Source organism: Adiantum capillus-veneris, chromosome 15, assembly GCF_014529385.1.
Source record: "Adiantum capillus-veneris isolate H3 chromosome 15, ASM1452938v2, whole genome shotgun sequence".
Lineage (NCBI taxonomy): Eukaryota > Viridiplantae > Streptophyta > Polypodiopsida > Polypodiales > Pteridaceae > Adiantum > Adiantum capillus-veneris.
The window spans coordinates 4277527-4421705 of NC_140945.1; the positions used below are offsets into that span (position 1 = coordinate 4277527).

Below are 144179 nucleotides of genomic sequence, written 5' to 3' on the forward strand. Positions count from 1 at the left end.
TGTAAACCTCTCTCAACCTCTCCATCTTTTCCCACTCTTTTTTTAAAACCTGTGGCCTTATTACAATATACCCTCCTCCAGGATCATAGGCAAAACAGAAGAATTTTTTATGAGTAGAGCATAAGCATGAGTTCACCATAAACCATCATGAAAACCGCTTGGATCATATCGCATATAAGTCAATCACCCTAAATCACGAACATATACAGCTCCGCTCAGATCAAATGGCATATCACTCAATTGCCCCGGATTCTTGGATCAAAAGTTTGCTCCTCCAACGTTGTTCAAACGAGACGGCGGCAAACCTGAAGCTGGCTTGAGTTCCACCACACTGGTCTGAACCAAATTGGCATAGCTGCGCCTCGTTAAACCACTCAAGCTGGCCTCGTTCGCTACCCACAAAGCTAGTGTTGCTATTTATTAAAAAAAAGTCGCAACCCTCATCTACTACCAGTCTTGCTGCTCAGTCTACCTGTCCGTCCTCATCTCCTGCTTCTGCTCCTGCTTTCGCTACGCGTCACCGTCACAGTCTTCCTGCCATAGCTTAGCTTGATGTTCGCCACTTAATAAGAACTTTCCAAAAATTGTAAGGACATACTACCAGCCTGCCCTCCTCAGTCATCACCATCGTTTCTCTGCTTGCAATTCCTAATGTATCCCATCGTTGCCCTGTCTCCCTTCCATTGGCCGACCAAGACACCCTCAACCTACTCGTCCTCCAATAGAGGAAAAGGAAGGAGAGAGAGAGAGAGAGAGAGAGAGAGAGAGAGAGAGAGAGAGAGAGAGAGAGAGAGAGAGAGAGAGAGAGAGAGAGAGAGAGAGAGAGAGAACAGCGTCTTGTTGCTGCTTGGTGCTCCTGCTCAGTGAGAGAAAGTCCGCTTCTCGCTTCTAAGCCCAAAGCCGTCGCCCACCAACTCTAAATCAGCCTTCAAGAGACGAATACAGGTGCCCGTAGGTGGTTTGTGGAAGTGAGAGAGAGAGAGAGAGAGAGAGAGAAAGACTTTTCTCGAAGAACATCAGAAGAGATCCCAAAAAAAAAATGCCAACCAAAAAGGAATCTCCTTTGGATTCTTTCCTTTTCGAGTTTTCCTAAATTGACCACACATATGGGTCTTCTTTATATAAAAATCATTCATTTATGTCGGAGATTCTAATTCCACGCAACACCCCCCTTTCCCTCCCCTTTGATGCTGCTTGCACCATGCATCCTTTTTGCTACGACCACATTTTGCATGGCATACCCTCCTCATGCAAGAGTCCACTTCAATGTTGGCCTTAAAATTCATTTTAGATGATTTTATTATTTACGAGGATCTCCCAAGATTGCCCAATCCCTAAATCTTTTTTTTTTTCCGTCTCACTTGCGCGAGCTAGTTTTTACGGTATTGCACCCACTCACCCACACCTCATGTCCGCAAGGGTTGAACCATAGTGGGTGTGCCTAAAGGTCCTCGCCTTAACCACTAGCACAATGCCCTTTGGACTCGAAACTATACAAATCTTCATACATAGCTACTAGCTCTTAGTGGCTCTATGTTTTTTTTAAAAACTGGAATCTTTGCATGCCAATCAAAATATCCCAAGAAGATTTCTAAATCAAGTATTGAATTCACAAAAATGTGGCTTTGATTTTACTCTCCTGAAGCTAACCAACTCGCCTAATGTATTTCATCACCCCCTTTGTAAAGTTTGTACAAGCATGCTTTATTTACATCCACTAAGTACCTCCACGCACTAGCCCCTCCCCATGTGCTCACATCCTGCCACTTAGGTTGTAGACATACCATCTATTTCCCTTCATTTTCCCATCCCCTACGTGGCTTGCACGCAACCTAACGTCGACATGTGCCCTCGTCTCCATGGCCGCCACCTCCCCTACAGATTTCCTTTCCTCCACATTTTTCGTGGCTACATACTAGTGAGTAGCAATTATGGCTTCTTCATTGTTAAAGCATGATTTTACCCATAAACCATCATGAAAACCGCTTGGATCATATGGCATATAAGTCAACCACCCTAAATCACGAACATATACAGCTCCACCCGAATCAAATGGCATATCAATCAATTGCCCCAGATTCTTGGATCAAAAGCTTGCTCCTCCAATGTTGTTCAAACAACATGGCGGGAAACCTGAAGCTGGCTTGAGTTCCACCGCACTGGTCTGAACCAAGCCTAAGAGATTTTGTTATATTACAAGATTGTATTCACCAAAAAAATTTATTTTTACGTAAAAGACTCAACAAAATATCAAATTTTTTGTCGATGTCAATATAACATAGCTAATTATTTAGCAAGAACACAATTAGAGTATCAATAATCTCATTTACATGCTTGTTTGGTGACAAGTGATTTTTGACAATTTATTAAACAAATTGTTACCGCACGGGCATGGGTGGGTGTCTGTAATCGTTGGTCTCCTATAGTCGATATTGAGTAATTGAATACCAATGCTCAAACCATGCCAATAATCATAGATAGAATGATATAAAACGTGCTTGTTTATCAATAGAGACAAATTATAAGATCGATCAATAGTGTATAGTCCACAAAATCTATGGCATTTCGTAAATAGAGGCTCTGATTAGTAATCAAAACACCACGGTTTAAACTAAACCCATGTCCAGAACAAAAGATATGAATTAAGACAAAGAATATTAAGTACATTGAGACCTTCATCTTGTCATGGTAGTGCATCCCAATTTACAGTTTATACTTTTGCAAAGCTCCAAAAGATCAATTATGCCAAGCTTGATGTTGTATTTCTACTCCTTCCATGACGGCGGATGCCCCACAGCACACTACTACAAGTTATGCTCAAATTAGACCATACTTAATGTAATATGTGCCTTCATTGAATTCAGACGAGATTGAACACTTACAAACTTGTAGCATAGAGTCTTGTAACCTTTCCTACAAGGATGTGAAGAAGTCAAGTTCGTACTCATGGCACTATTGAGCTATTGAAACCTATTAGAAGTGTCATGCATATGACTCAATATCTCCCACCACTCATCTTGGTCAAGCCATCTGCATGTTGATCGATAGTTTTTGTGTGTTGATCGATAATTTCTATAAGCATCTGAATTTTGATGTGCCTTCAATGCATATGCCATCTACATTATCTGATCATTTGGCATTGGATCATATCTATATATTGGTTGGAAATCTGATTTAATACACCATATGATGTTGTTCTTCCGCTTGGTATCTTGAGCATCTTAATGCTCCATGATTGAGTGATGAACTGTATGCTGCATAGTAAGAAAATCCTAACCCACATGGATTTCTCAACCACATCCATGGTAGGGGCCCTGGTCTCATACAAAGAAAGAGGAGAACTTAACAAACACCCAAATGGATGTTGGTTAATCAAATACTCTACGGAGTAGGAGAGTATATGCGGAGCAAGCCGATGTGAAAATCGGATGTAGCAGAGGAGCCGATTGCATAGGAGAAAGTTAGATGACAAAGGGATGATAGATGAAGATATTGAGGTTGACAGAACTATACTTCATAAGGTCGAAGGTATAGAGTAGGCACAACTTTGCCTTGAAAATGGACACGTAGAGTAGAACGATGCAAAAACAGAAGCACAAATAGAGTTCAATGATGATGATGGGGAGGTCCATATGAAGATAAATGTTTTAATGAGTCTCTTGTATTCTAACTTAAACATCAATGAAATTCATTTGTAGCCCAATTTGTTCCAATTTTCCTTAGTTTAATATATTTCTTGTTTGATGGCTAATGACAACAACTATTCTTCTCCTTTTGTCACCCCGCTAACTATGAGTCATGACTAGTTCACAAAGTTTCTTGTTGGTTTCACCCTTGAGTAGTGTACCATTGCAAAGACATACTAGATATTTGCTCACCCTGCTCAAGTGGAGATGGATACTCTACTAGCGATCTAATCACTCATATAGACGATGTGCTTTTTCCCTAGTTCGTTCTCCATTTGGTCCATCTCCTTCTCAATCGTTCATGAGATGCTACATCCGTCATCACTCACAAGGCTATTCATCACTCACGACGTGGTCATTGTTGTAGCAGTGCTACAGATGTGGAGGTGCTTACATTCTAGTCACAACACTTGGATAGATCTTCCTCTTTTTCAATAATCACTACTCCATGCTATTTTTCCTTTGAAATGGTTGCATCTAGCCACTGTCCAATCAAGAAGTCTAGAAGTTTTTGAAGGCAATTTGGATACAACAAGTTTCTCTGATATTAGTATCGGAGCAATTTGAGGTTATTCCTTCCTTTTTAAAGAAAGGACAGTTCTTGGATTGAGCATGAAAGGTTGCGCTTATGCATGATCTAGGACGATAAGAGAGACAAGGATCTATTAACCTGTAGATTGTAGATGCTTAAACATCACGGGAGCTATAGTCTTATTGGTGGACCTTACGGGGGTACCTAAGGTTTTATAACTATTAAGCTATCACGAAGCCTGGAGTATTTTGCTTACTTAAAATGAGCAATGTCATGACCTTCCATTCCAAAATAATTTTCTAAGTGGAGGTGCTTCCATTCCAGATAGTAGCTATTCCAAAACGTCCAAGCACAAAGATCATTGATGTTCTCATGTAGCCTGGAAGAGAGCTAGCCACTTGTGAAAGTGGCTAGCTATTCCAAAAAGTCCAAGCGAAGAGGTCATCGACGTTCTCATGCAGCCTAAAAGAGAGCTAGCCATTTGCAAAAGTTCAAGGAGGAAAAAGTGCTACCTTCCTTTCTTTTGATAAAACTTTTATTGACAAATTGTTGAGCTTCATCCAACAATTTGACGTGGCTTTTGGAGACGAGAATTTCTCGGAGTCTCCCAAACTTCGACATGTTGCTATGTACTTTTAGACATATCTAAGCTCCAAAGGAGAAGCTCCCAAAACTTGGAATACATGTCGAGTTTCTATCATGAAGCAATTCTTATCAAGTGGAGCTCATGATCAAGTTTCACCTTGAAGTCCTCTATACTATGCATTGGGCAAAGTGCATGAGCATGAGCATGATGCCCTAATTCTATTTCATTGTGGTTCCACACACAACTATAAAATGCGGGATTAGCATCAAAATTTGTAATAATCATGGCTTGGAGTACCATGGTTTGATCATATGGCTACTTTCATTAAATTTCCTAAAAGATTTGTTAAGTTTCAGCATAAGAATAGAGATATGACTCTTCAAGTCGACGAGAAAGGGTGTACTATATCCTTTCTATCTCATGACTCCTTTGATAAATCAATAAAGAATTGCATTTCTAACATGATATTTGTCAAAGATGCTCCAATGAATAATTCGATCTCTTCTCATGGTTCATTATATGTAAAAGATCTAACTTCGTTTCTAAATGAGTATGTTGATTTTTTCATAGGTGGCATGCCTGAGAGTTACCTCCTCAAAGGGGTGATGATGATCATAAGATTGATCTAATTCCAGGGACCTTGCCTCCTAATAAGCTTCCTTATTGAGTCTCACAGGCTAAACAAGAGGAAATTATGATGCAAGTTAACGAGCTTGTACAAAAAAGAATGGTAAGACTTAGCTTTTCACTATTTTGTTCTCCTATTTTATTAGTGCACAAAAAGGATGATATGTACATGATGTGTGTAACTATCATGCATTAAATAATTTAAAAGTAAAGAAAATATTTTTTGCCCTATGAATTGAGGATTTGCTTGATAAGCTGCAAGATTCTACCTACTTTAGTAGAATAGACCTCAAAAGTGACTATCATTAAATACGATTCCTATCAAAAGTATTCACAACAGTCTTTAGGACAATTTTTGGGCTAGATGAATATCTTTTCATGCTTTTTGGACTAATAAATGCTCCAACCACATTCGATTGAATGATGGAACGTGTCTTTCGTGTACATAGAGCTTATGTTGGAGTATTCTTTGATGATATCATAGTCTACTCTAAATACTTGTTGAGAGAACACAAAAAGCATTTCAAGATAATTTTTCAAGCACTGTGAGATAAAAAGCTTTACATTAATTGCAAAAAGAGTGAATTCATTTTACAAGAGATTCAATATCTATGTCATAAAATATCTCCAAGTATGGAATCTGAATGAATCCACAAAAGATTGAGGTAATAAATGCATGCTTGATCCAAGAAATCTACATGAGCTACAAAGTTTCATTGAATGCTCATAATATAGAAGATTCATAGCAAAGATCGTTGCTATAGCAGTACCATTACATGATTTGACCAAGAAGCACGTCAAATATGTATGGATTGATAAAGAGCGAGAAACATTCACTTAACTTGAAAGGAAACCCATGTATTAACCTATTTTAGTATTACCTGACCCCTCTAAACCATTTAAGGTTCACTGTGTTACTTGTGGTATTTGCCTTGGAGAAATTCTTCTCCAAGTAGGGCATGTAATAGCATATGGGAGTTACCAATTGCACTCTAATGAGACAAGCCTTAGCATTTATTCAAAAGAGTTTTTAGTTGTCTTACATGCCTTGGATTCATGGAGGAAATATTTTCTTGGGAAACCCTTCATCATACGCCGATTTTACTCTGATGAGATGAGCCTTGACATCTATGCAAACGAGCTTTTAGTTGTTTTACATGCCTTGGATGCATGAAGGCATTATTTTCTTGGGATGGCCTTCATCATACGAATGAATAATCAAAGTCTCAAGTACTTCATGATGCAAACCAAGCTATTTGACAAACACATGAAGATGGAAAATTTCTTTCACAATTTCATTTTCATATTGCTCAAATTCCTTGCAAGCACAATCAAGTAGCTGATGCACTATCACAAAGATCTAGTTGCAATGTTGTGTTTTCTCCCTCTCACAATGATCTTACCTCTATTGGTAGATGATTATGCTATTGAACCAGATTTGCGACATGTTCTGTTAGCCCTAGCTCTAGGGAGAACACAAGAACCATGTAAGATTCAAGATGGTTACCTTCTCTAAGGATCCCGGCTACGTGTTACCAAATCTTTGAAAGATAACGTCATGTATGAATAGCATGCTCCACCTTATGTTGGGCATAGACGGAGTTGGGCTATAATGAGTGCCATTGAAACACATTTCTCTTGGCCTACTATACATAAGGACATCCAAGAATATGTTTTCAATGCATTACATGTCAAAGGATCAAATATGATCATGGAAAGCAACCTAGTGTTCTACAACCACTTCCAATTCCTGATTCTCCATAAAGGAATATAGATTATGGATTTTTTCTTTGGCTTACCAAACACACGAGTATGGAAAATTGTTGACAAGGTTAACAAAAAATTTCATTTTATAATTGTCACTTATACCTGTCAAAATAATTATAAAAGCTTCACATATGGCACAATTTTTCATTTCTTAAATATTTAAGTATCATGGCTTGCCAAGAAATATTTTTTATGATAGGGATCCCATAATGACCAATAATTTTTGGAAGGGAATCTTTGAAAATCTTGGAACAAGACCTAAATTTTTTCCGGCCTATCACCCTCAAACGGGTGGCCAAATTGAAATTGTTAACCCCATTGTGCTTGATCTACTAAAAGCCTATGTCACAGAAGAAGAACAATGCAAATGGGAGAAATATTTACCTTAATAGAATATGCATATAACATTAGTAAAGCACCTTTGAGGTAATTGAAGGCAGAACAAAAGTTCCTCCAATATTAAAAATGGAGGGGAAAGTTTTTGTTGCTGACGAATATAGTCATGACTTATGTGATGCTTTCACTAAGATCAAAGAAGCTACTAACAAGAATAAATAATTGGGTTCTCCTAAAATTCCTCAAAGCTTGTTTAAGACACACTACAAGAAAAAGTTGGCAGGGTGAGCTCACAGGTCATTAAAAGTACTATGCTAAACTGACGTGCAGGTATTATGGACCTTTCAAATTCAAAGACCAATCAATGAAATGGATTAGCAACTGAAGATTCCCTCTCATTGGTTGATCCATAACACGTTCCATGTAAGTCTACTCAAAAGTTATAAGGGTGATTCACCACAAGAGCAAGTAGTAGAAGATCCTTAGATGTCCGGCTCCGAGGCAAGAGTATTGGCATGAATGATACCTCCATCTCTCACAAGTCATCTTTGCAGATTATGAAATGTCACATATATCTACTAAATGGATGTCAAAAAACCAAAATCCGCATATGCATCAAAAGGTGTATGGCAAGAAATTCTGGGAGAAATATGGCATAGTCTCCTTTGTAAACTGAGCAAAATCTCAAGAAAAATCTCCATCATAAACCACATCAAAGATGCCAAAGTGAGAGATCACCTCGACTACTACACAATCATAACTATGATCAATGCATATGCAACTTGTAGCTCAATGTAGCTTTACCAAAGAAACTTGTAGAGCTTATAACTTGTGACCACTTGTAACTTGTAAGTAGTAGACTCATGATTGAAATATCCATCAACAAAAAATAGTGCATAATATGTAACTTGTAGCCATTATGATCATACAATGTTAGCAGTAAGCTAACCCATGTAACATTTTTTGGGAGCTTCATTGTAAAAACACTTAATTTTTTTGATAAATCGAGAATATTGTAACTCCTATTTGACGAGTGGATATTGTAATCTATGAGTCGGAGCTATAAGCTTCCAGATTGTTGTTAGGAAATATGACGTAGCTAAGTACATAATTGAGTAGATTACTTAATGGAGAGAGATAATTTACACACACAAGAGATTATAGAGTAGAGAGAGAGAGAGAGAGAGAGAGAGTACACACGATATACGTGGTTCACCCAATGTGGGCTACGTCCACGGAAAAGCAGCCACTCAATGGATTTAGTACTTCAAAACAAGAAGTAGGTTACAAAGGGATTATACCATTTTGGAGCTCCCACCTTGCTTCACTCTCACCACCTCACACCCACCTTGTTGCATCAACTTCCCACTATAAAATGTGTGTAGAAATGGCCTCCTTCTATAGGCCAAAAGGGCTGTCCTCTCTCATGAGAGGCAGCCATGTGTAGCTGCCCTTATGTAGATAAGTCCAAATCGGACCCTCCAATCCGCCCATGTGTGGCCGCCCTTGAGAAGACAAGTCCGCTTTTGAATTCGGCCACCGCCCACCGACCATTGACTACCGGCCACCGGCCAACCCACCGGTCGTTTTTCGACCACTTTTCGGCCGCCGTTCAGCCATAATATTCCGACAAAAAGGAATATTTCGGATTTTGGTTTCCGGCGAGTTATTTTTCTTCACGTACAATGGCTTCTCCGCATAATGGGGGCCTTACAAATGTGTGTTTTAAACAAAAAAAAATTACACGGGGTAAATCAAGCTCCATACTTAACATCTCCCACTTGGAGACTGACCTTACTTAACATCTCCCACTTGGAGACTGACCTTACTTAACATCTCTCACTTGGAGACTGACCTCCAAACCAAACCTGTGACTACTTTCCATCCTGGCTTCTTATCCTTGAATGCCGATTGAAGATGAGCAAAAGCTCAACTTCTCCTTGTTGACCACCTTTGTAAACATGTCTGCATGATTTTCACTTGTATGCACCTTTCCTAGCTTTAGTTGTCCCTCTTCCAAAAGACTGCGTATGAAGTGATATCTCACCTCAATCTGCTTTGTCCTTGAATGAAAGGTTGAGTTCTTCGCAAGATGGATAGCACTTTGGCTATCACTGTACAAGACACAATTGTCTTGTTTGAATCCAAGCTCTTCTAAGAATCTGTGAAGCCACTGAATTTCTTTGCTTGCCTCCATCATTGCTACATACTCTGCTTTCGTGGTAGAAAGTGAGACCACTTTCTGCAGTTTGAAGCCCAACTTACTGCTGTGCCTCCAACCGTGAAGACATAGCCAGTAGTGCTCCTTCGAGTATCTTTGTCACCTGCCATATCTGCATCAGCATACCCTTCGAGAAAAATATCAGTTCCTCCAAAATACAAAGCATTTGTTGTTGTCTCTTTTAGATACCTATGTATCCACTTCACAGCTTGCCAGTGCTCTTTACCTGGGTTGTCCATGAACCTACTTACAACTCCCACTGCATGTGCAATGTCTGGCCTTGTCCAGACCATAGCATACATAAGAGAACCTACCGCTGCAGCATATGGAACTTTAGACATATAGGCCATCTCCTCTTGTGTCTTTGGAAGCATATCCTTGGTTAGTTTAAAGTGACTAGCCAAAGATGTAGAAACCATTTTTGCATTTTGCATTGCAAACCTTTCTAGTACCTTCTTGATGTAATCCTCTTGAGATAGCTTTATTATCTTCTTTGTCCTTTCCCTTGATATCTTTCATACCAAGTATCCTCTTTGCAGCACCTAAATATTTCATTGGAAAAGATTTAGACAGCTCCTCTTTTACGTCTTTGATGTCCTGCATGTTAGCACTTGCAATCAACATGTCATCAACATACGACATTAGGATGATGAACTTCCCACCTCCCAAATTCTTCGTGTAGACGCAATGATCTGAGTTGCATCTTCTGAATCCATGATCTAACATTCATTGATTGAACTTCAAGTACCATTGTCTTGATGCTTGCTTTAAACCATACAAGCTTTTTTTTAACTGCAAACGATTTTCTCCTTACCTTTTACTTCATACCCCTTTGGTTGAAGCATGTAAATTTCCTCCTCTAAGTCACCATGAGGGAATGCCGTATTTACATCCATTTGCTCAAGATTTAGAGCATGAGCAGCCACAAGGCTTAAGACAAGCCTAATTGAGTTCAGTTTTTCAACATGAGAAAATATTTCGTTGAAGTCAATACCTTTCTTTTGAGAAAACCCTTTTACCACAAGCCTAGAATTGTACCTTTTCTTCCCACTTTCTTCTTCCTTCAGCTTGTACACCCATTTGTTTTGAAGTGCCCGCTTACCTTTAGGCAACTCAACCAACTCCCATGTTTGGTTGCGATGTAGTGAGTCCATCTCCACTTGCATGCTCTTCCTACATTCTTCTTTGGATTCGTGTTGCATAGCTTCTTTGTATGATTCCGGCTCTCCAAAATCTGAGATCAAGACATGGTTGAAGGAAGGAACAAACCTTTCTAGAGGTCTACTTGCTCTTGTAGATCTTCCGGGAATAGGTTGAGGCTCCTCATTTGGTTGACGTTGTTGCACATTGTCACCTGATTCTTTTGTTTGTTTTCTTTCCAAGTAATCTTTGTACATATTTTGTTCGTTAAAAATTACATCCCTACTCCTTAAGATTTTACTATCTTCAGGATTCCATAGGCGATACCCAAAGTCACCTTCTCCATAGCCAATGAAGAAACACTTTTTGGACTTTGCATCTAGATTTGATCTTAGGCTTCTATCTATGTGCATGAAAGCTTCACACCCAAACACTTTGAGAAATGGATAATTCACCGGTTTACCTGTCCATGCCTCTTCTGGAACTCACCCATCCAATGCCGTTGAGGGTGACCGGTTGATTAAGTACACAGACGTACTTACAGCTTCCTCCCAAAGCTCAAGCGGTAGGCCTGCATGTAGCCGCATGCTTCATGCTCACTCCATGATTGTCCTGTTCATTTTTTTCAAAATCCCATTTTGTTGAGGTGTCCTTGGGGTTGTCCTTTGCCTCCGAATGCCATTGCTAGCACAAAAGCTTTCAAAAGCTTGGTTGCAATATTCGCCTCCATTGTCGGATTTGAGGCATTTAACCTTGGTATCTGTTTCATTCTCCACAAAGGCTTTTCACCTTTGAAATATGGAAAATGCATCGGACTTATTCTTCATGACATAAACCCATGTTTTTCTGGTCGCATCGTCTATGAATTTACATAATACAATAAGCCACCAAGTGATGGTGTACTTGCAGGACCACAAACATCAGAATGAACCAACTCAAGTTTTTTTTTTCATTTCCTGATTTTTGAAATTTTATACTCTTTTGTTTACCATAAACACAATCTTCACAGAACTCTAAGTCCACTTCCTTCATACCTGGCAGAAGCTTCTTTGTTTGAAGGATTTGCGTTCCTTTGGCACTCATATGCCCAAGCCGGTAGTGCCACACCGCACTGTCAACTTCTATAGTTGTTGCACAAGCTGAAGGTTGCGTGTTGGTAGTACACAAGTAAAGCGTACCGACCTTTTCTCCCTTGGCAACCACCAAAGATCCCTTTGAGATCTTCCACCGTTTGTTTCCGAATGCAATATTGTGACCTTCATCGTCCAATTGTCCTGTAGAGATCAAATTTTTTCGAAGAGAAAGAATATGCCTAACATCTTTAAGCTTCCATTCATTTCCGTTAGCAGTTTTAACAGAAACTGTACCTTTGTCGACAATCTCACAAGCTTTATCATCTCCCAAGTATAGATACCCAAAATTACCTTTAGTGTAATCTTGGAAATGTTGCTTGTGTGGTGTCGCATGGAATGAAGCCCCGGAATCTACTATCCAGGAATTAGACACATTGTCTAATGAGAGAATTAGATCATCTTGCTCTACTTTACTTGCCACATTGGCCTCCGATTTTGGCTTGTTGTCTTGAGACTCAGTCTCCTTCTTCTTTTTAGACCAGCAATCCTTCTTGACGTGGCCCTTCTTGCCGCAGTTCCAACATTCAAGAACTAACTTTGTGCGTGACTTGCTCCTTCTTGAGCGATCACGAACCTTTTAGTTTTTGAACCTCTCCTTAGGCCTTCCTCTTGTTTCCACTGACAGTGCAACACTTGATGATTCTCCTGTGCTTCTCCTTCGTATTTCCTCACTTAGGAGAACACCCACAACATCATCAAACTTAAGAGTATTTGTACTATCCGGTAGAGGTGATAGTATAAGGAGAGCTCGCACTTCGTCATCGAAATTGATTTTCACTGATCAAAGTTGACTTATGTTTGTGTTAAAGTCATTTAGGTGTTTTGCAACTGAACCATTCTCTACCATATTTAGATTGAACAAGCGCTTCATAAGAAATACCTTATTGGATGCCGATGGTTTCTCGTAGAAGTCGTCAAGTGCCTTCATCAAGTTCTCCGTGGTCTTCATCTCCGAAACATTGAAGGCCACCGTTGAAGCCAAGCTTAACCGGATTGTTCCCAGTGCCTTTTGATCAAGGACAATCCATGCTTCATCTGCCATTGTTGCGGGCTTCTTCGCAAGACCGCCTAGTGGCAAATAGAGGTCCTTCTGGTAGAGATAGTCTTCAATCTGCATCTTCCAATGTTGGTAGTTTTTGCCGTTGAACTTCTCAATCTTGAGCTTCCCTTCCTCCGCCATAACTCCTACTCAATTTAAGGAATACTTTCCTTGAGATACTTTAGCTACGAGCAAACCTTGCCCTAATACCAATTGTTAGGGAATATGACGTAGCTAAGTAGATAATTGAGTAGATTACTTAATGGAGAGAGATAATTTATACACACAAGAGATTATAGAGTAGAGAGAGAGAGTACACACAATATACGTGGTTCACCCAATGTGGGCTACGTCCACGGGAAAGCAGCCACTCAATGGCTTTAGTACTTCAAAACAAGAAGTAGGTTACAAAGGGATTATACCCTTTTGGAGCTCCGGCTTTGCTTCACTCTCACCACCCCGGACCCACCTTGTTGAATCAACTTCACACTATAAAATGTGTGTAGAAATTGCCTCCTGTTATATAGGCCAAAAGGGTTGTCCTCTCTCATGAGAGGTAGCCATGTGTAGCCGCCCATATGTAGATAAGTCCAAATCGGACCCTCCAATCCTCCCATGTGTGGCCGCCCTTGAGAAGACAAGTCCGCTTTTTGAATTCGGCCATCGGTCAATTGGCCAACCGACCAAATGCTGCAACATATTCAGCCTCTGTAGTAGACTGAGTAACACAATCTTGTAATCTAGAACGCCATGATACTGCTCCACCAGCCAATGTAAAGACATACCCTGACGTAGACCTTCGGTTGTCTAAGTCACCTGCATAATCTGAGTCTGTAAAACCCTTTACACTTAGCTCATGACTCCCATAGCATATACGCATACTCTTTGTAGCTTTCAGGTATCTCAATATTCCTTTCACTGCCTCCCAATGTTTCTTGCCTGGGTTTGACATGTATCGACTTACTACTCCCACTGCAAATGCAATGTCTGGGCGAGTAGCAATCATTGCATACATCAAACTACCCACTGCATACGCATATGGAATCTTATCCATTTCAGCCTGTTCTTCCTCAGACACAGGACAATCTTGTTTGCTAAGTTTCACATATGGTTGCAATGGAACACTCAATGCCTTTCCCTTCTCCATATTGAAACGTTGCAAAACCTTGTCAATATACTCTGTTTGAGATAACCAAATCAACTTCTTTGATCTGTCTCTCTCAATGCGCATACCAAGTATATGAATTGCCTCACCCATGTCTTTCATGTCAAACGATTTTGCCATCTTTGACTTCAAAGCTGAAATTTCTTCCAAGTGCTTGCCAGCAATCAACATGTCATCCACATACAAAATAAGGATCAGCCAATTGCCATCCTTAGCCTTCTTTGTATATAGACAGTGATCGAACTCACTACGTTTGTAGCCTTGAGAAAGCATAAACTTGTGGAATTTATGGTACCATGCCCTCGGTGATTGTTTTAAGCCATAAAGACTCTTTAACAACTGGCATACCCAATCTTCCTTGCCTTTCTCAACAAACCCTTCTGGCTGCTGCATGTAAATTTCCACATCTAAATCACCATGCAAGAACGCTGTCTTGACATCCATTTGGTGCAACACCAAATCTAATATGGCAACCAATGCAAGAAAGCATCTCAATGTAGTCATCTTGACCACCGGAGAGAAGACTTCATCAAAGTCAATGCCTTGTTCTTGCTTAAAGCCCTTGGCAACAAGCCTTGCTTTGTACTTTGGCTGACTATCATGAGCGGTGATCTTATACCTGTAAACCCATTTACAAGGTAGAGCCTTTTTGCCCCGTGGTAATTTAACTAGCTTCCATGTCTGGTTTTTATGCAGAGCTGTCATCTCTGACTGCATGGCCAATTGCCAATTCCCGGAGTCCTTCATTTGCATTGCTTCCTTGTAACATGAAGGCTCATTGCAATCAGTCAACATGACATAGTTCATAGATGGAACAAACCTATCAGGAGGTCGCGTGACACGTCCAGATCTACGCACAATAGGTGGCTCAGGCTCAGCCACAACCTGTGGTTCCAATCTATCCTGTCCTTGCTCCTCTTGAGCCCTGACATTTTGTCTTGCACGTGCAGGTCCATCTTCTTGGAAGACAACTCTTCTAATCTCCTCAACCCTCTCTGATTTAGAATGATATTTGGATTCATTAAAGTGAACATCATTGCTGCGGACAACCTTTCTGGATTCGGGATCCCAAAGTCTATACCCCATCTCACCAGAATTACCATAGCCTAGAAAGATGCACTTTCTACTCTTTGGCTCAAGTTTGTTCCTAAATTCCTTTGGAACGTGAGTATATGCCTCACAGCCAAAGACTCTGAGATGCTTGTATGAGGGCATTTTGCCTGACCATACCATCTCTGGCACTAAATCCTTCTGCAAAACCTTGCTAGGAGATCTATTTACAAGATGAACAGCTGTTGATACAGCTTCAGCCCAAAACCCATTTGGCAGATGTGCATTAGACAACATACTTCTGACCTTCTCTTGTATGGTCCTATTCATCCTCTCAGCAACACCATTTTGAGGAGGATTGTAAGGAGCAGTAAGTTCACGTTTTATACCTTTTGACTCACAAAAGTCCTGAAAGGCCTTTGAAACATACTCTCCACCATTGTCAGTGCGTAATCATTTAAGCTTCTTGCCACTCTGATTCTCCACAAGTGTCACAAACGTTTTGAAAACACTAAACGCTTCATCCTTGTGCTTGAGAAAGTAAACCCATACTTTCCTCGAGTAATCATCTATAAATGTCATAAAGTAAGAAGCTCCCCCTAGAGATAGGTTAGGCATAGGTCCACACAAATCACTATGAACAAGTGCCAACTGTGTATCTCTTCTACTGCTTCTATTCTTATGTGGCTGCTGTGTTTGCTTACCATACAGACAATGTTCACAGAATTCAAAATCATTAAATGAAAAGCCAGGCAAATAACCAGAATGAGACAAGATTTCCATTCCCTTCTTGGACATATGTCCTAACCGGCTATGCCACAAAGAAACGTTCGGCTGCTCGGTTACATTGATTACATTTTTAGAGACATTTGATACATAAATCATGTAGAGTCCTCCAGACTTTACTTCATGTGCTACTGTCATAGAACCCTTGGATATCTTCCACATGTTCTGTCCAAAAGTGGTGACGTAGCCAGCATCATCAAGTAAACCTGTGCTGATCAAGCTCTTTGTAATTGCGGGAACATGTCTCACATTCTTCAGTGTGAAAGAAGAGCCATTCTGAAACTTCAATTGTACATCTCCAACACCTAAGATCTCACATGTCTGCCCATTGCCTATCCGAACATGATCTTTAGTGATCACATAAGAGGTAAACCACTCCTTGTTTGAAGACACATGAAGTGATGCTCCTGAGTCTATAATCCAGTCACTCAGTGCATTTCCATCAGATGCTGTAAGAAGAGCTGAGTCCATTGTATTCTTCAAGAAGTAGATGTCTCCTGACACTAGACTGTCATCCTCTGCAACAGTGTTTGTCACATTTATTTCTTGAATCTTCACTGAGGACTTTTTCTTCTCACCATGGTCTTCAGCTTTCTCTTTGGCTTTTTCTGCTTTCCATTCTCTGCAGTCTCTTTTCATGTGACCCTTCTTGCCACAATGGTAGCATTCTATGTCACTCTTGCCTTTAGCACTGCGGGACTTGCTACGAGACTGATTCCTCTTTCCACCTTTGTACTTTTCTTTGGTCCTTCCCCTGACAACTAAGGCTGTTCCTTTGCCTTTGTCCATTGTCTTTCTATTGGTTTCTTCAGTAAGCACACTTCCTTCTACACCTGCTATGTTCAAACCATCTGGAGGTGCAGAATTACTCAAAGCTGTGCGAAAAGTGTCCCAACTTTTCGGCAATGTGATCAACAGGAACATAGCTCTAACAGGTTCATCAAACTTGACACCTTGAGCTGACAACTGACTATAGATTGTGTTGAATTCATTCAGATGATTGGACATAGGTGTCCCTTCTTTCATCTTCAAGTCAACAAGCTTCTTAAGCCAGTATACCTGTGAAGCTGCACTCTGCTTCTCATAAAGATCACTCAGCTTTAACCATGCTTGATAAGCCGACATCTCGTCTGCTACATTGAAGTAAACGCTTTCTGCCAAAGTCAGCATAATGGTAGAAAGTGCCAATTCATCCATTTCGCTCCATTCATCTTCGTCCATATCTTCTGGTTTTATCCCCTTGAGCTTTATAGGTTTTATCTGCTTCTTTTGTACCAACACGTGCCAAATCTACTTCTTCCACAATGGGAAATTGGTTCCATCCAGCTTCTTGATATTGTAAAGAGCAGTGTCCTGTGATCCAGCCATAACTACGCTTCACAGTAGTTTACTTTCCTGGGAAAAATTCGGCAGAGTTTCCCCTGTAAACTGACCTCTGAACCAATATCAACCTGTCAAATGAACTAAGAAAGCTTCAGATTCTGCATAAATTTCGGCAGAGTCTCCTTTGTAAAATGGCTCTGGTGTACTAAAAAACAGACCAAAAAACAGCTCAAAAAACACTGTCTCTCTGACACTGTAAGCTGCGGGTAAACCTGTCTTGCACCTGTACTGTCTCTCACTGTCATGTCACTGTCCTGTAAGCATAGACTGCGACAATGCCTCAACGGCAGTAAAGCAAAGATGCAATCCCAACTGTCTAACTCACAGTCAATACATCCTAGCTGCCTATCTAAGGGTGCTCGAGGGATCGCTCCAAGACCTGTATCACCGAAAGGATCTCAACATTCAAGAATCCCCCAGCTCAATAAAACCTCACTCGACCCTCAACAAAGGCTGCAGTAGATCTGACAGTACATAGACTTCCCACAAAGTCATACATCCACAAATTTCCCACTGTATGTTGTAACCGCTGCGGCGGTTGTTTGCTGCGTGACTCACAGCCAGCAAACCCTCAACAGACATACATCATCTCTGACAATACATCCTATGTGGAAGTACCTGCAATGTCAGGATGAAATCTGGAATATCAAGCAGCAAACACAAGCTACCTGATGAACTAGTGGATGTCGCCTACAGACTGTGTGTAGATGCGCCCGTGTCATATGTGACACACCTCCAAGAACTGTGAGCCGTCCTTCGATGTGTAGACAGCCACAAATCAACACTCTGGGAGTGTCGATATCCTCAGCACCTGCAGTCGTAGGCCGAAAACCCCAAATTTGCAGAGTCGGATCTGCACCCGCCGAGACCACCTGGTCGAAAATGGCCTGCACAGACCTTTGTCGAAGCCAAACGGTGGCTGAGATGACCTCAGAATGAAATTCTGAGAACATCGAGCCCTTCGAGCTCGCCCATAGGATTTGGGGCCGTGTCTTCGCCTGTCGAATTTCACTTCAATCTGAGCTGGTGACTCTAGCCTCCTGCAGTGCTGCCCCGAGCCTCGATCTGAGCTTTGATACCAGTTGAAGGAGTACGAGCAGAAGTGCGACGCGAGAGAGAGTGCGAGAAGAAGAGCACAACGATATGGTGAACTCGCTCTACTGTAATGTGTAGAGCATAGTGAATTCTTATTAGGTTTTTACAAAAGAATATGTGTACATACCTGGCGGCCGCCCACTTACCTGGGCGACCACATTGGGCTTTATACCCCAACACTTGCCATGGTTGAGGATTAAGGTTCTTGAGGTGCTTGTCATGCTTGAAGGCTAAGGAGGTTGAGATGCTAAAGTCAAAGGGGATCCCTACACAAGAGGGTCCGAGCCATGAAGCTAGGGGATGAGAGAGAACATTCACACACACTCTCAAGGAAAGCCAAGACCTAGGAGGCAACAAGGACACATATCAAACCCCTACCCATGCTGCCCTCATGGTGTTCCTGGATCCTATTGGATGCCCTTAAAGAGGTCCGATGAGAATTTAGTTCAATAAAATAAATATACAAGCAATATTCAAGCCCTCTCTCCTAAAGGGGTAAGGAGGACACTTGTCCAAATTCTACCCTTGTTGCTTGATATGAATAGATCATGTGATTGGCTAGACTTGTGGAGGTCCAATCAAGTCCAAGCTTGAGCTATAGGGGGGGTTGACCCAAACAAGAATGGGTTCTTCTTGTTGATACTCTCTCTCTCTCTCTCTCTCTCTCTCTCTCTCTCTCTCTCACTCACAACACACACACACACACACACATTCTCTCCTTGTATGAAGAGCAAGAGCTTCATCTCCTTCTCCAAGCTTGAGAAGTTGAGAGCCTACACCAAAAACTCTTGGCTATGGAATGCAATTCCAACCAAGAGCCATGCTTCAAAGAAAAATCATGTCATCTTCTTCATCTCCACTACTATGCTACTATGCTATGCTAAGCTACAAGAGTAATGACAAGTGAGGAAACTATTTCTTTCTTGTATACTACTTCTTCTTCCTCTTCCCTACCCTCACTCCCTGCTAGCTCTCTCCACCTTTGAAGGTGTTTGAGGTCTTGGAATTGAGGCCGGGGACAAGTTAATGCTTTGGTAAGATAGTTAAGGGCATAATCTTGGTGCATGAAGCTTACCATCTTCATTGCACCAACAAGCTATGAAGGAACACAAATCTTGTATTGTACCAAGTCTCTCTTCATGAGAGAATCTATAATACAAAAGCCTTTTGGAGGGCGGACTGCCGGCTCCAAGTAAATCTGGTCCTCTATTGTTGTCAATTTCTCTAATTCTCTCTCTCTCTCTCTCTCTCTCTCTCTCTCTCTCTCTCTACAAGTATTGTTCATGCCAAGCTAATTAGATGTTATGTTCATTTGCTACCTTTAATCAAGTACTCTTCTTATGCTCTTTAAGAATTCTCTTAAAGGAAATGCTCACTATTGTTATTTCAATTTCGCTACAATTAATTTCATAGCCATATTTCATTACACTTTTGTCTATATCTACACTTGCAAGACTTGGTCTTGCTATCAAATTTATGGATGACAAATGTTCAGTTCATGATCTCAGTTTTGGTGATGAAATAGTTGCATCTAGCATTTAGTGTCGTGGGTTGTATAAGCTCACTTTGTATGACAAGTGTGGGAAAATTTTTGCAAATGTCAGTTTTGGTGATGAAATAGTTGCATCTAGCATTAGTGTCGTGGGTTGTATAAGCTCACTTTGTATGACAAGTGTGGGAAAAATTTTTGCAAATGCAGTTATGGATTCAAAGGCTATTCATATGCAAAACTTTGGCATGCACATTTTGGGCATCTGAATTTTGCCAGTTTGCTACATTTACAAAAATCTGATATGGTTGCTTCTTTGTCGCCTCTTGAAGCACCTTCAAAGCATGTTTGTGAAGAGTGTATTTTGGATAAGATTCAGAGTTCAAAGTTTTCAAAGGATGGTTCAGTTTGGGCTACATGTAGGTTGCAACTTGTGCATAATGATGTTTGTGGGCCTATGCAAACTCCATCCCGAGGAAATTAACTATACTTTGTGACTTTCATTGATGTGATTACTCCAAGTGTGCATGGAATGTTATGCTCATGATGCATGAAGCTTTCCATCTTCATTGCATCACCTAGGTCACAAGGAACACAAAGATTGTATTGAACCAAGTCTCTCTTGATGGGAGAATCTATAATACAAACGGCTTTTGGAGGGGGGACAGACTCCAAGTAAATCCGGTCCTCAACTATTGTCATGTTCTCTCATACTCTGTCTTGCAAAAGTATTGTTCATGCCAAGTTAATTAAGTACTATGTTTAATGTTGCTACCATCAATTAAGTTCATCCTCTATGTTTTCAAAGTGATCTCACAAAAATGCTCACTCTAATTCTCTTAATTGCGTTGTTCTCAAAGTTTATAGGCCATTTCCATTACATTGGTATCAAAGCTATTGGTTTCTTTTTTCTTGCTTAAGAAGAGAGGTCCTTAAGTAGCCTATTAATGGTTGATTTTGTTAACTATATTAGGGTAAGTGGGACTGGGATCTATTATCGATTTTGTTGAGTACACTATCTAGGATATGGTGCACACCTAGGGAGCTTTGGTCTTAATAATGGGGTCTTTTTAGACTTGCCTACGGCTTTACCAATATTGAGCCATAAGAAGTCCAAAAGGAGCTAGCACTCGGCAATTCTGCAATATTAGACCCACTCCACTACTCTCTATAATTAACCAATTCAAGCCGTGGGTGCAGATACTTAAGTGCTTATTTTCAAAGGCTAAGAGGAGTAGCAACTAAGCTTTTGAATTGCCAAAGAATACACTAAGTAAACACATAAGTATAATTAGCATGGATGACAATAACCAAGAGAGTAGAATGAACATTGATAACTTTTATTTTGCACATGAAGGTGCTAATGATGATGCCCCCATGTTTGTCAATTATCTTGTTACTAGGTTGCAGCAAGCTATGGGAAACCCTCCTTTGCAAGTCGTAGTTATTCAACAACTTCATTCTTATGGGATTCCCCTTCCTCTCCAAGAGGAGAGAGAGATTAGGAGACCTCTTGATGAGACCCCCAAAAGAAGACTCTCTCCCATACAAGAGGAGGAATCCAAAGAACAAGAAAGTAATGAATCCCTAAGTTCCTCTGAAGATGTGGCTCCACAAAGACGGCGGTCTAAACGATTGCCAACTCCTCTCAAGAGAAAACAGTCAACCCATAGTCCTTCTCCTCGTCACTCCAAAACAGAAGAGAGGAAACAAAGGAAGAAAAAGGAAAGAAAGAGGTCGCCCTATTCTCCTTCTTCTTCACCTTCCTCCTCTTCCGACAAAAGCAATAATTATTCTCCTAGAGAATACAAGAGGAGAGGACATCACAAAACTTACCTTGCATGGTGAAGGTCCCAAAAGCTTAAGAAATTCAAAGAGGGAGGAAAGAGTATCTCTTTTCTTACCTATGATGGCACCTTTGTTACCACCGACAAAGTATTGGCCTTTATCCAAAAATTTGATGTGGCCTTTGGAGAGAAGGGCTTTACGGAGTCCTCCAAGCTACGCCATGTAGCTATGCACTTTCAAAAATTGGCTAGTCAATGGTGGGCTAAACTTCGTGGCAACGGCAAAGCCCCAAAGACATGGAAAACTCTATGAGTTTCCATCATGAAGTAATTCCTTGCAAGAGATGCAAAGGACAAAGTACTTACAGAATGGCGCAGTTTGAAGCCTCTCTCCCATGAGTCTATTCACAAATATATGGACAAGTTTTGGGATTTACATCTCAAGGCTACTGTCTTTCAAAAGATAAACTTCGTCAAGAAAAAGCAATAATTTTGTGCGAGATTACCTGAAAAAATGGCCGAGTATGTCAACTCCCAAGCACCACACCATGGTTGCTTCCCGCATCAATTTTCAAGAAGGGGCTAGACGGAATGTCAAGCCCGTGGAAAACAAAGACAAAAGTGATGCAGAGGGAAAAACCAATGCCCAAAATTCTTCCAATGGCAATTCCAATAACAACAACAATAACAATTGGTCCAAGGAGAAGGGAGTTTACAAATGCAAAAACAAACTCTCTCCTGAAGAGCTTGAAGTTTTTCCCAAGGACTATAAGTGTTTTAAGTGAGGGGAGCAAGGACATGGCTATCGTTCTTGCCCCAAGATAAATGCCCGCAGTGAGACTCCTATAGCTTCCACCATCGAAGCTCCAAAAGAGGATGCTCATTGCAAAGGATCACCTCTCTTCCGTGCTTGGGGAAAGGTAAGGGAACATGATGCCTTCATCTTGTTTGACCCTGGCTCTACTCACAACTTCATATCAACAGAGTTGGCCACCAAGTTGGGCATTCAAGCTTTTGAGATGGGAGATACTATAATTGCTGACACGGCTTTTAAGGGACCGCAAGCCCCTATTACTCCCTTGATTGGTAAGTTGAGGCTTCATGTCCAAAGCTATGTCTACAAAGAAGAGTTTTTCATCTCTCTTCTCCAACATGAGGATGCTATCCTAGGGGCACCGTGGTTCAACCGCATGGCTGCCAACACGAAGTTCCTTGAAAGGAGAATATACTTCACCTGCAGGGGAAAGAGCATGTATATAGATGCTAATGATTCTCGTCGCACTATACCACTTGTAAACTCACCGGCTTTTGATAAGTCAATGAAAAGCTCGGTTTCTACGTACATGATTTTTGTCAAAGAATCCACTAATGATGCTAATGATTTATCAAATGAAAATGGTAGGAATCAAGAAGAGTTACACTTGTCTACTTTTCTAAATGGATTCCAAGATGTTTTTATCGATGATATCCCTATGGACTTACCTCCAAAATGAGGGGATGATGACCATCGAATTTAGCTCCTACTAGGAAGCTCACCGCCTAACAAGCCTCCTTATCGAGTTTCCTAAGCTCAACAAGAGGAGATCATGAGGCAAGTACAAGAATTGGTAAACAAAGGGATGGTGAGGCCTAGCTCCTCTCCCTTTTGTTGTCCAGTCCTTTTAGTGCAAAAGAAAGATGGTACATACTGTATGTGTGTGGACTATCGAGCACTAAACCATATCACTATGAAAAACAGATTTCCCGTACCTCGGGTAGAAGATATGTTTGATAAGCTACAAGGCTCTACCTACTTCACTAGGATTGACCTCAAAAGTGGCTATCATCAATAAGATAGTGGATGAAGATATATGAAAGACCGCATTTCGTACCATGTTTGGTCTTTATGAATATCTAGTCATGCCTTTTGGCTTGACCAATGCACCATTCACATTCAATCGTTTGATGGAGAAAATTCTTAGACCCTACCGTAAGCTCACTGGAGTGTTCTTTGATGGTATCATCATCTACTCCAAGTCCTTGGAGGAACACAAGCAACATCTCTAAGTGATTTTTCAAGCATTAAAGGGGAACAAGCTTTTTCTCAACCAAAAGAAAAGCGAACTTTTCCTTCAAGATATTCAATACTTAGGTCATATTATCTCTCAAGATGGTATCCTTATGGATCCATCAAAGTTAGAGGTAAGAAAAGCATGACATAATCCAAGGAATCTACATGAGCTAAGAAGCTTTATTGGTATGTGTGCATACTATAGACACTTCATAGCAAAATTTTCTTGAATAGCAGGACCATTACATGACTTAACAAAGAAGAACGTTAAGTATTCATGGACTGCTAAGGAGAAAAATGCTATTGACAAGCTCAAAGAGAAGATTACCTCCCAACCAGTCCCCATGCTTCTGGATCTCTCAAAGCCATTTGAGGTCCAATGTGATGCTTGTGGTGATTGCCTTGGAGCAATCTTTCTTCAAGAAGGGCATGCCATAGCATATGAGAGCCGAAGGCTCAATACGGATGAACGGGTCTTGGGCATTTATGAGAAAGATCTTTTAGCTGTTCTACATGTTCTAGACACATGGAAGCACTGTTTATTGAGGACTCCATTCATTTTACGAACAGACCACAAAAGTACTTCATGATGCAAACCAAGCTTTTCAACAAACAAATGAGGTGGGCAAATTTTCTTTTGCAATTTTATTTTCATATTGCTCACATTGTTGGTAAGCACAATCAAGTGGCCGATGCACTTTCATGACAATCAAAAGTTAATGCGGTGTCTATAGCAACTCACAATGATCTATCTTCTATGATAGATGATTCTTGGTCATTTATGAGAAAGAGCTTTTAGTTGTTCTACATGCCCTAGACACATGAAAGCATTGTTTATTGGGGACTCCATTCATTTTACGAACCAACCACCAAAGTCTCAAGTACTTCATGACGCAAACCAAGATTTTCAACAAACAAATGAGGTGGGAAAATCTTCTTTGGCAATTTTATTTTCATATTGCTCACATTGCGGGTAAGCACAATCAAGTGGCCAATGCACTTTCACGACAACCAAAAGTTAATGCGGTGTCTATAGCAACTCACAATGATCTATCTTCTATGATAGATGAGTCTTGGCATTTATGAGAAAGAGCTTTTAGTTGTTCTACATGCCCTAGACACATGGAAGCACTATTTTTGGGGACTCCATTCATTTTACAAACAGACCACCAAAGTCTCAAGTACTTCATGACACAAAGCAAGCTTTTCGACAAACAAATGAGGTGGAAAATTTTCTTTCGCAATTTTATTTTCATATTGCTCACATTGCTAGTAAGCACAATCAAGTGGCCGATGCACTTTCACGACAACCAAAAGTTAATGCGGTGTCTATAGCAACTCACAATGATCTATCTTCTATGATACATGAGTATGCTTCTGACCCTGACTTTAAAGATGTAATTTCAGCCCTTGCTCTGGGAAAGAAAGAGGAGCCATTCACCTTGCAAGATGGTTATCTTCTCCACGGCAATAGGCTATGTGTTACCCACTCCCTTCGTGAGAAAGTCATGTATGAATCCTATGCTCCTCCCTATGTGGGGCATAGAGGCATTCAAACTTCTCTTGAAGGAGTAGAGACGTACTTCTATTGTCCTACCATGAAAGTGGACATACAAAAGTATGTTTCAAGATGTGTGGTATGCCAAAAGACTAAGTATGATAGAGGGAAGAAACCTGGATTACTCTAGCCATCACCAATCCCTAATTCACCATGGGTGAGTATATCCATGGATTTTATCTTTGGATTACCCAAGTCTATCCATGGGAATACGGGAATATGGACAATAGTCGACAGGTTTAGCAAGCAAGCACACTTTATTCCTGTCAAAAAGACTATTAAGGCACACTAAATGGCAACCCTCTTCATATCTCAGATTTTCAAACACCATGGATTACCAACATGCATCGTGTCAGATAAAGATCCTAGAATGACCAGTAATTTTTGAAAAGGACTCTTCGAAAATCTAGGTACAAGATTGAATTTCTCTTCGGCCTATCACCCACAAACGGATGGCCAAAGTGAGATAGCCAATCTTATGATACTCGATCTACTAGAGACTTATGTTACAAAAGTAGATCAACGCTCACTCTTGTAGAGTATGCATACAATAATATTGTCCATACTACTACGGAAAAAACACCTTTTGAGATCATAGAGGGGAGACCTAAAAGTCCCTTGCTACTTAAAGTACATGGGAAGATCTTCGTTGCTGATGAGTATAGCCGTGACCTACAAGACTCTTTTCAAAAGGTTAAGGAGGCTATATCCATCTCTCAACAAAGGCAAAAAGTTGTTGCTGACAAGCACAGAAGGGCCTTAACGTTCAAAGAAAATGATTGGGTCTTACTTAAGTTTCCCAAGGCTCGATTAAGGCAAACGACGGACAAAAATCTTACGGACCATCAAAAGTATTATACTAAACTAACAAAATGATACTATGGTCCTTTTCAAATCTTGAAGCCAATCAATGACATGGCTTATCAACTCAAGTTGCCCAACCATTTGCTCATAAACAATGCTTTTCATGTGAGCCTACTTAAGCCCTACAAAGGAGAGCCACCAAAAGAACCAATTATTGAAGACCCTCCAAAAATCAAAGACCAAGAAGAGGTGCTACAACCCAAAGCTATCCTTCGGTATGAAGACAAGGTACTACGACATGGTAAGATTTTCGACGGTATCTAATTAAGTTCAAAAATTATCCTTATAAGGATGCTAGATGGATGGAAGGAATACAGGTTAAGGATAGTATGAACCTTGTCAATGCTTACAATGCTACACTAGAGTAAGCAAGTGTAAATGCTTAATGAACAATGTTTTTGTCTTATAAGACTAATCCTCTTTTGTTCACAAATTTAAATAGTATGCATGCTTAGAATCATGTTTGTGATGACGACGTCACTCAAATACCAAGTAGAATTTGTCGCTCTACTTTGGGAGTATAATATGGACTAAAGAGCAGACATGCTTGCGGCAGCTAAGTCTCCCAAGCACCAAATGGACTAGTCATCCATTCTAGAATGATGTCCTAGGGTACAAAGCGATCCTCTACCCGCTAAGAAACGTAGACAAATGACTAAGACCTTATCTCTTCTATCTCATAGGAGGACGACTATGGTTTCAAGAGAGAGGTAATGTTATAAAATCTAATATCTAACCAACCCAAATGATTTTCTCATATTAAACTAATCATTCAATGTGGGAGAATAAACGGGAACAAGGGTTAGAATATAGACACGTGCTTCATTAAAGACCTCCAAAAGTAAATGTTAAAAAGTCCTTTGACCTTAGGCAAGCTAGGGCTGACCTTAAGGTGGGAATCCTACCCAAGCATGAGGTGCTTGTCGTGCTTGCTAACTAAAGTGTTTGTGGGAACCTTGACCAAGCTTGAGGTGCTTCTCATGCTTAAATGACTAAGGTTCTTCAAGTGTTCAATTCAAATATAATCTCTCAAGAGGCATAAATGATTTTCATGCTTAAATGACTAAGGTTCTTCAAGTGTTCAATTCAAATATGATCTCTCAAGAGGCATAAACGATTTTCATGTTTAAATGACTAAGGTGCTTGAAGTGTTCAATTCAAACATGATATCTTAGGAAGCATAAAAGACACATGTCAAATTCCTCCCCATGTGGCCCTCATGATGTGCTTAAATCCTATTGGATAGGCTTTAAAGGTGTCAATTGAGAATTTAGATGCATAAAAATAAATAATTAAGTTCTTTCTCTCAAAGAGGAAAAAGAGGACACATGTCCAAATGATATAATTAAATAATACGAGAGAGAGAGAGAGAGGGGTGGGGGGGGGGGGGGGGGGGGGACCAAACATGAGAGGGAGTATACTCTCCCACACACACACTCACACTCTTGCTCTCTCATTGTGTGAAGTACAAGGTGCAAGAGCTCCATCTCCTTCTCTAAGCTTGATGAGAAGTTGAGAGTTTACACCAACACTCTTGGCTATGGAATGCAAATCTAACCAAGAGCCATGCTTCAATGCTTAAGCTTCCATCTTCTTCATCTTCATTACTATGTTATTATGCTATGCTAAGCAAGAAGAGTGTTGATAAGTGAGGAACTATTTCTTTCTCCTGTTCCTCAACTATTGTCATGTTCTCTAATACTCTCTCTTGAAAAAGTATTGTTCATGCCAAGTTAATTAAGTACTATGTTTATGTTGCTACCGTCAATTAAGTTCACCCTCGATGTTCTCAAAGTAATCTGCTCACTCTAATTCTCTTAACTTCGCTATTCTCAAATTTAATAGGCCATTTCCATTACACACGATCCCTCTGCTTTTGCCATTCATCCACTATATTTTCTTTACCCTTATCGTTCCACACCACTCTCTGTTGTTCCCACTTTTTGGCCTCAACAGTTTGCTTGTCCTCTTCATCTGAAATTTCTTCACCCTTGCTTCTGGTAACCATCATGACTGGTACTCATTCTGGTGGCTTTTGGTCCAATGAACCCTCTAGGCACTGGGAAGCAAAGTGGCCATACTTGCCACAACCATAGCAGTTTTTCGTCTTTTTGTAATTTTCCCGTCCTCTGTCCCTTCTAGTGCCACCCTGATATCTCCCTCTGCCAGCACCAGTGCTTGTACTAGCCTCATTCTCCTTATAGCCAGTAGTCCCCTTTTGCTTGGGTGCCTCGGGGTTGGTGAGTGCGATCATCGATAAGTCCTTACCCTTATCATCTGACTCACTTTCAAATGAATTGGAACTAGAAATTTCTTTAATGGAGGACTCACTCTCACTGGACTATTTCTTCTTGTGCCCCTTCTCCTTCTTTGCTAGGTTCTCCAGTTTAAATGCTCTTTGTACCAAACCATTGAACTTCTTGGTTGGTGTTGGTACCCTATTGGAAGAGCTTCACCCTAAATGATATTACAAAGTACACCAACCAAGATACAATTACAAGGCTTGGGCTTACACGAGATATAGAGATCTAGGGATTAAAGTAGCGGAAGAGCAAGAGATATTGAGAGACATCGAGAGAGCTCAAAATGAAATAGTGGGTTCTATTTATAGCCCCTCGGATTGGTGTCTGACTGACTGTGTACTATCCCTTACCATGGTAACTCTTTGTTACTGCTTCTAGAAGCCTCTGGTACCCGTCGGCTGTCTACTAAGGGGTGTTCCCGCCTTCTATAGAGATCCTATTTCTCTCACCACTCTTCCCAAAACGGTATGGAGAGCATGAGAAATGACGAAGTGATTTATGCAATACTTACATGTGTTGTTCGAGTTGTATAAGGAAAATATAGGAGAGAATGTAGCATTATTCAATTCCCCATTATTTTTCCTTTGTTTTGTAGGATTAAACAAAAAATCAAAACCTCCCATGATAACTTCTTTTCAATTTGAATGAGAAACTTCAAAAGAATGTGGACCATCCCCTTCTCTAGCAAAGCCACCGCACACCCCCCCCCCCCCCCCCCCCCCCCCCCCCCCCCCCCAATTTACTCTTGCTACACATGATTAGCCAATCATTGAGCATCAATCATATTTTACAAGGAGGTTGAACCATGTTGAGGTTTCTACTGAAGAGGTACTCCTTCTCCACCAATTAGCCACAACCCAACAATTTGAAAACAGAGTTCACTTCAGGGTTTCAAAGGAATTTATGGGCATCTCTCCTAGTTTGGGTTGTAAAATTGCCATCATGTTTGATAAATTGTAACTTCCCACAAACCAATACAATCGCGGCCGTGGTATAGCAACTTTGAGCACTTATGTGGTAGCATAACTCGCAGCCTATATGGTCTTGCCTCCAATTGTATCACTCTTTTCAACAGAATGACAATAAGTTGAGCAAGATCTTTTGTACGTTGGGTTTGTTCATTACCAATATAAAGACTTGCATTGGTATCCATGGTGGAAAGATATATATCATATGATTTTCAAACTACATTTGCACATTTATTTGCCTATAATATTTCACTTGATTTTCCATGGATGAATAGACACTTCGCCACGTGAGGGGTTATGCTTCATGATTATGTTTTACTTGAAAGAATCATGGAATCTTAAAGTTAATTTATGTAGTCTTCCGTGCACAACTAGCATAGCATGTCTACAACATTGGTTCTCCCTTTTGTAATATTCCACCACTTTAGGAAAGACTTAGTTAGTGTCCATGTGCAATCTCTTCTCAATCTTTTTGTCATTTCTTCACTAAAAACTTTCTATGATACACCTATCTAGAGCAAGATATATATCTTTTTTTATTGGAAATATGCATTAATTGTATTCATTACAAGTATATTTGCGCCTACCATGGTGTGTTATATGCTCTTAGAGACAAGCTTAATAAGTACAGTATTTCTTTTCTTACTCAAAGAAAGCTACACTAGGATTCCATGCTTTGCAATAAATGAAACCCAATTTGATTCAAAATAAATAACCAATTACAATTATAATCTACTAACTGCACAAATCAAGCGCCTTTGGCACGAAGAATTCTAGCATAGATAAGAAACACAACATAGAGAGCTAGAGTTTTTGAAGCTACCCCCCTGCCCCCAAAAAAAAAAAAAGGATTCATTGCTAATGAATATACTTACATGCATGATTAAACCATAAAAGTAGACCTTCATTGATCACACATGGACAATGAAAGCTTTAAGTACTTCACAATTTGGGTGATTAGAAGCTCAACTTTGCCACAAGTTTTTGTAATCCTAGCCACACTCTTAAACGCATCCAACTATGTGATCCGGGTAGCCTACAAAGAGTGAGAGAGGGCAAGTGTGAAATATAAGTACATAATTGAGATCCTTTATAAATGCCATGCTGCTATAGAGTTGTTGATAAGCAATTTTAAGGACATATCATAGATATGCATAGAGCTTGGCAATAGTTGTAGGAGCATTGTAAGTACTCTGACGTCCCCTTGCTCGTGCTTTTCACACATAGACTTGGTTGATTTATGTGTCCCCCTTCCCTACATGATAGAGAAGAAATCTGCTAAATTTGTCTTGTGGCCAAAATCACTCCTTTTGCTAGCTTCCTTGGTCAAACCCTCATTTTTTGGAGACTTGGTGAATGGTTTGGAATCTGTTAGGTTCAATTAACCTTATCTTTAGCCTTACGTTTATACTAGCACACAATTTTGTCCATTCCATACTATTTTTTATACACCATGACTATGATTTTGAGGTCGTTTCAAAACCATTTTGATGCCAATACATTACATCAATTTACTTAAAAGTTTCCCTAACATAAAATGTATAGCCTTCTTACTTTTGGTCGCCCATACTTCCTTGTTACAACAAGGGCTACTTCTCAAAGTAAAAATGACGTTGAGTCTCGACTTTAGTTTGAATCCTTCATAACCTTTTCCTTCACCAACTAATTTAAGCATTATAAAAAATAACTTTGGTGTCATTACCATGTCCTTATGAGCTTATCAATAAGAGAGTGTACATATCGCATTGGATCCACATATTGCATTAAACCCCCTTCTGTGAATGTTGGTTGAACTGGTGCTTGAGAGAATATTTAAACCAAAAGTGTGTCATAAAATCTCAATTAATAGAATGATAATCTACTCGATGCTTGAGAAGTTTTGAGTTGCCACAAGCTTGTAAACATTGTACCATACAGCAATACATTTGGAAGACATGAAGACACTAGTTCCTGCCCATTGTATGATGCAAGTGGACCTTTGGGAACTTAATCACAAAGCCTACAATTGGTTGTTTGTAGCTAGCATCCGCTTATACTGAGAGTAGCTTATGCTATTTAAAATCTTTTGAAAGGCCGTGTGTAAATCATGTACAACCTTATCAATAACAAAGATGTTTTCATGGGGTTTCATCACGGAAGTAGCAAGCAGTGACTGATTATTTTTCATTGTGGTAGTTTTGAAGAAAATGGCGTTTGTAATAGGGAAGGAACTTTCCTTGAAAATCTCAAATGGAGGCTTTCCTATAGAGGTATGCGTCAAGTTTTTGTATGCATATTCATCCAATTGAGATACTCAAATGGAGGCCTTCCTATAGAGGTAAGCATCGACTTTTTCTATGCATATTCAAATAACTTTCCCATTGATTTTTTTGATCGACTTCATTGGTATAATCCTTGAGAAGATAAAAAACAATGGAGTTGACAATATCATCCCTCTTTTTTGTTTGTGAATGATAGGCAGAAGACAAATTCAGCTTAGTAGTCATACAAGGATCTCTATTAAAGACAATTGAATTGGGCAAGCCATGATATTTAAACATATGGAAGACAAAAGGTTTGCCATATCATGAGATTCAATGGTCTTTTTTATTAGTCTAAAATGTGCTTAATTACTAAACCTATATGCTATTTTACAAATACCCTTGTTTTCATGAAGAGGCGTGATAGACCAAAGATGAAGTCTATGGCTATCCTATGCCATGTGTTTATGGTAATGGTAGTTAGACTCTTATCAAATCAACCTTTTAGCATACTATACAAAGATAGACATACTCTTGGATGTCCTTTTTCAATGATGGCCAATAATATACATCTATATCTTACCGGCTAGAGTGGTAGCTGCAATCTGATGATGACTTGCAAGAGGAGGAGCATGTGACTCCTGCATGACTTTCTCACACAAAGCCTGAGTGATCACATAGTCTATTACTTTAGAAAAAGAATCCATTTTTTCTTGTGGATGTGGCTTCCTATGATTTAATGACCATACAACATCCAAAAAATTATGGGAGTGTAGCATATGCATCTACCATACTAATAAGATCTTTGTGATATGCTATGGAGGCAACATTTACCCCAAGGCTACAAGAGAACACATTGGCTACTTGATTGTGCTTGCTAGTTATGGGAGCGACATGAAAATGAGTCGATTCTTCCAAGGAAAAAGAAGCAGACTTTGAAATGAGATTTGACTTCTTAAGCTGGGTATTTGAATAGGAAACTACTTGGAATTCTTTCTTTGAAGAGCTATTTCATCATCAAAATGCTCCACACAATCAGAGTGACTGCCCTTTGAATCATGGACAGAGATACTTCTATCTATTTTATTTGCATAAATGTCTTTTGTGATTCTTCCTCTTCCTTGCAGAACTTTGTTCAGAAGACTCTTAATTTCTCTATCTTGGTGATCCAAAAGACTCCTAGAAGAATTTTTTCCTCTCCTTCGGGAAGTCTTTTGTGAATTGGAAATAATATCCTGAGGTCCATCTCGAGCTTGGGTAGTAGGCACAGCTCAATCTCTTGCAAAATTAGGAACCAGTAGAAGACTGCTTTTTATTAAACAACTAGTCACATCTTTGAATGATTGTCTGCTTTCTATAGATGCCCAAAACAAAAGTTGTTTACTCAGCATGAAATACATAATATGTACATGAATAATTATGAAGCAAATATATTTTGGGTTAATTCCTTTCTTTCCTTGGGTGTTGGTCATGTTACAAAACTCTTTGAGATTTGGAGAGCATCTACACCTATCACAATATTCATATCTTTTTCTTTTTTAAGGAGAAGGGAAGAAGGTCTTGACATTGCCCGTTTTAATCCTTCCAGGGTTCTTGCTGTTCAATAGTGAGTAAACCAGAGGTAGCTCCCAAAAGAGTCCACTATCAAGACAACTACTCCCGTGATACAATTAGAGAAAACTAGAGTTAAGGGGGGAATTCTAATGAGCCCTTCAATATAGAGACACAATGAAACACAGAGATTATTGAAGGAATACAAGATTGATCCTTTTATAAGAGACAAATGTCATCTATTGACATATGGGGTGACATCATAAAATAGGTATCTATAAAAAGATGAGGAAATTATGGATTTGTGTACTACATAGGCCACACATCACTCCATGCCACATAGGCTCCAACTAAATAAGAGAGAGTACCTACCATGATACAAAAGTGAGATCCATGTACTCATCCATGAATGCGTGCCACATAGGCTCCAACTAAATAAGAGACAGTACCTACCATGATACGAAAGTGAGATCCAAGAAAGTGTTCGCATATATGATATGTCATAGGACCCAAGCCCACGCCCAACAACCCTCCCTGTGGCATTTGGACTATGGCAAAGGGACTTAGAAATCCATAACCAATGGTAGAGTCACTCAAAACATATTTGCTTGGAATCTTCAATCAACTTGAGGAGCTTATCGCAACATCGGAAGGCTATGAGAACACACTGCAATAGATTCAAAGACAATTAGAAAGATCTGGAAGTGACGTAAGTACATAATGATGGCGATATGCCTATGGAAAAGTACCATTCTTAACTTGCAAGAGCCTAGGATAATTTTTTCTCCCATAGTTATTATTGTTCAAATGTTTAGGAGCAGGATATTGGACGAGCTTTGAAAGCAGTGAAGAATAATTGTAAGCATGCCTATGTGTCTGCAGGACAGCCGCAAAGATAGGGCTTTGCCCCCTATATTTTCTCTTAATCTACTTCTTGCTCCACATTTTTTGGGTCCACTCGGTGTCGCCCACTGATGCTTAACATTGACAAACATGCATAATGAGGCCACAGAGTCATTCTGGTCCTTAAAATGCTTGTCATAATTCTTGGAAAATCTTTAGTGGCTCACTAGGAAAGGTTGATGGTTGTCCCATAGGCGAGTCTGAAAGTCTGCAAGAAAATTTTGATGCAAGTTTCTAATGCTTGACAACATAGTGTTTGGGTCCTGGGAAAGGTTTGCCTCAGCTTAGCCTAGAGCCGGTTGAATATCCGGATTAGCTGGCTTTTAATTAGGGTAAACGAGTAATTCGCACATCCTCTACCCCAAACCAATCAGTCCTATGTATCTTATTAAACTTGCCGACCCAAGGCTTGCTTTCCTGGAAAGCTCGTCTTAATACCCATGAGGATATCCTTGATAAGGTGGCCATTATAATATACAATGACCTTCCTCCTTGCATTTCACTTCGGAGTAAAATTTGCCTATTGAGTAATAATATTAGAGTTAGTAGTATTCCATAGAGGACGAGTGGCTTTCCAAAGAGGGAGGAAATGTTGTAAAGTGGTTCTAGAATTAGGAGGGACAAGATAATGTAGTAAGGCACTAAAACAGCTGCCTAAAAACATGTGACGAATGGGCGCCTTCCCACAATACACTGATGAGGAGTGTTGCATCCCAATGACAAAGCAGACTCCAGCTCACATTAGGTATGAAGGTATGAGATTCTACTACACACACAGTACAGACTACCACCAAGGATGATGCTACACATATAATCACCCACTCAGAAATGCAAGAGATTCCTCACAGGTACTCCCCAACAACGCACACATGCGCTCACACAACCCCACCAAAATGACTTTATCAGGCAATGCAATACCTTTGCCAACACGACTCAAACAAGCTACTTCAAGAGAGAGCACTTGGCTGGAAAAACTGGATCAAGGACGAGCCTAACTTCCCTTAGAAGTTTCAGAAAATTTTGATCACATTTCTATTTGCGAAATTTTTTCTAGGTTAGTGGCAGCATTCAGCAGCTTGGGAGACGGTTGATTCTTCCCAGCTTTAAGCTTCAGCAGTTCAATTTTAGCCTTGTCGTACTCCAAAGCTGCAAGCTTACAGCAACTAATATTTCCTGTAGAGAAGTTACAAAGTGCAATTCAGACTTCCACAGAGAAATAAGTGGGTTGATAGCAAGCACTCCTAATGCTAACCAAGATGAAGACACGGATAATCACCACAACACTACAAGATGAGACATGTTATTACTTAGATCCCTCGTATTGAAATGAACAAGGTAAACACCACTACGGCCCTATGGCTTTTGTGGTAGAACACAATACCCAAGAGAAAGAGCCCTAGGCATCTCTAGTATGAAAAGTCCATAATAATACCAAAACGACCTAAATTGATAAGATTTCCATCTACTCTCTTGATATTTTGATAAGATTGCTCCTCGCTCCATCCGCCCAGAAGGATCTTTCTCTCAAATGCCAGCTGATGTGAGATACGTATGCATATTATCAGTGCGTCTCTGACATGATATATCCAACATTATTGGCGTTGGGAAGTTGTCAAATGCCAAAAGGTATCTTCATTAAAAGAAGTTATGAGGGGGACCTCCATCAACAAATCTAGTTTTCTTGTGTCCTTTCTGATGACCTCAAATAGCTCCGTCCCATACAGTTCAAGGAGGCCCGAGGCAGGGGGGGTGTTTGTGTTTGGGTTGGGGTGGGGGGGGGGGGGGGGGGGGGGGGGGTTGTATATCCAGGTATCTTGAACAGAGTGATCAACTTGTTTCAAAAGAACGTTAAGCAAAAACATTTGGGTCTTCGAAGATACAGCCGCCTGCTGCTCAGCCATATCCCTCCCCCTCAGCCACATCCCACCTGCTCAGCCTGCTTGCCCCATCCCCTTGCTCAACCTGACCAGCCTGCCCTCGTGAGTTGCCCGCAAACCTGACCGACACCTGCCGCAACCTGCCCATCCTGCCTGAGCCCTGCCCCAAGCAGCCACCTGCCCAGGTCTGCCTGCCTTTGCCTGCTGCCTGTTTCATCCCCACCTCCCCGAAGCTTGCTCAACTGCAGAGTCTACCTGCCCCACCATCTCCTTTACGCACACCCTCACAATCTAACGATCACACACACCCGACACATGCACCTTCATTCACTTGAAAGCCTTCACTGACATCTTTGGGGTTTGAGGGGTCAGTTTGGTTTTGAGAATCTGCAAATTTTTCAGCTACCTCTAATCTATGGAGTACTATGGCACCATCATTTGTTATCTCATAGGATCTTCAGCACAAAATTGGTGACCGTATTGACGTTCTCCCTCTCAAAGGCATCGTCGGCTGTCTGGTCGGGTGCGCACCTATGCTCGTGTCCAAATCCGGGAGTAGCTGAATAGCAACCTAGATGCCTAAGACAAAGGCATAGTGGACGACATCATCCTGCTGGGCAAAGGTATTTTCATGTCACGTGCAGTGGAAGTGTTTAAGAATTTAGCTCGGATCTAGTACTCCGCACAAACACAAGGTTACTTTACTTTCACTCCCCCTTGCTCTGTTGCCAGAGCAAGTACTTTCTTTATTCTTGCACAATGCTTATACAATGACTAAATGTTGAGATGTTGATACTAATGGGTATTGATGCTACTAATGCAGGGTACTACTGAGATACTGAAGGGAACTGCTCGTACAGGGGTACTGTGGTACTGTGGTATTGCGGGTATTGAAGGTACTGATGGGTATTGCAGGGTACTGAGGTACTGATGGGTTCTATGTTGACGACCATAACGACGACGAGGTACTTATGGGTTCTATGTCGACGACCATAACAATGACGACGAGGTACTGATGGTTTCTGTGTCAACGACGACGAGGTACTGATGGTTTCTGCGTCGACGACCATAGCAACGACGACGAGGACGACGAGCATCTGATCGGTTATATGTCGACGACGACGAGGTACTGATGGGTTCTATGTCGACGACAATGACGAAGAGGTACTGATGGGTTCCGTGTCGACGACGAGGAGGTACTGATGGTACTCAAGGGTACTGATGGTCCCTATGCTGAGCTAGGCAAGAGCCAAGCCAAAACACAAGGGGACCTAGGTGTCGGGGTTCTGTGTCGACGACGATGACGACAAAAACAATGATGGCGACGATGATGGCTATTGCTGAATGCTGAAAATGCTAGCGATGTTGATGGCTAGAATCTACGACCATGACGAGGCTAGGGGCTGAATGCTACCGCCGAGGACGACGACGGGCTGAAATCTGCTGGCGATCGGAGGCTGAACCGCTGGCTGTTCTAGGCTGAAAACGCTGATGGAAGGAGGCTGAAAACGCTGAGTTCTAGCTTGCGAACAAAGAGTTTGCAGGTTCTTTTGCTGCTGCTACCTCTTCTGGTCTTTAGCGCTGCCCATAGGCCCTTTTATAGGTGACTTGAAGGCTGGTTGAGCAGTCACAAATCAGCCCCCACGACCAAGGCTGAAAATAGGTTATTAACAAATAAAATGCTAAGAGGTGGTTCACGCGGCAAAACACCTATATGCTGAAATGTTGTCATGTGCAAGAGAGGGTATGCAACTACGACCTGTCTGGGCATGCACGTCCTACTAGAGGCTCACAAGGGTGCCCGGCTAGGTCCTAAGCTAAGACTGATGCAGACTGTAGCAGAAGCATGTCCACGTCGCGCAAGTGAAGTGCGCACGTGACATCCCCCCCTATTAAAGGTCAGGCACAACTGTCGAACTTCTATCTTTGGATTCTTTGTAAACTTCTGATACTAACTCCTTCTAATGATTGTGGATGCACAAACCGATGAAAAATCCTCCAAACGGGTGGATACTACGGATGTAGATTTGCTGCGATGTAAACATCGACCACACGAGTTACTAGGTAGCCTTACTATTGTCGCAGAATACCAACCCTGATGTTGACTCTGCCTTGCGAGCAAGTACTGCCACTCCAATAGTCCTATCATGAAAACATTGTGGGTGAAGCTAAAAATTAAGGGTGCTCAGAGGTATTTCCAAGGGTTTCTTGTTGACGGAAGTGGATGCACGCTACATGCAAATGAGAATGCAAAGATGCTTAGGGATCCTTGTACCAACTCCTTCCATATCCGCAAAGGAGGCAAGTAGATCTTGGTACTCAAGATCTGGGTTTTTGTGTATCCGATGTCGATCTTCCTTCAAAGACATGGCAATGAAGATGGAAGCTGATGTTGGATGCTTTTGATACTGAGGGTGTTGAGAGGCTAATAAGTCCGGGGTAGGGACGTGAAGCTTCTTTAACGAAAAAAAATGGGAGAGGTTCTTTGGATTCTTGGTTCGGCTCGGGTTCTTGGGATACTTGGGTACTTGGGGTTCTTCCCTTGAGTTCGCGAAGCCGATGCACAAACAAAGCTCTAATACCGATGTCAGGTGCAGCGGAAGTGTTTAAGGATTTAGCTCAGATCTAGTACTCCGCACAAACACAAGGTTACCTTACTTCACTTGAAAGAGAAACTAAATTGAACGAGAGAGAGAGAGAGAGAGAGAGAGAGAGAGAGAGAGAGAGAGAGAGAATGTCGGGTCCCAAACCCTCAAGGGCCCCCTTGCTCTGTTGCCAAAGTAAGTACTTTCTTTACTCTTGCACAATGCTGATACAATGACTAAATGTTGAGATGTTAATGCTAATGGGTATCGATGCTACTAATGCTCGGTACTACTGAGATATTGAAGGGTATTGCGGGTACTGGGGTACCACGGGGTACTGTGGTACTACGGGTACTGAAGGTACTGAGGGCTGTTGAGGGCTACTGCGGGGTCCTAAGGTATTGATGGGTTCTGTGTCGACGACATTGACGACAACGACGAGGGTTCCAAGACGCGCACCACGTGCCAATAGAAAAGAACAGACTAAACACACTTTTAGCACTTCAATAACAACTGAAACTGAAGAGAGATAGAGAACACACGCCACACAAAGTGACGGAATTCCACCACAGTGAGTATTGGCCCCAAACCTTGGCACCCCTTTCGGTATTTCTTTATATTACATCAACACAATACAAGCCGGTACTCCACGCTCTACACCTTCTCCCATAAGAGTGCCAGAGAATGAGCCCTAGCCTCATATTTAAAGGCCCTTGGCCATTAAGAGCAATTTACATGAAAAGCTTTAAACTCAAAAGCAACTGGTCCAAAAAGCTACAAAAACTGCTAGCGTGATTTACGGAAATCCATACAACTACCACGTCAGCAGTCTACGCAAAACACGAAAATCCATACAGTTCTACCACGTCAGCAGGCAAGCGTGAAAAGCAAAGTTTCGTACTACTGCCACGTCAACTTGTCCGTACAGCTTTGTCCGCGTCAGCAAAGGCTACCACCTCATCAGTTTGGGACATCTAGTGTGTCTAGTACGTCGGTACTTACAATCAATGTCTGTTGAACTGGTTTATGGCTTATGTCTGATTTTGCATGCGTAATCGAGGGCAATTACAATTCTTTCAAGAGGGGAGTATGTCACAAAATGATGACATGGCAGTACTATCCGAACACACACAGTAGCAACAGATGATGTGGCAGACTGTACGGATTATCCGAAAATTGCGTTGACTTTGATAACGTGACAGTTGTACGGACGTCCGCAATTCACGCTGACATGCTGACGTGGCAACTGTACGAAATTCCGTAATTTGCATTGGCTGCTTTTTGCCGGTTTTTGAGGACTAGTTGCTTTTGGGACAGTTTGCGTTTGAGTTTAACTGCTTTTGGCAACCCTTTGTAGAATAAAAGAAACCCAAGGCCCTCACTCTGCAAAGCATCAAGACGCAGAGTCTGAGAGCGGAGGACCCCTACGAGAGTTGTACTTTGCTCAAGATTTAATAAAATAAAGAAATACCGAAAGGGGGGCTAGGTTTTGGGGCCAATACCTCTGGGCATGGCCCAAGCCAGTTACAACGAGGTACTGATGGGTTCTGTGTCGACGACAATGACAACGACAATGACGACGAGGTACTAATCGATTCTATGTCGACGACCATGAAACTGACAAGAAGGTACTGATGGGTTCCGTGTCAACGACGAGGAACTGATGGTATTGATAGCTATTGATGGTCCCTATGCTCAGCTAGGCAGGAGCCAAGCCAAAACACAAGGGGTACTAGCTGCTAGGGTTCTATGTCGACGACGATGACGATGACGATGACGATGATTACTATTTCTGAATGCTGAATGCTGAAAATGCTAGCAATGTCGGCTAGAATCTGCAACCATGACGAGGCTAGGGGCTGAATGCTATCGCCGAGGACGACGATGGGCTGAAATCTGCTGGCGATCAGAGGCTAAATCGTTGGCTGTTCTAGGCTGAAAATGCTGATAAAAGGCGCCTGAAAACACGGAGTCTACAGGTTCTTCTGCCTCTTCTGGTCTCTAGCGCTGCCCATAGGCTACCTTTATAGGTGACTTGAAGGCTGCTCGACGAGCAGTCATAAATCAGCCCCCACGACAAAGGAATAAATAGGCTGAAAATAGCTTATTAACAAATAAAATGCTAAAAGGTGGTTCACGAGGCAAAACACCTATATGCTAAAATGTTGTCCTGTCCAAGAGAGGGTATGCAACTATGACATACCTGGGCATGCACGTCTTGCTAGAGGCGCACAAGGGTGCCAGATTAGGTCCTAAGCTAGGATTGATGCTAGATTGTAGCAGAAGCATGTCCACGTAGCGCAAGTGAAGTGCGCACGTGACATTTCATTGTTGTTTTCTCATCGCAATAGCTTGCCTCTGTGGCTATCAGTCACACTCTTCTCACTTTTGGAGACAAATGTTGGATGTAAAGGCCCTTCACCTCATGTATAAACCCACACAAGGTATGACCCTTCTAGTACCCTAAAGCATATAAAATACATCTCTCTCTCTCTCTCTCTCTCTCTCTCTCTCTCTCTCTCTCTCTCTCTCTCTCTCTCTCTCTCTCTCTCTCTCTCTCTCTCTCTGACCTGCAGTACTAGCACCTACAACCTCTTGCGCACCAACAAACTGGTATCAAAGCCGCGTTCCACGCACTCTCACGCACGCAACACCCAACGAATCAAAAGGCTGCACGCGCAGATTGTTTTTGGGCTGAAAGCAACCCGAGTCTTCTCACACAGAACCCCACTCACGCATGAAATTACAGCCCTCGTGCTGTTCTTGCACAACAAAATCTGCGTCAAAAATTGCAGATTTCATGCACAGAAGCTTCGAAAATTTTGGGGTTTTTCATGCATCAGTGAAATTTCACTCAGTTGTCTCGCTTTCATTGACATTGGTGCATGTTCGAACTCGGAAAATTTTGGCGCTTTTGCAAATTTTGCCCGTATTTCGCTCTTGGGATCATGTATTAATGCAATTAAGACAAGTTCGTCAGTGAAATTTTGGGGCTTTTGCTGAAGTTGTGGATTTTGACAAAACTAATGCAAGAAAATTTGGGGGATTTTGGTAAAATTGATGCGTGTAGTACACTTCGGGGGTAGTATTGAAGCAAAGCTTGTGTTGTAAGCTACGGATTTACCTCTTATTTGTGAGAATTTGGAGAACTACAAAGATTCTTTGGTGTTTCGTGTATCAGAAATTGATACAAACTCTTATGTATGTAGTACATGCGTTGAGTAACTCTCATCGAGTTAACATAATGCTAAATATTCATGTTGCAACTGTTCTAGAGATCATTGACAGATTTAGGATTGTTGCAAATGTATTTTTGGTGATAGTGTTGAAGTGGGAGTCACTCGATGGTGATGTAAGCGTGTTATATATGCTGAAATTTTAGTTCTTTGCTGAAAATCATCACTTTTATTGCTATGCATGTATTTGAACACACAGGTAGTGAACCTTGCCCTCTAGCTTGCTCGGAAATTGGACTGCATTTGGCTGAATATTCAGCTGCTCATTTACTGTCATAAATTGTGCATTTGTACCTTTAGTGCATTGCTAAAATATGGCTACTAATGCTTCCAATAGCAATGACACTAAATGCCTTCTTGAAATCAAGAGGTTTGATGGCACTGGCTTTGACCTGTGGAAGGACTGTCACAGGCTTGGGCACCCCAAGTCAAAAATCCGGCACAACACACGAGAGAATCACTTAAAATACTTCACAACTTTAAAACTGAGTAGACACAGCCCGGCATAGTTCTGTGCCCAGAGGTATTGGCCCCAAAACCTGGCGCCCCTTTCGGTATTTCTTTATTATATTAATGCTTGAGCAAAGTACAACACCCGTTGGGTCCAAGTCTTTCAACTTTGCGTCCAAATGCCTGAAAGAATGGCCCTCTAGGCACTTATAAAGCGTACATGGGATGCTAAAAGCAGAGCCCCTTAAGCAATCACATAAAAAGCTTCAAGTCTAAAAAGTCTTGGGGGCCCAAAAGCTAACGCCCAAAGCAACCAACACGATTTGCGAAAATCTGTACAGGTGTCACGTCGACAGCATAATTCGCGGACGTCCTTACAGCCTACAACGTCATCAGCTCCACGTGATTTTGGCCATTATTTGATCCTTGTGTCCCTTTGGCCCGGTCTGTAACAATTTCAGACTTTATAAACAATTAATTTATTTACGAGAAAATAGTTATCTAATTAGTTATGTGCACATCATAATAGAAGTAGCAGTTCTAGGGCCTCAGGTGCGCCCAAACTTGGGCCAGAGCACCTAAGGGAGACCTTAGCAGAAATTACGCGCGTCAGTTTGAGCACGGGAATGAGATGGGGTCCTTAGGATTACTAGCCTAAGGCTTGCATTATTTTTAAGGCCTTGGGATAAGTCAGTTAAAAAAATTTAAATTGTTTGTGCCGGACCAAACGGCCGAACAAGTGTGAATAGCTAATGCCAGACCAATGCCGATACGGCATTGTGCTGGGGAGCAGCTAACATTTCATTAGTTGCATCCATGTGTGCAGTTGTGAGTTAATTTGCACATTTCATTAATAGCTTAGGAACTTTTAAAATGTGAAAGTTGAATGGTTTTGAAGTTATTAAGTGTGTCACTTGGCACACTGCGCACGAGGCGACCACAAATGTCGCAAGGGGCTGCTCTCAAGCTTCCATGGAGGGCCTCAATGCGTAGAGCATGCTCACAATAGGGGGGGTAGGAGCACTGCCAACCTGAGAAGAGGGGGAGAGGATGCTCTTATAAAGCCAGCAAGAAGAGGGGACGCTAGAGCTTGAGGGAGGGTGAGAGTGAGAGTGAGAGAGTCACTTTGCATTGGTAAGTTCTCACAGGCATAGCCAGCTTTTGGTTAAGATTCGTCGCGAGAAGTTGCAGCAGGCACTCTCGCCGTAGAGTGCGCTGGCTGTAAATTCTCTGTTTTCAGCCCCTAATCACCTCGATTAGGACTGTTTTCAGCGGAGCACTAATAGAATTTCCCTCCTCTCTACTTACCCTACGCCTACGCAAGTTTTGGGGAGATTTTATCGCGAAGAAGGCCTCCGTTTCGGCGTAGGAGTGCGCACAGGTAAGAATTTCAGGTTATGTGCAAAAAATTACAGCAAGCATGTTTGTGTGCATTTTGCTTGTTTCTCTCTTGAGTTGAATGCATGAATGATTGCGCATGAAGGACCACACATAGCGGAAGATAGACTCTCCATTGTGAGAGCTTCTGACAAGTTTTTTGGAAGATAGACTCACCTGGTGAGAGCTTCCAACAAAGCTTGCAAAAGAGGGGAAGTCCTCTTAGCAGTAAGAGAGTGAAAACACTCTCTCAATCAGTAGTCAAAACAAAACCAAGAAAGAAATAGAGGACGGGCGTTTGCCCCGTTCTTGTGCTTGTAAAGATTCTCCCTTAGTAATAAAGATAATCTCTTTATGGGGGGGGACCAGCCCATCTTCTAGTCCCCAATGAAGTGTCAAGCTTTCTCTCTCTCCAATTCTCTTGAGTATTTGAAGTACAATTAAAAGTCAGTTTACGCTTACGTATTTTTGTGACATTGTCTGCAAGTGTCCAAAAGTTGAAAAAACTTATAATCTTTTGAAGTCTTTAATTTAAGCCTCGTCGGAAAGGTTCTCCAAGTTGACAAAACTTTCTCTGTCATTTTCCCTCGCGTCCTCTCTGTCCGAGATCTGTCCAAAGGTCTTGCAACATCATTAGATTGTGACATACCCCCCTCTTGAAAGAATTATTATCGCACTCGATTACACCTGCAAAATCAGACATAAGCCATAAACCAGTTCAATAGACACTGACTCTTTAAGTATTGACACACTAGACGACACAAGTCCAACACTTGTACAAAGACAACAGTATCACATTTAGATCGCATTCAGATCACATCACATAAAATCTAGGACCGTCATTTCTGGCGACGTATTTAGCAATCGCATCTAGATCCGCACCAGACCTCACTGATGTCAATTTAACTAATCCCATATCGCGATCACGTCCATGGATTCCGTTCTGATCTAGGACCATGATTCCTGGCAGCGTATTTAGCAATCACATCTACATCTAACCAAGATCTCAGTGATGCCGGATTAACTAATCCCATATTGCGGTCATGTCCATAGATTTTTGCACTCAAGCATTGTCATGTGCAAGTGATCGTTCCATCTGCACTCGAGCACTGTCGTGTGCGAGTAATCATTTCCGAGGATCCCAATCCATCACTAAGTTCATACTGAACAGAGTGGTCCAATCATTCAATTCTAGCTGTGTGGCCATCTCATCCCGAAGGAACTCTTGATGTGCTCACGACAGTTCCATTGAATCATTCGTGCTTCAAACTTCATGATTCGATATCAAGTGCATTCGGGAGTTGTCACTGCTCCAAAATCATCATCATCTCGTTCTTACTCCTGTTATCTGTTCACAAATAACAGGTTCTTCCATAAAACATTAGTTTTATACATAAATCAAAATCATCTTCAGAAATTCATATTTCAAAGTTCTTCATTCACACACTTAGTTCATATTGAACACATTGTTTCAATCATCTAGTCATCTCATCCGTCTAGAAGTCTTGATGCACCTAGATTCTTGTGTAGCCATCTCATCCCGCACGAACTCTTGATGCGTTCATAGCAGTATCTGGTCATCTCATTCATATGGGAATCTTGATGCACTAAAATCATTCATCATCATTCAAAATCCATCATTCTTATCTTGAATCTGTCAAATCAACAGATTCATTCCTCAACTGCCGTTGCTCTAAATTGCTTTAAGATGCAAATTCCTTGCCATGTCATTTTTTATTTCACCTACAAAATAGGTAAAATTTCAAGCAAATGGTTCATCTCGTTGCAAAAGAGTCGATGTCCCGCTCCATGCTTCCAAATGATTTCATATGCATGTTCCTCGCTCCTAGTAGTTATCTGCACACAGATAACAAGAGCTTCCAATAACATTAATTCCACACATACTTAAAATTTTTTGCAAAAACCCTAATTTTCTAAATTTGTTGGATATAAGATTTGTTCACGTCAATGCGTAGAGCTTATTGAGAGGATCAACTTTGTCTTTTGTCGCATATCCAAATTCTCAACCGTTGAACAGATTTTTTAAAGGCCTTCTGACAAACTTCTCGATCAAAAATTTGTCGTATTCTCCATTCTTTTCTTCAACTCCCGCACCGGATTTTACTGTTTTTTGCCTGTCCACCGAGAGGTGTTCTCTATCAGATTCTCCATGAGAACCCATGTGTAAGCTGGGATTCTTTTATGCCTTATGCCCTTTAAGACAGAGCAATGAAGACAGGAGCACACCCGATGCGCGATGAAGTAAGGGTGAAGTGGCTAATGAGTTCGAGGTCAAGACGCGAAGATCCTTCAATAACAATTTCCGAAGTGCCCAATAAGTCCAAGGTCAAAACGCGAAGATTCTTGAATAACAATTTCCAAAGTGCCCAAGTACCCTATCTGCTCTTTATTGGTATGCTTTGAGAAAAGCACACGCCTGATGCTCTGATACCACTTTCACAGGATCGGGCACCCCAAGTCGAAAATCCGGCACGACACACGCGAGAATCACTTAAAATACTTCACAACTTCGAAGCTTGAGTCGACACGGCCCGGCGTACTTCCGTGCCCAGAGGTATTGGCCCAAAAACCTCACCTGTTGGGTCCAAGTCTTCCACCTCTGCGTCCAAATGCCTAACAGAATGGCCCCCTAGGCACTTATAAAGAGTATGCGGGATGCTATAGGCAGAGCCCCAAAAGCAATCACATAAAAAGCTTCAAGTCTAAAAGCATCTGGGGCCAAAAGCTAGAGCCCAAAGCAGCCAACGCGATTTGCGAAAATCCATACAGGTGCCACTTCAACAACGTAATTCGCAGACGTCCGTACAACCTACCACGTCATCAGCTCCACACGATTTGGCCATTATTTTGATCCTTGTGTCCCTTTGGCCTTGTCAACAAGTGTCCATAAGTTGAAACAACTTATAATCTTTTAAAGTCTTTAATTTAGATCCTGTCGCAAAGGTTCTGCAAGGTGGCAAACTTTCTCTGCCACTTTCTCTCTGGTCTTCTCTGTCTGGGATCTGTCCAAAGGTCTTGCCACGTCATCAATTTGTGACGAGGACAAGATAGAAGGCATTTTGTTTCTCAAGGATTGCGATGATGCGGTCTTGGAAACTAAGCCTATAACCATGTCAGATGAGGATTGGGCTAGACTCGATAAAAAGGGCATTGCATACATTAAAATGGTTGTATCTGATAATTTACTTACAGACATTAAGCGTCTTGATACGGCTTATATGCTATATGCAATAAGCTAAAGGACACTTATGTGAATCAAGTGCACCTTATGTAAACTTGTGAACATGGAGTTAGATGAATTTAAGCCCGCATATGAGCATTTTGTGCTTTCACAGGGATTTTAAGTCAATTGCAAAATTCAGGTCTGCCAACCTTTGATGATAAATTGAAGGCTATTTTCTTGCTTATGACTTTACTCGATAGTTGGGAATCTTTGGTTGTTTCACTTAGCAACAACCTATTGGCTTAAAGGCCCAAATGGCCCCCTTTAATGTATGTTACTAACCTTTGGCCAAGTTCACATTGAACTTGGCCACTAACTTTAAATTGGTCCTATACATATTAATAAAGGAAATGTCAGTTTTTAACTCACTCACTTATTTCCCCAGCCATTGAGTAGCGTGCCCTCTCTCCCTCTTCGTTCTGCTAGCGCCTTGCTATCTGTCTGCACTCGCCCCTCTCCAAGGTGCACACCCTGCACTTCTTCGCGTGCTCTTTCACTTGCACACACCGCTTCGCACTCATCAACTGGTTTCAGAGCCCAATTAGGGTTTGCTCCCAAACCTGCAAACGCTGATTTTCAACCAAGGAGGTCAATTTTCACGCAAGATTTTGCAATTTCATCGCCAAAGGACTCGTCCCCGGACACTAGAGAGCTCCCGGCAAGTCAAATTGACCTAAAACAGGCTGAAATTAGGTCAAAACCAGCAAATTACAGGTTATGACAGCAAAATACAGGTTTTGCAAATGATGTATTAAGGTGTGGGAACACTTTTGCTAAGTCTCCGCTACCTGAAAACACTGAAATTACCGAAAAACAGGTCCTAAAACAGGCGTTTTCAGCAAATTTCAGATTTATGCAGGTTTTTGCAAGTGTTTTTATGATGCGACTACATTGGGGGAAGTGCAAATTGAAGCAATCTACGCACGTTTGACAAATTTTGGCTATGTATGACCATTTGTGGCACAATTTCATACAATTTGATGCTACAAATTGGGGCTTTTGCTCTTACATGCTTCTAAAGGCTGTGCATTAGCCTTACGTATGTTCTGTGAAGCTAAAAACAACTAAATTTGTTGTTTTTGAGCACAAATTCGCTCGCTGAAATTTCCTGCGCATAAATTTCAGATTTTTTTTTTTTTTGCCTAAATCGACCTATTTTGCCCCAAATTGCTCCTGTGACCATTTGGAGTTGTAGTGCACACCTCAGTGTGGCTATACTCTGGTTTTTGTGCATTTTGCCCAAAAATTCAGCGTATTAGCCCTCTTATTCGTGCAACTATGGCCTCATCTTCTTCGGATGTGAAGAATCTCTTCGAGATTAGGAGGTTCGATGGAACAGGTTTCGATCTTTGGAAAGACAGGATCCAAGGAATCCTATTTCTTAAGGATTGTAAAGGGGCACTTGAACATGTAAAGCCACAGAATATGACGGATGAAGCATGGGTTAGCCTGAATAGGAAGGCTATTACATACATTAAAATGGCCATGACCGATGAGACAGTCATTGATGTGAAAGGTCTCACAAGTGCTTTTGATGTGTGGGAGAAGTTAAAGGGAATGTATGAGAATACAACGCCTATCAACCAAGCACATTTGCTACGAAAACTTGTTGGCATGCAACTAGAAGAGTCCAAGAGCGCTGCAGAGCACTTGTCGTTGTTCGCAGGTACTTTGTCGCAGTTACAGGATTCAGGCTTGCCCCCTTTTGATGATAAGTTGAAAGCTATCTTCTTGCTTATAACCTTACCTGAGTCATGGGAAACATTGATCGTTTCATTGTCCAATAACCCCAATTTAACCTTTGATGGTGTTAGGGGTTCTATCTTGAATGAGAAAATCAGGAGGAAAGCAAGTGGAGAGGGAGGCAGCTCTGCCAACATGGTTAGAGGCAGGACAGAAAAGAAGAATGCCTATGCACAAAGGAGTAAGAGTAAGAGGAAGAGTAAGGAAAGGGGGAATGGCAGCAAAGGCAAGGGTGATGTGACTTGCTATCAGTGTGGCAGGAAAGGTCACAAGAAACCCGATTGCAGGTACTACAAAGCCGAGTTAGAACGGAAAAAGAATGGCAGAGACAAAAAGAAAGAGAAGAAGGAAGTCAAGACAGATGCACAGGATAGCTCAAAGGACAAAGAGAAGGCCAATGTGGCTTCTAGTGTTGTGATTGAGGAGTTGTCAAATGTAGAGGACATCTTGTGTGCCACTTTGTCAGATGATGATGCTTATGACATTGATGCCTCTCTTAATGTTCATTCACAGGACATGCAGATCACTTGGTGATCTTATTGATGCTTTGTTGATTGTCATTGATGCATTATCCTAGACTTGGATTGTTGACTCCGGTGCTTCATTTCATGTGACTCCTGTCAAGGAATGTTTCTCTACTTTTGATGCAGGCAAGCGTCGCCATGTATACCTTGGAAACAATCATGCATGTTCCATTGAGGGTATTGGCACTGTGCATCTCTCCGTAGATGGCACAAATGAGCTTGTCTTGCATGATGTTAGAACTTAGATATGTGCCAGAAATCAAGAAGAGTCTGTTATCTGTTAGTCAGATGGATATGCATGGTTACAACATCTTGTTTGAGAGAGGATCATGGAAAATGACTAGAGGCTCAAGGCTGATTGTAAAGGGCACAAAGAAAGGGACACTTTACTGCATGCATGGAAAGGCCGTGTTGGACAAGTTTATTGCATTGGCTGAAATTAACTCTCACATGGAGTTGTGGGTGGCACAAGAGGCTTGGCCATATGAGCCAAAAGGGCCTTTCTAAACTTTGTACTTTGAACAAGCTTGATGCTAAAGGCACAAAGCTTGACTTTTGTAATGAATGTCAATATGGCAAGCAAGTAAAGCGTTCTTATTACTCTGGTGTCTCTCGTAAATCTTGTGTGCTTTATCTTGTACATTCTGATGTATGTAGCATGCCTACTAAGTCTATGGGAGGTGCATGCTATTTTGTCTCCTTTGTTGATGATCATTCTAGAAAAATTTGGGTTTATTTGCTTAAATCTAAGGATGAAGCCTTTGCTGCGTTTAAGAGATTTCATGCATTTGTGACCACCCAAACAGATAGAAAGCTAAAATGCTTACGTACGGACAATGGGGGGGAGTTCACAAGTGCTGAATTTAACAAATTTTGTGAAAATTTGGACATTAAGAGGGAGCTTACTGTGCCATACAGCCCCTCTTCTAATGGTGTGGCTGAAAGATTCAATAGGACACTTTATGAGAAGGTGGGATGCATGCTGTCCACAGCTAATCTCTCTCATGGATTTTGGGAAGAAGCTTTGAAAACTGCAGTGCATATATGCAATCGATCCCATCACATGTCTTTGAAAGGTGACACCCCTGAAGAGGTTTGGTCTAGCAAGCCTGCTTCATATGATAACTTACGCATTTTTGGTTGCGAGGCTTTTCTGCATGTTAGACCTGGGTTGAGGAGTAAACTATATGCCAAGTCCATTAAAGACCTCTTCATGGGATATGGTGAAGAAAGCGAAATGGGTTACAGGATTAGGTTACCTCAGCTCAAAAGGGTTGTACGCAGCCGGGATGATGTTTTTAATGAGGCAAGGCTGCTTCAAAACAATTGCGCATCAAAGCATGACCATAAAAGGGTCAAATTTCAGCATGACCAGCCACCTGTTAGGCCTATTTTTGACCCTCAGGATGCACCACATATGGCTGAAAATGTAGATGATCCAGTGGTGTTTGAGCCAGATGATGTTGGACAGCAAATTGAGGCTCCTAAAGGGCATTTACAGCCAAGAAACAATGCTGAAAATGGAATGATGTACAGCAGCCCATTGTTGATGATTTTATCATGCCACCTGATGTAAACCCATTGCCGGATAATGTGGATCATTGGGTGAGGCGGTCTACTCGTCAAAGACGGCCTGTGAGCAAATATGATCCCTCTTTGCATTACATTATGTTGACAATTGAGGGAGAGCCTCTTACGTATAAAGAGGCAAAGACATGTGAGCACAGTGACAAGTGGGAGCTTGCTATGCAGGAAGAGATTAAAGCTTTGCATGCTAATCATACTTGGGATTTGGTTGAATTGCCCAAAGGAAGGAAGGCTATTCCTAACAAATGGGTGTATAAAATCAAGACTGTTGATGCAAAACCCAAGTATAAGGCAAGGCTTGTGGCAAAGGGATATATTCAAACCAAGGGCATAGATTCAGGAAGTGTTCTCTCCTGTTGTGAAGATGACCACTTTGTCTGTATTGTTTGCCATAGTGGCTGCTCTTGATTTGGAAATGGACCAAATGGATGTACATACCGCTTTCTTGCATGGTGATGTGGAAGAAGAGCTTTACATGAAGCAACCCGAGGGTTTTGGTGATTCCTGGCAAGGAACATTTGGTATGTATGCTCAATAGAAGCTTGTATGGGCTGAAACAATCATGTGGACAGTGGTACAAGAAGTTTGATCGCTTCATGCTTAAACATGGTTACAAAAGAAGCCATGCAGACCATTGTTTGTATACCAAACGTGATGAGGATGGCAGCCCTATCATTCTTGTGCTCTATGTTGATGATATGTTGATAGCTGCAAAGAAAAGAAGCACTGTTGATGCTCTTAAAGGGCAACTGAAATCTGCATTTTCAATGAAAGACCTTGGGACAGCTGAACATATACTTTGAGTGCGTGTTACAAGGCAAGGAGACAAGCGCCTATTGTATTTGTCGCAAGAAAAGTACATTGAAAAGGTGTTGGACAGATTTAACTGAAGCAAAGCCTCTTGGTATGTCATTACAGCCATATGTCAAAATCTCCAAGGATGATTGTCCTAAGTCAAAGGAATACCAATGACATGCAAAGTGTGTCTTACGCTTCAGCTTGTGGTTCACTTATATATGCTATGGTTGCTACTAGGCCTGACATAGCCCATGCAGTGGGAGTTGTGAGCCGGTTTATGGCTAATCCAGGCAGGTTGCATTGGGATGCAATGAAGTCCATTATGAGGTACTTGAAAGGGACTAAAAATAAATGCCTCTGCTATGGTAAAGGACCATTGGAGTTAAAGGGATTTTGTGACTCTGACATGGCTGGTGATGTGGATACACGGAAATCCACAAGTGGCTATGTATTTACTCTTGCGAGAGGTGTTGTTTCATGGTGTTCTAGATTGCAAAAGATCGTTGCATTGTCTACTACAGAGGCTGAATATATTCAGCCACTGAGGCTTCTAAAGAAGCTATTTGGTTAGCGCGCCTATGCAGTGAGTTTGGTTTGCCTGCCAAGGCACCTATCCTTGGTTGTGATAGCCAGAGTGCCATATGTCTGGCAAAGAATGCCATGTTTCATGCACGCACAAAGCATATTGATGTGCGGTATCACTTCATACGAGAAGTGCTTGAGGATGGCCTTATTACATTGGCTAAGGTCCATACATCACAAAATCCAGCTGACGCTCTCACTAAGTGCTTATCCAAAGCACAACATCATCTATGCATAGAGATGGTGGGAGTCACGTAGCTTAAAGGCGCCATTTATGCCTTTAAGTGGGAGGTTGTTGGGTTAAAGGCCCAAATGGCCCCCTTCAATGTATATTTTAAAGGTTACTAACCTTTGGCCAAGTTCACATTGAACTTGGCCACTAACTTTAAATTGGTCCTATACATATTAATAAAGGGAATGTGAGTTTTTAACTCACTCACTTATTCCCCCAGCCATTGAGTAGCGTGCCCTCTCTCTCCCTCTTCGTTCTGCTACTAGCGCCTTGCTATCTGTCTACACTCGCCCCTCTCCAAGGTGCACACCCTGCACTTCTTCGCGTGCTCTTTCAGTTGCACACACCGCTTCGCACTCATCACAACACTGCTTAAACCCTTTGATAGTGTTCCGGGTTCTAACCTGAATGACAAAATGAGAAGGAAGTCCACTGGTGAAAGCAATCGCTCAACTTATCAAGTTAGAGGCAGATCCGAAACGAGGGGTAATGCAGCCAGTAAAGGCAAAAGCAGAAGTAGAAGCAAGGGCAAACAACAGGATGTTACTTACTATCAATGTGGGCATAAAGGGCATAAAAAGCCCAATTGCCGATACTACAAGTAAGAGCAAGAAGAAAGAAACAGTAGGGAAAGAAAACAAGGATGACAAAAAAGATGATGACAGTTGTCAAGGGCTTGGGCACCCCAAGTCTAGAATCTGTCGCGACACGAGACAGAATCACTTCAAATACTTCACAACTTTAAATCACAGTTCCATTCGAGACGACACGGCCCGACGTAGTTCCGTGCCAAGAGAGATTGGCCCCAAAGACTAGCGCCTCTTTCGGTATTTCTTTTTATATTAATCTTTGAGCAAAGTACAACTCCTGCAGGTCCTCAGCTCTCAGACTCTACGTCCAGATGCCCTGAGGAGTGAGGCCCTTAGGGCTTATTTATTCTTACAAGGGATGCCAAAAGCAGAGCCCCAAAAGCAACGTGTTCCCAAAAGCAACTAGCTCCAAAAGCTGCCATAAAAAGACACCAACGCAAAAAGCGAATTTTCGTACAGTTTTGCCATGTCAACATACTATCATCGCGTTTTTTCGAGATGCCACGTCATCAGCCTGTCAACGCCATTTGCGGATGTCCGTACTGTTGCCACATCATCAGAGTGTCGTATTGTCTGTCCATGTCAGCAGCACTGCCGAGAGTGGTCATCTGTTGTTGTCCGGGAGTATTTTAAGTGAATCTCTATTGTGTCGCGACAGAATCTAGAGTTGGGGTGTCCAAGTTTGTTACAACATCTCTTCTTCAAAAGAAGTTGCAAAAGCAAATGTTGCATCTACTGTGGTCATTGAAGAGCTTCCTGGCACTGAAGAAGTGCTTGTTGCAGCCTCATGCATTAATGGAGATGTTATGGCAGCAACAAGTGATAGGCACATCACCAAAAAGAAGTGACCGATGCTTTACTTTCAGCTCATGATGGAGTCCCACTCTCGGATAGTGGAGGTTACTCCTCCTTTGGAGTCGTTTTCCTCGTACACTGCAGGTTGCCTAGGCAAGGTCTGTCACAAAGTTATGACGTGTCTGCCCGAGAGCATGCAGGAAACCCTAACCCTGACTGTTGATGAAAACCCTAATTCTGGAAACCCTAACCCTAAAATCTGCCAAAAACCCTAAAACAACAAAAACCCTAACCCTAACCCTAAAAGGGCAGCAGGCTGAATCCCGAAAATTGCGGGGACTTGATGACGTGGCACTGTACGGCTGAACCCGCTTTTGCAGCGCATTCTACGACAGCTAGCAGCTTTTTTCTACGCAATTTGAGAAGAGAGAGAGAGAGAGAGAGAGAGAGAGAGAGAGAGAGAGAGAAGAGAGAGAGACTTTGCTTTATATTCAAAGAGAGCTTGTGAGAGAGAAAAGAACCTTTGCTTTTGATCTAAGGCTTTTGGGGCTCTGCTTTTGGCATCCCTTGTAAACATTAAATAAGTGGTTTGGGCCCCGACTCTGCAGAGCATCTAGACGCAGAGTCTGAGAGCAAGACCCGATCCACTCTTGTACTTTGAACTGATTAATACATAAAGAAATACCGAAAGGGGCGCCAGTCTTTGGGGCCAATATCTCTAGGCACGGAACTCCGCCGGGCCAGTGCAAATCTATTGTGAACTGTGAATTGTTTTGAAGTGGTTATTTGGTGCTGTTGAGATTGACTCTTGACTTGGAGTGTCCAAGTCTGTTACAAGGTCTACTTGGGCAACAACCATGCATGTGAAATAGAGGGTGTAGGCACCATCCACTTGGCTCTCGAAAATGGCCAAGAGCTGGTTTTGCAAGACGTGAGATATGCCCCTAGCATTAAGAAAAGTTTGTTATCTATGGGGCAATTAGATACGAAAGGTTATTTCACTACTTTTGGTGGTGGGTCTTGGATTGTACACAAGAATTTTATGCTGATTGTAAAAGGCAACACGAAGGGGACTTTACATTATTTATATTGCAAAGCATTACCTAGCAAGTTCTTGGTTGTAGCTAAAGTCCATTCTAAAATGGAGGTTTGGCACAAAAGACTTGACCATATGAGCCAGAAAGGCCTTCAATCTTCAAGGAGATTTGATGTTAAAGGCCCTTGTCTCGACTTTTGTAATGATTGTATATATGGAAAACATGTGAAGTCTCCTCATTACTTCTGTGTCGCTAAGAAGTCTAATGTTCTTGATTTAATACTCTCTGATATATGCACTATGCCCATTAATTCATATGGGGGTGCACGGTACTTTGTTACTTTCATTGATGATTTCAGTAGAAAGTCATGGGTGTATGTGTAAAAGAGCAAAAATGAAGTGTTGAATGTTTTCAAACAGTTTCATGCTTTTGTTACCACACAGAAAGGGCTTAAATTAAAAGCAATTAGAATGGATAATGGGGAAGTATGTCTCGAATGAGTTCAATAAGAACGGATAATGAGGAAGAGTATGTCTCAAATGAGTTCAATAAGTTTTGTGAGATGCATGACATTAAGAGGGAGTTGACGGCTCCTTATAACCCTCCATCAAATGGCGAGGTTGAACGATATAATCACACTTGGTAAGAGAGTCAGATGCATGCTATCCACAACTAATCTCCCACTTTTCGGGAGAGGCTCTTAAAATTGCAGTTCATGTATGCAATCGCTCTCCGAATCGTGCTTTGAAGAATGGCATCCCTAGAGAGGTTTGGTCTGGCAAACCTGTTTATATGACCATTTGTGTGTCTTTGATTGTGATGCTTTTGTCAAAGGTGACAGCGGAAGATGAAATGACGACAAGAACACCTACAATGCTTAACACATGAACAAGGCACATGTGTGGAGAAGAGAGATCATTGAGGTAAAAAGAGATAGGATATCACGGGGACGTGGCAACTGTTAACTATGTCACGAGGACGTGGCAACTGCTAACTTTAGTTGTTGGTTTCTTTCCAAGGGGTTTTGTTTTATTTTTGAGACCCTCTTCTTGAAGTAGCAAACGGTCGGACATTGTATGGCCAATGTGAACGGTAATTTCACCCACAGATGGATAATGGTTGGCACTGGAATTCGTATGGTAAGAGGATGTCTAGGCTCAGAGCAAGATCATATAGGTCCCCCCGTCGCACTTAGCAAGTTGGTGGATACTAGGAAGTGAACTCAATAAACTTTAAAGGCCTAAAGTCAAGGTGTGACTGCTAACAGAAAGTATCCGACAGTTGGGCCACATTGCACTTTTGAATGCTATCCCAATGAGGATAGATGGTCAGATGACCACAGGGAGCCCAACGGAATCATTTCCTAAAATTTAGGGAACTGCTATTTTGGGCCGTGAAATGTGTTCGCGTCATTACCTCCGGTATGACTAGGGGAACATTTTACAACTCTACCGCGAAGTCAACTGGGCGACCAGTCGGAAGATTTTTAAGCGGCGAATCCGAAACGGGAATGCTTGTACATGCGCCAAGTGGCACACTTTGGTGCACTTTCCTCATGCAAGAAGAGTTGGCGCTGATTTTTGATGCTAGGAGAGGCCTCATTTACTCTTTGTCTCACAGGTATAGAGCTATGGAGTGCTTCCTTTCCCCCTTACGTACAATGCGGTGCCAGGAGTGATGCCCTGCACGCTACGCACTGCTCTCTCTCTCTCCCCTACGAGCAGTATGTTATGCCCCACTAGTGGGCTTTTCATTTGACCAATGTACAGTTATGTGGGTTCATGCGCGATTGCCGAGGCAAAAGCCTCTTGCACAGGTACTGGATTAGCTAGCGGTTGAACCCCCGTAGGTACAGGTGAATTTGGAGCGGTTTCACGCCAGAAATCTCGTCCGATTCAAAGGGCAAGTAGCCCTACAGATGCGAGAGCTCGAGGTCTTGCTACAGATGCGACTGGCACGCGAAACGGAGCCCAAAACAGGGAATTCAGCCCTAAACAGACCCTAGTACCCCCAGGAGGAGTTCGGGAACGCGAGGGGACCGTTGTACAGGTGAACTGGCGCATTTTCGGGGCAAAAAACAGAGAATTCAGCGCGCTGCAGACTCTCGCCAGGTTTTGCAAAGTGTTCATATGCGTCGGGAAGGTCACCTATTGCATGGGGATACTGACTGTGAAGCGTCCTAGTACAGTTATGCTACCGAAATCCGGCCAGAACAAGTGTTTCTTAGCCTAGATTGTGCATGGCAGCTTGTAGGAGATCATAGGTTTTATTCCCTTTGTTAAAGAATAAAGAAATACGTTGGGGCCTACAAGTTGTCAGCGTCTGCTCGGAGCATTCTAGCTTCCGAGCCGAGTAAGTATTTAGGTGTTAATCCCCGTTACAGGTTACCTTTGCAAAGTACTCTGTGTGTGTCTAAAGTAAAGAATTTCAAGGTTCCGTTGCCAGGATATCCATCACTTTTTCCTCAAAGAGCGAGCCTCGGTTGTTTTGGGTAAAGACACAGAGTACAAGAACGCGAGATTACACTATGGCGGACAAAGGGAAGGGCATTATGGAAGAGGGGTCCTCTTCGAGGGACAGGCAAGAAACTCCTATGGTCTTCGAGATTGGCGAGAGCTCACGGCCACGTCAGTCTGTACATCCTGTCAATGTGAATGTCCCTCCAGTAGTACAGGGCTTTATGACTGGGCAACTTGAGGATGATGCGTTCAAGACTCAGTTAGTTGCCGCGGTGAATGCCTTTTCGCAGCTGGTGCAGAATCCAAGGTTTATGGAGTTCTTGCAAGCGCCACCAGTGCAACAGCAAAATAGGCAACCCACGCCGCGTACGGAGCTTGTTGATGCTCAAGCCCAGGTACTTCATGCGGCTCAGGAGGAAAGGGAACACTCGCACGTTGCGGAGTCAGGGGCTCCAAAACAGGTTCCTCCTGTGCTTGAACAGGTGGCTAGAGCGTCTATTCCACAGGTTATGCCAGTTCAGCCTGCCACCTTTCAGAGCCAGCATGCTATCTTGAATGGACAGGGAATTGGATGCCAGGCTATGCACTCAGTTTTTCCACCACCCACGGTACATCCTGGGTATTTCGGGGGTGGATCAGTGTTCCAAAGTATGGCTGGCTATGCGCATGGAAGTCAACCGTACATGCCAGGAACAGTGTTTGGGGGTATGCAAGGCATCATGCCAAACCCCATGTATGGTAGTATCAGCATGCAGCAAGGTTTTCACTGCAACCAGGGCCAGTTTGGGGTGCCACAGGGTCATTTTGGCATGGCTAGTTTTTCTGGACAGCAGCCAGATATCGCACCTCTGACGCAAAATGTGAATGGCCAAGATGTGCCGATCATGCCTACCACAGTGTCCATGTTGCAGACCATTCCTTATGACAACTTGGGGGCACTAGAGAAGCCAAAGGCATACAAAGAAGGTGGTGCAGCTGTAAAGTTCAGTACCTTCAATGGTTTCGAGGATAAGACAAAGGCTCTTATCTTCCTCCAACAGTTTGATACAGCTTATGCGGAAGGGAATTTTACAGAGGCCTCGAAGGTCCAGGAAGCTGCCACTTTCTTAAAGGACAATGCGCTTACATGGTGGACGACATTGTTAATGCAAGGACAGGCACCTGCCACTTGGTTTTACTTCAAGCAAACGTTTGCATCTGCTTGGCTGTCAAATAAATTTGAAGCCGACGTCATGACAGATTGGCACCAGCTTACTTCAGCTTCGTGCAAGAGCTTGCTGGAGTACAATAGGAGGTTTTGTAAAGCGTTACTCTCAGTGACCTCCTACAGATTTGTGCCATTGACAGAGCAGATAGGGAAGTAATATTGTGGGCTGCCTAAAGGGCTTCGTGATTACTGTACAAAGAACAGAGTGGCTACCCTCACTCAGCTTATGGAAGTTGCGAACATTGGTCTTGCCTTGTTGAAAGGAGAGGACAGTGGATTTCCGAGCAGCGACAAAGGAGGGCAGCAAAAGAAAAATTCAGCGAAGAAGCCCTTTGTGAAAACGGCTCCTAAGCGTAACAGGGGTCAGAAAAGGCCACCAAAGACAAGGATTCAGCCGGGACTTCTAGAGCGCAGGCAAAGAAACAGAGAAGGAAGCCTTTTGTGCGCAAGTCGCTCGAGGAAAAGAAGGTCCTAATGGCTGAGAACAAATGCTTCATATGCGAGCAGCTTGGTCACTTTTCTATCAATTGTCCACAAAGGAGAAGACCAGCTAACTCAGAGGATAAAGAAGACCAGAAAGGCAAGAAGCCTAAACCCACGGCAGGTTTAGTGCCAGACATGGTGGTTGACAGGCCCAACACAGATGCCAGTGAGTTATGCAAGACATGGGGTAAAGTTAGGGATCACACGGCACTCGTCTTCTTTGATCCAGGTGCCAAAGCCAACTTTATCTCACCAGAGTTAGCTATGAAGCTGGGCATCAGAGCTGAAGAGATGGGGTACACAGCAGAGGCAGGGTTGGCATGTCTTGGCTACTCAGAGTGTGTTACTCCCATCATTGGAAAACTGCGTTTGCTTATTCAGTCGTATGTGGACACAGAAGAGTTCTACATCATGCCGCTCGAAGGTTGTGACGCCTTGTTGGGGATCCCGTGGATGTTCCGAGTGCATGGAGTCTTGGATGCCTACAACAACAAGATCACTGTACAGCATAGGGGCAAAACTCACATCTTGGATGTAAAGCTTAAAGGAGAGTCAGTCCCTATTGTATCTGCTTCTACTATCACTTCTGTAATAAAGAATCATCTTTCTGTGTACTTGATTTTTGCACATGATGTCTCAGATAGTGATCAATCAAATTTATCTATGTTAAATAAAGAAAGGTCAGCATTTTTGCAAAAGTTTAGTGACTGTTTTTTTGATTCATTACTGTCGCAATTGCCACCAGAGAGATCTGAGGACCATCGGATAGATTTGGTGCCAGGGTGTAGCCCACCAAATAGACCTCCCTACAGGGTTAATGCAACGCAACAGAAAGAGATTATGGGCCAGGTTGAGGAGTTATTAGAGAAGGGGCTGATTCAGCCTAGTTCTTCACCCTTTTGCTCCACAGTGCTCCTAGTGCAGAAGAAGGATGGCTCATGGCGCATGTGTATTGATTACCGTGCGTTGAATAAGAATACCATCAAGAATAGGTTTCCTATTCCCAGAATTGATGATATTCTCGAGGGTGCTGCAATTTTCAGCAGGATAGACCTTAAGAGTGGGTACCATCAGATTCGTATAAGGCGAGAGGATGTGCACAAGACTGCGTTTAGAACGACATTTGGTCTTTATGAGTTTCTAGTGATGCCGTTTGGGCTAACAAATGCTCCTACCACGTTCAACAAAATGATGGACCGGATCTTCCGCTTGCATCAACAGTTTGTTGGGACGTTCTTCGATGACATGATAGTGTATTCGAAGAATGAAGAGGAGCATAGGCACTTGACCATTGTTGTTCGAAGAGCTGCGCAGTCACAGGTTACTTGTCAATCCTAAGAAAAGTGAATTCCTCCTCGAAGAGATCCACTTTCTTGGCCACATAGTCTCAAAGGATGGTGTTAGAATGGACCCCGCAAAGGTGGAAGCTATCAAGACATGCCCAGACTTGAAGACTGTGCACGATGTCAGAAGCTTCTTGGGATTGTGTTCCTACTATAGAAGGTTTATCAAAAATTTTGCAGAGATAGCATCGCCTCTTCACGCTTTACAAAAGAAAGAGGTCACTTTCAGATGGACCCAAAAAGAGATTTCAACTTTTAGTCTCTTGAAGGAAAAGTTGACTTGAGACCCAGTTATTGTTTTGCCAGATCTTAGAAAGTCATTTGTGGTCCAATGTGACGCGTGTGGCAAAAAGCATCGGAGCAATGCTAATGCAAGATGGACGGGTAGTAGCTTAGGAAAGCCGAATTTTGCAAGGGCCAGAGAGGACTATGCAAGTCTATGAGAAAGAGCTCTTGGCCGTGATTCATGCGCTTTCTAGCTGGAAGCACTACCTCTTAGGTGCTGATTTTGTTGTCCAAACAGATCATCAACCTTGCGATATTTCTTGACACAGTCAAAGTTATCCGAAAAGCATATGCGATGGGCAAACATTCTTTCCATGTTCCACTTCCAGATTATGCATGTGGAAGGCAAGAAGAATGCTGTAGTTGATGTGTTATCAAGAAAGCCACAAATTTCAGCTGTGTCAATTCCTTATCATCATGAGCTAGATGACATGAAGGAACAGTATATTGCTAATGAAGATTTTGCAAGGATCTTTGAACAGTTACAAGAGGGGCAACATCACGAGCACTACCTCCTCAGAGATGGTTTTATGATGATCCATGGCAGACTTTGTGTCACTAGGCCACTGCGACATAAGGTCATGGAAGAGAGTCATGTCCCATCGTATGCAGGGCATCGTGGCATTGATGCAACAGTTAAAGCCGTAGAGACATTCTTCTATCGGCCTACCTTGAGGAGAGATGTGGATGCCTTTGTGCGAGCATGCATAGTTTGCCAGAAGGTCAAGTTTGACAGGCAAAAGGCACCAGGGTTGTTACAACCACTGCCGATTCCGGATAAGCCATGGGAAAGCATTGCTATGGACTTTATCTTTAATCTTCCAAGGACGCCAACAGGGAATGATGGTATATGGACCATTATCTGCAGGTTCAGCAAGCAGGCCCATTTTATCCCAGTCAGGAAGAAGATAAAATCTGATCAGATAGCACGCTTGTTCTGTGTTTAAGTACCATGCTATGCCACAATTGATTATCAGTGATCGTGATCCTCGCATGACTAGTTTGTTCTGGAGAGGATTGTTTGAGAACATGGGCACTACGCTCAAGTTCTCGTCTTCGTTTCATCCACAAACTGATGGACAGTCAGAAGAGGCTAATTCTAATGTCTTAGATCTGCTGAAATGCTATGTGTCAGATAATAAGGGCAAGTGGGAACAGTATTTGCCTATGCTTGAGTATGCATACAATAATACGGTGCATTCGTCTACTGGCAAAGCACCTTTTGAGATTGTTGAAGGCGACAAAAAGGTTCCTCCCATTCCGCATACAAAGGACAAGATCTTTGAGGCAGATCGATATGTTGAGAACATAGATAAGATGCATAAGAAGATTAAAGTTGCCTTGGAGAAGACTCAGGCAAAGCAGAAAAAGGCTATTGATCGTCACCGTCGTAAATTGCTGTTATCACCTGGTGATTGGGTTTTGTTAAGGTTCGAAAAGGCAAGGTTAAAGAAGATGAAGGACAAGGAATGGTTATTTCCTAAGCTCAGCATGCGTTACTATGGGTCTTTTCAAGTGCTTGATAAAATCAATGATGTGGCTTACAAGCTGAAATTGCCTGATGCGTGGAAGATTCATAATGCGTTTCATGTGAGTCTTCTAAGACCCTTCGTGGGTGAAGATATGCCAGATGAGGATCAGCCTGAAGTTGAGGACCTTGATGAGATCCTGGTACCTGAACAAGTTTTGGCACATAAGGACAGAAAAGTTAAAGGACAAGTTGCAAGACGCTATTTGGTGAAGTTCAAGAACTATCCGCCTATGGATGCAAAGTGGATGGAAGAGCATGAACTGTCAAGAGTCACCAAATGTATACCTTGAAGCCTTTGGGTTACAACCTACTTATGCCCCAACCCAACTTGTGCAAAGGAGGTGTAATGATAGAGCTAGTACATCAAATGTACATATGAATTCAGTGTAATAGAAGGAAATGACAAAAGTATGAAGGCCTGATTAAGTCATTTGTATCTATGTGTTATGACCTTTCTTGCAGATACATGCGATGATAAAAGAGTGTTAAAGAACAAGATCATCAGTGGCGTGTATTTATGGTATGCAATCGAGGACGTTTGCGATTTCAAGAGGGGGGTATGTCACGAGGACGTGTGTTTTTATTTTTGAGACCCTCTTCTTGAAGTAGCGAACAGTCTAACATTGTATGGCCAATGTGAACGGTAGTTTCACCCGCAGATGGGTAATGGTTGGCACTGGAATTCGTATGGTAAGAGGATGTCTAGGCTCAGAGCAAGATCATATAGGCCCCCCCGTCACACTTAGCAAGTTGGTGGATACTAGGAAGTGAACTCAATAAAGGCCTAAAGTCAAGGTGTGACTACCAACAGAAAGTATCCGACAGTTGGGCCACATTGCACTTTTGGTTGCGGTCCCAATGAGGATAGATGGTCAAATGACCACAGGGAGCCCAACGGAATCATTTCCTAAAATTTAGGGAACTACTATTTTGGGCCGTGAAATGTGTTCGCGTCATTACCTCCGGTATGACTAGGGGAACATTTTACAACTCTACCGCAAAGTCAACTGGGCGACCAGTCGGGAGATTTTTAAGCGGCGAACCCGAAGCGGGAGAATGCTTGTAAATGCGCCAAGTGGCACACTTTGGTGCACTTTCCTCATGCAAGAAGAGTTGGCGCTGATTTTTGATGCTGGGAGAGGCCTCATTTACTCTCTATCACAGGTTAAGAGCTATGGAGTGCTTCCTTTCCCCCTTATGTACAGTGCGGTGCCAGGAGTGATGTCCTGCACGCTACGCACTGCTCTCTCTCTCTCCCCTACGAGCAGTATGTGATGCCCCACTAGTGGGCTTTTCATTTGACCAATGTACAGTTATGTGGGTTCATGCACGATTGCTGAGGCAAGAGCCTCTTGCACAGGTACTGGATTAGCTAGCGGCTAATCCCCCGCAGGTACAGGTGAATTTGGAGAGGTTTCACGCCAGAAATCTCGTCCGATTCAAAGGGCAAGTAGCCCTATAGGTGCGGGAGCTCAAGGTCTTGCTACAGATGCGACCGGTACGCGAAACGGAGCCCAAAACAGGGAATTGCAGCCTCCTGTGTATTTTTGCAGGTTTAGGGTTTCAGCCCTAAACAGACCCTAATACCCCCAGGAGGAGGTTCGGGGACGCGAAGGGACCGTTGTACAGGTGAACTGGAGCATTTTCGGGGCAGAAAACAGAGAATTCAGCGTGCTGCAGATTCTCGCCAGGTCTTGCAAAGTGTCCGTATGCGTCGGGAAAGTCACCTATTGCGTGGGGATACTGACTGTGAAGCGTCCTCGTACAATTATGCTGCTGAAATCGGGCCAGAACAAGTGTTTCTTAGCCTAGATTGTGCGGGGCAGCTTGTAGGAGATCACAGGTTTTATTCCCTTTGTTAAAGAATAAAGAAATACCGAAAGGGGCGCCAATTTTGGGGCTTGCAGGTCTGCTCGGAGCATTCTAGCTTCCGAGCCGTGTGAGTATTTAGGTGTTAATCCCCATTACAGGTTACCTTTGCAAAGTACTCTGTGTGTGTCTAAAGTAAACAATTTCGGGTGAAAGCCAACGCCTACCGCCCCACCATGGGCCGGTTTCATAGGACATCTAAGAATGTTGAGAAAGAGCATCTGCAACCACATTCTTACTTCCAAAAGTGTGCAAAATTTGGAACTGAAACATTGAAAGGAAATTTGCCTACCGCATTTGTTTCTCGCACAACTTTCGTTGAGAGAGGAAGTATCGAAGGCTTTGATGATCTGTCTTGAATCGTAAAATCTGCTCCTAGAAGGTAGTGTTTCCAAACTAAGAGAGCATGGATGACTGCCATGAGTTCCTTCTCATAGATGGAAGCATGAAGCTCTGCATCACCGTCATCTACTTTTATAAGCTATTGCGTGGCCTTCTTGATTGAGAACTGAATCGACTGAAGCATCACAATGTACTTCAAATGGTTTTCGGAGCTCAGGTACAATGACGATGGGTCCATGGGTGAGAAGCTACTTGAGCTTTTCAAAAGCTTCCTTCTGTTTAGCTCCCCATACAAAAGATATTTTTTTCTTTGTAAGATCATGGAGAGGTGCAGCTACATGAGCAAAATGGCGTATAAAGCGTCTATAGTAGGAACAGAGATCAAGGAATCTTCGGACATCATGAACCGAAGCAGACTGTGGCAAGTCTGAAATAGCTTGAACCTTTGCTGGGTCCGTGCGTACTTGATTAGGGGAGACAATGTGTCCCAACAGTGAATGTCTGTCAAGAAAAATTCATTCTTATTAGCATTAACTTGAAGTTTATGTTGTTGCAATTATTCGAACACAATCTGTAGATGTCGTTTGTGTTCCTCCACTGTGTGAGAGAAGACTAGAATGTCGTCAAAGAAGATTCATGTGATTTGCCAATGAGGACGAAAAATTCGGTCCATCATTCGATTGAAAGTTGTTGGAGCGTTAATAAGGTCGAAAGGGATTACTAGAAACTCGTACAATCCAAAAGTTGTTCGGAATGCCGTCTTATGTATTTCTTCAGCAGCAATACGAATTTGGTGGTAGCCGCTCTTGAGATCTATGCGGCTGAAAATTCGTTCCCCTTGTAGCTTGTCTAAGATATCATCAATTCGAGGAATCAAAAATCTATTCTTAATAGTAATTTTATTTAGAGAACGATGATCGATGCACATGCCAAATGTGCCATCTTTAGCCTACACAAGCAAAACTTGTGAAATGTATGGAGAAGTGCTAGGTCAAGCAAGACCCTTTTCGAGAAGTTCATTTACTTGTTTGAGGATTTCTTCTTGTTGCAATAGACTAACCCGATAGGGTGGCTGATTTGGAGGTGAGCTGCCTAGGATTACATCAATACGATTATCTTACGGTCTCTCAGGAGGCAATTCACCTAGAAGGGTGTCAATAAAGCAATCCTTATACAGTATATTGATTAAGAAAATTTAGGCAATCTCTATCTAGATTAGACAAGACATTTTCACCATTCATCTCTCTATCTTTGATAAAAATCAAATAAGCAGAAAAGCACTTCTTTATTTCTCTTTTAGCAATGATGTGACTGACCATAGGAATGGGCCAATCACTAGCACTTGCATCTACATCATATTGCTGCCATTTAAAGGAAAAGGACAGTTTCTTGCTTACATAGTCTGGGATGGGATGGATTTTGTAATGCCAGAGCATACCCAAGATGACATCACATCCTTAAATGGGCAACGAGAAAGACTCGATTAAAATACGTTCTGATCTTCAGATTCAATTGTCCTTGGATTGGAGTGGAATTCATGGTCAAGCCATCAAAGGCTGATCCTGAACTGATTAGAGTTCCCAATCTCTTGGGAGTGAGACCAAGAGATTCTGAGGTGTCCAATGAAATGAAGTTGTCAGTAGAGCCTTAATCGAACAAGATCAATACTCTTTGCCTATTCAAACTGCCCCACCCTTTGAGTACTTGCCTTTTTCCTTTCTCCTTCCTGGTGTTGGCTTGTACGCAGGTACTAAATTTGATGCACGAGGACAATCTTTCTTAAGTTGTTGGCAATCTGGTTTCCTGTGATGTTTCTCACCACAATAGAAACATTTTCCCTCTTCCATGTATGCCTTCAACAAAGAAGAAGAGACAAATTTACTTTTCTTTGCTCCCTCTAGCTTCTTTTCTCGGCCTTTGGGATGATCTAATCATCCTCATCCTCATCCTGCTCATCCTCAACCTCATCCTCAACAATGGAGGCTAATGTCCCAATATCGTTGGGCCTAGTAATTGGAAAAGATTCCACAACATCATCTAAGCTTTGTGCAATAGCCTCCTGAATCTCCTGCAACTCAAGCAAACGCTCCTCGTCCTTCTCTTTGTTAAGCATCTCCAATGTGATCCATTCTCTCATAGCCGTGCTCTTTGATCTTGCATAAGAGCCTCAAGTTGGTGTGTATGTAGACAAGCTTCTCGATATGAGTAGGAAGTAGCCTATTTCTTCTCTTGGGAGAGAAGGTGCTCCAATTTCTTTCACATGGAGAGGCACGTCCCTTGAGAAAGCACCTTAAGTGCAAGAGTTTGCAATGTGGGCGTGCAAGCCCCAAAAGTCTACACCATTTCACACCCTCTTGCATTCTCTTTGGATCCTTCGGATGAGCAAATGACTTTCTTTCATTGAGGAAAGTGTCCAACTCATCAATGAGGATACCTTACATGGTCAAATCACCCTTGGTGTACCTAACCAAAAATGTCATCCACCCGTCATGAACCTCACTATCAGTATATTGCCCTCTTCCTCGCCATACAGGATGCAACAAGTATCCCACAGCATGCAATGGTGTGTGCATCATATTCCATCTATCAATGCATAGGTCCTTGATCTCTTGCATCATTGCCGCATCAACACCTTGCATGTTTTGAATTTGCTCAACCATGCGATCTATAAGGTCATACACAAGCCCCATGGTGGCTCCTTCCTATCAGCCAAACGAAGGATCTTCAAGATGGGAGCACAACTCTTCAAAATTAACTTGGCTTCTTGCCAAAAGGATGCATTAAACACAATGTCAAAGTCCACACTGACTTTTACAGTCTTGGATGCCTTCACCTTCACAAGATCAGTCATAAGCCTACGTACACCTTGCATGCATCTCTCATCAACAAGACTAGCCAACTTGATAAAGTGGTAGGCAAATCGAGTGGCAGCCAGCTTCACCAAATCCTTCTTGCTAAGCGTTCGAAACAATGCCAAGACAGAGGACTTCCTTCTAACAAATGTAATAACCTTTGTTGCATCTTCAAGAAATCTTTGCAATCCAAGGAAGCTTCCCAATATCCTCAAACAAGAGGTCCACGCAATGGCATGCACATCTCGTGAAAAAAATGTGTTTCCATTTCTCTTCAACCATTTGCGCGGCCCCAACACAATTAGTTGCATTATCCACGCATACCTGCACAACATTGGAGGGTCCTACCCCAAGAATCACATCCTTCAGGTGCTTTAAAATAAACTCTGACGTCTTTATCTCATAGATGTGTCCACAAATTTCAAAAACACGGAACCATGTATAGAGCAAACAAGAAAGTTAATATAGGCCTGCGTCTACGTAAGACCATCCATCATATACAATTGTGCATCCATGTTTCTTCCATTTATTGTGCTAACCCATGATCTCATGACCAATGCATTTGACCTCACGCAAAGCACTGTACGAGGGAGGCACATATGATGGACCAACTTGTCCTAATGCCTTGACCATTTCCAAGAAGAAAGGACTCCTCACTTTCCATTCAGGAATGTCCTCTGCATAAAACACCCTGCGCAAGGCTTGTTCTGTTTGCTTGCGTCAAGCCAAATGCACTTGCCAAAGGCCCTTGTGCAACCTTTCTCTTCTTGCTTGAGGATCCTACATTTGATTTGGAAGCACCGACAGTCAGAGTGCATAGGCAATTGCAAGGAACCCATTTTTTCATGCTCGCACAAAGCACATTGAGGTGCATTGCCAAAAAGTGAGCCCTTAGTACATATTTGAAGGCCCTTGGCCATCCAAAAGCAGTTTACATCAAAAGCATCTGATCCCAAAAACTAGTGCTATGGCAGCCAACGCAATTCACCGAAATCCATACTACCACGTCGTCAGTCAACAAAAACGCAGACGTCCATACAGTTGCCACATCATTAGCTCTCTATGCAAATTTGGTGTGTGTGTGTGTGTGGCGGCTTTATTAGAGAGAGAGAGAGAGAGAGAGAGAGAGAGAGAGAGTCTCCTGAGCCAATCAACCTTGGCAATGAATAACCAAATGTGTATACAATGAAGGCAAGGGGTTGCTTATATAGCAACCTCAGTAAATTGCCCTACCCAAGACTTTGACAAATAAGTAAAATAAATACCTAAAAGCCAAACTAAATAATGGGATCAATCATCACATTGGGCAGTTCACTTGAGATGCCAAAACTATAACATAGGCCCCTCGTCGATGATCTGCAGGTTGGCTAGGGTTAGGGCTAGGGAATCCTAACTCTCTAAGTCTTCAACCGCTTGACACGTCAACAGTTTGTGACATACCCCTCTTCTTGAAAAAAGAGTAATCGTCCGCGACTTTAAGTTACGAAAATACTATCCACGGATCATTCCGAGGGTCATTCCATTTTGCCATTCCATATCAGAGCTCTTGATATTCTAGCGTATCAAAACTAGCCATCACACCCAAACCGCGCTAATCTATAAACAGGTATCTCGATGCATTAAAGTTACATACCTAGGCAATCTCACCCAATTAAGATGGCACATCACGATGCAACACGGATGCTTACATATGCACGTCACAAGACAAAAACATATAGTCGCTAATGAGCCCCCGCCCCCCCGGCTCTTCGCAAATAACCATCCCGGTTCAGGCCATGAGTTATTCAATGACTCCCTCATCACTCCTTCTGTCACAAAATGATCACGTGGCATGTCCACCCGGACAAGTAACAATGGAAACTGATTAAATTAGAAGTTTTAAGTTGTTCCAACTTATGGGGTCCTGTCCGATGGTGGCCAGGGGACACAAGGATTTAAAAATAAAGCAAAAACCAATTCTAGTGCTGACTGCTGATGTGGCAGGCCGTACAGACACCCACAAAGTGCGTTGACTGCTCACGTGGCAGATTGTACAGACGCCTCTAATTTACAGCAGATTTTTCGCTGGCCACTTTCAGTGCTAGTTTGAAAGACCAGGTGCTTTTGGAACGTGTAGCTTTTCATGTAGCTGCTTTTGGAAGGCTCTGAGAGACTATATAAAGAATTGCCAAGGTCTCTCTCCCTCAGATTGGCTTGGAAGCGCTCAGCAAAGCGAGGACCCTCGGACATAGTACTTTGCTCAAGTATTAATATAAAAATAAATACCGCAAGGGGCACCAGACGTTGGGACCAATACCTCTAGGCACGGAACTACGTCACGCCATGTCATCTCTCTCTAATTGTGATTAAGTCTGTCAAGTGATTTTAAGGTGTTCTTTTGTGAGTCGTGCCAGATTCCCGACTTGGGGTGTTCAAGTTTGTTACGGTAGTCTCAGAGCGCAGTCAATTTTCCTCCTACGGAAAATCCAATCCCTTCTACCGCGATACACATGGATTGAGTTGACCAATCCCGCAAAGAGTAAATTGTTGCACCTGACCTGTACGTGACACATCCAACCCTATGTGTCCGTGGACAAGCTACAGCATGATCAGGGTTCAGTCAAGTCCAGTCAATCTAGATTAAGTGATCTGGCACTTTTGTGAGTCTATTCGTAGACCGTGCATGCCCAGTCACTTAGTGTAGATGCATATCCTCTGGTTGCACACAGCATGATCATCAGTATTCCCTTCAGAATCCATCAGATTCAATCAGGGGCATTTTCCAGTGCATTTAGCCTATTTTCCCTATTTTTGACATTTTTCACTTATTATTTTTAAGTGACTTCCCAACAAAAGTAGGTAGGGCAATTTTGCTAAGTTAATATATAAGCAAACCCAAGTTAGCACTTTCTGGCAGAAGAGGCAACAGGAGCTTCCCGCTCAACAGGCATTCTTCTCGACAAGAACCCCCAAGCACCCACCCCTAGCGTTTTTGGACATCTTCAGCACCTCCCTATCTCTATCTCTGGCGTTTTCTTGCCTTGCTTGACCGCCACAGTACCCTACAGCCTAGCGTTTGCAGATCGCCATCAGCAGTACCAGATCCCTAGCGGTTTTAGTTGCAGTCATCGCCAGGACTTACCAGCTTCCTAGCGTTTTTGCTAGCGTTTTTCAGATCTGCCAGCGTTTTGTATTTTCAGCCAATCTGCAGCAGAAGAGGCAGCGTTTTCAGCATGCATGATTTGCATCAGATTCAGCACAAAGATTTGCAGATATCCTCATTTTCAGCCATCGAAAACGCAGCCAAAACAGTCATTTTCCCAATCGAGTTTTGTTGAAGAGTGACAGGAATCCCAAGAAAGAAGGGCTTGTCCAGCCTCCCCTTGTGTCTCTTTTCACTCATTGAGAGCGGACCGAGCACTTAGCGGCCGGCCAATCGACGTGAGGTGGGAAAAAGCAACCTTGGTGTGAGCGCAAGGCCGCCAAGGGGTGCGCCCGGCAGAAAGGAGTAGAACTCGGGTGAAGAGAAGATCCTTCTCAAACGCGGTTTGCAAGCAAAAGAAAACCTCAAGAACCTCAAGAACCCAAGAACCCAAGACCCTCAAGAACCCAAGTTCCTCGTGGACTTCAGGACCAAAGATCATAGTGCATGGTCGTCACCCGAAGCGGAATGGATACTTCGCATACAGGTGATGAGCATGCGAGAGGCGATGAAGAATTTTCCCCACCAGGAGACTTTTTCGACTCTCCCCCTTCGCCATCTACGCCACCCACCAAGTGTACCAAACCCTATGGAGGAAATGGTCAAGCAGATGATGGCCATGATGGACAAACAAGAAGCAAATCGCCTTGCTAAGGACCGCAAGCAAGAAGCAAATCGCCTTGCTTTAGAACGCGAGCGTGACGCACGCAAAGAAAGAAAACAACAAAGAAAGGCGGAAGAGGCAGCTCAAAGAGCGGCCTTGGAGATTGAGCGTGAGGCTCATCCAGAACTATGCACTCAAGAATTGATTCGACAAGTGCAAGCCTCGAAGACCGAACCACCCAAAGATCGTGGGAGTTCATCAAGTGGCGCAAGCCACAACGTGGATTCCAACCATCCAATCACAGAGAAGTTGACTTTCAGTAAGTATGACGGTAAGATGGATGCTACGGTTATTCATTCTTGGTTGCATTAATTTAATGCTTATTTTGCCACAACTAAGAAAACAGGAAATAGCAAAGTTTTGACGACAGCTATGTACCTTACCGGTGATGCCATCAATTGGTACCACGCATGGCAAGAGGCACAGCTAGCCGGGCACCTAGAGGAAGCCGACGGATTCACGCCCCTTTCCTTCAATTGGGTTGATTTCCAAGACAAGCTCAAGGCGCGGTTTATGTCACCTCAGTACCTCACACGATTGAAGGACGATTGGCGCGCTCTCAAGCAAAATGGTATGCCGGTTATGTCTTTTTCTAATCGTATTTTGCAGCTAGGTACCCAATTACGCAAGTCGGATGCTGAACGCAAAGAGGCATTCCTTTATGAATTGGACGAGTATATCAAGTACGATGTCGAGGTGCTCCATCCAATCGATCTCAACAAGGCGGTAGCGATTGCTCTCGCACAAGAGATAAAGCACAACAAGGGAAAACCTAAGGAGAACAAAACTTCCACAAGTACCTCGCAGACTTCTCAGAACCCTCAGAACGGTAAGAACGGTAAGAATGGTAACTCTTCTAACCAATCTTCCAACGGTCTCTCAGAAAAGAATTCTTCCAATGAATCTAAGGGTAAGGCTAACACAATTGCTTAACCTAAGCTTACTCCAGATGAAAAGGTAGCACAAGGAATTGTAAGAGGATACATCACGTCGAAAGAGCGAAGCACTTATTCTAAGGAAGGTCGTTGTTTTCATTGTCACATTAAGGGTAACATAAAAAGAACATGTCCTAAGCTTCAATCGAATGAATCTAAAGAACCCACATAACCCACTTTCTCTGTCAATGCAATTAATGATAACACGAGTGTGCCCCAAGTTTCTCATGACCCTCCCATTGATGATTCTCTCATTAAATGTTATGGTCGTACGTCGGGACAGCGTTTTGTCATATTGTTTGACCCAGGTAGTATGCATGAGGTAGTATGCATGATGTGATCAGTTCCTCTCTTGTTGAGAAAGCCCGCCTCGAAGTTAGTCCGAGATCTCCTTTCTAGGTCTCTGGCTTTGTTCCCGATATAGACGCTCTCATCACGGAGGAGTGCCTTGATGTGTTGTTTGCAATTCAACAAGCTGCCTTCACTAAAAGATTTGTTGTTTCTCCTCTCTCGGGATGTGATATGATTTTGGGCATTCGATGGTTTCGTGACAATGACGCTCTCATTGATTTTAAGACTAACACTTTAACTCTCAATGCCAACAGTGATTCTCCTATTGTCATTCATGTAGAGGACATTGTTCATTCTCCATCTCTCATTGCTAATATGCAGGACAAGATTGAAAGGATTCATGAGCAGGAGACTCTCTCAGTCTCTTCTTCTCCAAAGCATGACACACAGGATTTGCATGATTGTTGCTAATTGGACTATTTTCTTATTTTTAATGATTAATCTCTTTTTTTAAGGATATTTTATTATGTGCACTAAGAACTGTTAAAAGATTGTAGCTACAGGAACTGCCATCAAGAACGGACAAACTCTGATGTGTCATTTGATGGGTGACGGTAAACATCGCGAAGGAGTTTCCGTAAGTTCGGTGGAAAGGGCCGGGTTACGAGTGCCCCTGATGCGTCACATGATGGGTGACGGGTGCATCAGTAAGGGGGCATCCCGTAGGCTAAGGAGGAAATCCGAACTGAGTAAGAAAATACGCGTAAGAACGCAAGCACAAGAATAAAGATGGGTTCAATGAAGCTTTTTACGAAAAGCAGGAACAATCGCGGGAAGGCAGACGCTTTCCCGCGAGGAATCTATGTTTGCATTGCATTCGTGCATGTGGTTGCATCCAAGGACGCCTGGGAAGTGTTGTGAAATGCATTGGTTTTAACTTATAAGGTTTTATTGAGATTTTGGGCAGGTTCAGACCAATTTTAAAATATGCCGGCCGCCCACTTAATAAGTGGGCAACCACTGAGAAGATAAAGCAACAAAACCAGCCAACAAATTCTCTCTCCCTATTTCGAGTAGAACAAAAAAAAAAAAAAAAACCGTCCGCGATCTCTACACGAGCAGTTATTCGTGTCGTGGCCAAGGAGCTATAAAAGCACCACATGCCCTCACTCACGGGGAGTACCAACGTCAGCAAGAGAAGACTCTGCCGCAAGAGATCGCGAGACTACGAAGCACGGAAGTCGCTTTTTCCCACGCAAGAGCGACGGGTATCTATTGTGGATTCGCCATACGAGTTGTTGTCGCGTGTTTGTGTGGTTTGTTTTGCAAGAATCTCCCGTCTTACGGGAAGGCCCTTCACGAGAAGTACGGCTTTACGCCTAAGTCAATTACGGGAAAGTACGGCTTCACGTCTAAGTCCCTTACGGGAAGGAACGGCCTTGTGCCCAAGCCCTTTACGGGAAAGTATGACCTTCGGGTCTAAGATTACACAACGGAGGGGTTTCCTCGGGTTCTGGTGCTTGTATACGAATTCTCCCTGAATAAAAGAATACTCTTAACGGGGGGGGGACCAGCCCATCTTCTGGTCCCCAATACTGTGTCGATCTTCTCCCTTCTCTCATGTTTGCAAAGTATTATAATTTTCAGATTTTCTAAGTGCTCGTGTACGCTCCCGTTTTGTGACAATGATTGTGAGCAGCATGATGATTTGAAGGACAATGATTTACATGATAATTTGAAGGATATTGCTTCACAATGATCAGCATGATGATTTGAAGGATATTGCTCAGCATGATGATTTGCATGATCAAGATGTGATTGTTCACAAGGATCATGTGTTAGTGGATGCTTTTTCTAGCGAAGCTAACCTCGTTGTAGATTCGACCAATCACGAAGAACCAATCTTGGCTTTCGAGTCAAGGTCCAAAGATCCCCCATAGGACGATTCGATCACTCACGAAGAAGCGATCTTGGCTCTCGAGCCTAGATCCAAAGAACCCTCACAAGAAGTATTATGTGTTCGCATGATTGATACGCACGCATTGTTCGAATGTTTCATTCGTGATCGTTTCCTGTATTTTAGTCAGCTTCTTTATGTGATCCCTTTTCATAGGCATGACATGTTGTATGTTGAGCACGTTTCTCTCATGGATGAGCACGAATGTATGCGGATTTTTCATGAAAAGCTGAAAAGTATGTATGTAAGGCAGTCACATGGAAGCGCGTCGTCGTTGCATCGTCGTCATCGCCGTCGTCATTGACATAGAGTCAGAATTCAGCAGATAGAACATTTGCTGATTTCAGCCCATAGCGTTTTTGGACAGCAGTAGAAAAATTGCAAATTTCAACCCTTAGGTCGACTTCGTCATCACCTTCATCATCGTCGACATAGCCTACACTTGCATCAATCTCATGCATCACCATTGTACCAGTTTGTGCAATCCATAGTAGACCACTCTTGCTGACGAGAGTGGGGCCTTCGGAGGAGGGTTTTACAACGTCTCTGGTGTCGTATCTCTCTTCTCTCTTTCTCTCAGTTTCATACACTTGCACGCACAGTGTCCATTCACTTTGTTTGTGATAATAGCATTCTCTCATTAAGAACGGAAGACTCTAACTTCCATAAGAACAAAAGGAACCTTCAGCACAGATCGGAGCACTCATCTTGAGCAAAGCGCAAACATTCATTCCACTGCACCTAACATTGGTATCAGAGCTTTGGTAGTGTTCTGTATCACTCAAGGAAAGAACCACAGAAAAAAAATTTGCTTGTTGAGGTCGCATGAACCCAAGTTCGCTTGGGCGTGTCGATTCCTAATCGTGTTTTTGAAGAGTGACAGGAATCCCAAAAAAGAAGGGCTTGTCCAACCTTCCCTTGTGCCTCTTTTCACTCATTGAGAGCGGACCGTGTACTTAGCGGCCGGCCAATCGACATGAGGTGGGAAAAAGCAACCTTGGTGTGAGCGCAAAGCCGCCAAGGGTGCGCCTGCGGAAAGGAGTAGAACTCGGGTGAAGAGAAGATCCTTCTCGAACGCGGTTTGCAAGCGAAAGAAAACCTCAAGACCCTCAAGAACCAAGACCCCCAAAAATCCAAGTTCCTTGTGAACTTAAGAACCCAAGACCACAAGAACCCACGACTTCAGATGGTCATCACTCGAAGCGGAATGGATACTTCTCTTGGAGGTGATGAGCATGAGAGAGGCGAAGAAGAATTTTCCCCACCAAGAGGTTTTTCTGACCCTTCCACATCTACGACAAGGATTGCACTAACTCCTATGAAGGAGTTGCCGCAGTTGGTTATGGACAAGAAGTTAGACCACGAAGAAAGAAGGGCAGCCATAGATAGTGACTACGAAGAAAGAATGGCAGCCATAGTACGATGCAAGAATGGAAGCCATAGAGCGTCAGTACGACTTGGAAGAAAAAGAAAGTGAAGCCAAATTTGATCGAGAGAACAAAGCAAGACAAGCAGAATTTGATCGAGAGAACAAAGCAAGACAAGCAGAATTTGATCGCGAGAACAAAGCCCTCAAAGAAAAGAGCAACCAACACATGAAAGAGTTCTTGCGACTCTTTTCTCAAGTTCAGGCACAGATGCAAGAGAATCAGGAGAAGGAGACTCTCTCGATCTCTTTTTCTCCAAAGCATGGCACACAGGATTTGAATAATAATGATTTGCATGCTGATTTGAATGACAATGATAAGCATGATGATTTGGATGATAATGATGAGCATAATGATTTGGATGACACTGACAAGCATGATGATTTGCATGATCAAGATGTGATTTCTCACAAGCATGATGATTTGCGTGAAGATGACGTGATTGTTCACAAGAAGGATGAGTTAGTTGATGCTTTTTCTAGAGAAGCTAACCTCGTTGCACATTCGCTCAATCACGAAGGATCGATCTTGGCTCTAAAGCCTAGGTCCAAAGAACCCCCTCAGGAAGAACCGATCTTGGCTCTCGAGCCAAGGTCCAAAGAGCCCTCACAGGAAGTATTATGTGTTCGCATGATTAGTACGCACGCATTGTACGAGTGTTTCATTCGTGATCGTTTCCTGTATTTTAGTCAGCGTCTTTATGCGATCCCTTTTCCTGGGCATGACATATTGTACGTTGAGCACGTTTCACTCATGAATGAGCACAAATGTATGCAGATTGTTCATGAAAAGCTGAAAAGTATGCATTCAAGGAAGTCACATTCCATGTCTCTTCCTTGGCACAACACATTTGTAGAAAGAACACATGAAAGTATGAGCACAAAGCATGGGCATTTCCGTTGTGAATTGCCACAGTTGATTACTTTAGATCCAAAGAGAAAGATTCGATCTCATTCTTTGAGCGTGTGTGGTGAACGGTTTAGCACTCCTTCTCTTTGTTCATCTACATTGCATCCACAGTCTTTGTCGAAGACAGGATTTTTTCCACTCACTTTACATGGAATAGGTATGTTCATGTTTTTGTGTTGGAAATGGTTTCAGGAATTTTCAGCCATGAAGATTCTTGAAGAAGAAAAAAGCATGACTCTAGACGAAGTTGAAGCATTGAAGGAGCCACAGAAGACTTTGTGTCGCTTTCGACGCGGCCCAAAGAAGCAAGCGTTGCAGACCTTTATGAAGTTCAAGTACCGCCCGACCCACACATCAGAGTGGGCCGACGAAGAGTCCCTTCCAGGATTCCGGATGCTATTGGCGATCTCCCTCGACGCCATACAGTTCAATACCAGTACCTCACTTTGAAAAGGAGGGGATGTCACGTGACACATCCAACCCTATGTGTCCGTGGACAAGCTCCAGCATGATCAGGGTTCAGTCAGTCAATCAATCTAGATTAGCAGTGATCTGGCACTTTTTGTGAGTCTGTTTGTAGACCGTGCATGCCCAAACACTTAGTATAGATACATATCCTCTGGTTGCACACAGCATGATCATCAGTATTCCCATCAGAATCCATTAGAATCAGTTAGGGGATTTTTCCAGTGCATTTAGGCTATTTTCCCTATTTTTGACATTTTCACTTATTATTTTTAAGTGACTTCCCAACAAAAGTAGGTAGGGCAAATTGGGCAAGAAAATATGTAAGCAAACCAAAGCTAGCACTATTTGGTAGAAGAGGCAGCAGGAGCACATGCTCAACAGGCACCTTCTCAGCAGCACCCCAAGGACTTCTAGCGTTTTTGCTCCACAGCAACTTGGCTAGCGTTTTTGGACAAGACACAGCAGATCAGCCAGCGTTTCGCTCTTGCAGATCCCTGGCGACAAGACCACAGCAGATCAGCCTAGCATTTTGCATTGCAAGGCCTCCGGCAGCATCAGAAGACAGGAACCAGCCCTAGCAATTTTTGGTTTGCAGATCAACATTAGCGTTTTTGCAGATCTTCGCGACAGAATCAGCCATACCATCAACGTTTTAAGTTTTCAGCAGTTAGACATCGCAGATCAAGTCCTGAACCTCGCAGATCTCACCTTCCTGCAGCAGTTCCTCGCCGCACGGTCAGTTTCCGCAAGGTTTACAGTTTCACCAGGAAAACGCAGATTTCAGCATCTGCGTTTTCAGCGCGTCGTCGTCGCATCGTCGTCATTGACATAGTCGCCGACATAGAGTCAGAATTCAGCAGATACAAGATTTGCAGATTTCAGCCCATAGCGTTTTTGGACAGCAGTAGAAGATTGCAGATTTCAGCCCTTAGGTCGACTTCGTCATCACTGTCGTCATCGTCGACATAGCCTAGACTTGCATCAGTCTCATGCATCACCATTGTACCAGATCGTGAAATCATAAGTAGACCATTCTCGCCAACGAGAGTGGGGCCTTCGGAGGAGGGTTTTACAACGTCTCTGGTGTCATATCTCTCTTTTCTCTCTATCTCTCAGTCTCATACATTTGCATGCACAGTTGTCCATTCACTTTGTTTATGATCATAGCACTTTCCATTAAGAACGAAAGGCTCTCCCTTCCATAAGAACTAAAAGGAACCTTGAGCATAGTTCGGAGCACTCATCTTGAGCAAAGCGCAAACAATCATTCTGCTGCATCAGAGTGGGCCGGCGAAGAGTCCCTTCCAGGATTCCGGATGCTATTGGCGATCTCCCTCGACGCCATACAGTTCGGTACCAGTACCTCACTTTGAAAAGGAGGGGATGTCACATGACACATCCAACCCTATGTGTCCGTGGACAAGCTACAGCATGATCAAGGTTCAGTCAAGTCCGGTCAGTCTAGATTAAGTGATCTGGCACTTTTGTGAGTCTATTCGTAGACCGTGCATGCCCAGTCACTTAGTGTAGATGCATATCCTCTGGTTGCACACAGCATGATCATCAATATTCCCTTCAGAATCCATCAGATTCAATCAGGGGAATTTTCCAGTGAATTTAGCCTATTTTCCCTATTTTTGACATTTTTCACTTATTATTTTTAAGTGACTTTCCAACAAAAGTAGGTAGGGCAATTTTGCTAAGTTAATATATAAGCAAACCCAAGTTAGCACTTTCTGGCAAAAGAGGCAACAAGAGCTTCCCGCTCAACAGGCATTCTTCTCAGCAAGAACCCCCAAGCACCCACCCCTAGCGTTTTTGGACATCTTCAGCACCTCCCTATCTCTATCTCTGGCGTTTTCTTGCCTTGCTTGATCACCACAGTACCCTACAGCCTAGCGTTTGCAGATCGCCATCAGCAGTACCAGATCCCTAGCGGTTTCAGTTGCAGTCATCGCCGGGACTTACCAGCTTCCTAGCGTTTTTGCTAGCGTTTTTCAGATCTGCCAGCGTTTTGTATTTTCAGCCGTCTCATTCACTTGCACGCACAGTGTCCATTCACTTTGTTTGTGATCATAGCACTTTCCATTACGAACGGAAGGCTCTCCCTACAATAAGAACTAAAAGGAACCCTTGAGCACAGTTCGGAGCACTCATCTTGAGCAAAGCGCAAACAATCATTCCGCTGCACCTAACATGACGATTCAGGTTCGAATGAAAACACGGAAGATTCGAATGGACGACGCTCACCTTCTGTCAACTCAAGAGAAGAATACGGGTCTTTCCCACCTACAGACTATGAATGAATTGAGATGCAGCATCAGCAGCAAGTTGATGCTTCACTCCAATATTTAAAAGATCCCGAGTATGCAAAATTTTTGACCAAGCACCCAATTAACGAAGTGCATTCTCGCTGGCGCACGGCCATCGGCTCACCTCTGGAGCCAGCTTTGAAGAAAACACCTGCTCCGCGAGTGTATATGGAAGATGAACTTGACAAGTAGTAGAAAGGTGAGTCAGCCCACTCTTGAAGACCAAGAAGCAACAGACTACCCTGGCTACATGGGTCACAAGTCTACTTTTGCAAATGCACGAAAGACAAAGAAGCATCTGCGCTTTGAGGGTGTTTCAGTTCATCCTCATCCTCTGATAGTTCCGCAATTCTTCCTATTTTGATTCCAGTGATGAGGACAAAAAGAGTTGAAAACGAAGAAAGACTCAAAGACACGTCAAGAACAAGAAGAAGTGTAAGGTGCAACGGAATGATTGTTTGCGCTTTGCTCAAGATGAGTGCTCCGAACTGTGCTCAAGGTTCCTTTTGTTCTTACGGAAGGTAGAGCCTTCCGTTCTTGTAATGAGAGAGTGCTATGATCACAAACAAAGTGAATGGACACTGTGCGTGCAAGTGAATGAAACTGAGAGATAGAGAGAGAACAGAGATACGACACCAGCGACGTTGTAAAACCCTCCTCCGAAGGCCCCACTCTCGTCGACGAGAGTGGTCTACTTATGATTGGACAATCTGGTACAAATGGAATGCATGGGACTGATGCAAGTCTAGGCTATGTCGACGATGACGACGGTGATGACGAAGTCGACCTAAGGGCTGAAATCTGCAAATCTTGTATTTGCTGAATTCTGACTCTATGTCGGTGACGATGTCGATGACGACGATGCGACGTCGATGCGCTGAAAACGCAGATGCTGAAATCTGCGTTTTCCGGGCTGAATCTGTAAACCTTGTGGAAACTGACCGTGCGAGGTTAGGGACTTGATCTGCGATGTCTAACTACTGAAAACTGAAAACGCTGGTCCTAGGGCTGATTCTGTCGCGATAGATCTGCAAAACGATGAGGTTGCTGGCAGATGCAAAAACACTAGGGCTGAAAATCTGTGTTTCTGTCGCCGTGGCTCTGCAAATGCAAAACGCTAGGGCTGATCTGAGGTCCTGCTGTAGCCGGAATCTGCAAGTGCAAATCGTTGGCTGATCTGGTCCAAAAACGCTAGGCTGTTGCAGTTGGAGCAAAAACGCTAGGTCACTGGGGGGTTTCTACTGAGAAGGTGCCTATTGAGCATGTGCTCCTGCTGCCTCTTCTGCCAGAAAGTGCTAACTTGGGTTTGCTTATATATTAACTTAGCAAAATTGCCCTACCTACTTTTGTTGGGATGTCCCTTAAAAATAATACGTGAAAAATGTCAACAATAGGGAAAATAGGCTAAATGCACTGGAAATTCCCCTGACTGAATCTGATGGATTCTGAAGGGAATATTGATGATCATGCTGTGTACAACCGGAGGATATGCATCTATGCTAAGTGAATCGGCATGCACGGTCTACGAATAGACTCACAAAAAGTGCAAGATCACTTCTAATCTAGACAGACTGGACTGACTGAACCCTTGCTATGCTGTTAGCTTGTCCACGGACACATAGCGTTGGATGTGTCATGTGACATCCCCTCCTTTTCAAAGTGAGGTACTGGTACCGAACTGTATGGCATCGAGGAAGATCGCCAATAGCATCCGGAATCCTGGAAGGGACTCTTCGCCGGCCCACTCGGATGTGTGGGTCGTGCGGTACTTGAACTTCTAAAAGGTCTGCAACGCTTGCTTCTTTGGGCCACGCCAAAAGCGACACAAAGTCTTCTGTGGTTCCTTCCTTGCTTCAACTTCGTCGAGAGTCATGCTTCTTTCTTCTTCAAGAATCTCCATGGCTGAAAATTCCTGAAACCATTTCCAACACAAAACCATGAACATACCCATTCCATGTAAAGTGAAGGAAAAAAATCTTGTCTTCGCTAAAGACTGTGTATGCAATGTAGATGAACATAGAGACGGAGTGACAACCCGTTCATCAAACACATGCAAACAATGAGATCGAATCTTTCGCTTATGATCTAGAGTAATCAACTGTGGCAATTCACAACGGAAATGCCCATGCTTGGTGCTCACACTTTCATGTTCTCTTTCTTCAACTGTGTTATGCCAAGGAAGAGACATGGAACGTGACTTCCTTGAATGCATACTTTTCAGCTTTTCATGAAAGATCCGCTTACATTCGTGCTCATCCATGAGAGAAACGTGCTCAACATACAGTATGTCATGCCTAGGAAAAGGGATCACATAACGATGGTGACTAAAATACAGGAAACGATCACGAATGAAACATTCGAACACTGCGTGCGTATCAATCATGCGAACACATAATACTTCTTGTGAGGGTTCTTTGAACCTAGGCTCGAGAGCCAAGATCGGTTCTTCCTGAATGATCGAATCGTCCTGTGGGGGTTCTTTGGACCTAGGCTTGAGAGCCAAGATCGATCCTTCGTGATTGATCGAATCTGCAATGAGGTTAGCTTCGCTAGAAAAAGCATTCACTAACACCTCATTCTAGTGAACAATCACATCTTCTTCATACAACTCATCATGCTTGTGAGAAATCACATCTTGATCATGCAAATCATCATGCTTGTCTTTATCATCCAAACCATCATGCAAATCATTATCATTCAAATCTTCATGCTTCTCATAATCATGCAAATTCTGTGTCATGCTGTGGAGAAGAAGAGACTGAGAGAGTCTCCTTCTCCTGAATCCTTTCAATCTTGTCCTGCATATTAGCAATGAGAGATGGAGAATGAGCGATGTGCTCTCCATGAATGACAATAGGAGAACCACTTGTGGCATTGAGAGTTATAGTGGTAGTTTTAAAATCCATGAGAGCGTCATTATCACGAAGCCATCGAATGCCCAAAATCATATCACATCCTAAGAGAGGAGAAACAACAAATCTTCTAGTGAAGGCAGTTTGTTGAATTGCAAACAACACATCAAGGCACTCCTCCGTGATGAGAGCGTCCATACCGAGACGAAAGCCAGAGACCTCGATAGGAGATCTCGGACTAAATTCGAGGCGGGCTCTCTCAACAAGAGAGGAATTGATCACATCATGCATACTACCTGGGTCAAACAATATGACAAAGCATTCGAAAGCAAGGCGCTTGTCTTCTTGTTGTGCGGCAAGTCTGGCGTTTCTTTCGTCGCGCTCGCGGTCCTTGGCTGCTTGCTCACAGTCCTTAGCTGCTTGTTCACGGTCCCTAACTGCTTGTTCACGGTCCTTAGCTTACAATTCTTTCATCGCGTTCACGGTCCCTAGCTTCTTGTTGTTTTGCTTTGCTTGTGAGTTGTGCCAATGCAACTCGATTCGTTTCTTGTTTTGTGCCATCATGTCCAACATCGACTTAACAATCATCTCCATAGGAGTTAGTACAACTCGTGGCGTAGATGGCGAAGGGGGAGGGTCGAAAAAGTCTTATGGTGGGGAAAAATCTTCGGGCCTCTCTCATGCTCATCACCTGTATGCGAAGTATCCATTCCGCTTCGGGTGACGACCGTGCACTATGATCTTTGGTTCTTAAGTTCTCGAGGAACTTGGGTTCTTGAGGGTCTTGGTTCTTGGGTTCTTGGGTTCTTGAGGATCTTGAGGTTCTTGAGGTTTTCTTTCGCTTGCAAATCGCGTTGGAGAAGGATCTTCTCTTCACCCGAGTTCTACTCTTTTCCGCGGGCGCACCCCTTAGCGGCCTTGCGCTCACACCAAGGTTGCTTTTTCCCACCTCACGTCGATTGGCCGGCCGCTAAGTGCACGGTCCGCTCTCAATGAGTGAAAAGAGGCACAAGGGGAGGCTGGACAAGCCCTTCTTTCTTAGGATTCCTGTCACTCTTCAACAAAACACGATTAGGAATCGACACGCCCAAGCGAACTTGGGTTCGTGCGACCTCAACAAGCAAAAAAAAAAAAAATCAAGTGGTTCTTGTGGTTCTTTCCTTGAGTGATACAGAACACTGCCAAAGCTCTGATACCAATGTTAGGTGCAACGGAATGATTGTTTGAGCTTTGCTCAAGATGAGTGCTCCGAACTGTGCTCAAGGTTCCTTTTGTTCTTATGGAAGGTAGAGCCTTCCGTTCTTTTAGTGAGAGAGTGCTATGATCACAAACAAAGTGAATGGACACTGTGCGTGCAAGTGAATGAGACTGAGAGATAGAGAGAGAAGAGAGATACGACACCAGAGACGTAAAACCCTCCTCCGAAGGCCCCACTCTCGTCGGTGACAGTGGTCTACTTATAATTGCACAATCTGGTACAAATGGAATGCATGGGACTGATGCAAGTCTAGGCTATGTCGACGATGACGACGGTGATGAAGAAGTCGACCTAAGGGCTGAAATCTGCAAATCTTGTATCTGCTGAATTCTGACTATGTCGGTGACGATGTCGATGAAGACGATGCGCTGAAAACGCAGATGCTGAAATCTGCGTTTTCCGGGCTGAATCTGTAAACCTTGCAGAAACTGACCATGCGACGATGAACTGCTGCGGGAAGGTGAGATCTGCGAGGTTCGGGACTTGATCTGCGATGTCTAACTGCTGAAAACTGAAAACGCTGATCCTAGGGCTGATTCTGTCGCGATAGATATGCAAAACGCTGAGGTTGCTGGCAGATGCAAAAACGCTAGGGCTGAAAATCTGTCTCTCTGTCGCCGTGGCTCTGCAAATGCAAAACGCTAGGGCTGATCTGAGGTCCTGCTGTCGCCGGAATCTGCAAGTGCAAATCGCTAGCTGATCTCGTCCAAAAACGCTAGGCTGTTGCAGTTGGAGCAAAAACGCTAGGTCACTTGAGGGGTTCTGCTGAGAAGGTGCCTGTTGAGCATGTGCTCCTGCTGCCTCTTCTGCCAGAAAGTGCTAACTTGGGTTTACTTAGCAAAATTGCCCTACCTACTTTTGTTGGGAAGTCCCTTAAAAATAATATGTGAAAAATGTCAAAAATAAGGAAAATAGGCTAAATGCATTGGAAAATTCCCCTGACTGAATCTGATGGATTCTGAAGGGAATACCGATGATCATGCTTTGTACAACCGGAGGATATGCATCTATGCTAAGTGATTGGGCATGCACGGTCTACGAATAGACTCACAAAAAGTGCCAAATCACTTCTAATCTAGACTGACTCGACTGACTGAACCCTTGCTATGCTGTTAGCTTGTCCACGGACACATAGGGTTGGATGTGTCACGTGACAAGAAGGGTAAGAAGAGCAGATCCCACCATGGATCTCGGACAGTTCTGAGGAGGACTCGTCCTCTTCTGAGAGTTCGGATTCCGATGAGCAGATGTTTTATTATAAGAGGAAGCAGTTTTACAGTGCCAATCAATACTAATTTCTCGAGGACAAGCAAGAAGACCAAAGATTTCAAGGAGGGTGAACAAGCACTAAAGTTTGATAGTTTTTCAGGCTTTCAAGATACTCATAAGGCCCTCGTTTTTATTCAATAGTTCGACATAGCTTACTTCGGAGGGCGCTATTCAGAGCACTCCAAGGTCAAGAGGACAGCATCTTATCTCAAGGGAAACGCACAAACATGGTGTCCACCCTATTGACCGACACAAAGCACCAACAAAGTGGCTGCAGTTCAAGCGGCTTTTCACTTCTTCTTGGCTCACCTAGGAGAACGAACGTGATGTGATCACTGGTTGGAATCATCTTCAGATGACCAAGGAAGATACTTTAAATATCTGCTGTCATAGATTTTGGGATACTTTTCTACTTGCCTCCTCTTTTAAAAAGATCCTTTTTTAAGCAACATTCGAGCAATTTTGTTGTGGTCTACCCAAGGAGATACGAGACTCCTGTTTATTACGGAAGTCCGAGCCCATACAACAACTGATGGGACATACTAAACAAGGGTTTGCAATGCATTTGGGTACTTGTCACAAACTGCTGACGTGTCAAAGCCTAAAGAATGGAGCCAACTTGCAAATGCTGGCTGAGGGGCCTAAACCCTAAGAAGAACAAGTAACAGAAGAAGTCCTACCAACTTATGGGGACCCGTCCGATGGGGCTCCAAGTGACAAAGGATTAAAATAAAGCAGGATCCGTACACACGCAAAAACTGATGATGGCAAATTTTCAAAAATTACGATGGCATGCTGTACGGATTTCCGCGTTTTGTGCTGGCTGATAACGTGGCAATTGTACGAATTCTCGTGATTTACGCTGGCAGCTTTTTGGCTTTGCTTTTTGGACCAGAAGCTTTTAAGTTTTGAAGGCTTTTCACTGTAAGTGCTTTTCAGGCCAAGGGCTTTTAAATATGAGGTTAGGGCTCATTCTATGGCATGCTTCCTGGAGAAGGTGCAGAGTCTAGAGTACCGGCTTGTACTATGTTGATGCAATATAAAGAAATACCAAAAGGGGCGCCAAGGTTTGGGGCCAATACTCTTTGGGGTGGAATTCCGCCACTCCGTGTCGCGTGTTTCTCTCTCTCTCAGTTCAGTTGTTATTGAAGTGCTAAAAGTCTGTTTAGTCTGTTCTTTTCTATTGCCACGTGGTGCCCGTCTTGTGACAGTACTCTTACGTATCGAACTGATCAACTTTTGACAACAAGGACCGGAAAAAGTTCGAATAACAGTAACAAAAGAAGAGAAAAGCGAAACACACACGTTCCTAAATTGACAAAAGAAGAGCGATATGAGTATCTCAAAGAGGGGAATTGTTTCCGATGTGGAGAACATGGGCATGTGTCGCCATGGTGCCCACACAAGGCACCCAGAGGACAAACAATAGACAAGCCAGAGAGTTCCAGAGCAGCCGAACAGCGCGGAAAGAAAGGAAAGACGAAAGCAAGACCGGTACCAGACTCTGTGGGGGGACCAACCCTGATCAGATGGATGAAAGTATTGAACTTTGCAGAGCATGGGGCAAAGTGCGAGACCAAGAAGCCCTAATTTTTTAATCGAGGAGCCAAGGCCAACTTTATTTCACCCAAATTGGCGGCTCGACTTGGAATTACGCCCGAGAAAATGGGGCCACACGTCGAGGTTGTTCTAGCGACACCCGGCAAACTTCGGTTGCATTGTCAAGACTTTTACATCATGCCTTTGGAAGGGTGTGACGTCCTCCTAGGAATCCCTTGGTTCCACAAGAACAGCGTCCTGGTCAATTATAGAGCAAGGAAGGCCATCTTGAAGAATGAGAAGGGCAAAGAGATTGTACTTGATGTAAAACCGAAGGGAGAGTCCGTCGCACTTGTATCGACTTCCGCCGTTTCCAAATCAATGAAATCCAATCTTTTTGTTTGCTCGATCTTCTTGAAAGAACTGAATAATGAACAAAGGTCAAATATGTCTGATCTCGAAAAGGAACGACTAGAATTTCTGCAAGCTCAGGCTAACTCTTTCTCAGAAGGCTTACCAGTCGAGTTACCTCCTTCACGTCCCGAAGATCACGCGACTGATTTGATTCCCGGTAGTACACCACCTAACCGGCCACCTTACAGAGTTAGCCGAGCATAAAATGAAAAAATAATGAACCAGGTAAAAGAACTTCTTGAGAAGGGTCTCATCCAACCTACTGTTCGTCTGTGTTGCTCGTATTAAAGAAAGATGGATCTTGGAGAATCTGCATTGATTATAGAGCTCTCAATAAAATCACCATCAAGAACAGATTCCCTATCCCAAGGATTGATGATATACTCGACAAACTTCAGGGGGTCTACTTGCTTCACCAAAATTGATATGAAGAGTGGATATCATCAAATCCAAATTGCTCCTGGAGACGCCACTGATCCTGATTTTGCTAACATCTTTCACCGGTTGCAGAGTGGGGAAACAGTTGCAGGCTATTCCATACAGGACTGCAATTTGATGCGAAAAACGACATTGTGAATTACACAACCTCGGAGGGAAAGGTTTTGACAGTGCCATTGTCCACCTTTTTCGGGCACCCACGGCATAGATACCGCCTTGAAGGGTGTTGAGCGTTACTTCTATTGGCCGAGGCTCAAAAAGGATGTGGACGAGTTTATTCACAATTGTTTAGTATGCCAAAAGGTCAAGTTTGATAAGCATAACGCACCACGACTTCTACAATCTTTACCCATACTCTCTCATCCTTGAAAAAGCATTGCCATGGATTTTATTTTTTATCTTCCCGAGACTCAAAGTTGGCACGATGGCATTTGGACAGTCATCGACAAAATCAGCAAGCAGCTCACTTCATTCCGGTAAAGAAGACACTTAATCCTGATCATTTATGTTTGAAAGACGAAAAAACAGCAGCATTTCGGTCTTGTGATTCCAGAGAGATGAGATGGACATGATAGCAATAAGAATTAGTCAATCGAGACATCTCTGGATATCTAGGATAGATCTAGATGTGATTACTAAATACGTTGTTGATTGATCATGATTCAATATCTCGATGGTTGTAGTGATGTGAATGTGATTTGAATGTTCAGTGACTCGTCTTTGTGCAAGTGTTGGATATGTGTTGTCTAGTGCGTCAGTGCTTAGAGTCGGTGTCTACTGAACTGGTTTATGGCTTATATTTGATTATGCACACTTTATCGAGGGCAATTACAATCTTTCAAGAGGGGGTTTGTTACGTCCCCAGAAATCAGGATGGGCGCCTACAATTATGTCCGGCCAGTGTGAACATCGCCCTTTTGTTATGAAGTCCTATAAATAGGACTCGAGCCTCATTTGTGAGACATCTTATGTAATCACCACACTTGGACTCTTCACCCTTGGCAGCTCTGCCCGCACACCCGTACTGGTGTGGGTTCGGTGGTATGGGACACCGGCCCTTGTGGCAGAGGCTAGCTCGCTTGGCTGCAGGCTCCCAGGCTTGGGGGTGAGCCCGTATTGGCTCTATGGCTGGGAGATGGGCCAGATGTCCGCTCACTACGTGTGTCTAGGTGTGAATTTGGCTTGTGTCATGTCATGTGTGCAAGATGAATCCGACGAGGGACTAACAAGCGTATGTCACAAAATGATGACGTGGCATGTCCACCCGGACAAGCAACAATGGAAACTGATAAAATTAAAAGTTTTGAGTTGTTTCAACTTATGCGATCCCGTCCGAGTTTGTTACACCTCTTGAAATAACCTAAAACGGTCCAGGCCATGAGATATAGAGGACTTTTACAACGAAATGCTCCCCAAACAGTAGCCTGCATCGCTTGGAGGTTTCGAGAGTAAATACGGGGTAAACCGAAGACGAGGCTATATTCCTTCCCAAAACCACCCGCACCTAACAGCCCCAAAACCACAACCAAACCTCTTGCCAACTAGCTATGTCCACCAAACAAAGAATGAAACAAAAAAACGTATAGACATGCAAAACAAGACGCACCCCCCCCCTCTCACAAGCAACCAATGACCATGCATACACACAAAATCACATGCAGGCACAAGCGAACACACAAGCAAAATAACCACACACAGACAAACAAGTAGAAGCCATAGAAACGAAACAAGACCTGCGAAAAAGATAAAAGTAGGAAACGAAAAACAGCAAACGACGCAGGTATCACAGAGTACATGCTGGGTGCAGGAGGAAAGAAACCAGAAAAGTAGAGAGAGGGGGCTTTTTTTTTGGGGGGGAGGGGGGGGACTCTGACGAAAGCCAGGAGACATGCAGCAATTTGCCTGGAAGACGCAACAACCGAAGGCGACGCTCGCGTGAAGATGGACAAGACAAGGTCCGCAAAGCGCGAACAGGAGAAGGGGAACGCCACAGTAGCAGATGAACATGGCGAACAGCTCGTGGCAGCCTCTCTCTCTCTCTCTCTCTCTCTCTCTCTCTCTCTCTCTCTGAGTGCAACAGCCATAGCCGCTGAGCACTTCCTATCCCAATGACACATTTAAAGAATAAACCTGCTCCGTATCATCCCACTTCAGACTTTTAGTTCCATTTCAACTCATGCAAGAAAAGAAATTGCAACACTCATAAGAAGTTGATCCACGCCACAGCGTCTTCAGCATTGCCCTTGTGTAAGCATAATCAAAGTGTTGAGGCAAGGTGCAAAAAAGACAGAAAATGTGTCTTACCGCTTAAATCAAGTAGGTTAAAAAACAGAGGACAGTTGTTAATGTTCGTGATGAATGTAATCGCACACCATATCTTCTCATATTCTGCACGGCTACACCTGATCACGCATAATTTGGTCGCTGGATTTACATACTTCACTGCATCATCAAAATGCCAAAACAAGCAATCATTACCAGTTGAAACGGGTTATAAAAGCAAGAAAGCATAGACTGCATGCACCATTGAAACGCCTCCTGCAAACAAGAATAGACTGGAACATCCAGAGAAGTACCTTGAAGAGATGGAAGAGAAGCAGCGAGGCCCAACTCTCCAAAGTTGTGGAGAATGCTGTCTCTGATGGCGTTGGCGATGGAAGACTGCGAGAGAACAGGGCCCTCTCCCTCGCAAAACACCTCCATCACGAGGTATCGATTTTTCAACGCCACCATCTTCTCCCGAGCTACACACGACTGCCTCGCACTGCTGCATCATGCTAGTTTCACACCCGTGTCAGGCTGGTTACACACCGATGGGCCGGCACCCACCCTCGTTTCGGGGTCGCCTCCCTCGGCACTAAGTGACACGGGGGCGCACGTGGGGGCGGGTAAGGGGATCAACGGTGGAGGAGGGCTCGCAACCATCCCAAGGTGGACAGGCCCCCCAAAAAAATGGTGCTGCGGAGGAGGGCTCGCAACCATCCTGAGGTGGACAGGCCCCCCAAAAAAATGGTGTTGCAGGTCAAAAACCCAGATTGGAACCCACACAATGTCATAGCCCAACGCCTTTTGAAGCTTGGGCTAACCACGTTGCGTGTCCACCTACATTTGAAAGTATTGCCATTTTAAATAGCATTATAAACGATAAACTTGGACTGGCCTAGAACTAAACCCGGACAGGCCCCATGTCCGGGTTTAGTTCTTGGCCGGGTTTAGTTTTGACAAGCCATCTAGTGCGTTGATCACCTCGACGACCGCGCGTGGAGTTCCCATCCATTGGTCCCCTCACCTCCCACCCCCCTCCCTCTTAAATGCACCGTGTCACTTAGTGTTAGCAATCACCGCGTGCAGCCTATCAGTTGCACATGCTTCTCCATCCTCGCCCAATGATGGGCAAGGGAGTTTGGTTTTCCCTCGTCTTAGGCGCTCGCAGCAGCAAATCCCTAGTCGTGCCTGGAGTCCACGCCAACACACCCGAGTTTGAGCTGGCAATGAGCCTCGAGTTGGTAGTTCATACGTTAGCAAGTTTGGATGGTATGCATTAGGTAGAGAAAAGTTGAGAAGGTAATGGACTCAAATCTTACGTAGAGTGGGTGGAGCTTGGAGGCAAGCTCGGCACTCTAGGTGCTCATTGCAAAATTTGCGACAGATTTGTTGGACTTTCCTTTTCCAGTGATTGTAGTTTTCCTACGAATGAGAGAAGAGAAGCTCAAGTATGTCTGCCCAATCTTTGCGAGCAGGTGAATTAAACCGAATCTGAGGAGATGTTGTGATGCCTACCAAGGAAAAAAGCGCAGATGTGGCACGTGGAGAGAGGAGTGGAGTGAAATTGTATGGCGGCATACAATGATTTTTTTTTATTTTGTGTAGCGTAGCAAAGGGCATGGCGTCGACTAACGGGCCGCATCTCTCTCTCTCTCTCTCTCTCTCTCTCTCTCTCTCTCTCTCTCTCTCTCTCTCTCTCTCTCTCTCTCTCTCTCTCTCAGACGCGGGCACCGACACACAGTCTTGCGCCATGCTTTGGTGAGGTGGCGTGTCAGTGGGCACGGACAAGGTGAGTCGTGCGCGGTGTCTTTTCGACCACCTCAGCATTGCGTATCTGCTCCAATGCTGGTTGCAAATGGCGGTTGCTCGCTTGTCACATATATGCTCCAATGCTAGCTATAGGTGGACGGTCCTCGCTATGGCTATTGCCTGCCCTCAGTTGGGGTTGGTCGACTACGACAGTGCACACAATCGGTGCAAACAACTGCAGGCGGGCAAGTAGATACCTTGTGCGAGCTCGTGCTCCAGCGCGGAAATTGAAGCCCAACCGACTTTTGCTTCGCCTGAGAGCCTTGGTGAAGAATCTAGGTCATTAATAAATTAATGAGGTACATCGTAGACCCAGTAAGTTCAGTGTCTAAAATTAACCTTCCTAGTAGGCAATATGGTAGCATGAAAATTTCATTTATCTCAATGTTTTCGCTAATCTTCCTACCTTTTGACCTACCAATGGCAAAGGCTTTAAGGTGTTTGGTTTGTTTTTTTAAAGCTTTGGGTTAAAGAAATGGTGGTTGTAAGTGGATACCTTCAAATGCTAAATCTTGAAATCTTGAGATTTAGAAACCCAAGACGATTCTCTTTACTTTTGGACTCATTTCTTAGGCCTCTGTCTCTCTCTCACTTTCACACACACATCCTTAATGATACTATTCTTTATTTTTGATTTGGCCATCTTAAACTTTATTTTTGCACTCATTTCTTAGGGCTCTCTCTCTCTCTTTCACACACATCCTTAACAATCACACACATCCTTAACAATACTATTCTTTATTTTTGGGTAGGCACGACACTCACCCCCACTCCTTGCAAGTGTGACTTAGTTCTTAGGGCATGTACACATTGTTGTGTCCCTGTCATTTGAACAAGAGTGTTTGTCCAAAACTTAGCGGCCAAGTGAGGGAGTGAGCACTAAGATTACACACTCTACCTTTTGAGCATTCTAATGTATATAGCAATGTGATTGGTAAAAAAGAAACATTTGGTCGTTCGTATACCCTCGTCCAAAAATGTGTTTGAAATGGCGCCTATGAAGCAACCATCAAGGATTCACGTCACTTTCAATTTTGCCAATGCATAAATTGCACAGTGCCCAAATCCAAGGTGATGAAGCCTAATTGGGTTGGACGAACAGGTTTGGCAGAGGCTTTCGCAATGTGTAAAGCTCCTTATTAGACTAGGCTCGCTGCTTTTTACTTAATTCTCTTTCACACACTCTAAAAGAAGATTGTCGAAGCATGTGGGACTGCATGTGAGTGAACACTAACATTTTTTGTACAAAGTTGAAAATTGTGAAGGGCTTGGTAGGGTTGAAGACTGTCTTTGTGAGCGATGATGGGGAAAGAGAGAGAGCCTTGATTTAAGAACTATCTTTGCCTACCCCTAGCTGCTTGATCTGTCGATCCTACCTCGCTCCACCGTTAAGCGAACATCAACCATAACGTTGCATTCAAGCTCGCTTCCTCAAGCTGAGACAATAGCTATTGGGTTGAGTCACTATACCACAAGCTGGGGTGCAACCACTCATCCTCAAGTTGGGCCACTACTCTGCAGGGATCCCAAGCCTTGTCCACATCGACGCCAGCTTGCATAATTGAGCGCAGATTATGTTTATAATTGGCGTTTTAATGTGCGCATTCTAAACTTATATTAGGTGCCTTTTTTGAAGTATCTTTAGCGTTCCTTTTTGGCTTGCATCCCTCCACTAGGTATTGTTCCCTCCAGGCCTCTAGCCCTCTCCGGACCTAGTGTGCTTGGGGGGGGGGGGGGGGGGGGGGGGGGGGGAGTGCTTGGTGCACACCCCCCCCCCCCCTTCCCCCCTTTCTTTTGTGCATAGTTTTGTGCTTCATCGTGGGGTTAAAAATGGAATCTGAGGCCGTGCCCATGGAGGAAGACATCATCAAGTTCTCACAATAGCTTGCGGCTAGAAAAATGTCAACAAATGACGAAGTCCTTCCGATGGATGAAGAGGAAGGAGCGACTTCGCGTCCTTTGAACGACTATGGAATGAAGGGAGAGGCTGTGACAAGGGTACAACCCAGATGATTAATAATGCTCTTTCGAAAGACAAGGTCCTTACTGCTCAAGGAATACTTTGAGGTGAAGACCCTCATGGCAAGAGAGCCCCATGGGCCAATTGGTACGAATGTGAACAAGGGTTCAACAGCTTATACTCCCCTCAAACCTGGCATCTCATTCGCAAGCATTCTGAAGGGTCCGAACTCTAAGGACTGCGCTAGAGCCACAGATGTTGAGGCAGCAAAGGAGGGAGTACAGGAAAAGCTAAATAATGATAAAGCTCAGCTCGAACATGAGCTAAAAGAAGTAAACAGCTAGTTAGAATGTGGCCCAAACGATAACAACAGAACTTGCTCCCAAGCGGGCTTTCTCGAAGAAGGGCTGAAGGATCAAGCCTATAGTGCTTTTGCCGCGGCAGCAAGTGGAGTTTGCACAAGCTATTATTGTAGCAATTTTGCCATCACTTATTAAAAAACAGCTAGCCACGCAAGCTAAGCTTACGCTTGTGTTGGCTTCAGTGGTGTAGTCCATAATAGATTTGAGATGATCCTATGGATTCAAGGACCACAAATTCTTGGTCATGGGGGGGCAATTGAAAACACGATTTATCTAGCCAAGGGCTTCTGCTTAATCAGATTCAAGGAGGTCTCCAACGTGTCAAAGATCTTGGACAAAGGTCCCTGGTATTTAGCAAGACCATTATGTGTGTGGTGCCATGGGAACCAATATTTGACTCAACAAAATCCCTCGAGGGGATTCATCCTGTTTGGGTCGAGTGTGTGGATCTGCCGAGGATCTGCCTAGCTGGCTGTGGGATAACATCAGGTTGCTTGTGAGTCAACTAGGAACCCCCTTATTTATTCCTAACAAGAGGGGACTTGGAAGATCCTCTAACTGAGTTTGCATAGGCTGGAATATTTCTAAGTCAACATCAAAGAGCATGGTAATCAATGTGGGAGTTGGGCTTATCACTATTCCGCTCAATTTGAGACGTACCCTGGGGCATGTTTCGAGTGTAAAAAAATTGGGCACTCTAACAAGGATTCCCCTATGAAGGTCAATGGGAATAACGATCATACAATGCTAGATTCCAGTGTAGGGCTTGAGAACAGGTCCAAGTGAAGGAAGCATATGTGGAAGAGAAAGAGAAACAAAACGTAGGGACGGGTGTAGGGGAGGAAAAAGAGGCTATGATGTGTGATAATGAAGTCACCAAATTGCAGGATAAGACTATGGAAAAGTGGAGCCTCAATATCTCTGAGGGCCTATAATCCGATTGTCTTCCATGCCTCTACACCTAAACTTCTGACAGTAACAACTTCGTCCGTTGTGCAAGTTCAAGGACTGAAGAGGATCAAAAGGGTGAAGGCAATGGCAAGAGACTCTGTATCATTGAAGGATACTCTCTCTCTCTCTCTCTCTCTCTCTCTCTCTCTCTCTCTCTCTCTCTCTCTCTCTTTCCCCCCCAAAGCTAAAGGGAGAGACTTGTGTTTTTTCACTCCACAACCCCTTCGAAGCGCTTCAGTTGAAGGAACCCATGGGTGCTAGAGAACCTCCTCACTCTTCTTGATTCAAGGAGACAAAAACGGGGTAGGGATCAGACGTTGAGGAATTCGATCCTCTCTCTCAATAATGGACGTCCTAGCTATTCCATTGTGGAACGTGAAAAGACTGAAGACTCGGAAGAAGCACGACCTCTTCTGGAAGGAAGTAAGAAAGGATAAGGAAGTTAATTGTTGGGCCATCCAAGAACACCATCTGGACGCTCGAAGCAAAAGAAAGCAGGCATTAGGAAAGAAGCTGGTGTTCTATGGAGAGGGAGTGGACGGGTTTAGTGGCGTCCTCTCTATTGTAGACAACGACCTCGAGCCCACCGTGGTCATGAATCACCATTCTAGGAGAGTCCCAGGAGTGAGAGTCAGTTGGGCAGAGCAATCTATCATCGTAATCATCATATATGCCCCCTGCAATGCCAAGGATAGAGCAAAGTTGTGGATGCACCTTAGAGACTCCCCCATTGAAAGAGAGTGGCTACTAATAGGCGACTTTAATATGGTGGAGAAGAGCAAGGATAGAATAGGCTCGGCTAATCTATTGGCAGGCTCTAAAAAAACTAAATGGGTGGGTCTTTGTGAGAAATGGTCTATGATGGACGTGTAGGAAGCTGTTCCATGGAACAACACGTCGAGCTTCACATACACAAGTGTACAGTATATCGCACGGCTTCTCGACTTCACAAATGCTATTGCTCTCACCAAGGGTACTGGATCTCGTCACTTCTTGAGATGAAGGTGCTAATAATGAAGAGCCTCTCATACCATCTACCTTTACACATGAAACTCAAGATAGCCAAAGGGGAAGGGCAGGTCCCTCAGAGGGAGTAAGAAGTTGCTTGTCACTAGGGCACCCCTATGTTTAGAAGGCTTACCAAGAAAGCTTTAAGCAAACTCAATACAGATATTCAGTTAGAAAATTTTAAAGCTTGAGACCTCTTTGCTTGTAGTATCCAAAAAATGATCAAAAGCTCAGGCCCTTGGATGAAAAAGGCCCGAGAAGAGCAACGGAAGCAACTTGAAGAGGAAGTTGTTCATCTGACCTCCAAAAAAGCTTCTTGGCTAGCCTCCGGAGAAGAACACAAAAGGTGGTTGGAAGCTAAACCCAACCTCGCCGACCAGTAGCTCGTGGATGTCAAGAGGGCGAGGTTGATATGCAGAGAGATCTTCCTTAAGCTAGAGGACACTAATCAAGCACATATTTTTTTAGGGCCTTAAAAATAATAAAAAAATCAAGGCTTTGTCCACTCGCTCACAGATGAGAATGGGAACGCTTCGCAAGACCAAGATGAAATGGCTAGGATGATGCTTGATCATCTAAGCCAAATTATTGGCCAACTAGAGACCTGCTCTCAAGAAGTGGATGAAGCCAGAGCGACCTTTCTCGAGAGTGTCAATAGGAAAATTCCCGAACCTAAAGCCAATCGTCTTGAGATGGCCTTCTCGGAAGATGAGTGCTCGCTGGCGTTGTAAGCTCTGGGCAAGGAGAAGTCCCCGAGATGGGATAGTCTGACCACTAAATACTTCATGCAGTTCTAGGATGACCTCAAGGTCACAGTCATATATATGACTAACCAAGATTTTGTCAAGGGGTCACTGGATCCTAGTGTGAAAAGAGGGCTTATCAAGCCTATCCCAAAATAGGTTTGTTGCTCGCATCTTAAGCGTTGGTGTCCCATAACTATGATGTCTTTGGCATACAAAATCATTTCCAAGACAATTGTTCTTAGAATTTCCCCCTCCCTGGACAGAGTCATCTCCCCTCATCAGCACAGGTTTATCAAAGGAAGGTCAATATACGACAACATCTTGGTAGCAATGGTTGGCATTGAGTACGCAACCTGTTAGGTAAAGGCGGTGTGCCTCACCGTGCTTTGCCCGTGTCCGGCGGCCAGTGTCCGGTTGCCCACATTTATCTCCTTATTCTTTATACATACAAAGAATAAGGAGCTCTCACTCACACTCTCACATGGTACTCATATAGTGAGATTTGGGAGCTCCACCCCACATCCTGTGTCTTGCTCTCTGTCTCCCTCTCTCCTTCTCACTCTTTGCACACGCACCGCATCCGCGCACTCACAACTGGTATCAGAGCTGGTTTCATTCTTGAAATCGCTTCCGCGCGCGCGCACTTTCAAGAGTGCAAACAGGGTTTCGACTTCGGCATCGGCAAATTCAGCTTTTCGAGAGCGTTTCCAGTAGGCGTCCTGACAATTTACCCCCCTTTTGAAGTCATTCGAGCCATCAAAAACTTCATTCAAGCTACGGTTGAGGAGATGCATTTTTCAACCCTCTTTTGGCAGTTATGCTACGTTTTTGGGCCGAAACTAAGGTTTTTGGCATAGCTTTCACACCCGGACTCAAATACATGTGATCCAGGAGTCTACCTTGGGGTTTTGGCACGCTCCGGACGCGCTCGTCATATCAGAATTTTAAAATTCTGAACGTTGAATTTTCTGCAGCAGTAGTTGTTTATTGTGTGTCGAGGATTCCACACATGGTTTGCTCTCAAATGTGAGAGTGATATTTTCTGCAAGTTTTCTCACAGATGGGAGGATACGATGTATGCCTTATGTGGTTTGATGCTCAGGGAGACTAATGTGATTGCATTTTGAGCTCGACAATGTATGCCTCGAGCATGTTTTTTGGCAGTCTCACAGGTAGAGCAGATATTTGTGTACTAGATTTGCAGGTGTTTGCAATGATGTATGCAAAGTGTGGAGATTGGTGCCTGCATTTGGAGTGCGTTTTGATGTGCTTTGGTTGCTCATGGTTTTGAGTGTGCAGTCAGTTTGGTTACTGGTTTTGTGACCGTTTTACTGACAAAACTCTAGCGAAATTTTCCCAGGAGTTTTATGCACATTGTTGGTGCGATCGAGATTGTGATTGCTTATAGCACTCAGGATTTGTGTGCAGTGTTTTTCCTTTTGTGTGGTTGCCGATAGTTTTTTGGATTGGTTTTACTACTCTTTGGTTGTACAGGTTGCCAGACATGGCAGTACGTACGTCAGAGTTTGAGCTCTTTATTATGAGATTTGATGGGTCAAATTTCGCTTGGTGGAGCTCGCATATACTTGATGCATTGACTTGTTTGGGCCAGGCATTGCCACTGCAGGGCAAGGATGCGAGGCCAAAGTCCATGTCTGACAGTGCATGGGAGGACTTGGATGCACTAGCGCGGTCGACAATTATGTTCAGCCTAGTAGAGTCAATCTATTGCATAGTTATGCATGCACGTACAACTAGAGATTTATGGCAGTTGTTGTGTCAGAGATATGGCACCTCACAGTCCAAAGATGCACCTAGAGCGAGATGCACGTCTCAGAGACGGAGACTGCACACTTGTTGGCATTGTGGACACACAGGACACATTCAGAGGCGTTGTTTTCGCAGGATGCGACAGCACAAACGTCAGTACAGGTTGGATGCTTCAGCTTTGACTACATCGGAGGCAGATGTTTTGTATGAGGCTACACACGACGGTGAGGTCATACTTGCTTCCATGTTTACTCCTGAGGTTCTCATGTCATGCGATGGCACATTACCTTCGCAGTGGATGCTAGATATTGATGCTTCATTTCACGTCTCGCCGAGACGCGAGTACTTTTGCTCGTGTGCTAGATGTTTGCTTGGACATGTGCGCTTGACTGATGGTTCAGCCCATGACATTGTGGGTGCAGGAGATGTTCGGATGTCATTGCCGAGTGGAGCAATGCTAGTGCTGAGGCATGTTCGCCATGTGCCGAGTTTGACTCGGAGTTTGGTTTCCGTGAGTCAGCTGAGAGACAGTGGGTGCCATGTTGTGCTAGATGAGCACGGTTTTAGTTTGCATCGTGGACAGCTTGTTTTAGCTAGAGGTTCTAGTGTTGATAGCACATATCCGATGCATGTTAGTCACGTGAGAGATGGCACTATCTCAGTGACATTGTTGCAGCCATGCAGACAGCAGAGACGGGTTTCCTTTGCTAGTGGGTTGCATGCTGCCTTGCCTTTGTGTCAACACAGCAGTGAGACAGTTGTGTGTGTGCCTACTGAGGTTAGGCAATTAGAGCAGGCAGGCTCTTGTGAGACACAGCAGGTTGTGCATCTGTCTTGTGGTGACGTTCATGCAGACAGTGGTATCTCTGGGGATGCACACCTTGGTCAGTCTCCGTTGAGATGACATCGGTTGAGCCAGAGACCGATGCATTGTTCTATGATGCATCTGATACGTTTGAGGGCGATAGTGTCCTTCAGACAGCTGTGTGTGATTGCAGTGGTGCTGATTTTTCAGTTTTGCAGTCATTCTCAGCAGATATGCCTTTGCTAGATGATGTTGACACGGTGATGCATAGTCAGGTGGTTCCTGATGAGGATGCATATGGCACTCAGGTTGCTGACAGGGATAGGTTAGCACACATAGTGCATGTTTTGTCGACTTTCGGGTCTCTCATGTCTGACCTTTTGGTTTCGAGACCTGATCTTGCTTATGCAGTTGGTGCATTTGCAGTGGGAGTTGTCAGTCGTGCGATGACTGACACTGGCATTGTGCATTGTGGATCCATGCAGGTTGTCACTCGATACCTGCATCATGAGTGTCATCGTAGCTCTAGCCCTAGTGGTATGCATGTTGCATCTACACTAGAGCATGTTTGGAGTGATCTAGTGGGCATAGGTTGAGAGTCGTCTTCTCTCACCTCTTGTATATACTAGTTGTAGGCTAGTCTTCTCGCCACTTATCGGCACACAGCCTTTAGTGGGAGAATGTTAGGTAAAGGCGGTGTGCCTCACCGTGCTTTGCCCGTGTTCGGCGGCCAGTGTCCGGTTGCCCACATTTATCTCCTTATTCTTTATACATACAAAGAATAAGGAGCTCTCACTCACACTCTCACATGGTACTCATACAGTGAGATTTGGGAGCTCCACCCCACATCCTGTGTCTTGCTCTCTGTCTCCCTCTCTCCTTCTCACTCTCCGCACACGCACCGCATCCGCGCACTCACACAACCTTCATGAAGCAAGAGTGAATCTTGCTTTAGCTAGACCTCAACAAGGTGTATGATAGGATTACGTGGTCCTTCATTGAAGATGTCATGAAATCATTGGGCTTTGGGCCTCACCTTTTTTGTCTTATACACACTCTGGGTGCATGCAGTCAATCTGAGCTCTTGTTCGATGATAGAATTGTGGACTCCTTTGAAGCCAGAAGACCTATCAAGCAAGGATGCCCCATGGCCCCTATTCTCTTTGCCATTGGGTCACATCCTCTAATAATGATGCTCGAAGCTGCTGCAACGTAGGGGGAAATTCAAGGTTTAACTTTGCCTGACAACGACCAGCTCTTAGCCAAGATGTTTGCAAATGACTCCTTCCTCTGTTTGAAAGCCTGCCCTCAGGTGCTTAGGAAGGCATTAGAGATTGTGCAAAAATTTGTTGTGGCTTTGGGGTTGAAGTGCAGTATTGAGAAGTCTAGACTCATTTCCCTCACAAAAAACAACTCGTTTGACCCATTGGTCTCTTTTGGGGAGATCGTGTCTAAAGGAAGGGTATTTTGACATCTGGGTGCCCCCTTGGGGGTGGATGTAACACAGAAGCAAAAGGTCCAATGGGTCCTCGAAAAGATCGAGAGAAAAACGAGAAGGTGGGAGTATGTGTTGCTTCCCTTCCTGGGTCGAGTCAAAGTGATCAACTCATTTTTGCTTCATTGCCTTCACTAGGCCGCTCCTCAAAATAGCCAAATGTAATCGAAAGAAGTTTCTGAAATGTGTCAAAAGATTCCTATGGAGGAACAATACCAAAGCCTCATTGCCATGGCAATGGGAAAAGTGGGAAGTTATTGCTCATCCAGTAGTCCAAGGTGGCCTCAAGATTGATGAGGCCCTGTGTGCCAAGTTTGTGGTTGCAATGGCGAAACAAGTCCACTCTTGGGCTATCACGACCAAGGATATGATGGACAAGGCAAAACTTTGCTCAAAAGGTGGTCAAAGGAAAGGGATAGAGGTGCACAACAAATTATTAGTGTCGAGGTGGTCTAGCTTGAGGCTGTGTGGTATCACGAAAGAGTTGGTTTGTAAGTACAATAGAGAAACAAGGGTATTGGAACGGGGTGAATTAACAAGATACTTTCAGAGCTCCATTTTGCACTGGTCCCCTTGGCTGTCTAAAGCTATTAGTGTGATTTTGAACCCTTACTGGAGAGAAATTGCAAGTAATATGAACAATAAAGGACTCCAACGGTTGATCCACTTATGGGATGGAAACAACGAGTGCTGGAAATCCTCTAACCTGTTGGTTGACCAGTTTCAACTCAATGGCATTGAGAAGCTACTTGTTGATAGAGCGGTAGAAGGCCTGGACAATATTCTGATGCCGATATGGGAATCTACTTTTGAATGGAAATCTTGAAAATGGCCCATGTGTAGCCGATTCTTTAAACCTCATACCAAGGGCATCTACCAAACGCTAGTGCATGAGGTTGATTGGTTTGCCCCTCTAAACAAATAGTGGAAGAAAAATTGGTCGGAAGCTCGATGGGTTGAGGTCATGAAGAATATTTGGAAACCGCAATGGCCTCATTTTATGAAGTTATTTTTATGGAAGGTATTGTGGGGGGCTTTGCCAACAGGAGTAAAGATTTCGGCCCATGGTATTGGGGTGCAGACTGGCTAACAAAGACCTCTCCCACCTGTTCATGGAATGCCCGACAATAAGAGGCCTGGCAGGGAAGTTGTGAAAATGGATACAAAGAACATGGAAGATAGGGTTTGTCAAGAAGAGTATATGCATTGGTGGGAAACAATTTTGAAGTCTTGTACTTCTAATCTATGCTCAAACTGTAAGATATTGTTTCTTCAGTAATATCTAGAAGATTAGGAACTGCCGGGTTTTTGCCAGTGACCTCTCTATGGCTGGCTTCTCAGAGATTGTACAAGAAAGTAAGGAGTTAATACATGCTATTGGTAAAACACAAAATTTGGATGATTGGCTTAGGGCTTCCCTCGCCATCTTCTCAAGCCTCGCTACATAGTAATACGATAATAATCTGCCCTCAAAGCTTGGCATAAGTTTGAGGCTGATTTGTAAAAAAAATTGATGGCATTCTAATAAAATCACTCACAATTGTGAGTTTTGCCCCAAAAAACACACACACACACACACATTTTTTTGTACAATTTTTGGCATGTATATAAGGAAGCTAAAATACTTTGTACATAAAATGTTGCTAAGTGTCCAATCACATGCACTCCACATGCTTCAATTGACCTTGATGTTAGATTCTATCTCAAAAGTTTCCAACTAGAAGGCCAATTAATTGGTAGTAGAGACACCTTAAAGCAACCATGGACGACTTACTCTACTCTTCCTCAAGCTTGTAGAACTTTGTGTTGCTTCTTGACCTAGCCTTAATATTCACAGTTGTTGCTGACTTCTTGGGTAGCTTGGTGCCATTTAATGGATCACTCCCATCACAACATGACTAAATGAGTCAAGGAAAAACAATGACAAATGAATGTGTTAATGTTATCTTGATGTATTTTGGTGTTCTTGATACCTCAGACGCCCCAATGGTAGAATAAAGTCAAAATAACAAGTGGTGAAAAGCGAGCGAGGTAAAAAGGATGAGACAAGAAAAGCAAGCACAAAATGATTTAGGTATAAGCTGTAAGAAGTCGTTAACCTGACGTTAACAAGAAGAAAGGGATGTGCATCCCTTGCACAAATGCATTGCAGTAAAAAGTAATTTTCTCAATGTTGAACTCTTTTGCAACAAATATGTGATGCTTGTAGCTTGAATATAGATTCATACTCTAGAGAAGTAAAACATTTTATCAACGAGCTCCTTGAATTGGATGCCAACAAGCGCACTATTTTTCTTGATTCAATTGTTGTCATCCCTTGGTAGCAGAGAAAATGGAGGCACCAACAAAAAAACTCATGCTAGTGGTTTATTCAAATTTGATCTACTTGTACATATATCTTGGCCTTACTCCACAACGCTCTCGGCACCTGTGATGTTCAACAACCCACATGCATCCTGGCCGCAGTAGTCCTCGGCATTCACACGTGGGCTGCCTCAATACTTCAATAGCTCCTAAAAAAGTTTAGGGTTCTTGTCACACGCGTGGCTATGGCTCGACATTAAGGAAGCAAGCAGTAGATTCAAAAGCATTTTTGAGCCTTGAGCATTGTTTTAACAATGTTGTAGCAGTGTTTTGAGCCCTTTAAGATTTGAGTTTTATTCATGGAAGAAGGAAGAACCTTCGGTGACTTCCTTCGATACCCTAGTCTCCCGCATGCACAAGAGCTTTCTTACAGTAGCAACTGCGCCAAGGAAGGACCCTGTCGCCCGCCAAGATGCAAGAATTACAGCCCTAAATGCTCAAATCCAAGTACTCATCGTGGCAGAATGAGAAACTCAAGCAGTGTCTGCATATACCTGAGCGCCCAAAAGAAATAGAGAGCCAAGGTTTGCTTACAAAAACAGAAGAAGTCAAAGCGCTCTCACCAAGACTGTCAAGGCAGTCTAGAAGGAATTTCACGAGGCACACACAACAAGATCGACACCAAGATGCAAGCGATCCTACAAGAATGCGGCTACAAGATCTCTTGGCCTAAAGTCTAGGATTGGTGGGTTCCACTTCCTTGAAGAAGCAATCACCAAGCTTAGTGACATTGTCCAACCAATTAATATCAAGCCTGAAACCATCTCTTGGATCAACGACACAAATAGGCATGTGCTACATGAGCATTGTATTCTCACTTTCAAGGAAAGAGAAGAGCGGATGAAATTGCGGGCCTCCTCAAGGGAACAAAGATTTGGATTACCAACCACAAATAAACTCAAGATCAAATCAAGAGAGCTTAAGAAGATGCACGAAGCACACAAGCAAGGTAAATGGGCAATCTATCAAGGTGGTAAAGCCATCATCCAAGAGTTTCAAACTCCCAAACTAGCTCCTCCTCACCTAAACCTCCTTAGGTCTTGTACTTATCCTCTCTTTCATCTTTTTGACAGACCCTCGGTCCTTAATTGATATGTATATAATGGCTCACGTAGAAGAAATCAATGTAATGTTTTGCTTTGGTCCCATGGGTCATATTCGACCGCCGTGGACGATGATCTAATCTATCTAACTCTCTCTCTCTCTCTCTCTCTCTCTGTGTGTGTGTGTGTGTGTGTGTGTGTGTGTGTGTGTGGAGAGAAAGAGAGACGAGGGAGGGAGAGAGAGAGAAAGAGAAAAGAAGAGAGCGTCGCGAGAGAGGGAGGGAGAGAGAGAGAGAGAGAGAGAGAGAGAGAGAGAGAGAGAGAGAGAGAGAGAGAGTGAGAGGGGGGGGGGGGAGGAAGGGGTAGGGGTTAGAGAGTGAGAGGAGAAGAGGGGAGTAGGAGGAGAGGGAGAGAGAGAGAGAGAGAGAGAGAGAGAGAGAGAGAGAGAGAGAGAGAGAGAGAGAGAGAGAGAGGAGAAGAGGGGAGTAGGAGGAGAGAGAGAGAGAGAGAGAAGGGAGCATGAGGGAGGAGAGAGTAAGGGGGTGTAGATTGCATGCATCACAATAAGGTGGCAGTTTCGACGTAGTTTATGGCATAATAGCAAATCGGGGATGTGGCATGGCACTGAATGATGACATGGAAGCACTGACATCTAAAGTGGAGGATCGTGTATGGGGCGGCCAGGTGGGAGATGGGCATATCTAAGTATTCGTGCAGTGTAGAGGTGCACAAGAAGAAGTTGGAGAGTACTGGGCTGGAGTTGGTGCAAAGTCTTTGGTGCAAAGTCAAGGCAACGAGCAGTTGGAGGAGATGTTGGTGGAACATTGACATTGTCATAGATGAGTGAGTAGGCATGCTAGGCTGTATAGGCACTACTCAAGCCATCTGTGGGCAGACAGCTCAGTCGATATAAAGAGGTAGTAGCAAGTGCATAGGAAACAATGGCCAAAATCAACTGGGGTGAAGGGAGGCTCAAGGGCAATCTGGATGCCAAGTTGAGTATCTATTGAGAAACTAGGAGATAGATTTATGACAACATTAAAATAATAATAAAAGTGTATGGGCATACCCCTCTCTTTTTTTGGGTGCTAAGTGGTATGAAGTGGGTTTACAAGTTGAAACGCAAGCCGGATGGTGAGATTGATCACTATAAAGCTCGACTTGTTGCAAAGGGTTATGCACACCAAAAAGGCATAGATTATGAAGAGACTTTTGCTCCTACTTGTCATATGATTACTGTGTGTTTTCTATGTGCATTGGTAGCTCATTTTGGTTGGGATGTACATCAGTCAGACATTGTTACTGCTTTCTTGAATAGTGACATATTTGAGGAAGTTTATGTAATGCAGCCTCACGATTTTGCCAAGAAAGGTCAAGAGGACAAAGTGTGCAAATGTAAGAAAGATTTGTATGGGTTGAAGCAATCTCCTCGTGCTTGGTATGAGAAAGCTGATACTCATTTGGTCAAACGGACTTTCGTAACAGTCCAACAGAAAGCACATTGTATGTAAAGCGTGAGGGTAATGTACTTCTCATTGTTGTTCTCTATGTGGATAATTTGTTGATCATTGGAACAAATGAGAGACATATTGCTGAATTTAAGACTGGTTTCAATGCCACTTTCAAGATGAAAGATTTGGATTGTTGCATCATTACTTGGGCATATAGTTCAAGCAGTGTGATGGTGGTATTGCATTGTGTCAGACAAGTTACATAGAGACATTGCTATGTAAGTCTGGACTTGAGGATTGCAAACCATTGCCACTCCCATGGAAACATATTTAAAATTGAGTCTTCATGATGCTAGTGATCATGCCGGTGTCACTCTTTATCAAAGTGCTATTGGTTGCCTTATTTATGTACGCAACACGAGGCCGGATATTTAGTTTGCACTCTCACACGTCAATAGATTTATGCATAGCCCAAGGTCTGAGCATTGGCACGCTATCAAGAGAATTTTTTGTTACTTGAGTGGCAATTTACATCTTTGCTTGTTTTATATAGAATCATTGCTGCTAGATTTACATGCTTTTTCATACTCAAATTGGGTTGGTTATTTTGACACGTGAGTGTCCACGAGTGGTTTTTGTTTCGTGATTGGTAGTTCGTGCATATCATGGTTGAGCAAGAATCAACCTACTATGGCCACTTCTAGTTGTGAGCCTGAATACAGGGCAATCTTCACAACAACTACGGTTGAGTGTGTATGGCTCAAACGCCTTATGGTTGATTTGGGTGTTGGACAGGACACTATCAACACCATCTACACTGACAGTCAAAGCGCATTGACAGTTGCGAGAAACTTAGTTTTTCATTTTCGCACAAAGCACATTGAGGTGCATTACGACTATGTCAGAGGGAGGCTCTCATTAGGAGAGATCGGGTCGGCTTATGTACCAACACAGGACAACCTTGCACATCTTTTCACAAAGGCATTGTCTCATGAGAAGTTCGAAACTTTCTGCAAAGCTTTGGGCTTACTCCCCTTTGTGAACTAATCAGGTCCTCAGGGCATGGCACTTCCCTATACTCTATGGGCCAGCTCTTGTTCGCCGCATCACTTCCGGGGGGATCTATTACCATATACATGTGGTAGCGATGTGTGTGAACACACTTAGGGCAGTCGGGTTGTTTTTAATGCATGCCAGGTACGTGGTCTTTTACCATGCTGTTTGGTGGTGTTCCACCTCAATGCAGCGCTACTAGTGAGGTGATTTGATGCATACTTTACCATTTCACATTTGGAAATTTCTTCATCATGAAAATAGTAATCTAACTGACTAAACAAGGCTAGAACCATGCTACCATCTTTAGTGCCATCAAAATCCTTGAAAATGAAGGCTTTTCTGCTAATTTTGTTTTGCTTTGGTGCCGGTTCACATTCTATGCATGCAAAATGCAGTAATTTATCTTCAAGTTCTTACCTTCACATGTGTTCATATGTGAGAGATTGTTGCAAATTAACGAGCTGCTTAGCAATCATGGGCGGTTGTTGAAGATGTGCCATGATTGCGTGCTTTTCTTTCTTTCTTTCTCTCTTTTAAAAATAAAAATAAAAATATATCTCTTTTCAAATAAATAGATAAATAAATATATTTATTTATTTACTTATTTATGTATAAAGGGCTGTGAGGGTATATGTATCATGATGCTATGTAGGATAATACTAAAAAATAAGAATAGAGAAATAAGCAAAAATAAATGGGTACTTAGCTTGACGGTCGATGGTGGCGTCCAGTCTAGAAATATGGTGCACCAAGTTCGGTTGAGAATGATGAGCAATTGAGTGGTTAGTCTGCAAATCAATTGAAATTTCATCGGCGTCCAATCTCCCGTGTCCCAAAAACAATGGCAATAACACTCGGGTATAATGTTGGGTAATTAGGCTCACGGTGGTTGAAAATGTTGTAGCTTGAGGGATCTTGAGCAATTTGAGGTTGATGGAGTTGCAGTTAAAGGGATATATATATATATATATATATATATATCTTCAATTAATGGATTGCCTTTGAAATTGTAATGGTAGCCGAATGGAAAATGAATAGTTGCGAGGACTGTTAGGTGATAGCGGCTAGGGTTTTTAGTACTTGTGACCGCAGACGTTCAAAGAGATGAAAGGAGAGATATGTACTATCCCTTCTTCATCTTTCGAATAAGTATTTTATACGGGTATGAACGACCCCTTAAATGGGTGCCCCTTAAAATTTTGGTGGGTGACCGACCAAGAGTAGCCTCATCTTTTTAATTAAAGGTGTGGATGCTTCAGTTTTAGAAGCCGACAGCGGCGGCCTACTGATAACAATAGCGTGAGGGAGAAAGTGGACAACAATAGCGAGCAAAAGCAGTTTTAGGCTGCATGACAGCAATAGAAATTGCTCCACATCTCGGGGAGCCCCCATTGGTACCAATCTTGTAGGATTTAGATGAGGTCCATGACAGTGGTATTTAATTTGACAGTGTCAAAATGAAGATGTACATGGCGACACTGATCATTTTTTGAAATTCTTTAATTCAATTACAAGCTATTGAACATGTCAGTCACAAGAAATTGAAGCGTAAGTATATATCTAGCTTAGCAATACAAATTGGTGTTGAGGTAGATATTTTTGAACCGAATTCACTGTCAAAGGCTATTAATTTGGCTCTTAATGCAAAGAAGAAGAAAGGTGGACAACCTTCTCACACTGAACAAACAACTAACACTAGTCGTACCAAGAGAGCTTCTTTCTCTCCTAAATTTGACACGAACAAACATCAAAGCCGTATCTTTTTCAAGAGATGAAGATTTGATCATTCTGCTACAATTTCTCAACCCTATGGCAACCACAACAACAACACACATCATCAAGGCAACCAAGATTCTTCCAACCAACGTCCTGCTCAAAACTCTAATAGTAATAAAAAGGTGAAGTGTTTTAAATGTTTCCACTATGCAATAAATTCCCAAATGGTCCTGCTAAGAGCAATGGCCAACCCAATGGCCAATCTAATGGAGTCACCCAAAATCCAAACGAAAGACCCCTCAACCGCCCCAATGGTGCTACTATTAACCTCTTCAAAGATGCTAATCCCAAAAACAAAGTGGAAGATAATTATGATGAGGGATATGATCCTTAGTATGATCACGATGACAACCCATCTTTAGGTACTCCTATATCTCCTTACATTTTGTTTAAACTGAAAGGCACAGTCAAGGGTGAAAGTGTCACCATTCTTTTAGATGATGGCAGTAGCCATGATTTTATTTATGCACGTTTGGCACAACTCTCTCTCTCTCTCTCTCTCTCTCTGAAATTTCTTCACCTCACAAAGTCACACTTGTTTTTAACAATCAACATTTTAATTGCAAAACCCAAGTCTCTGTAGAGGTTTGCATTGGTGAATTTGCACAAGCACGTACATTTTTGGTAGCACCATTGTATGGTCTTGATATGATTTTGGGAACACCATTTCATCATGAATTTGATCCGTTGATTAATTATAAAACACGCTCCATGACTCTCACTCATAAGCATCAAAATTTCTCCATCCAAGCAACACTAGCACATCAAAAATTTCCACTTCTCTCTCACACTCAAGCCAAAAGAGCAATTCGAAAACAAGGAAAAACATATTTGGTGTTGGTAAATCAAATGTCCGTTGAAACTCAAACTTCACATAACTCCTCACATGATGATTTTCTCTCACAATTTAAGAATTGTTTCATGCATGACCTACCACCTAGAATTCCACCTTCACGCTCAAAAGACCACAAATGAGATACAACATTGGGACCTAGTGAACCTCCTTATAGAGCACTTTATCGTGTAAATTCAACTGCACACAGGGAGATACAAACTCAAGTCACTGACTTGCTTGATCGAGGATTTATAAGACCTAGTAGTTCACCATATGGAGCTCTAGTACTTCTCATTAAGAAGAAAAATGAAACTTTTCGTATGTGTATTGACTATAGGGCTTTAAACAAGATCACCATTAAGAATAGGTTCCCTATTCCTAGAGTGGAAGATCTATTAGACAAACTAAAAGGGGCAAATATCTTCAACAAAATTGACCTCAAATCAGGGTATCATCAAGTCACAATGTTTGACCCAGATGTCTACAAAACTGCTTTCAGAACACAAACGAGACATAATAAATTTCTTGTCATGCCATTCGGTCTAACAGATGCACTTGCCACTTTCACACGCATGATGAACATAATTTTCATTGACCATCAAGATTTTGTGATTATATTCTTTGACGACATTCTTGTATTCAATAAATCAAAACAAGCATAAAGAGCACTTAACATGTGTATTTGATCTGCTTGCACACAACCACTTGTATTTGAATCTTGAAAAGAGTTCATTTTTCCAATCTGAAATTGAATATTTGGGACACGTTGTCTCGGGCAAGGGAATATATATGTGTAACTAAACCTTTTCATACATTGATCATTGAAGAGTTACACAAATCACCCTATGCTAGACATAGAGGACTTGCTGTTACGTTTCAAAACTTATGTCGTGATTTCTATTAGCGTGCGATGAAAAGTGATGTTAAACAATATGTTTCAATTTGTTTGATTTGTCAAAAGATCAAAGCAGCGACATGTAAGAAATTGGGATTTTTACACCCTCTCCTTATTCCTGAAAAACTTGGGAATGGATTTTGTTATTGGTTTTCCACTCATTGTTAACAAGCATGATATGATTTAAATTGTATTTGACCATTTCTTAACAAGCATACTTCATTCCTTGTAAGAAAACACTTACAACACATCAAGCTGCACTTCTATTTCTTAAAGTTGTCTTTCCACATCATGGTTTGCATAAAATCATAATATCTCATCAAGATTCAAAATTTTGTAGTGCTTTTTGGACTATTGTTTTTGAAAATCTTGGAACTACACTTAATTTTACTTCTACATTCCATCCTGAATTTAATGTGGTCAAACACTAATCGCACTATCATTGACTTGCTAAAATCTTATATCTCTTTTCGACCCAAGAAATGGGATGATTACTTGCATATACTACAATTACATATAACAACACCACTCACACTGCCACATATAAATCTCATTTGAAATTGTGTATGGTCATTCTTTGCCTACTCCTGCTTCACGTCTTTCTAATGTTGTGCCTACCGCTAATGATTTTATTGCTAATTTTCATGATGTTTATGCAAGTGTGCATTTTGCCATTAAACACTCAAAGGAACTTTAAGCATGCTAACAAGCACCGCAAGGCACACCAGTTTAAGGAAGGTGATTTTGTTATGCTTCGCATTCAAAAATGAAGGATCAAAAGTGTTGATACTAATGTTTATGTTAAACTTGCTCCTCGTTTTTAATGACCATTCAAAATTTTTGCTGTGATCAATGATATTTCATTTTTTTTATAGACTTACCTTCACATTGCCACATTCACAATGCATTACACATTACTCTTTTAAGACCTTTCGGAGGACCCCTACCTGCACATCACATTTATGAGGATCCACCTTCACTTGTGGACCAAGAAGAACAGCTCATCCCTGCACAAATAGTTGATCATGACATCACCACCACACGCACTAGCATGGTTTATAACCGCTCTTTTGACTTTCAAGGCCACCTAGAGAGGATGCCAAATGGATGCCTGAAAAGTTTTTTTGCAACTTCCCAGACCTTCTCCACACTTTCTATCACTCACGGTCCAATTGATTCTCTATTGAGCAACTTAGGATAGTTGCTATCCCTAATGAGAGGGATGTTACGAGATTGGGCACCCTCCTGTTGTATGTGGTTAATTACAATTGGAAAATATGGCTTAATGGTTAATTATGGCTATTTATTTAATTTTACTAATAGTGAGTGGATGATGATTCGTAGATTGAAATTCTAGGAGTTGAAAAGGAGGCCCCGACAAATAATAACCCTCCTAGTCATTTTACCTCTGCACAATATTTTAGAATTTTATTCAATAAGCCACTATGGCTTCTTGTAAATAGCTCTATTGAGAACTCACCCTTAGGGGACATGCAATAAGGATGTGCTCCACTCAAGTACTAAAGTGGACTAGTTGTAAAAGCGGGGCCTCCAATTTTGGCACCCATAACTCAAATAATAAATTAAATACCAAACTCCACAAGAAGGGCGCCGTGGAGTTTTGGGCTATGATTTTAGGCCTTTCTTATGTAGATGCTCTCAATTTTCCCTTCCCTCTCTCTTATGCTATGTTGTGTTATTCTGTGTACTCCCTAATTATGTCTACATATCTTACACTCTGTCCTTGTCAATCTATTCTCTTGTGTGTGTGTGTGTGTGTGTGTGTGCGCGCGCTCACGTGCGCGTGTGTGTGTGATGTCATAGTCTAGGTGTGTGTGTGTGTGTGTGTGTCTGTGTGTACACTTGGATTTAGGAGAGAAGGTGACATGTTGATGGTGAAATCTGTGATGAATTGTTGAATGGTCCAAGCAACCAGTCTCCCCACTCTTCCAACAACCGGGGCATTTTTTCCCTCACTAGGAGGTTTTTTCCCCCGTGCATTGTATATACGCCAATCACTCTAGAGCTATCTTATCTTTCCATTGAACACTACATAATACACTCTATGTTGTGTGCCTTGAGCTTCCTTCATCTTTTCCAAGCTGTGTAAGTTTCCCTGCAACCCTAATTCCAACAACAATCGCCCCCTTAAGCCAAACTTGGGGTTGTACAAGGACTTCGTGTATTTTGGTTCACATGGCTGTCACACAAGTTTCACACAAATAAGGGTTTTGTTGCACATAACACAAAAGTTATTTCACTCACACAAACTACCTCCCTTCAAACAAAAAATATGCCTCCCCTAGACACAAAGGGTGTAGCCACACAAAATATCAGGGTGTAGGCTCATACACAAGCCTCCCCTGGCACAAAAGGGTAAGCACACAAGTCTCCCAAAGATAAAGGGTAAACACACAAAAGCTTCCACAACACAGTTGAGGGTGACACACAATTGAGCGCACACAGATTCACATGGTTTTTCTTGTTTGTAGTTTGGAGGAATCTCTTCCCCACACAAATCTGCAACAGGTTGTTTGTTTGTTGTCGTTATCTTCATTTTCATGTCGTTGTCTTCTTCTTTATCTTGTGATTTGGTTTCTTGACTTTTGTTGGTCCGTACTTTTGAAGGTGCAAACTTCACAAATTTTGTGGCCGATGGTGCAAAACACACATACATAGCAAGTGTAATGGTCGTGTCTGTGCTTATTGGGAAGGTCTTACCATATTAAATGGCAATGTCTAGTCATGTGCGTATCGTGCTTTTGTTCGCTAATTTTTCATACATTTCAACGATGGTGCACATTGTGCCTTCATACACGAATATCACATACATCTCTTCTATGGCTTGTATTGCATTAAGGTCGTGCTTTCTTGAAGCTATACTCCCTCAAGTGTTGCCTTGGTGTGCTTGGGATGTGTAAAAGCTCTTGATGCTTTCAAGTTTGTAAGAATGCCCCTTGAAGTGATGTGCTGCAGGAACGAGACTTTATGTGCAGTAGGGTTGCAGGTAGTGCCGTGGGAAGGGCCTCTTTACTTGAGGCTTCAATTTCAAATGTCTTTGGATATCAAAATCTCATTAACTTACTACATGCTTGATATTTCAATGACGAGCATAAGGATGATCTTTGAGGCGAGAATGCGTTGACAGCTTGCCAAGCATTGCATGAGGCCGCATGTCGTTTTTAGTGGAGATGGCAATTGGCTTGTTGGGCACAGGCTGGTATCGATGATTGCAAGCTTATTCAACTTTATCAAAACTTCAACACAGGCAAAAGGAGGCGGGCTCGTGGTTAAGGCAAAATGGGTAAGGTTATTGACATAGGATTCGGGTTCGAGCTCCCTCGTGTGCAAGCTTTTCTTCCTTTTGAAAAAGGAGAAAATGACAAAGCAATACAAATCCGTGAAGGTTGCCAAAAAACTCGCCAAGTGTATTTGAACTTGAGCTCTACCGACAATCAACATTCTACATATAGAGTGCTAGCCACTTCACCACACAACATCCATGTGAGAGATCTCTGGAAATAAAGTATATCAATTTAATACTACAAGCTCTAGGACGTCTCACACACACACACACACACACACACACACCTATTATTGGAAATGGATTAAAAGGATTATTCGGAACAAAGTGAAGAGATTAAGGAGGCTCCACAATGCTGAAAACACAAGTATTTTACAAGCACGATTGGAAGACCCAAAACTTAAGATAATTTTGCAATTAGAGGCTCTATGAAATGGTGTCATGAAAGGCTTCACACATACATAAATTGCAATGGCCAATGGTGGCTTTGATACATAAATTGCAATGGCCAATGGTGGCTTTGATGAGAGCAATTTTACGATGAAGTAGGCTAAAAACAAACACAAAAAATTGAACACACACACATATTTGATCGTTGATTAGCAAGCTATCAAGACAGCTTGCACGTAATGAGATGTCAAGATTATAAACTCTTTACAAGAATGTTGGGGCATAGAATGAGTCAATTTTCCACTTTAGATAAGGCAATACTAAAACCCACTTTAGCATGTTGGGAATGTTGATTAACACTTTGGACAAAGAACCTTGGCGGTATGTGGATGCCTTACTTTGTGTTTGAGCATTCTTCTTAGCTTGAGCTGCTTTAGGGCTTTAAATCAATCTTGAGGTACTAATTTCCTAATAAGCCCCCCCCCCCCCCCCCCCCCCCCCCCCCCCCCCCCACACACACACACACACACACACACAAACACACATACATGAACAAACATTCTATCTTTAGATATCCTCAATAATGCTTAGCCACTTAAACTAGTCTTGCTTGGTTGGCCTTGCCATAGTAGTTAACGTGTAAAATGATGTAAATGCGTAAATAATAGTCATAGTAGTGAATGTGTAAACAACGCACTATGGTAAATTGCTTAATAAGTTTTTTTCTAAACAAAAAGGATAAATCAAAGAAATATAGATTTTGTGATGCACATTTGGTGAAATCCAAACCTCATTTTTTTATAAAGCATGCATGCAATCTCTCCATCAAGATAGAGCAATAACTTTATGAGTAATGTCTTCACTTGAAGTTTGTATAGCAGAAATATTGCCTTCGAGGAGCTACGAAAGAAAAAGCAAAACACAAGTTGTTGGGGTTAAAGGTGGATGTGCCTTTGCTTTGGGTCGGGATGTCCGGTGTCCGATCGCCCACTAACTTCACTAACCTACTTTATTCTTTTACATACAAAGAATAAGGAGATAGATCTTGTTGTTTTATTCTCCACCCACGCACAGTGCTCTTGCTTCTTTCCTTTCCCTACACGCACGCATGCATCGTGCACTTTCAAGTGGTATCAAAGTCGACAATTTCCCTGATTTGCTTGTGCGTGCACACACTCTCAGAATCGGATTAAGATATTTCCTTACTAGAGAAGAGTAAAGTTGATTGTGTGCAGACAAGGTGTTGAAGCGGCTAGAGCAGGCGATGTGCAACATGCGCACATGAATCCAAGGTGTACATTGGCCAATAGATCTAAATAACACAAGACAATAGCAAAGAAATTGCAGTAGTGCAAGTAAGGGGGTGCAAAATAGTGGAGAGTGTGAGCTTTGAGGAAAAGCAAGTAGCGTTGATGCTTTGAAAACAAAAAGCACTGGAAATTAAAGAGTCTTATAGGAGCGCAGAAGCTGAAAATTGCAACACTGATTATTGCAAAACATGACGCAAGGCCTTTGTTGGTAGCATGGGCAACATAAGAGGTAGCACTAGAGAGCGGTAATGCTTAGACAAAGGCAGAGAGAGAGAGAGAGAGAGAGAGAGAGAGAGAGAGAGAGAGAGAGAGAGAGAGAGAGAGAGAGAGAGAGAGAGAGAGAGAGCACTAGAGATTGCATAAAGGGCAGTGCTAGACTATAGGCTTTTGAAGCGCAAGAGAGAGATAGAGTTTGTGTGCATGCGCACACACACACACACCTTGGCTCAGATTGGCAATAGCAAGAAGAAGTGGTAGAAGAGAGAGGGAAGCTCTCGGCCAATGGCCCCTATTAGCATCGTGCAAAGAGAGGGTGTGTGCAGAAACATACTCTACACAACACACACACACACACGCACACACACACACACACACACATTTGCACCTTTTGGTGGACCTTCCTCAGCATCCAAATTTCTCGCCAATTTCCCTCATTTTCATGGCATCAACAAATTCGGGATAGAGTGAGCGAGGGAGAGAGCACATGGTTCTCCTCTGGCACTTTTGGCACCGACATCGACAAGCACTCCTAGCCACAAACAGGCACTTCTCATGGATATTTGAAGATTTTGGCATCTTTGACGAGCTGTGTTTTTGACACACACAAGATGCATGTTGATGTATGTTCTATGTGGTTCATAGACTTATGTTCTCTGATTGTCAACATAGGCGTGTCAATTGCCCTTTGCAGCAGATTTTGTGTGTTCACAGATGTCTTAAGCTCTCCAGGCGTCTTTGAGAGCAAATTTGCATTGCCATATGCATTTTTTTGGCTATGATGTATGATATCTTTGGTTTGACTTGCTCTAGCCTAGTTGGCCATCACAGGTCTTGATAGTTTATAGATTTGTAGACGATAAGTATTTAGCAAATTATGGTTTTCCAACAATTCACATGTGTGGGAAGTTTATGCATATAGTTTTTTATGCTTATGGCAATGAGGAGCGTGGTTTGAGATTTGTTGAGAGCATGTATCCCCATAGGTATTGTTTGCATCATATGGCTCGGGCTTGAGTGCATGTCCTACTATATTAAGTAGCAATGTTGTTGCATATGTATGTTATATAGGGTTACTACCATCGTGCGCTTCTGTGGAGCAATTGTTGGTACTTATGGCAGTCTGTCCATATTGAGCAGTTGATAGATTTTTGGTGAATTTGTAGTGGTTGAGATCATCTCCCACTTTGGCATCTTGGATGCAATTTTTATGGTTGAGATTTGCAATGAGATTTTGCTCACTTTGTGGGGTAGGCTCTGTTTGGTTTTTCCTAGATTCTCACCATATGTTGCACGTATTCGCAGTCTTATTCTATGATGGTATAGAGGTTGATTTACTCGCACTTTGATAGTGGTCGAGTATTTACTCTCACTTTGGCATATCTTGTCAGCTTGGACATGGATTTAGTGTTCTTGTGTCGACTCTCGCAAGAGTGAGATTTATATGGTATGCTCGTAGCGGATAAAGTAGATTTATGGTATGCACTTTTTTTGGTTGACGGACATTTTGATTGTGAGTCTAAGCATACAATTTATAGGTAGTCACTTGTTAAAGGTTCTACATGCTTGTAAGTGCAGACTTACGCAATTGTCAAATTTGCAGCTGTATATGTGGGATGCATCTTCTTTGAGCATAGTGTTTGCTCACAAGACTTGCGTGAATGGTTATGTGTCTTATGCTCAATTGAGAGCTATTTATCCTAGTCTTGATTTGTTGATCCTCTTTGTACCTGTGTTATCACTTGACACTTGTTTATGCATGGATTCTTATTGGTTTAGAAAAAAACATTAGATATTGCTTCTGTACATCCTATGGTAGAGCTTAGTCAAGCTACGGATTGCATATGCGAGCATTGGATTGATGTGGTTTTATTCTTGATTAGTGTAGTCGTCGAGTGAGATCCCACTTTGTGCATATGCATTTTTCTTCATTGATATGGCATCCATTATGTGTGATACATTAGAGTCGACAATGAAAATTTGTGACAGACGATGGTCTCCCACTTGTCGATACAAGATTGTTGGCATTGTGGTCACATAGGGCACATTAGATGGCATTGTTTCTTACATGTGAGGCAGTGACGAAGATGTATGCATGATGTAGAGACAATCTTGAAATAGACTATAGAGATGCATTTGCATACTAGTGACGGTGATGTCACATTTACCTCTGATGTTCCTCTTGCTTTTATGTCTGATAGAGATGATACTTGCTCCTGATGGATTCTAGACGAATATGCAACGTTCCATGTCACATCATGTCGTGAGTGGTTTAACACTTTTGCTAGTGGAAGCCTTGGTCGTGTGCAACTAGCGACGGATCAGCATACGACATAGAGGGTGCAAGAGATGTATGCTTGTCATTACCCAGTGGCACATCTCATTATGCTATGCCATGTGCATTATGTTCTTGAGATTTTGTAGAGCTTGATCTCAGTGAGATGCTTGAGAGACAGTGGCTATCAGATACTACTTTGAGAGAAGTATTTCTAGATGCAATTCGGTCACCTAATCATTACACGAGGAGCTAGATCCTACATTGTCTACCCAGTGTAGGCTTCTCAAGTAGTACAAGACGACATAGTATCAGTGAGGGGACGACGTTGACGTGTGAGGAGCAAGAGAGCAGAAGTGTCTCATCCTCAAGAGAGCTCCAATATGCTCAACAGACAGAGCATGTAGCTCTACGGGACATGTGAGTGGACTTTGCACAGGCAGAGCTGGAGCAGAATTGCTCTAGCAAGACACAATAGGTGTTGTCAGAGTCTGTGTAAACAGAGGTAGAGGGGGTTTGCTCTCTAGAGGCACATGCAGAGATGACAGACATGGAGTTTTTTTATATGCTCATGCTAGAGGTTTACAAGTTGATACCAAGGCACATAGTTTTGTTGATGGATGAGAGGGACATAGCCATCCTAGTGTTGGCAATGACACATCTATATGTGATAAGTAGTCCTAATGATAAAGTGCATGCACATAGCACGGAGGAGGCTAGCACATCTAGGTTTGTGCCGATTTTGTCAGCATTTGGGCATCTCATGTTTGACCTATTAGTGTTGAAGCCTACTTAGCAGCTACAGTGCAGGATTGTCAGTTCTATGATGACTGATGCTAGCATGATGCTAAGTGGAACCATGCAGACCATGCAGAGATGTCTTCCAAATTTTCATATGATACGAAGATATCTACGAGATTTGCATGCAGGCTCTACCATGGATTTGCACGCTCGCCTATCACTAGAGCCGATAAGCTGCATGCATATCAAATGAGCAAGCAGTGGATGTAGGTTAAGAGAGTTTATCACCTATTTTCTTGTACATACAAGTAGTTTAGCTAATAGGACCCACTTATCGGCACATTCACCTTTAAGTGGAAAATTGTTGGGTTAAAGCAGATTTGCCTTTGCCTCGGGCCGGACGTTCAGTGTCCGATCGCCCACTGACTGCATTAAGCTACCTTATTCTTTTATATATAAAGAATAAGGAGATAGAGCTTGTTGTTCTATTCTCCCTGAGTAGGGGAACCGAGGTAGCTTTTGGAGGAAGGTTTTTATGGAGAATGGACCAATTGGCAAAATTATTGAAAAAGCTCTCTCCATCAAGTTTGTGCTATATTCCCTCTCTTGCACAAAGCTCGTTCTGCCAAATGAGTGATAGCCACTCATCACCTACTCCGTGTAACTCCTCTTTCCCAACTTCTCTCTCTCTGGCACACATAAAGTCTTTATATCTCTCTCACACTTCACAAAAAGGGTTACAAGATCAGACCACTTGAGAATAAGCATATCTCTATTCAAAAGCATGTCAAAAGGAAGCTTTCATAACGGTTTACAAAAAGATAATTGTCTACATAATCTGAGGCACAACATGAAATATCTACTATAAGTAATGGGATGATGGATCTAGCTCCAGAATGTTTGGAAGTGGCCCTAACAAATATGATGCCTTCAGGGCACGATCCACCCATTTGCATGCCTCTTGTCTCACTCTTGCATCTCTCTAAGTTGACGGGCTTGTATTTCCAAAATGGTGTGTAGTTTGGTGGATAAATTTTTGTTTTGTTGCTCTCGATTATTGTCATCATACGGTCCATCTGGCTCCCAAACAAAGCCAACGTGTAATGGAAATTGCCTATGAACTTTGAGAGTAGCGGAATTAGGAAATTAGGTGAAGCACTTTTGAGAGATTCTTTGTGAGTATAGCGGTTGAACTTAATTGATGGTAGCAACATAAACATGGTACTTAGTTAACTTGGCATGAACAATCCTTTTGCAAGAGAGAGAGAGAGTTTAGAGAACATGACAATAGTTGAGGACCGGATTCATATGGAGTCGGTCCCCCCTCCAATGAGCATTTGTATTATAGTTTCTCCCATCAAGGGAGACTTGGTACAATACAATCTTTGTGCTCCTTGTAACCTAGGTGATGCAATGAAGATGGAAAGCTTCATGCATCTCAAGCATAACATAAACTTGAAGAAAGCATTAACTATCCCAAGCCTCAGTCCCAAGGCCTCAAACACCTTTGAAGGTGGAGAGAGCTAGTGAGGAATGAGGATAGGGAAGAGGAAGAAGAAACATTCCATAGGAGAAAGAAATAGTTCCTCACTTATCATTACTCTTCTTGCTAGCATACATAATAGCATAGTAAAGAAGATGGAGAAGATGGAAAGCTTAAGCATTGAAGCATGACTCTTGGTTGGATTTGCATTCCATAGCCAAGAGTGTTGGTGTAGGCTTTCACTCTCACAAGCTTGGAGAAGGAGGTGGTGTTCCTCAACTTTCACCAAGTGAGAATCGCCCTGCACATGAGTGTGTGTGTGTGTGGAGTATATCCCCCTAGCACCCCCCCTCCTTGCTTTGGGCGAGTGGTGACCTTTCTGCATGTTGCAAGTTCATTGGACCCCTCTCCCCCTAGCCAATCACATGCAGCATGCAGTCAAGTACATGGGTAGTCTTTTGACAAGTGTCCTCCGTACCCCTTAGAGAGAGAGAGATTGACAATATCTAGATATTTGTTAGATGGAAGTAGAAGCTCATTGGACCCCTCTTTAGCCCAACCAATAGCATTCAAGCACACCACATGGTTAAGCTTAGTGAGAGTCTGACATGTGTCCCATGTGCTCTTTTAGAATTCCCCTAACTTTGAGATTTCTATGCATAGAAATTTTCTCAAGCAACTTCCTCATTAAGTGTGTAGGTTCTCTTTTTGACTCAAGCATCTTACCCCCCATGCATAGGAAGCTTCTCAAGCAACTTCCTCATTAAATGTGACAACTTCCTCATTAAATGTGACAAGTACCTCAAGTACCTTAGTCATCAAGCATGACAAGCACCTTAGGTGGAGTTCCCACCTCAAGCACAGCCCTAGCTTGCTTAAGTTTAGATCGGGTTCCCACCTCAAGCACAACCCTATCTTGCTTAAGTTTAGGTCGGGTTCCCACCTCAAGCACAGCCCTAGCTTGCTTAAGTTTAGGTGGGTTCCCACCTCAAGCTCAGCCCTAGTTTGCTTAAGGTCAAAGGACTTTTAACACTAACCATTGGAGGTCTTTAATGAAGCTAACCCTAAGGTCTTTTAAGCTTCATTAGTTAACCTTGCTCTTTGACATACCATCTCTCATTTGGGCCCCTTTACAATTGGCCCCGTGTTGAGATAGATTCGTAAAGCACATGTCTATATTCTAACCCTTGTTTTCGTTTATTATCCCATATTAAATGATCACTTTAATATGATAAAATCATTTGGGTTGGTTAGATATTAGATATTTAATGACACAACGCCCCACAATCTCTTCTGTACTGGACGACAGTGTCGTTCTTCTTTGTGTACTGCACGAGTAATTACCAAACAAACCAATGCCCATGTTCCATACCTCCTGCACAACAAACGAAAGTCAAAGCAGACATAAAAACATTATTTTTAGATAGAAGGTGCCATAGTGTACCTCATATAGGTGTTCCATCCTCCTCTTTCCTCCAATCATCCTCCTCTAGCGAATCAAACCAGACGTCGTGCGACGCTATGTCAATGGCTTATGATGTCCTAGTGTGCTCTTTCCTCATTGCGGACACCAACATTGTGCGCACAGTCCTACTTTCTTTCTTGCAAATTGGTGTCTTATGGACAACTACGTATAGGTGGTCTTCATGCCATCCAACACCAGTAGTGATATCATGAACCATGCCATAGTTATCTGACTCGCAGACAACTACAAATGCGCCTTTGCCATTGGTTGTTGCAAGCGCGAGTCGAGCGAGTTGTCCAAACTGGCATACTTCTTGTTTGTTCCAATCTGGCACATCATAATCCTCAAACAAATCAAGCAAGACCCTGATCCACACAACAACTTCCATTCAAGAAGGCCACTTATCGGGTGATGGGTATGTAACTACTGGCAGGTCCAAGATATGCAATATTTATGTTTCCAGACTCGTTGCAAATTCAATTACTTCCTTTGCAGACATTTCGCTCCTTTTTTCGGAACACCACAAAGATAACAATGAGGAAGTGAATCATGATTTTTAGTTCTATGAACGACAACACAACTCACATTTTTCCTTGAAACGAGCCGCTCCTTACGAGCGTGAAGCTTTCCCAGAACGCTCCATCTGCACAAAAATATCGAAATGTTTATCTAAAATTCACTCGCAAAAATGTACAGGAAAAAGGTCATACTGAAACTAGAAAATTTGCTACTTGAGATGTAGGAAACCCCTCTCCCTGAGGCATTTTTGCATTAGACTGTGCTGCTCTAGACATTTGTGTACCTCCACACGCTCTTTCTTCCCTATCCTTTACAGCATCATTGTGTGCTATTTCCTTGTTTTGGGAGGAAAGTACCCCTCATCATACTCCAAGAACCATGGCAAATCCTGGTAAAATTTGCTCTTGAAGTTACGTGCTATCTGCATTGGGTTGAAAATATGCTTTGCTTTCTCAATTTCAAGCACTGTTTGTAAGCTTTTGACACTTCTAATGTTGAAGTTGCACTTTTGTAACCATCTAACACAATGTTAAGCATTGTAAGCAGCAAAATTAACTTGTTTATTCTCAATGTAAATATATAGTGTACATACCTGCAAAGAAATCTTTTCCCTGCATCCCCCAATGCCTTGCATGCCTTAGATTGTGGTCCTTTTTTCACAAGACCTATCTCATATGCATAGGTCTTGCCCCTATGCAGTTGTTTAGTGTCCTTGACGAACGAGTCAAGTTCAAGACTGGCCATCGATTTCAAACGTATACTCTAGATAGTGTTGTAGAAATTCTTGGCCTCTTTTAGAATTGATGACAAAAAAACATCGATCCGCAACCACTCTCAAAAGATAGCACATTCTCCTCTATCAATTAAACATCATATATTTCAAATATTTTCTCAGCCTAACTAGAGAACAATAATGTTGAGAGTTAATCTACTTACCAGTTTGGGGGATGCCCAAACTCTTCACATATGTTGGATCACTAGAAGCAATTACACGAAGAATGTAGGTTTTTTTTATTGCAGGAAGGTCCACATAGGCTAGCCCGTACATTCGTTCTTCTGTCACCCACTTTGGACAGTTAGTCCACTCGATTGTGCACATTGTCCTGCACGAATGTCCATATGAATCTATTTTGTACTCCAAGCATATTTTCCTATACTAGTAGAGAGTTAAAAACAGCCAACCTCCACCAACCATCTTGCAGGGCCCGATCAACAATGGTCAATGTATGTTTTGTCATTTTTCTAGATGGCCCATTGGTTTCAAAGAATGCTTTTTGTATCGGGCTTGAAACTCTGAGGGAAGCATTCTATCCTTGTTTGCTATAATCTTTTTCAAGGCAAGGGTATACTTTTCCTGCAAATGGTGCCAATGATTATCATATTCTTTGACAGTAAAAATTTGTGCTAATTTGATACTAAAGCTAATTGCTCACGCAAATAGAATCAAAGGATCTTAAGAAAATTAAAACCATTAACAACAGAACTTACTCTCTTTAAGGACTCCCATCCAAGTGGCTAGTCTATGGTTGCCATCCCAAGTATACAACATTTTGCCGCACAGGTCACCCCAACAAGTGTCTTTGGGTTTCGGCCTCGAACTCCTTGTTAGCCACTCGTCGCCTCAAGGGATCCCATGTCTGCAAGATATCGTTGTCTACACTGATGGAAGGATGGCATGGTGCATCAAGTGAGCATATAAAGCATCCTTTGGGATCATAATACCCCTCCAACAAGAATGTATCAGCCAGTGGTTGTAGCCGCTTGGGGTCTGAGCTAACTTGTCTTGCTTTATCCAACTTTATCAAAGAGCAAAGAGGAACCCAAGGAAATGGAGTTTCGTGCTCTACTTGCGTTGTCCAAAACATGTTAAAGCCCAATATTTGCAATAGTTATTGCTTCTTTATACTCAATTGCTACCTTCAAATTTCCAAGATGTTTCAATAACATATCTTGGCAAGCTGTAACATCTTCATTACTTGGAAATTCACCTCCAACATTTGCCCCTGCTATCATGTATGCCTCTACTTCTCTGTCTCATCGATCTCTTCTTCGTAGTTATCAACATCGGCTACAACTCTACATGATTCTCCTTCCTAGACTCTTGCTTTTCCTTTTACTCCCTTTTTCGATTTTATAATGTCGCAACAGGTGGTGATAGCATAGTGCCAATTGGCCCGATCTTGGATAGGGATACACTAGAAGATGGAGACATTCCTTGTGGTTCTTTCCGTGTTGTCTTGGTAACTCGCTGATAAACAGATAATACAATAATGGTCATATAACAAATAATTTTGTAAGGGACATTTAAGATATTATAGTCAAAGAGAAGCTAATCTAATACCAATCGAGATGGAGCCAAAAAATACCAAATCCCTTCTAGGCCACACAATCAGACTTTTTTTTAATGCATTCTTAAGGGTGGTCATTTCTTCGTTCGTAGAAAGGACGTGAGGGAGAGGAGCATCCTTGCCATCATATACTTCCAAAACTGCAACAAAAAAGCAACCCGATGGCAATTTGCTCGTATGGAGGTGAGCCAAGTTCGATGTCTTGTCGATTTGACCTACATCGATTGCCTCTCCATTGTAAATGAATTCAAAAAAATCCCGTATCAGATTTCTTGGCCATCTTAATCGTGAACAGAAACTGCAATACAAATGCTATGATTCAAAAAAAAGTGATGAAGTTGTTACCTCTCTCTCTCTCTCTCTCTCTCTCTCTCTCAGCACCCACCTACATATAAGCGCACGTGCACGCGCACGAGAGAGAGAGAGTAGATGGCTGAATAGTAACTATGTGGGAACGTCTTCTTAGAAGATGGGCAACGAATTACTTAGTAATTACTAAAGTAATTACTATAGTAAACCCGAAGTGTATAAATAAGGCCCATCACATTGTTATCGGGTTGGCAATTGTTATCACTTTGGCTATAATTGTACTTGAGCATCATTGGCAGTATTGTCGGCTGTACTTCCTCTCTGTAATCATATTCGCTATAATCCTGATCTGTAATCCCAATCATGGCATATATTTCAGTTATACTTACTTCTCGTCCACTCTTATGAATCTGAATCTGAACCTGAACCTTATTTCCAGTACATAAGTCTGATTCTTATTTCAGTATCCACATTTCAGTATAGTATCTAATTCCTGTCCAGTCTGCTGTCTGAAATCTTCCCACACTAGTAGCTGAAATCTTTCAACACTGGAATTAGCTGTCTCAAGAGATCAGCTTCAATTCCATTTTGGCGATCACGGTGGCTCAAGCTGAAGCTCGTTGACTAAAAGACTCTTCTTCCAATGGTAGTTTTCAGCAATGGCACCAAAATCCAATCGTGGCCGGAAATCTACCATTCGTGTGGACCCCATTCCTCAGGAGTCAGGAAGCGAGTCTGACCCCAAGCAAGAGAATATGACTGACACTGAGGCTCGGGAGGAGCATAGTCAGGCTGATGAGACACAGGACTCACAGCACTCCAATCATTCTCGACGCCGACGACGGGCAGAACGGGAAGCACAGAAGCCAAAGAGTTCCAAGAGTTCTCAGTCTCGCCAGAGGGATGAGCATACCAAGGGCAGTAAGGGAAGTCACCGTACTTCTAGCAGACAAAACAGGGAAGACACTGGTACTAAGACAGAGACAGAGATTGATTGGGATGCTGACACTGACAATTCCAAGAAGGCTCCCAAGCATCATTCTGAAGCCAAGAAGAGAAGTGGCCGGATCAGTAGTAATCGAAATGATTACATAGCTTCTCTGAAGATTTCCTTTCCAATATTCAAAGGGGGGAAAAAGGATGATCCAGATGTTCACATACAAGCTTTCGAGCAGTATGCTGAACTAAAAAACATTGATAAAGATGATTGGGGGGAATATTTTCCACAAACCTTGAAGGAGGCAGCGAGGAAATGGTATTACCATTACCCTGCATGCCAGTTGAGATCATATAACAAATTGTTGAAGGCCTTCACGTTGGAATATTCCGACAATAGAGGGGACGAAGATATTCTCTGTGAATTAGATAAAATCAAACAGAGGAATTTGTTAGTCCACAGCTATGTGGAAAAGATAAAAGAGCTAACCAGGCAGTTGCAAGAACCGCCGTCTGAAAAGAGATTGAGGGCATGGTTCCTGAATGGGTTCAGAAGCAAGAACAGGAAGTACCAGCCCCTACAAAAAAATTCAATGATCTGGTCCAAAGGGCATTAAAGCTGGAACAGCAGGCTAAGAAGGAGAAGAGCCACAAGAAGCGAAGGACCAGTAGCAGTAGCTCTGCTACTGAAACTTCTGATTCCAGTGAAATGTCCAGTAGCTCCAAGAGCAGCTCCAATGAACGAACAAAGGAGAAATCAACGAAGGGATCATGGACCAAGAAAATTGAAGAGATGGCTAGGTAGATTGCAGAAATTAGCCACACAAGACAGCCAGTCCGAAAGATGGAGACTTGGTGTTCAAGATGCAAATCCAAGGACCACATCTCCACTGAATGTCCACAATGTACCTACTGCAAAGCTTTTGGTCACTTATGGAATAATTGTGGCATCAGAATTCACCATTTTAAGAAAGGAAAGGATCTGTCAGTGGTTGCCTACACTGAACCAGTGAAGGTAGAACCAGTCAAAGTAGCTCAAGAGGAGAGACCAGGTACTAGTGGTACTGGTCAAGGACGTGGCAGATACCAATCAGGAATGGGCAGAGGAAGAGGAAGAGGCAACTTCCAGAACAGGAGCATGAATTGCTATACTTGTGGGAAGTATGGTCATTTTGCAGCCCAATGTCCAGATGCACCGGTAACGACTGCTACTGAGGCTAAGGCACCAGAGCCAGTCCCAGTCAGGGTGGTTACCAGGAGCAAGGGAGTAGTCATTGAAGAAATTCCAGACATTTCAGAAGTACCAGTAAATCCTAACAGCAGCAAGTGGGATCAACAAAGAGAAGTTTGGAAGGCCAAAGGTAAAGAAAAGATGGTAGATGAGTGGCAAGAGCAGCGGGAACTAGCAGCTAAAATCACAGAGAATTTAGCTAAGTGGGATCAACAAAGGAAAGTTTGGAAGGCCAAAGGTAAAGAAAAGATGGTGGATGAGTGGCAAGAGCAGTGGGAACTAGCAGCTAGAATCACGGAGAATTTAGCTAAGAAGCTGCAAGAGCAGCCGGAAAGTTTCGAAGCTAGAGTCATTCAGAGGATACCAGCCCAATCGACTGATAAAGATCAGTCAGTACCGGCCATGACAGAGACCATGCTGGTTGTGGTACATGGACTAGCTGATGAAATGGGAGTGGATGGAAAGAGTAGAAGCACTGCAAAAGAAGAGTGGCAGTGTGAAGATACCATTTCTTCAAGCTCTGACAATCAGTCTGACCAAGAGCGAGAAGAAATTCATGTGAAAATTTGTGATAGAATCCAGAAGCTGACTGTAGAGCTGGAGGATATAAGAAAGACATTGCCTAAGGTGGCCAACATTGGAAGCAGAATCAGAAGAAAGCTCTAATCATAAAAAGCCTGAAATTTACTATCATAGGAGGATTACTTTATCGACTGGGTGTGGATGGTATACTTCGACGATGTGTCCCTATGGAAGGAAGAATGCAAGTGATTTCAGAAGCGCATAATGGTGAGTCTGGTGGACACTTTTCCAACGAAGTAACCTACAAGAAGATTCTGCAAGCTGGTCTGTGGTGGCAAACACTAATTGATGATGTCAGAAGTTTTTGTAAAACTTGTGACATATGTCAAAGAATGGGCCGACCAACAGCTCCAGATATGACTCCCTTGATGCCAATACAACCATTGGGAGTATTCATGAAATGGGGAATGGATTTTATGGGACCTTTTAAGAAGGTGACTCCCACGAAGAACAAGTACATAGTGATGGCTACTTGTTATGTTACCAAGTGGGTTGAAGCTAAGGCTCTTCCTGACAACACAGCCAAGTCAACTGCAAGGTTTCTGTTTGAGAATATTGTCTGCCGATATGGATGTCCAGTAGAGATTGTGACCGATCAAGGAACACATTTTATCAATGACACTAAGGAAAACTATTGGATATGCTTTCAATCAAGCATAGGAAATCTACTACTTACTATCCTAGATGTAATGGACAGGCTGAAAGTAGCAATAAGACAATAAAGACTATTCTCACTAAGGTGGTGCAAAAGAAACCAGACCAGTGGGATTTGAAGCTTCAGACTGCTCTATGGGCTTATAGGACAGCTTATAAGGGAACTACTGGAATGACACCATTCAGAATGGTGTATGGTACTGAAGCTGTGGTTCCTATGGAGTTTGTAATCCCCAGTCTGAGAATGGCTGTGAAGTATGGATTAGACTTCAACCATAATCTTAAGAAAAGGCTGGATGAACTGATACAGTTAGATGAACTCAGGCAAAGGGCTATATTGGAACAAGAAATTGTTCAACAACGAAGGAAGCACTGGCATGATCGCCGAATTAAAATTCGAGAATTCCAGAAAGCAGACTTAGTGCTTCTATATCAGTCTAGACTCGGTCCAAAGAAGCCGAACTTGAAGCTTTCCTGGGCAGGACCTTTTGAGGTAGATTGGGTCTTCTCCAATGGCACAGTAAGATTGAAAGATTTATCTAGACTGATGTTGCCGGGAGTATATAATGGAGCAAAGATCAAGCTCTATTATTCAGAGACCAGAGAAATTGGGTCGAAAGAAGGTACTAAGGAACTGGAGGTTGTTGATCACGAGATACTGGAATCAGACATTTTTGGACTTTTTCATGTGCAACCAGTTCCAGCTTCAGAACCAGTACCAGACGAACCAGATCAAGCTGACCTTAGAATCAGTATCAGTATGGTCCAGCCAAAGTGGAAATCGGTTCAGTACCAGTATGGACACACTTTCCAATTTTTAAGTGGCCAACGGTAAAATGGCATGCCAATGGTAATTATCACAAGGATGGGTCGCAGTCTTGTCCAATGCATGTTTGCCACAACAGCAACGGCGCACACAAATCTAGGAGCGGTGAGTGGTGGAGCTTTTATGGCGCGAACACGTATAACAGTCAGGAGAGTTACCATTTTTCCTCATAAATCTCATGCGCGACGATTCCCTCCTATCAACCATTCGCCATCGTCGAGCTCCGAGGTTTCTTCACTACAGCCGCAAACTTCGACGTCTGACGAGACAGTTGACTGTCAGATAGTCTTGCCAGCGACACCAGGAAACGGCTTCGACACGAGAAGTAAGTCATCTTCGCCTTCGCCTGTTTCATCGTCATCGACCTCACAGTGTATGGGTAGAAAGAAACGCTCAGAGAAGATGCAGGAGTCTCTTGAGGAAACCCAGGCTATAGTTGCTGAGGCAAAGGCAAGCCTTCCGGTTCTCCCATACAGTAAAATCCAACCTTATGTATTTACTGATCAAGCAATGACTCTGCTACAACTATGGGATCTTCGAGTTGTGTTGCAAGCTACAAGGATTTCTTTTGATTCAGATATCATTAAGCAAGTTCTTGATTCCTTTGATGTTGAAAGTGGCAGTGCCATGGTAAATAGTAGGAAGGTGTCAGTAACACCAGAAGCCATAGCATTTGCATTCCGGATGCCCAATGAGCCCAAACCTTCTGTGGCAACTGCGCAGCAAATAAGTATCGCTCTGAAGGAGGATGAAACGGCTAGAAGGAAGCGCAAGGCAAGTGCTCAAGGAGCTCCAGTAGCAGGTTTGGAAGCCTCCGCTGCTTACAGGTTTGTAGCTGAAGCAGTGAGCCTTAAGAACAACCCAATGTATGTATTCGAAAAATTGTTTGCTATGCTGTTGGCCAAGATATTGGATCTACAAGTCCATATCAACCTTTGTCAAATACTCTCGCATAATGTACTCCAGCAGACTGCCAAGCTAAAATCTCAAACTGTTTTCAAGGCCTGGTATGTTTGGCAATTCCTGTATTGGGCTACTCCTGCAGATGTTAATGAGCAGGTAAAGAAGGCTTGGAGTGAGAAGCCCATTTATGAACCAAAGAAAATTGAATTGTCCTCAGACGACGAGGAAACAGACAGTTAAACCATTTCACCGACCTGAAAAGGAAAGCAACTGCTGATGAAGCTGGCAGTTCAAAGAAGCCAAAAATTACACTAACTAAAAGTAGTGAGTTTTTGAAACAAATAGAAAGCCAGGTCAAGGCAGTAAGCACTGGGAAAGCTGAAGTGAGTCAGACTGAGCAACAATCTGCTCAGACGACTGTGGCTGACCAGTCAGTTGTAAAAAGTACAGTTGCTACTGGGTCTGGGAAAGATTATGTCAAACCATTCAATGTTGAGAAGATAACTGACCAGTCAGGGGACAAAGGCAAGAGTCAACTGGACAAAGGGAAAGGTGCAGCGTTCTCGACTCGGCCTGGTGGAGTTCCTATAGATACTGGAAACCCTCTGCAACTGGTAAAACAGGATAAGTTGCAGCAAATGCAAACTCAGAAATTGAGAGGGCATCTTTTGCTCAACAAAGCTGATTATGCAACTCTACCCTACGTGGCTCCAGTGGCAATATACGAGCCTATTGATTCTGATCCAACCACAGTCAAAGACAGATGTTCAATCCTTATACAGTCTTCTTGGAATACCATTGTCAGTTGTATGGGACAACTGGTGGAGGTTGCTGGATCAGAAGAAGAAGTTAAAAAGCTCAAAGCTGACTTGGCAGAAGCACAGCATCAGATTGAAACGCTCCAGAAAGCCCACGAAGTGCAGAACATACAACACAGGGTACTGGAAGCTCGATCAGAAAGGACTCATGAGTTGCTAAACAAAAAGATAGCTAAGGCTGAATCTGAAATCATGATCATCAAGAGTCAAAGGAATGAAGCACTAAGAGCTGCTGAGCGAGCTGAAATAATGCTCAGGATGAAGCGGGCGGAATTCAGAAAATTGCTACTGCACCATAAAGCTCTGAAGGCTTCTCTCACTGAAAGATATATCTACAATAGCTTGTCTAAAATTTTAAACCCATCAGGCAATGCTGTTTTCAATTTAGAGGATTTAAAGTCTTTGATGGAAAGTATGCAGAGCGATTTGCAGGACAAGGTGGGTGAGTTCAATAATGCTCTGATGAACCAAGCTATAATGGATTATATTGAGTAGCAGACTTCACCGGATGAGGATGAAGAAGACAAAGAAGATGAAGCTGATCAGGAGGAGGATGATCAAGAAGCTGGACATACAAAGGATGATGATGATGCCCCACCACCATCTCCACCTCCAGGACCTGGTACTGGTGGGACAAGGTCAAATGAAGGAGGCCAGTCACACAGCCAGACCAGCCAGACCAGAATGAGGGCCAGCGGGAAGGACAGGACAAAGAGCACCAGTCGGGTAATTAGCAGACTAAAGAGCAGCAGCCCAGTAACACTGGGAATCAGCCAACTGATCAGTCCCATCTCAGCAGAGAGGCTAAAGGGAAAATGAAAGTACAGGATGAGGGCCCAGTTGCTGATTATCAGCATTCACTGCAGCTCATTACCTTGAATAGGCAACTGAGACATCAACAGGCCTCCATCACCAGACAGTATCTGGAGGATGATGATCTCTAGACTGACTTGGAAAGATTTCAAAAACTATATGTGGGAGCCAGGGAAATGGTAGAACATTGGAAATCAATAGCTTTCCATGATAAAGAAGCTTGTCGACTACCTGCACATCCCAGTACAGTCTAGCTGCTGGAACGAGTTCCTGAATGGATACTCAATGCTGATGAGAGAGTGGTAAACCCGCACTGGCAAAGGCAGTCTATTGTAGATTGTCGCTCCCTAGCCCAAGAACTAGAACTTCTGTTGGGTAATAAACCAACTTACCGCTGTATGAAGGATGTTCGGGTACAACTCAAGGAAGTTTTGATACAAATGCAAAGTGCCATAGGTGTTTTGGATCAGAGAGTCAAAGCCATTCTTGAGGACCAGACGGCCACTAGCAGAGGACCTCAAACGCGAATGTCAGTAGGAGCACAGGCAACTGCTCTCCGAACATTGTTCCAGCTAGTGAGAATCACCAGAAAGATGATGTAGCAGGAGAACCAGGCTGTTCTCAATTTCTTAGAATTTGTGCATGATTCTCGAGTTCTCTTGTATGTTGTTCCAACAAGAGAAACCGAGCTCCCAAGATTCTTTCCAATGCTGTATCCTCAACATCAAGAACCAGTTGATCGTCTCACATACTTCAAAATTACTGATGAGCTTCAAAACTGGTATGAGCAGTCAACTGTAGAATGGAAGACTTGGCAGACGTTTCTTAATGATGCCCTCCAAATCAATGACATTCAGGTAATGAAAGAGGAGCTGCATAGGATTCAGCTGTGTATGGGCCAGTGGAAGATTCAAGTAAGACGATTGACCAGAATTACTAATCAATTGCTACAACTTACGGTCGAATCTTCCAAATTGCCTGAAAAAGACATTTCTGCAAAGTCGGGTCTAGCACCACAGTACAGGGAGATGGCTGAGATTCTTTTCGAAGCTCGAGTCAAAACTAATCAGCCTCTTCCAGAAGGATGGATCCATACTGCTTCGCACTGTCATAAGTTGGCCTGAACCAGACTGAGTAAGGGCAGGCGTACACTCTATGATCCTGACACCAAAACCTATCATTCTCTCACGCCTTATGAGGTAGAGATGACCACTGACCGGCGGGATCAGCTTGAGCAGGAGGCCATTTACCGACTGATTCAGAAGGAGAATGCTGGTGCTGAGACTTCTCAGGCACTATCCTGGTCAAAGAGCAAACGGAAGACGGTCCAATGGAAGGATACTGGGTAGTTCCATCTCAGAATTCAGTGGCTACTTTTGTTTTCAACAGGCAGGGAGAGATGACACCTCTACCTTGGCCTGGTGAGAGCTCCACCTTGGCTTTTTTTGTTGCCTCTCGCAATCCCTGGTCCTTCTTGAACTCCTACTTGTAATCTTTGAATGGCCATTCTCTCCATAGTCAAGCTGGCATCCCAACATCAGAACCAGACGATGGATTTTTCAGTCTCACATCAAAATCAGACAGGGGAATTTTTCAAAAATTTTGTAATCTTGCCAAAATTCAAGAAAGAAGGGAAGGATGTAGACGGTTGAATAGTAACTATGTGGGAACGTCTTCTTAGAAGATGGGCAGCGAATTACTTAGTAATTACTATAGTAAACCCAAAGTGTATAAATAAGGCCCATTACATTGTTATCGGGTTGGCAATTGTTATCACTTGGGTTAGCATTTTGGCTATAATTGTACTTGAGCATCATTGGCAGTATTGTCGGCTGTACTTCCTCTCTGTAATCATATTCGCTGTAATCCTGATCTGTAATCCCAATCATGGCATATATTTCAGTTATACTTACTTCTCTTCCAGTCTTATGAATCTAAATCTGAACCTGAACCTTATTTCCAGTACATAAGTCTGATTCTTATTTCAGTATCCACATTTCAGTCTAGTATCTGATTCCTGTCCAGTCTGCTGTCTGAAATCTTCCCACACTAGTAGCTGTAATCTTTCAACACTGGAATTAGCTGTCTCAAGAGATCAGCTCCAATTCCACAGAGAGAGAGAGAGAGAGAGAGAGAGAGAGAGAGAGAGGAGTGTTCACGGGTAAGGGAGGGAATGTGAGAGATAGATATTGTATTTGTTCTCTATGAAAAAACACTTGCATAAAAATATTACATGTCGTTTGACCTAAAAATTGTAATTCTTAACAAGTTAAAAAGTCTCCCCTCAAAGCCTTTATATAGGATCTCCCCCTTTCAATCTCTCTAACCCTCCTCTCTCTCTCTCTCTCTCTCTCTCTCTCTCTCTCTCTCTCTCTCTCTCTCTCTCTCTCTTGGGCGCTAGCACCTAGTTAGAGAGAGAGAGAGAGGGGGTGGGGGGTGGGGGGGAAGACAAAGCGAGAGAGAGAAATGGGTAGAAGGGTCGGAGGGATAGCGTGAGAGAGAGAGGGTTACTATCAACAAAAAATGCAAAAAATTAAAACTTTAAATTTATATCTCTTTTCTACCCTCTCTCTCTCTCTTTAATGCATGCGTTTGGTGAAATGGCCGTCCACTCCACCAAACGCATGCATTAGAGAGACAGAGAGCGCTTAGAGAGACAAGGGGAAGTTAGAGAGAGAAATAGAGAGAAAGAGAAAGATATTGGAATTCAAATAAAGAAATAGTGATAGAATAGATGGAGAGATAAGGGGAGGGATATATATATATATATATATATAGATAGATAGATAGATAGATAGAGAGAGACAGACAGGTTAGAGAGAGAAATACAAGGATAGTGGGGGAGATAGAGATAGGTAGTGGGTAGGGGGGATAGAGTCAGAGGTAGAACGACTGGGAGAGAGGGTGCAGGGAGAAGGTTGGATGTAGAGGGCGGGAGAGAGAGAGAGAGAGAGAGAGAGAGAGAGAGAGAGAGAGAGAGAGAGAGAGAGAGAGAGAGAGAGAGAGAGAGAGAGAGAAAGGAAGATTGAGGAAGAGATGGATGGAGATAGGCGGGGGTAGACAAGAGGGGGATATAAAGAGAGGAAGGGGTAGACAATTAGAGCGAGAGAGTGAAAGATAGAGAGAGGGAGAGATAGTGAGAGAGCTAAATGGATAGATACAGGAAGGAGGACAATCAAAGGAAGTTAGAGAGAGAGAAAAGGGGGAGACAATTAGAGAGTGAAAAAGATAGATTTGGAGAGAGGAAGGTGCTGGGAGAGGGAGAGGAAATTGTTGGAATTAGGGTTGCAGAGAAACACACACAACTTGGAGAAGACGAAGGAAGCTCAAGGCACACAATTGAGAGTGTGTTACTTAGCGTGCAATGGAAAGATAGATAGCCCTAGAGTGATGGGCGTATATACAATGCTCGAGGGGGGAAAACCTTCTAAAGAGGGAAAAAATCCCCCAGTGGTCCTAGTGTGTTCACACACATCACTACCACATGTATATGGTAACAAATCCCCCCTGGAGTGATGCGGTGAACGAGAGCTGGCACATGAATAAAGGGAAGTGCCATGCCCTGAGGACATGATCAATCCACAAAGGGGAGTAAGCCCAAAGCTTTGTGCAAAGCTTCAAGCTTCTCATGAGACAATGCCTTTGTGAAAAGATCTGCAAGGTTGTCCTGTGTTGGCACATAAGCAGAGCTGATCTCTCCTGTTGAGGGCCTCTCCCTGACATAGTGGTGATGCACCTCAATGTGCTTTGTGCGAGCACGAAAAATTGGGTTCCTTGCAACTGTCAATACGCTTTGACTGTCATTGTAGATAGTGTTGGCAGTGTCCTCTCCACCACCCAAATCAGCCATAAGGCATCTGAGCCATACACACTCAACTGTAGCTGTGAAGATTGACCTGTACTCAGCCTCACAACTCGAAGTGGCCACAGTAGGTTGCTTCTTGCTCAACCATGATATACATGAACTGCCAAGCATGAAACAAAAACCACTTGTGGACACTCGCGTGTCAAAACAACCAGCCCAATCTGAGTCCAAAAAAGCATGTAAATCTGGTGGCAATAATCCCCCCTTGGGATAAAACAAGCCAAGATGTAAAGTGCCACTAAGGTAGTGAAAAATCCTCTTGACAACCTGCCAATGCTTAGACCCTGGGCTATGCATAAATCTGTTGATTTGTGAGGCTGCAAACTGAATATCCGGCCTCGTGATCCATATATAAATGAGGCAGCCAACAGTAGTTTGATAAAGAGTGACATCAGCAGGATCGCCAGCATCATGTAGACTCAACTTCAAACCTGTTTCCATGGGAGTGGCAATAGGTTTGCAATACTCGAGTCCAAACTTACATAGCAATGTCTCTATGTAACTTTTTTGACACAAGGCAATACCACCATCACACTGCTTAATACCCAAGTAATGATGCAACAGCCCCAAATCTTTCATCTTGAAAGTAGTATTCAAATCAGCCTTAAATTCAACAATATGTCTCTCATTTGGTCTAGTGATCAGCAAATCATCGACATAAAGAACCACAATGAGAAGTATATCACCCTCACACTTTACATACAATGTGCTTTCTGTTGGACTGTTACGAAAGCCTCGTTTGACCAAATGAGTGTTAGCTTTCTCATACCAAGCACGAGGAGATTGCTTCAACCCATACAAAGCCTTCTTACATCTGCAGACTTTGTCCTCTTGTCCTTTTATGACAAAACCACGAGGCTGCGTTACATAAACTTCCTCAAAAATGTTACCATTCAAGAAAGCAGTAACAATGTCTGATTGATGTACATCCCAACCAAAATGAGCTGCCAATGCACATAGAAAACGCACAGTAGTTATACGACAAGTGGGAGCAAAGTCTCTTTATAATCTATGCCTTTTTGCTGTGCATAATCCTTTGCAACAAGTCGAGCCTAATGGCGATCGATCTCAACATCCGGCTTGCATTTCAATTTGTAAACCCACTTCGTACCAATGGCCTTTTTGCCAGGAGGCAAATCACATAAAGTCCATGTGTCATTTTCTATAAGTGCATCATATTTTGATTGCATGGCAACCATCCAATTTTCTAAATTCTTTGCTTCATCAAAAGACAGAGGCTCCTCAACATCATGTAAGCTAGACACAGCCAAAGCATAACAATCTCATGCATAAGATGCATGGCAAGAGCCTGAACGAGTAGGACTAGACAAAGGTGCATCCAATTTACTGTCACGCAAAGTGTGCACCATCCATTTTGGCATACCTCTAGCCTGCTCGTTATCAACCCTTTACTCATCAAGTACATCATGTACATCTGCATCAGTATAATAGGCTGATCTGTAACATTTTCAGAAACCCCCATAGGCTGTACATTTGCCTCATTGGAACTTACATTCGTATTTCCACCACTGAAAAGAGGCAACAAAGTGTCATAAATGTCCTGTGAGCTTACATTACTGTCTCTAGTACATGATAGCCAGGGCTGAACAGAATCTTCCAAAAACACTACATCCCGTGAAACCGGAATACGTTTTGTTTGCGGATGATACAACCTTTACCCTTTGCTTTCAACACTACAACCAACAAAAATACATTTGACAGCCTTATCATCCAATTTTTTACGCTGTGTTTGTGGCACCAAAGCATATGCCAAACAACCAAAAACACGCATGTGCTCAATAGAAGGCTTTCTATCATGCGATGCTTCATATGGAGTAATAGACTGCAAAGCTTTCGTAGGACACCTGTTTAGTACATAAGTGGCACACATGGTGGCCTCAAGCCAAAAAGAATGCGGCAAAGCTTGACTTTTGACCATACATCGTGCCATTTCCGTAAGTGACCTGTTTTTCCTCTTAGCAGCACCGTTTTGTTGAGGTGTATAAGGCACTGTACATTGGTGTTTTATCCCACGACTAGCCAGAAAGGCGTTGAATTGATGAGACAGATACTCCCCGCCTCGATCGGAACGGAGGGTGCTCATAGTACATTTCAAGACATTTTCAGCCATAGCCAAAAATTGTTTGAAGCACATAAAAACTTCGAACTTCGTTTTAAGCGGAAATACCCATGCATGCCTTGAGTAATCATCAATGAAAGTCACGAAGTAAAGGTAATTGCCCAAGGACGAAGTTTGCATGGGCCCACAAACATCACTATGCACAAGCTGCAACCTGCATGTGGCCCGAACTGAATCATCCTTTGGAAACTTAGAACGCTACATCTTACCGAAAATACAACCTTCACAAACATGTGTGACAGGTGCTTCAAGAGGTGGCAAAGAAGCAACCATATTAGATTTCTGCAAACGCAACAAACTCGCAAAATGCAGATGACCAAAACGTGCATGCCAAAGATTTGCATCTGAAATAGCCCTTGAATCTGCAACATCATTTGCAAAATTTTGTCCACACTTGTCATACAAAGTGAGCTTATATAGCCCATGGCACAAAAGACCAGATGCAACAATTTCATCACCAAAACTGAGATCATGAACTGTACATCTGTCATCCACAAATTTGACTATAAGTCCAAGTCTAGCAAGTGCGGATACAGACAAGAGATTCTTCTTGATCCCATGTACATAAAGTGCATCAACAAGTTTGAAGGAACTACCATTTCCAGTAGTAAGCACAATCTTTCCAACCTCCTGAACCGGATAAGAGGCATTGTTGGCACAAGTGACTAAATTACCATGAGGGACAGACGAGAGAGAGGTGAACAATTCACGATGTGAGGTAATGTGCTTTGTAGCACCACTGTTGAAATACCACACATGTGAATCTACAGCAACAACTGACAAGCATGCATCAGGGACAACAGGATTGTAAGTGCACTCTGCACTAAAAGCCCATTATGCATCAACATCAACAACACAATCTCCTTTCACATAAGACTCAACAATGGCTGCATTTGTAGTGGAACCAACATTTGCAGTGGAACCACACTCTTTCTTCTTAGCCTCTTTGGCCTTCAATTTAGGACATGACTTGATCAAGTGATCATTAGCTTTACAATAATGGCAACGCATCTTGTTTTTGCCCTTATCACCAGAATTGCTAGACGAAGTGCTGCCACAGCAGAAGCATTGGGAACAAAAGTTTTGCCACTCACAACAGAACCATAAGAAGTGGCTGCATTGTTGTTACCACCCTTTCTTTGAGAAGCAATAAAAGCATGTTCAACTGCACGCTGTCTAGTCCTGTTTTTTTTGGAAAGTGACTCTTGCGACAGCAATGTGCATAATGCATCAAACTTGACAACTTCTGGATTTCGTTGGGTCGTAAGTCTCCAAGTACTAGGAAAAGTGTGGTAAGAATCTGGTAAGGCATCAAGAACACTCTGCACAAGGGAACTATCTGAAATGACTTCACTTGCAGAAATAAGTTGCTCATTGATATCCTTGACACTAGCAAGGAAAGTGTCCATAGCATAATCTTCGACTCCAGCTCTTTACGCAGCAAAGAAATTTTAGCCTCATTGCGACTTGCATAAAGACAAGCCTAAATATCCCAAGCTTGTTTTACAGATTTTGTTGAACGGGTATGAGGAACAATGGTGCGCTTCACAGACAACGCAATCAATGCATGAGCCTGCGCATCCTTAACATCCCAACGAGCTTGTTCTGCCGTAGGCAAAACAACTCTGATAGCAGCAATTTTTGCAGCAAGACCTGCAACATCCTCAACATCGCCTACATCCTCAGAACCAGGACGTACATCAATGCCCTACACAATATCCCAGACGCCCTTTAACACAAGAACCTGATGCATCATATAAGCCCACATAGGGTAATTGTCCCCATCCAACCTGTGTTCAGCAGAGCAAACATCTTGAACACATCTATGTTGTTGTTAGCCATGGTAAATGTTGCACCTGATGTGAAAACTGCCCGAAAATAGGAGAAATGGAGCAGGAACAACACGTGCTATATAGCACAAACCGTAGAAGACTGTAAGGCACATGTTATGCAGAAAACAACACTGACATAAATTCTGCACAAAATGAAGAAATTGCCTGTGCAGACTTGCCTGTAGTGAAACGGAGGCCGAAATGAGCCCGAATAAGAAATCTGAGCAGACTGAGCTTCACCAACTGTCGCAAAATATTTTTCAACCTCCGAACGCTCACCCAACCTCACTGTAATCGGAGAAAGTGAGCAGGCGTGTGCTGGAGCAACTGGCAACTAAGCTGGGAGGACGTAACCTACTCTGATACAATTGTTGGAATTAGGGTTGCAGAGAAACGCACACAGCTTGGAGAAGACGAAGGAAGCTCAAGGCACACAATTGAGAGTGTGTTACTTAGTGTGCAATGGAAAGATAGATAGCTCTAGAGTGATGGGCGTATATACAATGCTCGGGGGAAAAAACCTCCTAAAGAGGGAAAAAATGCCCCGGCGGTCCTAGTGTGTTCACACACATCACTACCACATGTATATGGTAACAAAATTGATAGATATAAGGAGAGATGGATGGGGGTAGATGGGAGGGAAAGGGGGGGGGGAGAGAGAGAGAGAGAGAGAGAGAGAGAGAGAGAGAGGGAGAGAGAGAGAGAGAGAGAGAGAGAGAGAGGGAGTACAACAGATAGGTTAAAATGAAGAAAACTTCACTGTTTGGATTGTAATCTATAAATATTGGAATGGGTGTCAATCAAATTATATATAGCCATACTCTTGAGAAATTCTTCTAGCAATGGATTCCTCTACATTGTGCAAGGTGACTTTATTCTTGAACACTATTTGTCTTGAACCTTTGTTGCTTGATTGCCCTTCAAGATTTATCATGGTTAACACCAAAGATTATGGGGGGGTAGTAACAACGAGATGTTTGCCATCATTTCCACCTATGATGTGGCGACATTGAGACTCGTGTGAAAGATGGTGTGACATTAGGGGATCAATTTCAATTTATATTGATTTCAACCTTGTATGCAAAGATTTCTATTGTTTTCAAACATGGCTGCAATATTCAATCTGGATGTGGATATGTCCTCAAGATCAAATGTGGTCTATGGTAGAGTTATTTGACAGCTCCTCGGATGAAAAAGAAGGTTTTGGTGATCAAACCTCAAACAAAAACCTTGAAGATCCAATTTTTGTGTGCCGAGAATAGTACAAGGTGTTTGGATAGAACCTTTCAAGCCAGGTGGAGAAAACACAGAGTACATTAGAGCATATTGTAGTAAATAGCCATAAGTACCCCAAATTGAGCCGAACGATTTCTAGCTGTTTGGTTAAGAAGAAGGTTGTTGAAGTTCCCCAGGTGTACAATGGAGATTGTGTTTATGAGCTAGACCTTGTGCCAGATGGTGTTCCCAAAATGTTGGGGATGGATCAAAAGTATGACAACCATTATTGGGTTAAGGCTATTCATTTTAGGATAAAGTATCCGGTTGTAATCAAGAGAAGTAAATGTGGCGGATATCTTATCTGCAAAAATGATTTGTGCTCAATCAGAGCGATTAATGGACGGCCAAACGAGACTTCTTGGAGTGGGAAGTTGAATACATCAATTATGCCCGTTGGTATGTTGAGCTTTAAAAATGGAACTCTAAGGTGTTTCCATCGTGGTCAAAGTCCAGTTCTGCTTTGAGAGTGTCCTTCCACCATCTATTACTTGCTCGTTAAGAACAATCGGACCCAGTTGTTCATCCACATGATACAAAGGGAATTTTGCGATCGTCAATCTAGCGGACGAGATAATTTGTGTCTCGGGTTGTGTCTGAATCACCGACGATTGGACCTAGGCATTTGCAATTGAATCTTGCAAAGGAGATGGTAACGAGAGTAATTGTTCGAGAACATGAGAAACAACTGAATATCAATGAGGTATTCTCTATACTAGAGGAAATGCGGCCATTGATCCATATGCAGAGGTGTTATTTCAGCTTTTTAACTTCGATTGTGTTACGACATCTTTTGAATGACATCCTTATATCTACTATTCATCTCATGTTTAAACACTTGATGAGTGAAGCAAGTACTACACGGATTGGAGTCGACACAGAGTCTCAATTGCTTAGGTTAAAGAACAAGTGTGGGTATAAGTTTTTCCACGGCATGTTGTTTCAGAGACAATCCACAGACCCTTATAAAAGGTGTCACGTATTCAAAATGTTCATCAATGGACCCGGATCTGGAGTCGAGCTAGTAAATAGAAGGCAACAAGACGGGAATAGGGGCTTGCAAAGAAGCTGGTATTGCTTCAATCACAAGCGTAGAGTAGTGGGGTGGATAACAATGGCAGCACATGTCTACGATCCTATGTAAGCCCTGTGAAGACATTATCTAACTCCCTCTTTGATCCTTTGTGGGATTGATTAATCTTTTATCTTTACAGGATCCAAAAGATGCAAAGAATTGCCATCTGCGAGATGAAAGAAGAAGATGCACATGCACAAATCATGTTCTCGAAAATGATGAATGTAGTTTGATGGACAACGGACACCTTTCAGCTAATTTTAGAGGATTCATGGCAGATGAGGCAAGAGCAAATTGGAAATATAATTGAGATGTATTCAACAAGGTCCTGACAATGCTATGGAAGGAAGAGAGTGCTCCCACTTGTTTCATTGGGAGCAAAGCTTGCACATTTACACCATGCAATATGTCCATAAGAATTTCCAAGATGAGCACAAGCGTATGTGTGAACTATGGCACTGTGCAAGAAGCAAGGAAGAGGCAACCAGCTTATACAGAAATATACGAGCTCGATGGGCTTCCAAGAAAGTGTCTGACTGTAACTTGTTGTAAATGGACTACTGTTGGCTGAGTCGGTGGCATGTGCGGTACCCTTGTTGGAGAAAACACTTCATTGGGTTAAATAATAGCAATCAATATTTGAGGATGGATTTTATTTTGGTGTTGATGTGTTGTCTCTAAATACAAATGTGCTGCAGGAAGTGGATGATATGTCATACATACTGACTACTAACCTTTTTGAAACAGAGTAGGGGAATGGAGGGAGCTTTTCATGGAAAATGGACCGGTTGGCAAATTTATTGTAAAAGCTCTCTCCATGAACTTTGTGTTGGATTCCCTAATCTTATGCAAAAAGCTCCTCCGCCAAATGTTGGTTAATGTCGCAACCCGTCACCCAAAATTGTGCCGCCACATCAACATACATCACTATAGAGTGCCAGTTAGGTGGTTGGAGGTCTTATGTACACTTCTAAGAATGTGCTTGCACACAAGCTACAATACATATGAAGATAAATGTATATGTTTCACACACAAGAGCATTTTATGACTTGATTCCACAAAATAAGCATCAAAGTAAATGGTTTTGGATAGAACTTCTCTGATGTAGCATTTGGTCCATTGTAGAGGTTATCCAAAGACAGCATGTGTGCATGTTTCAATCATTAAAGGATGCAATGCACGCGACGGGGGAGGGGGAGATGTACTTAACAATTCAAGAGAGAAAAACACACCTCGATTGGCATGAGGTTGCAGATGTGAGGAAGATTGTAGGACATGGTCATGTAATCCCGCTTTGCTGCTATTTAGCTAGAACAGTCGGTTACTATTCCGCAATGTTGTACCTTCACCGTTAAGGTTAATACATGTAAAACGTATGAAAGAGCAGAGATGTAACGGTGGGTAGCGTGTAAAGCAAGGCTATTGCTGTTGTGCTCAGTTAAATGACAAGCAATGCGCTTCTTTTCATGGAAATTGGGTAAATATTGTAGTACATCACCCAAAATTGTGTCGTCACATCAATAGACATCATTATAGAGTGGCACACGAATCACAATGTGAGAGTTGGGAACTTGTGAAGAAAGGACAACCACAACGACTGTAAGTTCATGAAAAGAGTTACAGGAGTAAGAAAAATCCACCTAATCACCACATCAGACAAGTCCACATATCTCTTTCATAGTTCACGAGAATAGGGTCACAGGAATGTGAGTGCACATGTGTGCGGATGCATGCGTGCACAGTGCGATGCCTGCGGGGAAAGGGAGGAGCATGAGACACTGTGGGTGGAGCAACCTCTTGAATGAGTGAGTGAGGTGCTCCTTATTCTTATGTATACAAAGAATAAGGAAGTGTACACACATGGGCGAGCGGGCGGACATCGAACGTCTGGCCTCAAACAAAGGCGCAGCGCCTTTACCTCAACAAACTCCCACTTAAAGGCGATGCATCAATAAGTGAGACCTACTAGCAAAACTACTAGTATGTACAAGAAATCTGGTGAGAGAGAGACTCCCAACCTATACCCACTGGCTCACTATGTCGATCTACACGCAGTTGTATCGGCTCTGGTGGTAGGCGAGCGTGTGTACCCACACTAGAGCCTGCATGTAAATCTCATAGACTACTATGTATGGTATGCAAAACTCCACTATGCATCATGCTAGTGTTAATCATCGCACGACTGACAACCCCTGCTACAAATTCTCCCACTACAGCTGCTAGATCAAGTCTCGACACTAATGAGTTGAACACAAGAGCTTGAACGCTGACAAAATCTATGCAAACCTGGATGTACTCGCCTCCCCTACGCTATCTGCAATCACGGCATCATCATAACTACCCATCGCGTATGGATGTGTCAAACTGACATTGGGTAACCTACGTCCCTGTGACCCATAGGCAAAACTATGTGTCCTGGCACCAAGTGATCAGCCTCTAACATGAGCATATCAAAGAACTCCATATCTGTCATCCTTGTCTATGTCTCTAGGGAGCAAACATGCTCTACCTCTGCTTGCACAAACTTTGACAACACCTGATGTGTCTCACTAGAGCATTGTTGCTCTATCTCTGTCTCTATAGAGTCCATTGGCACGTCCTGCATAGCTAAATGCTTTGTCTTGTGAGTATAGTGGAGCTCACATGCAAAAAAAGACATGTCTCGTCTCTCGCTCAAAGCATGTCATCAACAAAATTGAGACCGCGCCATCTCGAACCTCATACACATGCATAGGATATACAGGGCCATTGCGGGCTCCTCTGGCAATCACTAATGAACCGCAATGCTCCTGGAAAGACTGCTCTCTAAGCAATATCTGACAACCAAAGTTTGCTAACTGTCTCTGTCTTAGCTAAGGTCATCCAGCAACCAACACGGATAAGTGTCACTGCTCAAAGACATGTAATTAAGAGGAACGCTAAAGACAAATGTGACATCACTGTCACTGGCATATGAAGCCACTACTCTAGCATGTGTCAAAATCTCATGTGCACCATGCATAGATCTCCATTGCAGTCTCGTACGCCTGAAAAAATGGCGCCTAATGTGCCCTTTGTGACCACAATTCCAACAATCT

The 144179-nt window shown here is 42.9% G+C and overlaps 1 protein-coding gene across 5 annotated transcripts; it reads right to left on the reverse strand.

Annotated features, from left to right (window-relative positions):
• Positions 1-30518: 30518 nt before the first annotated feature.
• On the reverse strand, positions 30519-90118 carry LOC147440193 (putative ribonuclease P/MRP protein subunit POP5). Of its 5 annotated transcripts, none has more exons than XM_086529963.1 (3): positions 89778-90112; positions 89506-89643; positions 30519-30933 (listed from the first exon to the last, which is right to left on the reverse strand). In XM_086529963.1, the coding sequence occupies exons 1-3, from the start codon at positions 89932-89934 to the stop codon at positions 30821-30823; spliced, it is 408 nt and encodes a 135-aa protein (XP_086386089.1). In that variant the 5' UTR covers positions 89935-90112; the 3' UTR covers positions 30519-30820. The 5 variants fall into 5 exon arrangements, with proteins under 5 accessions (XP_086386089.1, XP_086386086.1, XP_086386088.1 ...); XM_086529960.1 differs by lacking the exon at positions 30519-30933 and adding an exon at positions 32483-33110 and having other exon boundaries at positions 89778-90118; XM_086529962.1 differs by lacking the exon at positions 30519-30933 and adding an exon at positions 32485-33083 and having other exon boundaries at positions 89778-90116.
• Between the last annotated feature and the right edge of the window lie 54061 nt (positions 90119-144179).

Excerpts from the sequence above, each read along its gene's own strand:
- LOC147440193 (XM_086529960.1), bottom strand. The coding sequence starts at position 89,934 with ATGGTGGCGTTGAAAAATCGATACCTCGTGATGGAGGTGTTTTGCGAG. Across the intron at positions 89,644-89,777 it reads TTCTCTTCCATCTCTTCAAG|TGAAGTATGTAAATCCAGCG; the intron begins GTACTTCTCTGG and ends TTGATGATGCAG. Across the intron at positions 33,111-89,505 it reads TAACCTACTTGATTTAAGCG|TCTTCTACTGGTTCCTAATT; the intron begins GTAAGACACATT and ends AATAAAAAGCAG.